The 121,873-nt window shown below is 51.2% G+C and overlaps 4 protein-coding genes and 1 long non-coding RNA gene across 11 annotated transcripts; 2 read left to right on the top strand and 3 right to left on the bottom strand.

Annotated features, from left to right (window-relative positions):
• Positions 1-272: 272 nt before the first annotated feature.
• KCNG2 (potassium voltage-gated channel modifier subfamily G member 2) lies at positions 273-44,465 on the top strand. The gene is made up of 3 exons (XM_036884095.2): positions 273-366; positions 29,589-30,246; positions 42,757-44,465. Exons 2-3 carry the CDS (start codon positions 29,623-29,625, stop codon positions 43,525-43,527), a joined length of 1,395 nt encoding a protein of 464 aa, XP_036739990.2. The 5' UTR covers positions 273-366; positions 29,589-29,622; the 3' UTR covers positions 43,528-44,465.
• Positions 44,466-47,410: 2,945 nt separating this feature from the next.
• SLC66A2 (solute carrier family 66 member 2) lies at positions 47,411-89,436 on the bottom strand. Of its 2 annotated transcripts, XM_036884098.2 has the most exons (5): positions 88,806-89,436; positions 82,692-82,825; positions 75,883-75,936; positions 52,085-52,301; positions 47,411-49,089 (listed from the first exon to the last, which is right to left on the bottom strand). In XM_036884098.2, exons 1-5 carry the CDS (start codon positions 89,006-89,008, stop codon positions 48,882-48,884), a joined length of 816 nt encoding a protein of 271 aa, XP_036739993.1. In that variant the 5' UTR covers positions 89,009-89,436; the 3' UTR covers positions 47,411-48,881. The 2 variants fall into 2 exon arrangements, with proteins under 2 accessions (XP_036739993.1, XP_036739994.1); XM_036884099.2 differs by lacking the exon at positions 75,883-75,936 and having other exon boundaries at positions 88,806-89,434.
• A 5,112-nt stretch (positions 89,437-94,548) lies between these two features.
• Positions 94,549-98,566, bottom strand: LOC130684162 (uncharacterized). The gene is made up of 2 exons (XR_008998393.1): positions 95,009-98,566; positions 94,549-94,761 (listed from the first exon to the last, which is right to left on the bottom strand). It is a non-coding gene; the product is annotated as an uncharacterized LOC130684162 (long non-coding RNA).
• HSBP1L1 (heat shock factor binding protein 1 like 1) lies at positions 98,545-104,347 on the top strand. Of its 3 annotated transcripts, none has more exons than XM_057504315.1 (5): positions 98,545-98,698; positions 99,654-99,720; positions 100,723-100,817; positions 102,597-102,629; positions 103,027-104,347. In XM_057504315.1, exons 1-4 carry the CDS (start codon positions 98,648-98,650, stop codon positions 102,600-102,602), a joined length of 219 nt encoding a protein of 72 aa, XP_057360298.1. In that variant the 5' UTR covers positions 98,545-98,647; the 3' UTR covers positions 102,603-102,629; positions 103,027-104,347. The 3 variants fall into 3 exon arrangements, with proteins under 3 accessions (XP_057360298.1, XP_057360297.1, XP_036740045.2); XM_057504314.1 differs by having other exon boundaries at positions 102,597-102,628; positions 102,985-104,347; XM_036884150.2 differs by having other exon boundaries at positions 102,597-104,347.
• Positions 104,348-104,925: 578 nt separating this feature from the next.
• TXNL4A (thioredoxin like 4A) lies at positions 104,926-115,543 on the bottom strand. 4 transcript variants are annotated; one of them, XM_036884144.2, is made up of 4 exons: positions 115,402-115,543; positions 115,115-115,282; positions 107,700-107,803; positions 104,926-105,295 (listed from the first exon to the last, which is right to left on the bottom strand). In XM_036884144.2, exons 2-4 carry the CDS (start codon positions 115,265-115,267, stop codon positions 105,124-105,126), a joined length of 429 nt encoding a protein of 142 aa, XP_036740039.1. In that variant the 5' UTR covers positions 115,268-115,282; positions 115,402-115,543; the 3' UTR covers positions 104,926-105,123. The 4 variants fall into 4 exon arrangements, with proteins under 4 accessions (XP_036740039.1, XP_036740040.1, XP_036740041.1 ...); XM_036884145.2 differs by having other exon boundaries at positions 115,115-115,228; positions 115,402-115,467; XM_036884146.2 differs by lacking the exon at positions 115,402-115,543 and adding an exon at positions 113,063-113,132 and having other exon boundaries at positions 115,115-115,201.
• Positions 115,544-121,873: the final 6,330 nt, after the last annotated feature.

The raw sequence follows: 121,873 nt of genomic DNA on the forward strand, positions 1-121,873 counted from the left end.
CTCTGGAGCCGCCACGAGTGTGTGTGCGCGCGCGCGTGTCTCTCGCGGTGGTGGGTGCGGTGTGCACAACAGGGTTCGCGCCTTGCGCGCCCCCCACCGAAAGTCCGCTCTCAGTGGACCCGTCCTGGGCTCCGAGCTCTGCCAGGCAGGCGCGCTCAGGGGTCCGATCGCCCCCGGGACCCGCGGCCGGGCGCGAGGGGGCGCAGCGCCACCGCAGCCGGGCTGATCGCCGGGGCGGGCCGGGGGCGGTGCGCGGGGCGGTGCCGGACTCTGCGGGCTGCGGGCTCCAGTGACGCCGCTCCGCCCCTAGGAGGTCGCCTGCCGGCCAGCGGAGCCCGAGCGGCAGCCCGCGGAGTCCGGTCCGAGGTAAAGTTGCGCGCGGTGGGACCGGGGGTCTGCGCCGGCGGCCGCGGGCCCACGGGCGCGGGGTGCGCACGCAGGGCTGCGAACAGGAGCGGCGAGCGGACGCAGCCGAAACTCCCTAGGAGGGTCCTGGGGTCGCGCGGGGACAGGGTGTGCGGGGCAGAGGTCTGCACCGGAGACTCCCGGGCCTGCGTGGGCACGGGGCGGGGGTCCACACCGCAAGGTCCTGGGGCAGGAACAAGGCTGGGCGGTCCAGGAGGCCAACCCGAGGGGCCGGAGCGACGACAGCTCCCGAGGCGGCGGTGGCCCGGCGCGCGGTTTCTTCGCGCTGCGTGGCGCGGTGGTGGCCAAGCAGCCCGTGGGGCTTTGGCGGCGCCCTGGCGGCCCTGGGCCCGCGGATCCGCAGGAGCGGTGCAGGGCGCCCCCCACCCCGGGCTCCCAGGGGGGTGGGCGGCCGCGTGCGCCGCGGGGAGCCCGGCTCCTGCCGCCGCCCCGTCTGTCCGCGTCGGGTGGTAGCAAGCGGGGAGCGCGGGGGCCGCCATCCGGAGCCCGATTCCCGAAACCTGCGCGACCTTGGCCCGAGCCGGCGCGCGTGCCCCTTCCTGCCCCCGTCCGGTGGGATGAACGCCGCCCCCAGCACACGGGCGTGCACACGCACCCCGCACACGCCCGCGCCCCTCAGAGGCGCACGGCCGCCGCTCCAACCTTCGCTGGCCCTGGCGCGCGCCAGGGGACCTGAATCCGGAGAGGGGGCCCCCCGCGGGCAGCCGCGAATTCTGTAAACTTGTCGCCCGGGCTCTCGCACCCTCCCTGCCCGAGCCGGGGTGGCCCCGGGGGAGGAGGGCAGCTGCTGAGGAGGCCCTGGGCCTTGAGCTGAGGGCACCGGTGTCCCGCAGGGCCACCTGGGCTCTCCCCGTGCCCCTAACGCTACCCCAAGCCCCTGGGAACCCTGCAGACTGTGAACCTGCGCGTTTGAGCTCCAGCTGTTTTGGGGTGCTGTGTGGAGCTCCCTCCCTGCCTGCCTCTTCCCAGCAGGTTCAATTTCTGGGTTCTTGGAGAAGGGCTGCAGTCACGGGCTGTGATTCCCTTTGTCACCCCTGGTCACCTTGTCTGAATCCCCAGCCCAGAGTTGTCGTTGGGCTTGGAATTCCAGAAAGTCCTTCTGGTCCCTTCCCCTCTTCCTCCATTGCAAAGGTGCCCCTTTCCTGATATATGTGCTCAAAGGCCTACGTTTGGCACAAATGGCTATTGTGAAATGGATTTTGACTGTTGGTACATCTGGGAATGACGGGCCTGGGAGGAGCTGCAAGCGGTCTGGCCGGTCCACTCCGGCCCTGCTCAGGACAGCCGCTGGAAGGGAGGTCGGTGGGGCGGACCCCCGGGCTCCTCATGTCTACAGGGCACTGCACACCGACTAAGCATGAGAAGTCATTTCACTGGGAAAACCGGGACGGCGCCCACAAACACAGCCTGGCTGAAGCAGAAGAGAAGCTATGCGTCCCTCGCCCCGGTCTCTGGGATTGTGCGGGGGGACAGTCCGCCTCAGGCTGCACCTCATTAATAATCCCTAGTCAGTCAACGGAGTGAGATTGCTCTGAGTTCTCTTAAATTGCATGTGGGGGTTGGGGGGCATTGTGGCACATTTTGGGGATGAAGTCCCCGTGGCTATGGGCCCTGGCGTGTGCTGGCCACACGCATACCAGGGATTATACAGCAGTGCCAAGAAAAGATTCTTCTGTGTCTCAACAGGGGACAGGTTATGGAAACAACTCTGAGATTCTTTCCAAGGCCAGTGCCAACTGGTCCTGATCCCTTTCCTCTTACAATTTACATATTCCACTTTGTGAAAGTTTTTTTTATACCTTGAGATTTCCATAATTTAAGAAAACACTGTGTTTTTGTAGGCCTGGGAAGAAGAGGGAAGCGCATCCTTTGCTGGCAGAGCGGGAGGCTGTGTGGCTTTCTTTTCCATGCCTGGCACAGAGTCCTGCGCATGCCAGATGCTCAGAAAATATGTGGTGGTTGATTAGTTGTTTGAGTTATAATTAAGAGTTTCTATTCAGTGTACGCCTGGGAGCCGCATTTTCATAATTACAGGTGTATGTCCCATAATCGATAGGGTGTGTAGAACACATAGGGTGGTAGGAATGGCAAAGTGCTGGCTTTTGCCCTGGCGAGAGCAGGCGGGAGGATTTGGCAGCCCAGGTCGGGGTGCAGGCTCCCCCGCCCCTCGGCTCCGGCCACTCTCCTGGAAGAGGCGCCTCTTGTTCAGGCACCGGGCGGGTAGGACCAGCTGAGGGGTGTTGGCGTGGGTGGTGATGCAGCTTCTGCAGCGAGCGCGGATGTGTGGGGGTGGCGTGAAGGGAGCAGACAGGCGACCAGGACATGTGGAGGCTGGGGTGCCCAAAGAGCGGGAGGGCGTGGGAGCTGAAAGATGAGGAAGGTGGGCTTTTCCCCATGAGACACGTCCGGGGCCCAAGAAACTCACTCCTGTGTGTCTGAGCAGCTACACGCCGGGTGCTGATGGGCAATTTCATGGGGCTGAAGCCTGGGAGCTCCCAGTGCCGCTGAGCCTCACAGACTGAAGGGGTCGTCATCAGGCAGCCACTGTGGTGGAGGGGACACAGTGCACTGAGGGGAGCGGGCACCAGCTGCCCTCCCGCCGCACCAGGATGAACCAGAGGCCCGGCCTCTCGTCGCCAAGCTGGTCAGGCTGCACCCAGCCTCCTGATGACTGCCCTGCTCTTCAGGGTGTGAGAGGCACCCAGGGCCCTGGGCATTAAAGGAGATCAGCCATGTCTCTTCCAAGTCCACCGTCTCAGGCCCTCAGATGGAGCCCTGGGCTCTCTCCTGAGGGGGACAGATGCCACCATGGCCTGAGGCCAGCTCCCTTTTACCCAGCAGGTTTGTCTGTGACAGCAAGCCTGAGTCGGTCACCTCTGTGAGGGCCAGCTGGGCCAGCTGTCACGTGGGGGTGGTCGCTGGGGTCTGCTGGTCAGAGCTTCCAAGAGGACCTTATAAACACTCCAGTTCAGAGGACAGGGCCAGTCAGACCGACCAGCAGCTGCTCGCTGGGAGCTTTGTGTTCCAACGCACCCTGAGAACAAATGGGTGCACATTCCCGCAAGGGCAGATGCCCACGTCCTGGACTTCATCTGCTCATCTTCCTGGTTCCTCCCACGCCAGGCGAGAATGCTAGACCGAGCAAAGTCTTGGCTGGCTGACTTTCAGAGGAGAGACTTGTAGTCTGAAGGAGGAGTCAGGGTGCACTCACTCCAAAAGAAAATACCCAGTGTTTGGGGCCTTGAGTGTGTGTTTAGAGAAAGACTAGTTGACATGTAATGCATGCATAGTACAGAAGACCTTTATGTTGCTTCATTAAGTCAGTGAAGATAAGACTGGCAGAAGATTCACGGAGCAGAACTGCAGGCACCCACTCAGGCAAAGGGCCCCCGACTCCCCGCCCTGCTCCGAGGGGCCCAGGCAGCCTCTCCCCTGGCCTCAGCCTCCCCCTGCCCCCCAGGCCCTCTTGCTTTGTCCCTGATGCGGGCCCTGGCTCACCTCCTACAGGCCTCTTGGTGAGCAGGGCCGACAAGTGCAGGTGGTAGCGGAGCCCTGGATGGCAGTTCCAGAATTTGCTGACCTTCCTGGATGTTTTTTTTTTTTGTATATAATAGTCTTTAATAATTTCTTTTTTTTTTTTTGAGAGGGCATCTCTCATATTTATTGATCAAATGGTTGTTAACAACAATAAAATTCTGTATAGGGGAGTCAATGCACAATCATTAATCAACTCCAAGCCTAATTCTCAACAGTCTCCAATCTTCTGAAGCATAATGAACAAGTTCTTACATGGTGAACAAGGTCTTACATAGTGAATAAGTTCTTACATGGTGAACAGTGCAAGGGCAGTCATCACAGAAACTTTCGGTTTTGATCATGCATTACGAACTATAAATAATCAGGTCAAATATGAATATTCATTTGATTTGTATACTTGATTTATATGTGAATCCCACATTTCTCCCTTATTATTATTATTATTATTATTATTATTATGTTTAATAAAATGCTGAAGTGGTAGGTAGATGCAAGATAAAGGTAGAAAACATAGTTTAGTGCTGTAAGAGGGCAAATGTAGATGATCAGGTGTGTGCCTGTAGACTAAGTGTTAATCCAAGCTAGACAAGGGCAACAGAACATCCACGGATGCAGAAGATTTCTCTCAAAACACTTTCCTGGATATTTTTAACCCTCTCAGATATTTAAATGGTGGAGTGTAAATATTAGATTAGACTTGGGTAGTGCTGGGCACATGGAAGTCAAAGGCTAGAATTATGGGCCCAGCAGAGCCTCAGCAACCCTCGGGCTAATCTGAACATAGCCAGTTTTTACCAGATTCTAGCAGGACTTCACTAATGGACTGGCTCTGCTGGGAGAGGCCGTGTGGCCGTGCAGCTCCCTCCTCAGTCCTCAGCCCCAGCAGGACTCGAACGCTGTGGGTGGGTGGAGGGTCTGCCTCCAGCTGCGTGGTTTCCAGTGGCCCCCTCTCCCCTCACCATGCATCCGTCCTCGTGTGCAGTGAAGCCAGGGCACCCGATGGTTTCCTGACTTCCTTGCGGAAGCTCACTGCGTCATGGGGGCGTCAGTTTGGTGGGTTGGGGTGGGGCTGGTGAGCCAAGTTCTCAGCACAAGCCCCAGGTGATTCTTGTCACTGGAAAGGGTGGAAGTTCTGGTTTGTGGGCTGCGAGTGGCATCTTTGCAGCGAGACAGAGAACCCTGCCTCCTGCTCTGTGAAGGTTCCAGCATTTCACTGCAATGGGCATCGCCCGTGTGTTCTGGCTCACAGCAGAAAATGCATCTCTTACTGTGGGTTCAAAGTAAGGGGGAGACCCTGCCCAAACTACATATGTCCAGAGGCACCCATGTCTCCTTTTCTCCAGGGCATTATGTGCACCCATTTGTTCTCAGGGTGTGTTGGAACGCAAACCTCCCAGTGACCAGCTGCTGGTCGGTCTGACTGGCCCTGTCCCCTGAGGGCTGAACCGGCGTGTTTAAAAGGTCCTCTCGGAAGCTCTGACCAGCGGACCCCAGCGACCACCCCCACGTGACAGCTGGCCCAGCTGGCCCTCACAGAGGGGACCGACTCAGGCTTGCTGTCACAGACAAACCTGCTGGGTAAAAGGGAGCTGGCCTCAGGCCATGGTGGCATCTGTCCCCCTCAGGAGAGAGCCCAGGGCTCCATCTGAGGGCCTGAGACGGTGGACTCGGAAGAGACGTGGCTGATCTCCTTTAATGCCCATCTCTTAGTTAGGTTTAGAAGTTTCCAGAAACATTTAGGGCAGCTCAGAGGAGCAGCAGGACAGCTTGCCCAGGCTGTGGTGGGCCCGGGCCCCTGCCCTGCTCAGCAGGCACCCGGTGGGCTCCCCCATCCAGGCATGCTCCCCCTGTGCGGGGTGGGAGCAGGCTGCCCCTCTTGTGGCCAGAGGGTTTCCGATCGTCCCCCTGAACATACAGCAGGCAGCCCGTCGCTGGTAGCAGCCAGGAAGAGGCTCCCTCCCTGCTGCCTTTCGTTTCCTTTTTCAGTCAGGGAGACGGCTCTGTGTGTAAACTGACAGGGAAACAAGTGCATGACAAGTTGAGTGGCAGCATCTTATTTAACGTCACAGCAGAGGCAGTACAGTGGAGTGGAATGTCAGTCAAGTAAACTGCGTCAAAGACAGATGCCGTTTGTAGATAGGCCATTCGGTGGGCGTGCGGGGCCGCTGGCAGGTGGAGCCCTGTCCTCGCGCCTCCTCTCGGGCGGCGACGCAGCTCCCAGGCCCTCAGCCGGCTCTCAGCCACTCCAAGATCATGACAGTTTCCGACTGTGAACAAGTGTCCTTGATTTATTTTTCTACAAAAAGAAAAAGCCATCTTTTAGATGAGGAAAGATATATATCATCAGCTTCTTGAACACTCACCCAATTAGAAAAATGCTTCTTCTTGCAGGAATGCAGCAGCGGAGCTGGTGGGCAGTGCTGAGGGTGAGCTGGTTGGCTTTTGCTCTCGGGCAATTGTGACATGTTTTCCCAAGAACCTGCCGTGCTGGTGGGGCTCACGGAGGTCCGGGCTTCCGCGGCATGTCCGTCCTTCCTCAGGACACACGGGTCCTGTGGCCTGACACATCCTGGTCTCTGGAGGGCACCTGGCACCGAGGTCTGAGGCAGAGCTGTGCTCACACAGGCAGCCGGGGAGGGAGGCCACACGTGGGTCTTACGGGGCCAAGGGCAGGGCCCTTTCAAGGCAGGGCTGGGCCAGGTCTGGGCTGATGCACTTTTATATGAACTGTGAGGGGACCATCTCACACCAAAGGGAATGACATCGAAAGGAAGCTAGCATGGCCCACGGACAGATAGGAAGGTAATTTGTCATGTTTACAGATACATGCACCTCAGAAGTATGTTACTGCTTTTCCCTCATTATAAAAGAAGTGCATTTTTATCATGGAAAGCTTAGGAATGCAGATTAAAGAAAAATATAAGTCTAACAAAGCCTTGTATAATTTCACTCTCCAGAGGTTAGGGCTCTGAATTTATCAGAGCTGCGAGTGGCAGCTTCCATGTTTATGTATGAAATTTCCCACACATTCACACATACATATGCCCTCACATAAATATCGGGGTCATTTTATGTCTTTGCATTTTCAGTTGTTATATGGAGTATTTGTGGTGTGGATTTGTGAAATCTGTTTATTTTTCCATCTGCTGTTGGCCATATGGGTTTCTAATTCTTCAATATTCTAAATATCACTATGATAAACATCTTAATAGATGAATCTTTGAAAAACTGAATTTGGTCAGTAGGTATGATCACTCAAGGCATTGGATACAGATGCCAAACTTCCTTTACACCCACCTCATATTGTGTATCAGCACTTAAATCTCTTTTTAAATTCCCAAAGTAAATGACTTTTTGTTGTAAAGGTGATACCTGGTTGTTGTTAAACACTCATGCAGGCAGAAGGTGAACAGGCTGTGCACTGCTCTCTGGCTGGTTGTTTGTTGCACGTGTGCATGTGTGTACCTGTCCCGGGAGGTATCTTGTGTCCATGTGTGTTTTCGGAGGCTGTGGCTGCCAGGACTGTCCTGTTTGTCTCCTGGGTCAGCCAGGCTTCTTCTTGCCTTCTTCTGATGCCTGTTTCTCTGGGGCATCTTGTTTGTCCAGCTTTGCCACGTGCCTCTTCCCGGACCGCCATTTGTCCCCACGATGCATGAGTACTCAGCCGCCCTCCCTGGGCCTGACCCGCAGCGCTGCTGTGTCCGTGGTGGAGGGCCCGCGTCAGTTAAGTCAGCTGACATCTGAATGTTTAGAGTGAGCTGGGTTCTGTGCTAAGAATTAGAAAATACATTTTGACCCTCTAAAATCTCAAGTCCGGCTGTGGGGGAGGAGGAGCTACAATGTAGATAGATGCACACACACAGATACATACACACACGTACACATACATATACAAACACGCACACACTTACACACGTTTGTGTCTACACATACATACATTCACATATTTACACGCACACAGCTGGCGGGCAAGGGTAACCCCAGGAAAATACCAGGCAGTGTCCAATGAGCAGACGCTCGCCCAGTCTGGTGAAAACCCCCAAGATAGGCAGCGGATTGGACCTGGCAAGGTCTGAGCCAGGCAAACTGTGTGCTGACGTCTTGTTCACTTGCATCTTTGATGTCTGTACAATGGAGAATGTAGGTAACCTGAAAAGCCACACAGGGAGACCAGGACTGAGGGGTGTGAGTCTGTCCTCCAGGACACATGCCTGTCCCGAGGGCTTGGGCTCCGTCTCCCGAGACAAAGGTGGTATTTCTGAGTTGGCCCCTTCCACCCTGCATGGAGGCAGTTCTGCCCACTGAGGTGCAGGGTCCTGTGCCAGGCAGGCCTTTCGCTGCCTTGTCAGTGGGGTCTGGCCTGCCAGGCTTTGCATGGTCTCCTGGGGATCCCCTAAAACATGTTTGCTGGCCTGTGGCATGACCCTGTCATTGCTCAGGGTCCCTTTGTAAAAGAAGTTATTCTGGGGTCCTTCATATGCACCATCTGACTCTAGTCCAGAATCCTCTCAAATGTGGGCACGCATCCCTGCCAGGAGGAGGCTGCAGACATAGGCCCTGGCAGCCTCTTGCGATGCCCTCACTGGAGGAGACCCCGCACTCTGCCATCTGTGGTGGTGACTGTGACCAGAAACAAGGACTTAGCCTCCCCAGGCAAGTGGTGGCCAAGTTCATCACGAGAAAACAGGTTCTTCCCTCCTTTTCAAAGGCGTCAGTTTTCGAAAACGGGCTTTTGTTCAGGGACAGAGTTGGGAATTGATACGTGGGAGTTTCGTGCCATTTTCTTTCCTTTCATCCTCCCCTTGGGGCTGGACTGAGTGGCTGGGGTCCCAGGCTCCCACCGGGGCTGCCCTCCCTCTTTTTTAATGTGTAAATATTAGAATTAGACCCAAACCTGGGTCCATCTGGAGCTCCCAGGATTTATGAGTTGGAAAGAGCTCTGGGGAGACTGTCCCAGCCCTTATTTTAAAGACGGGGGGCTGACGCAGAGCCAGCTTTCATCTGTGCCTTGCGTCCGTGCCAGGAGACAGGCAGACTGTGGGCAGGCGGTTCTTCCTGTTTTCCCCAGAGGAGGGCCACAGGCGGGGAGCATTCTGTAAGGACTGTTCGCTCTGGGGGCCTTGTCTCCCTTTCCGTGAGACGCCCCCAGGACTTTCTGGGCACCTCCCAGTATTGTCCCCTGAATGGCCTCTTGCCCAGGTGTCTATGTCCTCTCCAAGCCAAGCTTCACAGCCACCCCACACACATCACACACTGAGGCTCACTCCTTCCTGGCTGAGGTCAAGTGCAGCACTCCCCAAACTGGTCCACAGGCTCAGCATAATTCCTGTGAAAGTCCCATTGCCTTTTTGCAGAAGTGACCAAGGTGACCCTAAAATTCATATGGAATCACAAAGGACCCAGATAAGCCAAAAAAATCTTGAAAAAGAACAGACTTGGAGTACTCACACTCACTACTCATTAAACTGAGTACAAAGCTACAGTAATCAAAGTGGTTTGGACTAAGGGGAGATGCGTAATCAATGGACTGGAAGCCAGTATGAGCCAAGATCATTCCATGGGGAGGAATAGGCTCTCCAACAGATGGTGCTGGGACAACTGGATTCAACATGCAAACTGATGAATGGCCATAATGTCCACAATACAGTAAAAAAAAATACTCATCAGCTAAGATTAGGAAAATCAAAAACTGACTGAAAAAGATCAACAAATACCAAGATGAGTTGATGTTGGAATCATCTGACTAGTACTTCAAAGGAGCTTTCATAAAAGTACTTCACCAAGTAGTTGTGAGTTTTCCAGAAACAAACACAAGAATAGAAAATCCCAGCAAAGGAATAGAAGGTTTTTTTTTTAAAGAAGGAAATGAAATTATGACTGGAACTGAAACACACAGTAACTGATTTAAATTTTATTGCATTGGGTCAATAGAGATGACAAAGGATAAAATCAGTGAACTTGAGATATAGCACAATTGCCAGATCTCAACAACAGAGCAAAAAGAAGAGAAGAAAAAATGGACAGAATCCGAGACCTGTGTGATAATAATAAAAGCATCAACATTTGTGTCATCAAATCTCAGAAGAGAAAGAGGATGGGGCTGAAAAGTATTTAAAGAAAGAATGCTTGAGAACCTCCCAAATTTGGTAAAAGACATAAACCTACAGATTCAAGAAGCAGAGCAGAAAGACAATAGGAAAATATCTAAATGCTTAGAAATAAGATAACACACTTTAAAATAATCCATACATCAAATAGGGAGTTTCAAAGAAAGTTTTTTAAATTTATTAAACTGAAAGAGTGGAAACACAGCAGATCAAAATACCTGGGATGCAGCCAAAGGAAAGGTCTCAAATCAGTACTAAAACTTACAAAACTGAGTAATTCTTTTAAAACTCCTAAGAAAGAAATCTCCAGACCCAGGTGGTTCCACTGGAAAACCAAATATTCAAAGAAGAATTAATTCTAAACATTCAGCAAAAAGTAGGAAACTCTTAACTCACTTTATGAAGTTAGCATTACGTGGAGACCACATAAAACAAGGACAGCACACAAAAAAAACTACAGGTCAATATCTTTCAAGAACCTAGACTCAAAATCCTAAATAAACTATTAGCATATGGAATCTAGCTGGTGTATAAAGTTGCTGGACCAAGTGGCATTTAATTAACCAAGGATGGTTCAACATTCAAAAATCAATCGGTACAATCCACCATATCAACAGAAGAGTATCAACAGAATATCAACAGAACAGTCACATCAGTTGATGCAGAAAAAGCATTTGAGAAAATCCAACATCCACCTATAGTAAAAACTCTCAGAAAACTAGAAATAGATCCTCAACTTGATAAAAAGCAGCTATAAAAAATCTACAGCCAACATCATACTTAATGGTGAGAGAATAAATTTTTCCCCCTAAAACCAGGAACAAGGCAAAGCTGTCCACTCTCACTATTGCTATTCAGTGTAGAGCTGGAAGTTAAATAAATCAACAAAAGGAAATAAAAGGCCTATCCCTATTTGCAGATGCTATTGTTATCTATAAGAAATTGCAAAGAATGTACTGCAAAACTTCTTATTACCAGTAAGTGAGTTCAGCAAGGTTGTAAGGTAAAATATTACAACACAAAATAACTCATATTTCTGCATACTAGCAATTAACATGTGAAACCAATTAAAAGCACAAGACCATCAAGACCATTATAGTCACTCCAAAGAATATTAAATACCTAGGTACAAATGATACAAAATATCTACAGAGTCCATATGCTGCAAAATACAAAATGCTGGTGAAAGATGTAAGAGAAACCCTAAACCAATGGAAAGACGTACGGTGTTCATGGATTGGTATAGTTCAGTTGTCTGTTAAACTACAGGTTTAATACAATTCCTATAAAATCTCAACAAGAATTTTGTGAATATAGACAGCTTATTCTAAAATTCATATGGAAAAGCACAGACTCTAACACAGTCTCTAAAGCTCTAAAAACAATCTTGAAAAAGAATAAAGTGGAAGGAATTACTCTACGCAATATTAGTGTTCACTGCAGAGCTCCAGTAATCAGGGCAGTGTGATGGCAGCAGAGGACAGACAGATGCATGGAGTCACGGAGCAGAAATGCACAACCCAGTAGTGGACCCACACGATGCGAACAGCGATTTTCAACAAATCTGATGGCTAGTTCAAGAAGGAAGAAGCACAGCCTTTTCAACAAATGGCAGTTGAGCGACTGGCCATCCATAGGGGAAAAAAAAGAACCTCATCCTAAACCTCACATCTTATAATAAATTAACTCAAAGTGGATCACAGACCTAAATGTAGAATGTAAAACTATAAGACTTATAAGAAAACAAGAGAAAGTCATTTGGATCTAGGGTTAGACAAAAAGTTCTTAGACTTGACACCAAAAGCTTTTTATGATCCATAAGAGGTAAACTTGATAAATTGGACCTCATTAAAATAAAAAATTGCTCTTCAAAAGAACATGAAAGGAAAAGCTACAGTGTGAGAGAAAATATCTGCAAGTCAAACATGCAATGAGGCACCAAAATCTGTAATACCTAACAAATTCTCAAAACTCCGTAGCAACCCCCCGAAAGCACCACAGAATACATAATTAAAGGAGCAAAATATGGAAACAGATATTTCATTGAACTCATGGTAAATGAGCACATAAAAAGATGTTTGATGTCACTAAGGAAATGCAAATTAAAGCCACAAAGAGATACCATGATGCATTAAAATGACTAAAAGGAAAGGCATAAACCAAATTCTGACAGAGATGTAGAAAAACGACCTCTCGTACATTGCTGGTGGGAATGTAGAATGGTACAGTTACTCTGGAGAATAAATAGTTTGGCAGTTTCTTATGCAGTCAGTCATGCACCTACAGTGTGGCCCAGCAATTGCACTCCTGGGCACTTATCCTAGAGAAATGACAACTTCTGTTCAACTTCTGTTCACACAAAAGCTTGTGTACAACTTTTTATAGCAGTAATGTTTGTAATAGTCAAAAACAGGACACAGTTTTTGAGGGAATGGTGAACTGTGGTCCCTCCTTAGACAAAAGTACTACTTTACATGAAAATGTGTGTACCTGACCTGCCCAACAATTTGGAGGAGTCTCCAGGGAATTGTGCCACACAAAATAAGCTAATTTCTAAATAATCATTCTGTATGATTCCACTTACATTCTAAATGACTTCCAGGGATTATAGACATGGAGAACAAATTAGTGGTTACCAGGGTTTAAGGAAGGGGTGGGAGAGGAGCAAGTGCCAGGAGGAACCTGGCAGTTCAGATGCTCTGGGTCTGGACTGTGTCAGCATCGGCATCCTGGCTGGGAGACTGGGCTGCGGGTTTGTGAGTCCTGCAAGATGTTATTGTTGGGAGAACATGGGCTCTCTGTGTTATTTCTTCAACTGCATGTGAATCTACAAATATGTCAAAGTAAGCTTAATTTTTAAAATGCGTATTTCATAGAAAAGTTCTGGACAAATGAATCACCCTAAAGGTCACTGGTGAGGAATGGATTTGATGTGAGGGGTTGGTAAAGGTGGACATGCACCTCTTACCCTACATGCTTCTGCATTTGTTACAGTGAAAATACATTTATAAATCGGTGACATAACTTAAAATATATTTAATTGAGCATAAGGCAGGTGTCTCAGAGAAAGCAACTGCAGTATGCAAAAGCATGCTCTTTGCAGTATTTGTGAATAAACAGCATCTACTGTGAATCGGCATTAAAATCTTGTCCAGTGATGGAGATGTTGACATCATGGCCCGTCCTCGGGGCATTATGCCCTGTGTTCATCAACGTGCATACAGGCCATGTAAATGAGCAGGGAGGTGCCAGGTGATAGATTCTGGTGCAATCAAAGAAGACCCAGTGATGTATTTCCACTGGATTCCCAGAGTCAGTGAAAGAACCAGTTTCACAGACACGTGGGCACAACCACCCTCCTTCTCCACAGTCCTGTCCACCAACACAGCACAGACCCCAAACTCCTCCTCATGTCTTGCTAACCCTTTCTGTTGTACTTTCAAGTTCTCAAGGGGAGGAAGAAAGTCTGGAAATGGAGTCTGAGGAACTTGACTTGACCTCTGCCAGCCGGTGTGTGTGTCGGTCCTCCGAGCACACAGAGCTGTCTCCCTCCCACTCTGCCCTTGCACCCTGGCCACGCCCACCCCACCACCACCCTCCATGGCGCCTGCTGCAGCCGCTGTCCCACCAGTGTGTGATTTTACCCAACCTTGCAAAAACATATGCAAGAAAGACCAGAATTTATGGGCTGTCTGCAGTGATGGAATTAAAGTATTTTTATTCTGTTTTACTGTACGGTCCAATTTTCCATTTTCCCATGGGTTAGTTTTGTAATTGGAATATTATGTTTTATGAAGATGAACATCTAAGTCAGTCTCATTTAGGCAAATCAGTGAAGAAAAAGAAACATCAAAACATAGCTTTCTATGGCTTCAAAGAACCCAGCAGCACGCCCATCCCTGGTGGGAAGCCTGCTTCACTCCTCTGGCTGACCTCCGTGGGCGCCTGTCAGCTCAGCAGGAACCTGTGGTATTCGGCAGAAGGGACAGGGCACGCATGACGGCTCATGGGTGTAGGCGGCGCCTCAGTGGTAACACTGGCCCCTTCTGGCTGAGGTAACCCACTTGTCTGGTCGAAGCGGCAGATTCTCTGGGGCAGGCTGAGCAGGGGACTTGGGCCAGAGGACGAGCGATGGGCTTCCAGGGCTGGGGATGGGGACTTGGCCTGGAGCCACTGCTCTTCCCAGAAGGCTCCTCATCCGTGGCCCAGGGGCCCCGCAGCCTGCCAGGTCCTGCACGTGAGACAGTATTTGGCAACCCTGCATGACCCCCTCCAAGGTGGCAGACTTGAGAGTTCATGGAGCAGCTGTGGCCATCAGGACACTGAGCCCCACCTGCCAGAGGGGGCCTGCCAGGCTCCTCTGCCCCCTCTCCCCAAACTGACACCTGGTCTATCACCGGCAGATGAGGCAGTGTGGGGTTGGGGTGCTTGAGTTACTCCATGTCACTGTTCCCCCATGTCAGATCGGATCGAACGGCTGTTAATACACATGCAAAGGGTATGGCTGTACGGGCTTAGCTGTCAGGGAGCTCAGAGGGAGGCCTGCTGCTCTAAGGCTGGGCCCCTCTGCCCGCCGTGGCCTCATTGCTGCCATGCACACAGCACGAGTCCACCCGGTGCCATGCTGGGCATGTGGTCCACTCGGTGTCTGCTCTGATGGGGCTGCATCGGGGTCCCACAGTCTGGGTATCCCCCTGGTCATAAGCTGCCCTGGTGCTTGCTCTGAGGGGTGTGAACGAGCTCCACTGACAGATGGGCTTGGCTCACCTCAGGACCTGGTCACACAGCTGCCATGCCAGCACTAGAGGCCGTCTACCACATAAACATAACATTTGCATTTTAGCCGTTTTAATCGTGCTGCTCAGTGCCATCGACACATTCTCCACGCTCTGCGACCACTGCCACTATTTCCAAGATTCCTCCGTCACTCCAACAGAAACCTGTGCCTGCTAAGCCTTACCCCCAGCCCTGTCCCCCAGCCCCTTGAAACTTCTCTGTGAGTTTGCCTTCTGGGTATTTCACAGGTCCCCTGTGTCTGGCTTATCTCACTGAGCATGTCTTCAGGGTCCGCCCACATTGTAGCATGTGTCAGGGCTTCGTTTCTCCTTGTGCTGAAAAGATCCCCTGCACGCCTGGACCACGATTTGTTAATCCATTCATCTGTGACAGACGCCCCACCTTTGGCCACCGTTAGCAGTGTGCTGTGGACGTCAGCTCACGTGTGTCCATTTGAGTCCCTGCTTTCATTAGTCTGGGTACATACCTAGCAGAGGAATTGCGGGGTCATACTGTAATTCCATGTTCCTTTATTTGAGGACCCATCAAACCGTCCTCCACAGTGGCTGCGCACAAGGGCTCAGTCTCCCCACAGTCTAGTCCGCATTCTCTGCTGTCTGCCTTTGTGACCACAGCCGTCCCAGCAGGTGTGAAGTGGAATCCCCCTGTGGTCTGGGTGTGCGTCTCCCAGCAGCTGATGATGCAGAGCAGTTTCACGTGTTCGCTGGACACCCACATGTCTTCAGAAATATCCATCAAGTCCTTTGCCTGTTTCTTACCTGGGTTGTTTTCCCTTCTTGTTGGTGGGTTGTAGGAACTCCATACATGCTTGATATCAATCTCTTATCAGACAGATGATTTGTGGATATTCTGTCCTCCGTGGGTCCTCTTCTCACTCCGCTGACGGCGTCCTTCAATCCTCCAAGACTTCCATTTTGATCAAGTCCAGTTGTCTGTTTTTCCTTTTAAGAGACCATCACCAAATCCACTGTCATGAAGATTTGACCCTGTGGGTTTTCTAAGTTTTACAGTTTTCACTCTTAATCTTAGGTTGCTGCTCCACTTTGAGTTGTCTTACATATGGCGTGGGGTTGGGGCTCGGTTCGTCCTTCTGCCTGTGGACGCCCGGTTTTCCCGATGCCGTGTGCTGACAGGACTGTCCTGTGCGCCTTGGCTTTACGGGCCTCCCGCTGATGGGCACATCCGTCCACGCCAGGACCTTGCCCTTGGGCACTGGACATCTGGAGTGCGTTCTGAAGCTGGAAGTATGAGACCTCTAAGATTGCTCTTTTCGGGATTCTCTTGGCGGTTCAGCGTCCCTGACATTATGAGTTTTAGGATGGGTTTTTCCATTTCTGCAGAGAAACACTGTCAGGATTTTGACAGGCCATCCTACAAGTGAACTGAATGTCCCACTAGGTTTTGCTGATGAAATCCCAGCCCTAATGTCTGGGTGAGGGGTGTGCAGGCTTCACTAATCTTGACAAATTCAGATTCAAGGCACTTTTCATTCTAGTGCCCCAGGGTTTAAGCAGAAAGTCAGATTTTAAAAAGCTTTTTATTTGAACTACTTTAGGCTTACCAAAAAGCTTCAGAATTAGCAAAGAATTTTCCCACATCCCTCCGCCGGCTCTCCCGTGTTTTAACACAGCGATACAAATAGAATGAACATCGGCCCCACGTGCCAGGGTGAAGGCCCTGTCCAGATGTCCCCGGTGTCCCCTCCGGTTTGTGCTGAGGACCCTGCTCAGGACCTGCACACACCCGGTCTGTGTCCCCCCTCGGCCTCCTGCTGCCTCTGACGGGTCACCGGTTCTTCTTGCTTCTCTAGATGTTGACACTGTGGAAGAATGTTGTTCCCAGCCTGTGGGGAATTTACGGTTTCTCGCAGCTGCTCAGGCTGGCTTCTGTCTTCCCACGCCTTCCGGGCCGAACACGGCGCTGTTTTTCACTCCCTTTGGGTCTGGCTTCTTTTATTTTAGAATGTGAGGGGAATGTGGAAACCACCATGGCTCCGAGAGCTGTGGCGGGAGGGCCCCAGGGAGTCACCAGCCCTCACGAGGCCCCATCCCGCCCCCCTCTCCCCACCTGCCCTGCAGTGTCCAGCTCCCTTGCACCATCAGGCGGGCCCCGTGCGTTCGCCCCCAAGTGTGGCACACTCTCAGCTCCCCGTGTTCCCGCCGACGGCACACGCACTGCCCCTCCCCGGATGGGTCTCCCTGCCCTCGGGCCTCCACCGAGGCCCCCTTGCGACCCGCCCGGCCCCAGGCCCTCCTCCCCAGGCGCCGTGGGGTTGCTCCGGGTGTGCGGTCACCAGCAGCGGCGCGGAGCCCGGGCACGCCCACCTCGCGCCTCCAGGGGCCCGGCCCGGCTTCCTCCGGGCAGTCAGCACTGTGTCGTCGGGAGACTCGTGGATGAAAGACCTCTCGGTGTTATTTTATTTGCACCTCTCTGGTTATGAGTATGCTTGAATATTTTTCCATAAAGTTGAGGGCCATTTTCGTCCTTTTGTTCATTGCTGTCATTTCCCCCCATTTCTCTTTTTATTTTTCCAATTTATATATATTCAATTAAAAAAACCTTTCTTTTCATATTCATATTAGAACTCTGTTAAATATAGCTCTTGACATACAAAAATAGCCTTTACCCCCCATTTTTCTATGGGAGTTTTGGTCCTTTGTCCCTTGAATTTTAAGAATTCTTTACATACTAGTTTTTCTCCTCATAGTTTTTCTTTTTTCAGAGTATTCCTGGCTATTCTTGCATGTTTGAATTTTAGTATTACTGTGTCTAACTCCATAAAACAGTTTTCTCTGTTTTTTACTGGAATTGAATTGAATTTACAAATTAAATTCAGGAGAAAAACATCTTTAAAATGTTGAGTCGTCCTGCCCAAGAACTGGCAACTTCTGTCCCTTTGTTCAATTCTACTTTTGTTTTAAATTTTCCTTGTAAAAGTGTACACACTCCTAATGAAATTTATTCCTGTGTTTTATCTTTTTGCTGCTTTTGTAAATGGACTTTTCAATCATCATGTCCTCTTTTTTGTCTGCTTATGGGAAAGCTATTGATTTTGTAGCTTGATACTTTACTGAATTCTTTTATTCAATAAATAAAAGTTTTATAATTTGATTCTCTGGGATTTTCCAAGTATATTATCATCTCATCTGCAGATAGAGATGGTTTGACTTCTGTGCCTTCTCTATGCCTCTAACTGATTTTTCTCACCTAATTTCATTAGTTAATATCTTTGGTATAATGCTGAATATTATCGGCAATAGTGGGTGTCTTTGCCTTGTCCCTGATCTTAGTGGAAATGCCGCTAGTATTTCTCTGCTAAATGAGAGATTGACTTTTGGACTTAATATGATAGTTTACTGTGTTAATAAAATATCCCTAAAATTCTTGAGTACTCATCAAAGGCTTTCCTGGCACCTCTGGAGATAATCATATGATTTTTTTACCCCTTCAATGTATTTTGTGGTGTGTGATATTAGTGAATTTCCTGTTGTTGAACCTAGTTTGCTTTCCTGGAATAAATTACACTTGTCATATTTTTTTTCTTAAAGAGGAATTGGATTCTGTATATTAATACTTTGTTTAGAATTTTTGCATTGATATCCATGAATGATACTGGTCTGTAGTTTCCTTTCTTTGTACTGATTGTATTTGGCTTAAATATCAGTGTTTACTTGCTTCATAAAAGGGATTCAGAAGCTTCCCCCTTTCCAGGGCTCCGACTTATCCAGCATCATGACTGTCTGGTCTTCACAAAGGCTGGTAGAGTTCCCAGGCCTCCGTCTGGGTTTGGTGCTTTTTGTGAGGTAGCTCTTCTCACACTTTCTCTGTTTAGGTTTCTAACTCTAATGGCATCTGTTTTGGTAGAGTCTGTGTTTCCCAAGGAAATTATCCACTCCATCTAGGTTTCAGGCTTATTTGCACAGAAGACTTAAAAGTGTCTCATGATTTTTTAGATGCCTTCTGTTTCAAAAGTTAAATTTCTTGAATGTAATCATGTGGTTTTAAAAAAGAAAAAAACAGGAGGGAGGGTGGAGTAGTGAGAAGAGGAAGAAAATCAGCCAGTCTGTTGGCGTCCTGAGCTGGGCGAGGGTCACGTGGGCACGCACACAGGTCAGAATGCACACCCACTGCACGCTGACATCTGTGTTTTATGTACATACCTCGATGTGAAAAAATGTTTTTTAAAGTAAAAAAGAAAAAAGAAATTTGAATGACTAGAAAATATCCTCCACCCAGAATTATTGTTTTCAAAGCAACACATGACAGAGTATCATCCACCCTCGGTTTTCACAGAATAAGCTGATGCAGAGACGGGGAAATGCTTCCTCTGTGCTCTGCGTGTTGGCTGGAGGGCAGGCACCTGGGGAGCCGGGTCGGCATCCGGGCACCACAGGCAGGTCCTCTGCACACTCAGCGCCCACACGGCTAAACGTGAGGGTCCATTTGTCTCAAGGCCTTTCACAAGAGTCAGCCTCACCTGTGAAAACCTATAAATGTGATTTCCCCCAAAATTGGAATAGCTCTATTCCTTTTTCTAGTTGCTAAAATTACTTGTGTCTTTTGTTAAAAAAAAAGCAAGAGAGAAAAACATAACAAAGCAAGTAGAAATTACCTAAGATCCCACACTAACACCTGTGAACTGTCAACCTGTTGGTCACACTCATTCCAGAAGCTTCTTTATGGGTCCACCCCAAAGGCCAAGTCACAGGGTCTGTAGGTTCAGCTGCATGTCATGGGCATCCTTCCCAGACTTGTGGAGGATGCTTGCCTTGAGGGGAGGTTGTAGTCTTGTGCATGAATCCTCAGGAGGTGAGGACTTGCCCTAGGCAGAAGGTGGTGGTGGGCACGGCCTGGGCACAGGACTGTCAGCCTCCCAGGGCCTGTGGTCAGGCTGAGGGCATGGGGCCCTCGTGGCAGCGCCACTTCAGATGGACCCAGACTCAGGTTTGCACCGTGCCTGGCTACCCTGTCATCTGGAAAAGTTCAGTTGTGGGCACTACGATCTGCCTCAGAGGTGCGGGAATCATTAATCACATGTGTAAAATTGGTTTGAAAAAGAAATTACCAATTAGGAATTGTCATGACTAAAAGTAAAAATTTGTTATCTGCACAATGTGCTCTTCCTGTTCAGGTGACTGATGCAGGGCAGTGAGGAAGCCGGCCCGCTCACTGGGGTTGGGGTGGGGGCCTAATCAGTCCCTCCAGGACTTCACCTGCTTCTTGGCCTCACCAGCAATGCAGGTCCCAGGCCTCCTTCCGGGACCAGGAGCCAGAGCGGGGAGCCTGTGTCCATGCTGTCCGCCGGGCCCACCTGCCACACCAACTCTCGCACGAGGGCCGAGGCTGGAGGGAACCACTGGAATCATCATTTCAGGCCACATCCCTGTTGTTTCCCCGGCACTTTCAGTAGCCTTTCAAAACCACCTGCCCCAGGCGGCATCCGACTCAGGACTCAGGCCCCACCAGAAGGCAGGGACGCAGTGCCTCAGGATCGTGGCTCTCAAACCTCTCAGTCTTGAGAATTTAGGCTGTCAGACAGTTTTTCTTACATGTGCCATGGGGATCCCCCTGGCACCAAGTCAGACACTCATGGAGGCAGAAGCAGCCCCGAGGGCACCCCTGTCTCCAAGAGCCCATCAGAAACCGGAGAGCTCAGGACGGGTTTGGGAAGCGCTGGAGAGAAGACAGAACCGCTGGTGGTGGGCGCGGCCTGGGCACAGGACTACCAGGGACCTACCGCCGCCACCCTGGCTGCTGCCACCCCCAGCACTAGAGTGTGGTGGACGGCAGGGGTCTTTCTTCTCTGGCTCCAAAAGCAAGATACTGACACAAATGGCTACTTCAGAGAAAAACTGGATCTGACAGTCCATTAGCATTCAAATGGGCCAATTATAATCCTCTCACCTACTGAGACGATGAGGAATTACAACTGTACTGGAACATAATCCTTCCTAAAAATCTTGAGCACACAGACTGAGATGCAGCAGGGGACCTGGCCGACCCTAACGGGGCACAGTGCACACACGGGGTCAGCTGGATGGAGGGCCGAGGGAGGGTGAGCAGGGGCTTGATTAACAGCCACTCTAAGGCCTCTGCTCCCCCAGCTCTGTGGACACACAGGGCGGCTGGTTCGTGGGGTCGGGGGGAGACAGTCTGGGCTCCCAGACACGTCATGCCCAAGCAGGTATTGCTCAGAGATGTCCGGGAGGAAGTCAGAAGCAAACTGGCCCACCCGAGAGTCGGGGAGCTGGAGGAGCCCAGAAGGGACAGGACAGGGTTCCAGAAAGATCGCCCAAGAAGCCAGGTGCAGTTAGGACAGGAAAGCTCACCGGGGCAGGTGGGGAGAGGGCTTGGGGTATGGTGGAGACCCCCATTCAGGAGACATGGATCAGAGGTGGGCAATCGAGAGCTGGGTGTGCCTGCTTATGGGCTGATTCAAAGGGGCCTGCGGGGCTTGGAAGGGAGGCAGAGAGAACACGTTCTGGAGGCCTCGGGAGGGGTTAGAACACAGGTCACAGCCCAGCCTAGGGAAAGGGTCCTTTCTCCCTGAACCAGAAAACATGTTCAGGGGCCCGGAAGACCAGCGCTTGTGTTAGCACTGGGTTAGTTCTCACGGAGGACACTGTGCGTCAGATTTGTTGCAGGAGAAGGGACAAGAAGGGACAGATTCTGAAAAGCTGTTATGTTCTCATTTGTCTTGTCCAAACCATGCACTTAGCACTTCTGTACATTTTGTAGATGGAATGAAAATGTTTGGGGAAAATGTAGAATACCTGTCATGATGTAATTTAATCAGAATTGGATAAATAACTAATGTTCCCCCTGATATAGTCCTTAATATGGGATCTGTGGGTCTGTGGGGCCATTTTCAGAGTTTTCAGATTTCAGAAGGCCCAGGAAACCTCAGATTGAGCCAGAATAATGTATGGTCAAGTATATTTGTGAGGAGAGGAATTCTGCTTAACAATTCTCTGAGAAGTTCACGACGCAGCCAAGTCCAAGAGACTGTGCCCCAAAGGCGTGTGGTTTCCAGGACATGAGAACCCCTGACGGGAGTCTTAGGAGGTGGCACCTTTTGGGAAGGGCCAAGGTGATGGGCCTCACACTGGAACCGACAGAGGAAAAGAATGGTGCCTCCTAACTGGCTGGGAGGAGACTGGCTATTGTCATTTTCAATTAAACCATCCATTCAGAGAACTGCCACGTAAGATACCTGGAAAAACATTGATAAATGAAGGGAGGAAGGTGGCCTTGGGGAAAGGCCCTGCATGCTGGGTCTGTGTGCTCCCAGGACAGGCTGGCCAGCACAGGAAAAGTTGCCCTGGGGTGCCAGCAAAGCACCCTTGGGTCCCCCAGCCCTGCATCTGGTCCGCCAGCCCCCTTCCCTCGTCCTGAGTGTCCCCACGTGGCATTGCTACAGGGGCAGCACATGGCAGTCTTGGAGCAAACCCAGGGGGCTTTGTTCTCAGGATCCCAGACGGCGGCTGCAGAGCTGACCTAGGGTGCTGCGGCTCTGACACCCCAGGTAGATCGGTGTCACCAACTCCCATCCTTCTCCGGCCCCTCACCTGCCCTGGGCCCCCCCCACATACACCTGCACAGGCCCCCCTCACCTGCCCTGAGTCCCCCACACCCCTGCATGGGCTCTTCTTGTCCGCTCCTATCTGGTATATTTTGAAATTACAACACCCTCTGACCCCCTGGAAGAGGCCTAGACATCATTCCATCATTTCATTTGACCTCCTATTTTACCAACTGGACCTGAGGGATCAAGTACCTGGCCCAGGTGCACCACCCCCTTGTTCTCTGTCTCAGGCCTGGGTTTCTCCAGCTGAGATGGCAGAATCCTACAGCGCACAGCACTTGGTGCCTCAGCAGAGGTCCGCACATGCGCATGTGTTTTCTTGGCATCGCTGCCTCACCTGGGCTCTGACCCCCGCACGGAAGGTACAAGAGCCGCACCCGGAATGCAGGGTCGGCCGCCCCACTTGCTCTGCTTGCTGCTGCCAGCCAGGACTCCCTCAGCCTGCAGGGAGTGTAGAAGCCTAATTGCCCAAAGAAATCAGCAAAGAAGATCGTTGTATGGCACTGCTCTGCTGCACCTCGTCGGTGCTTCTCATGCCCTGTGATCAGCTCAGGCTTCACACTGCCCAGCCTACATCTCACTGCACTTTGGTGTGGCTGTTGCAGGTGTTGAAAATCCAGTTGTGATTCCAATTGTGTTTCCCTTTCAATGCCCACATTGTTAGTGGTGGTTTCCAAAACCAGAAATCAGGAGCCACCGTTTATGGAACAAAACCCAAACCTGGCCCCTGTAGTTCAAGGGAACATACTCTCACTGGAACGTCCCACTGGTACACAGAGCCGAGCGGGTCAGAGGGTGTTGTATGAATGGATAACAAGCAGATCCATGTCAACAGAGAAAGAAAAACAAAGAGTAACTTGGCCCATTTGGCCAAGACCAGTGTGGTACATTCTGATGGGCGGCTGTGCACGGAAGTGCCCCAGGGGCAGCATGAACTGAGGCCCCACTGTGTGTACAGTCCAAGCTCTGACCCCAGGCAGTCATTGGAGTGGATGCCCCTTATATGGAGCGGGAAGGGAGGGGGGCGCAGTGACGCCCGACACAGAGACCCTGTGCAGACACACCTCCCTGGTGCGAAAGACCCTGGGGCCGCTGTGGGTTCGCGGGCTGAGGAGGTGGCTGGCTTGGTTGCCTGGTGGGGGTTTTCACATTATTTGTGTCAAAAAGTTTTACGTTAAGGCTTAAACTGTAAGACCCCCACATGAGGGAGGGCAATCTGCTTTACTCCACAGACCCAGAAACACCCCGGCAGACACAGAGCGTGCTTGGCCATGTATCTGGGTCCCCCAAGGCCCAGCCACGTGCACACACAGTCGGCCATCATGGGGACATAACAACCATTGTGGACATTATGAACGAAAACGGAGGCCAGGTGTCATTCTGCACCCGGCCTTGTGAGAAGGAAGTGACTGCGTCAGAGTACATCTTGTGGGTTTCAGGTTTTCTTTGGCTTTTTTTCCAGCTTTTTTTAAGTGAAAAATTTCAAGTGTATAGAAAAGTTGCAAGAGTAGTACAGTGAAAACCTAGCCATCCATGTGTGTGCATAAAATGTGGGTGTTTTCATATATATGAAATAAATATATGAACCTTTTGGAAGTAGTTTGCAGAAATTGAGACATTTATCCCTAAATGGTCAAGCATGCATTTCTTAAAAGCAAGGTCATTCTCCCCCATAACCACAATCCCACTGTAACCCTGAGAAAATTAACAGTAATGAATACATCAGCTCCAAATGCAGATTTCCCCAATTGCCCCAAACTGTCTTTTGTAGAATTTTGGATAAAATCGAATTGAGGTTTATACACTTCATTTGGTTGGTATGCCTCTCAGTCTCATTTACTCCAGATTCTGGAACATTCCTCCCACCTTTTCACTGCCCATGTCACTGACTCTGGGAGGAATCCAGGCCAGCTGTTCTGTGGGACTTCTGTGTGGTGTATCTCGCCCCCGAATTCTCTGGACACCGGAACACCGCATCACAGCCAGGACCCAGGACGTCCGGACAGCTGTGCCGTCCGGCTGCGGGGTCGCAGGGCCCTGGTAGCCCCGTGCCGTCCCCTGGGGAGCCAGCTCTGTGCTGGCCCCTTGTCCTCCAGCCACGGCAAAGCTCTCTTCTGTCTCTGTCTCTCTCTTTCGTCACTGTATCAGTACGACTCTGGGCTTGTTTCCTCACATTTACAGTAAATTGAGCCATAGTTCTGTCTGCAGTAGGAGACTTTCATGCTTGATGCCCGACCTTTTGATGCACCCCCATCCATTGGAGCACTTGGCCTTCTGGCACAAGGTGCCTGGTCTCACCTTGGACTTCACCTGCCTCCCACCACACATTAGCCGCTTCTGGTGAGAAACAGTTCTTAAGTGGGAGGCTGGTTCCTAATGGCTAAACACGTTTCCAGCAAGATGAGAAGGTATTTAGCTTATGCACTTTCAAGCTATGCTGGAGGTGTTCATAACCATTCTCTTGAGCAGATTGAATATTTCCCTCTTATTTAGTCAATAGAACCATCTGTTCATCATAAACACTTGCAGTGAATTAACCCTAGTCTAAGATCTTTGATGTTGAATCCCCAAAGATGAGGTCAAACACAGGGGTTTGCAGTGAGTGCTTGCACTTTATCACCAGCCATGACGCCAGGCACAGGTGGGCTGTGGGTCTCAGGATACACGTTCCTCGGATGAAGGCCCAGAGGTTCCCTTCAGATTTGCAAAGAATTAAAGTGAAGGTTGTTCCTAAAATGCTGAGTCATCCTGGCAATACTGGAACCACTTTAAGTGGCTTTCTAAGAATAATTTCAGAAAAAAGGTTTGTTTAAAAATTAGAGTCAGTGGCCACTCAAAACTTCTGAGTTCTTAAATATTCAGCGTTGGACACAGTTTCCCAATAATTAGGAAAATATGCAGTGGCCATAGATATGAAAACACTCTAGATATGCAGTACATATCATCTAAGCAAATTGGGTAATATTTTAGAAGAAAAAAATCACTCTACTTTGATTTTACTTGATTCTAACTTGTTTCCAGAGCAAGTAGTTTCTTTAAAAATGACCTTATTATAAATCACAAGATCAGCAAACATTTTATACCTTGCTTTAAAAATCTCTGGGCCCTTCCAGTTCCATGAAGATGGCGTAAACATACTTTTCTCTATTCATCCTACTGAGAACGCTACATGTAAAACAAAGGTGAGAAGACTGAAAGGCGGAGAGGAGAAGCCAGACCAGCCAGGGATCACAGGGCCTGAGCGACGACACAGCGGCGAGATCCTGGGCTTTCTTTTTGTCTCAAACATCCCAGACTGGGAGCTGGAGAAGCCAGAAATGCCAGGCCTGCAGCTCCCTTGTTTGGCACCAGAGGGCCTTCTTCTTCAACCTGGACAATGCTAGGTCCTCCGGTTAGCCTCTGGGGTTCCTGGTGAACAGACAGGGTGACCGTGCTGTCCCCTCCCACGAGGGCCTCTCCTGCAAGGCTTGTTTTCTGCTGGGTCCTGAGGCAGGAGTGCGTCCACTGGCTCGCCCACCCCAGGAGCTGTCCCTCCTCCAGACCCCGTGCTGTGTCCATACCGGGTTTCTGCCCAGGTGTTTTTAACTCCTTCTGTCACGTCCTTCATCATTACTGGCTGTTCTACCATCTACAGCCTGGTCCTGGGTGCGTGTGGCTGCCGGCAGAGGCCATGGGGGCCCTGTGTGTGTTGTGATTTTGGTCGGCTTCTCGCCACAGACTGGTAGCTTTTTCTCTCTTTTTCACTCACACGATGTTTCCAAGGTTCACCCGTGTTGTAGCATGTGCCAGTACTTTGTTCTTTTTATGGCCGAGTTAATTATGCCCCAGGATACAGAGGGGCCACATTTGGCTTATGCATCCCTTGGTTGAAGGATAGTAGGGTTGTTTCCACCTGTAGGCTTGTGTGACTAATGCTGTGAACATTCACATATTTTTGCATGAACACACATTTTTATTTCTCTCGGGCGCATACCCGGGGTGGAATTGCTGGATCATACGGTAACTAACTTCTTGTGGAATTGGCAGACTTTTCCACAGAAGCTACACTATTTTACATTCCCACCAGCAGTGTATGTTCCAGCTCCTCCACATGCTCACCAGCACTTTTTTCCATTTGTCTGGTTATAACCATGCTGATTGTTCTGAAGGGGTATCTCCTACCTTTGACTTGCATGTCCCTGACGACTAACGAAGTTGGGCATCGTTTCATGTGTTTACTGGCCATTTTTGTATCTTCTTTGGAGAAATGTCTATTTAAGTCCTTCACCCGTTTTTAATTGGGTGGTTTGTCTTTTTGTTGTTGAGCTGTAGTTCTTTATATATTCTGGAAACTAGGGCCTTATCAGACACACGATTTGCAAATTTTCCCATCCTACGAGTTATCATATATTTTCTTGATAATGTCCTCTAGTGTACAAGGGTCGCATTTTGATGAAGTCTAGCTTATATTTTTTCTTTTGTTGCTTATGCTTTTGTCATATTCCAGGAACTGTTACCTAACCCAAGCTTTGCCCCATGTTTCTTCTGGTCAGATCCCCTCTCCAGGGCTTGTCAAATCTTCTGTTTGTTTTGGTGAGTTCTCTGAACTAAACTATGTAGAGTCTGTACTTTTTGACTTGTGTGGCCACTGACATCTCTGTCCCATTAAGTGACTGGATGGTGACTCAGGTGCCCAGAAACAAACCAGAAACAAACCAGTCTTTGCAGATGGGCTCTTTCTGTGGATTGGGCCCTTCCTCCCTCAGCCAGGATGCAGCCCACACCTTACCTGTCACGTCCTGCTCTCAGTGTGAATGTCCCCAGAGGAGATGAGGGAGAGGTCTTCCCTGAGCATCATGGGGCCCCAGGCTTGCAGGTGGCATTTAGATTCCCGGGCATTTCCTGGAGCAAATATTCCCCAGGTATCTTGTTCCCAGCCTTTCCACCCAAGCTTTTCAGTTAGTCTGTTGTTTGCCCCACTTCATCTATTGCCTTGGGTACAAATAGGTAAAATATTTTCCCATAAATCGTTCTGAAAGACTGCCCAGATGGCCACTTTAGCTGTGGCAGAGTTCCACGTCAGGGGGGATAAAGGCAAGCCTCCTGAGCCGGGCCTTCAGGGATTGCCAGAAAGGTCAAGACGGATCACTCAGTTCCTCGGCTCCCCTCCCAGGAGCGGTCCTGGTGCCGGGAATGCAGGCTGCTGTCTTCAGGGCTATGGCTGGGCTGGGGCAGGGGTGCTCAGTGCTACAGGGCCCACTTCTTCCCAACCTCAGCTATTCTTCCCTAAGTGTCCCCGGTGGCTGAAGCCTTTGGCTGGTCTCCAGAGCTCAAAGAAAGGTCAATTCTTACAGCTTTACCAGTTTTCTCGTTGCTATAGGTGAGGGATGGGCGTTTGGAGCATTATGCTGTCTTCGTCAGAATTTTCAGTTGGGCCTCTAGATGCTTTTTTGTAGGTTCCCCTGGTGATCCTGATCCTGCTGGCCTTAGTCCACGCTGAGAACTCTGACCTGCCACTGCACCTCCCCCTCCAGATTCCGCCTCATCTGGCCTCTCAGGCGCCCTCGTAGTAGATGCGACCCAGCTTTAAAACTGTGTGGTCCACTGCGTTCGCAGCCCTGGGTTGGGGTTGGCCTACTTCCTTTGCTCTGGTCCCTGCTGACATCACACAAAGTTGTGCCCAGACTGCAGCATTTACCTCATCATCTCAGCGAGCACAGAAACACCTCGAGTGCTCTGGTGTTTGGAGGAAGTTTGGAGCAGGATGGGAAGAAACCACAGGAATGTCCGTGAAGACCAGAGTCACAGATGCTGTCATGGCTGGCTCTGACACGGTTCCTGGTCAGTGACCCTGTCCCAGAGTCAGTGACCCTGTCCCCAAAAAGATACACAGACTTAAAGAGGGTGACCCAGCATGGGGCAGAAGAGGGGAAGTAAAGTGCAAATATGGCCAAATATGCCATGAAAGGTATAATGTCCACATTCAGGCCAAAAACGATTTGGTCCCATTAACAGTGCTGAGGAGGCCAACACATTTAGGAATTCGGTTGCTGGCCGTGCATGTGTTATGATGAAATACTCACTTAGCAGATTATTTCTCCTGTTTCTTGAACCTTGGCCAAAGGATAAAGTGAATCATCACTGAAATGAGAAACTCACCTGAAATCTTACCTTTGCCCAAGCAATCTTAGATGAACGTCCCAAATGCTCATGCCCACCAGCTAGCGACGAGTGCAGGGGAATCATACCCCACTTCTTTCCAATGGATCTCGGCTAGCAATTCCTGGGCTCCAAAGATTGCTTCCCTCCCCTAAATGCTTGGTGGTTTGGGGGCTGCAGACCCACTATTAGAAAAACTGCACACACCGTCTGCATGTCCTTCAGAAGGCTTGTGGGCTGCATGAAGAATTTCTATGGGCAGCTAATACAGCACCCCGGACAGTCAAGGCCGACCGTGGGACCGGCACTGAGCTCTCTCTCTGTGGATAAGTGCCTCTCAACGGGGCTGTGCAGCAAAAGCACCTGGAAGCTTTTAACAAGCACAAGAAAACCTTTTCTACTTTGGAAAATTTTAAACATGCAGAGTAACAGTAAGTATGACAAACCCCAGTGGACCCATGGCCCACCTCTAAGAGCTGGACAGTCACGGCAAGTGTCTGGTCTGTACCGACCTCCAGAAAGATTTACCTAATGAGAATCCTAGGTGTCGTTTCACCCGCCAACGCCTAACTACGACCTCTAAGAGATACCCCGTGCTTCGCACCAACCCCATACCTTCAAGAAAGCCCTTAAAATCACATATGGTGCTGGGGTTTCTCATTGACTCTTAAATGCATGGTTGGTTCCTAACAAGGTCCTCGGCTTGCGCTTGTTCGGGCCCCCTGCCCCCCTTGGCCTTTATTTGCTCACCAGCAGGTAACAGGCTGACGGGCCTGATCTCCCGTCGGCATCTGCGAGCTCATTTCCTTCCACCCGCAGCGCGGTTAAGGCCAGGACGCCGCTCGGCCGGGGTCTGCGGGAAAGCCCGGGGGTCCGCTCTCGGGAATCCCCTGTCCGCGTCGGGTGCGCAGGATCAGGGACCCAGCGGGCCGCGGAGGGAGCCCCGGGCGGGCGGGCGCCGGCGTCCCGGCGCCTAACGCTCTGCGTTCCCCCTGCAGGCCCAGCCTCCCGAGCCGGCCGGCGCATGGGGCCATGGCGGGGCGCCCGGGGCACGCGGAGCCCCCGGGCGGGCCCCGGCCCCGGCTCGTCATCATCAACGTGGGCGGCTGCCGCGTGCGCCTGGCCTGGGCGGCGCTGGCGCGCTGTCCCCTCGCGCGCCTGGAGCGCCTGCGCGCCTGCCGCGGCCGCGAGGAGCTGCTGCGCGTGTGCGACGACTACGACGCCGGCCGCGACGAGTTCTTCTTCGACCGCAGCCCGAGCGCCTTCCGCGCCATCGTGGCGCTGCTGCGGGCCGGCAAGCTGCGGCTGCTCCGCGGCCCGTGCGCACTGGCCTTCCGCGACGAGCTGGCCTACTGGGGCATCGACGAGGCGCGCCTGGAGCGCTGCTGCCTGCGCCGCCTGCACCGCCGCGAGGAGGAGGCGGCCGCCGGGCGCGCGGGGCCGGAGGGCCGCGGGCCACAGGGGAGCCCGGCGTGCGCCCTGGGGCCCGGGGACCGCCTGGCGCGCGGCCGGCACCGCCTGCACGACGTGGTGGACAACCCGCGCTCCGGGCTCGCCGGCAGGCTGTTCGCCTGCGTGTCCGTCGGCTTCGTGGCCATCACGGCGGTCGGCCTCTGCCTGAGCACCATGCCGGACATCCGCGCGGAGGAGGAGCGGGTGAGCATGGCCTGGGGCGGGGCGGCTGGGACAGAACCCCGGAGGAAACCGGGCCTACGACTGGGCTTGGCGGGGCCAGGAGGCAGTGGGGCGCGGGCTGACCAGTGGTCTTAGACACCCCTGGTGCTGACACCACAGGCACTGGACCCACATCAGCTTGCTCTGGTTGAGTGTGACCGGCTGTGACCCGAGGGAGGCTGACGGGTCAGAATGGGCTGTGCACCGACAACAGAGGCTCCAAATTATGGCCCATTTTAAGGCCTCAGTGAGGGTGCGTCCAGACAGCAGGGCTTCGTGGAATGTCTCCTACTCGGGCCCTCAAACGTTGGTCCCTTGGAGCCAGAACATGCAGTGATCCAAAGGCCTTGGGAGCTCCCCTCATGCTGGACCAGAGGGACGTCACCTCTGCGTTCTCCCAGGGCGGGCTATCTGCTCAGACCAGCCCCGCTGGCCCTGTCGAGGTGCTGGGGCTCCCGGCCCTTCCAGAGACTTCCTGCCCCTCTGTCTGTCCTGTGCAAATGCCCACTGCTCACAGGGTGTGTGCAGAAACGCATTCTGGCATTAGGACAGACCCAGCGCCAGTCAGCATTCAAGTCCTGATTGTGTCCTGGGACGTCCAGGAAAGGTTCTGTGTGGGTGGGGCTAGAGGAGAAGAGGGTACCTCGGAGCTGAGCGTTGCCCTGTGTTTCCTCACGGGCAGCAGGGGCGCCAGCCTGCCTCTCCCCTCCTCGGCCCCCTGCTCCACCTATGGGACTGGGCAGAGGTTCCCTCCCTCTGGTGGGAGCCCCAGAGCCCTATGCTGAGCTCCCCAGTGTGGCAAAGGCCAGTGCCCACCTCCTCCTGGAACATTCGCTGCTGACAAGACTGCAGGTTAAAGTTAGATATAAATTTAGGAAATTAGTAAATTTCTGCATCACTTGGGGATCTGGTCCCTGGGCTGTTATTTCCAGCTGTCTCTACTAGGTCCAAGTTTTGGATCCTGCTTCTACAAAGACACACTTTGTTTGGGTTTTCTGAGTAGCAGCAACTCCATACAGTGCACAGGAGGGAAATCAGGGACCCAGAGGTCAGGCTGCTTCAATGAGTGACACCACCTGGGAGGTCAGGCGGTCCCGGCAGGATCACCCCAGGGCGTCCAGCAGTCCCCACAGCACCCCCTCCATTATTCCCAATAGGTTGCTGCATGCTGCCCAGGTATTGCCTCACCAAGTCAGCTGTCAGGTTACAGGGCCATCTCCCAGAGCTGGCAGCTCCTGGTGAAGTGGTTCCTGCGCCATCCCTCCCTCAGGTGGGGTGGGACCTGCTGCACACGGCAGGTGCCCAGTCAACAGGACATGCTGTCACCACCACAGGAAGGGCGAGGTTTGTTTCCACTTTGTGTGTGTTGGTAAAATACACATGAAATCACCATTCTGACCATGTTAAAGCCTGTTGTCCAGGGGCATTAACTACATTCATGAAGATGTGCACCATCCCCACCACCATCTCCAGAACTTGCCGTCCTCGCACACTGAAACTTGGCCTCAAACCCTGACTCTACCCCTTCCCAGCTCTGGACCCACCATCAACTCTCTGTCTCTGTGATCAGCTCCTCCAGGGACCTCACGTGAGTGGAGTGGCACAGCGTTTGTCTCTTGGTGGTGGGCACGTTGTGCTGAGCAGCGTGTCCCGGGCTCGTCCACGTGGTAGCAGGTGTCCCTTCCGTTACGGCCGAGCCACATTCCCCTGTGTGCAGACCACATCCGTGGGCCCTGACTGCTTCTCGCTGTTGCGAATAGTGCTTTTCTTTGAGTCGCTGCCCTCGATTCCTCTGGGAAATACCCAGGAGCTTGGCTCATATGGTGATTCTGTGTCTACTTTTCTGAGGAAGCACCTTTGGACAGTGGATGTAGCCACACAGGCTCAAGGCATGAGGTGGAGGGCGGTGGAGAAGAGCGAGACTGGGGCCTTTTCCTATTCTATTTGTTGTGGTTTTTCCACTAGAATTTAACTCGAAAGTTGCAGGGATTGAAATGTTCTCAATGTGCAGGATGCTTCTCCAGTGCACCCCATGCACACTGACCGTCTGGCTAAAGGCCCCCAGCTTTTTGAAGGTGATCTTGGGCAGCAAGGCATGCCCCAGGGATCAGAGGTGGCTGACAGAGGCCCCCCCAAATCAGACGCTGGCAGCATTCTCCCTGGCAGCACTGGCATCGGTGGCTATTTCTGTGTCAGCACAGAGGAGCGTAGGGGGAAAAAGGGTCATTGTGTTACTAGGGCGATGAGAGGAAAATGGCTCTGTGGTTCCTGCTGTTGGTCCATAGAGCCAGGCTGGAAGGAAGCCCAGGGCTGTAGTGCTTCTTCAGGGGGTCTGCATGAGGCAGTGCCCCCTCCTCCGGCTGCCCCCAGACCCCTTAATATCTAGAGGGGCCTGGCCCTCAGCTTCCGGATAGAAGGGGTCTGGGGGACGGGGAGCTGGGCTTTGGGAGTGGACATCCTCTTCCTCCACGACCCATCTTGGCCCTGCATAGGGTCCAGGGATCACGCTCTTGGTATTATGAGACAGAGACCCCTGTCTGATCCAGGGCACGTTCAGTGGGTGACAGCCCTCAGTTGCTGGGCATCTGTAAGAACTGAGTGGGCAAAGTCTCTGAGTTCCCAGGCCACCCTGCAGTGACACTGGGCCAGCACCATGCTGCCGTTGACTTCCTGCAGGCTGCTGTCCCCCCAGGGCCATCCCCTCCCGGTGCTCACCACTGCCCAGGGCTGTCCCCTTCGCCCATCACATGCAGGGCTGTCCCCTCTGCCCATCACACGCAGGGCTGTCCCCTTCGCCCATCACATGCAGGGCTGTCCCCTCCTGCTGGGCGCTGGCTTGTCTGGGATGTGCTGCTCACAGTTCTGAGTGAGAACCTGCTCTTTGCTTTTCGTGTCATAAAGTTCAGACGTCAGTCACAGGAGGAGTTGACTTTGAAGACACACTTGTGGGATGGGTCTGGATAACATTACACTCAGTGAGACAAGCCCAAGACAGGACAACAAACGGCAGGCCCTGTCTGACTTCCTCATTCGTACACGTCACTGGCTAGGTTGCAAGGGTGATGGCCCCATTGTCCTGGTCTCCATGTCTCCATCCCTGCCCACGTGGCCCCACTGCCCTGCACAGCCTGGGGATGGCAGTGCACTGTTGCTGTGGAGCAAGTGGCCACGTGTGCAGGGCTGTCACCCACCTGCCTCTCCAGGGGAGCAGCGCCAGGCCACAAACAGTGTGAAGCATCCTGGCTGTACCTGAGCCCCTGCTGGCGTGCGGCAAGGCTGGGGGCAGACAGTTCCGGAGTTAGTCCTACCCCAGCAGCCGCTCTGGTGCCCAGCAGTCACAGCACCTCCTCCAGGGCACCGAGGACCCATGCAAGGAGCTCTCCTACCAGAGGGAGAGAATGAGTCCTGGTGGCCTGGGGAGCCCCAGGCTGGGCATAGCTGCCAGAGAGCTCAGGGGGCATTTTGGGTGGGCAGCCCTGCATGCCTGCACCAGAAGGCCGTAGGGGGCACGCATCCCCTCCTTAAATGTTTCTGCCTCCTGCTCAGTGCTCCCAAGATGCGGAGGACCCTGGGGCACACAGGGGGCCACCTCCTGACTTGGTGGCCCCTCTGTGCCAGGTGTTGGCACAATCCCTGCACACAGTGCCTGGGTGGGGGGCCACAGCCCCCAGCTGGCCCCTGGAGGACCCTGGCCAGTCTGAGAGGTGGACTCAGACACCCCAGGGCCCCTGCTCTGGCTCCTTCAGCTCAGGGTCAGGTGCCCGGAACCGTCCACAGGGCTGAGCCCCAGCTGCCAAAACATGCAGCCGGGAGGGTGACCCTCAGCAGTGAGGCCAGCGAGCAGGACCCTCGGTTCACAGGAGCTGGTCGCTGCGGCCAGCTCCAGGGCGCCACCGACCACCTGGCTCTTACCCTCCCAAGGGACTGGGCTTCACCCAGCTGTGATGCAGGGGTTGGCTGGGCCGGTTCCTGCCCGGCTCCCGGGACAGCCTTTGGGCCTGTTCGGCTCCTAGGCCACGCACCCCTGTCGCGGGGCCTTTCCCTGCCCTCTCACCCTCTTCCTCCTGCCTCTGACCCTCCTGCCTCCTTCTGGAGAGGACCAGGACTCTCCCCAGCTTTGTCCTCTTATGTGGGAAGTGACACAGCCACAGGTCTGGGGACCAGTATGTAGATGTCTTCCAGGCATCATCTGGCCACAAAAATACTTCCCCAGGCCCCACCCGGGCCACCAGCCACAGCTGCCCTGCAGCCCCATGGATGCTAGGCTTGGGGACACTGTTGGGGCCTGGGGGGCCAGGTGCTGAGCCGCAGAGTCTCCGAGGTGTGGAGCTGACTGATTGGACGTGGGCCCCCTGCGTGGCCACCAGCACCACAGGGCTGTGTCCACTGCCCGTGGGACCGCTGTGCTCATGACCCCAAAGTAAGCAGACGTGAGATTCTTCTCTCAACAGCGAATCCCAGCTCTGGCATTTAGCCTCCATCAAAATATAACACAAAGGCAAGGGGCTAAAAAGAGGACGTTTCTGTGACTCTGCTAGTCAGCAACCTTCGCCACTTCACCAAGTGAGCACCTCTGTACGTGCTCTGCACTGATTGTCTGATCTGCCTCATTATGTGCAGGGCGAATGAAAACCCGAGAGTTAGCTGCAAAATTATTACAAATAAATGAATTTGAATTTGTTAAGGTGGCTGGCTGTAAAATAAATAGGCCCAAACCAGGCACTTTTCCATATTCCTCCCCAGGGACACTGCTCAAGGCCAGCGACAGCTGCCGGTCCACAGCGGCTCGGGGCCAGGCAGCCAAACGCTCTGACACAGTCTGGAAAAGCCACTTCCAGCTGCACGGGTGGGAAAGCAGCCCCCCAGGACAAGCTGGGGCCCCAGGGCCCCCCCACACACACCCAGGGCCGTGGGGCTGGGGTTGCACCCAGACAGCAGCCGGCTGGCCAAGCAGCATAGTCCTAGCACTGGGTGTCTGCCCTGGTGGAGAAGTCATGACCGCAGCTCTGGAGGGCACGCTCAGGCCTCCCGGGCAGGCGTGACAAGGTTCCAAGGGCAAGGGCATGGCTGGTGGGTGCTGGGCATGCCGGCAGAGTGGGACTGGGAAGGGCGTGCAGGCCCCCTTAGGAGCAACAGTGGAATTAAGGAGCCATGGGAGACGGGTGGCCACGGAGTCTGCACTGTCGCCTGTGACCCGTGACCCACACACACGATCTGGAGCTGTTCTGAGGCAGAAAGCCCGTTGGTTACACAGACGGGGTGGCCGTCAGCCTGTAGGCTCCTGTCAGCCACGCCCGCGACGAGGGCCACACAGGCCAGTGTGGGCAACTTGAGGCCGGTTGCGTGAGTGAGTGAGCATCTGGCCAGCACACGTGCACACGTGTGCAGTCACTGAGACAGCCGAAGGGCGCAGCCCCCGCAGCACTTTTAGGGACGTCACCTGTGGAAAACCAGCAATTGGGTTGGGGCCGCTGGGCAGACAGCTAGTCCCCCAGGGGAGGGCAGAGTGGTGAGCTGTGCTCGCCTCCTCACCCACCACGACATCACAAAACATTTAATGGGGTGTCGGCAGCCCTGCCTCAGTACAGATAGTCTGAACTGAGTACATTTGTTATTTTATGTAAATGACTGCTATTCTGAAACAATTTGTTCTCTTTAGCAGATTTAATATCCCTTCTACTGTTGTGTTTTCACTACAAGAGCATTTTTCCACAGATAATTGGAAAAAATAAACCTCAATTCAGCTCAAAGTCACATTATTATAAATTTATAGTTACTGAAATGAGTTAGTAAATATTTTCCTTTAGGTACTTTTGGGAGGATAAAGATAAAATCTGTGCACAAAGTCATGAATGAATGAGTAAACAAATTAGCAAACCGTCCTGTCTTAGGGTGCACCCATCACTGCAGAGCCCACAGCGCTGCCTGGCTGTCTTGCTGGCTGCCCAGGATGACTGCATGGACGGGGAGAAAGTTCTCGGTGCACAAATCACAGGCAGCAAAGGGACACAGCCGGCTTGAGAATGTGCATGCTTGATACACGGGGAGCATGTGCACGCCGTGGGGTCTCTGCTTGAGCTCAGAGCAGTCAGACCCTCCTGCCAGGGGGACGGGCATTCGTACTGAACTCAGTGGTGCCCCTGCCCCTCTCTGGGCAGAGATGGATCCACCTCACTAGCCTTCACTACATCTCCTCACCCTTATGCTGTGGTTTGATCTGCCGAGAGTAATAGGATCAGCAGAGCTTCTCAGCAAAGCTACGTCCACTGAATCTGTGATGCTCTGAAATGAGAACAAAGTCAGGGAGGGAAGCATGCCCCACGCCAGGCCTCCTGACATTGCGTCACTGACTGCCCCACAGCCTCTGTTGCTGGAGAAATGTGGTCTAGTGCTTCTGTTTTTCACTAGAAAATCAAAACAGGGCCAGTGCCAAATGAACACCATGCTGCGCAGGCTGAACCTTCCAAGAATGGTTTTCAAAGCCACTTCATTTCCAAAGGTCAGTTCGGACTAGCTCTCAGCCTCCAGCTTGACCTGTCCTCTGCCCCCTCTGGCCGCTGCAGGGATGGACGGCACCTCACTAACCTGGGCCACAGCCTGAGCACCCCCGAGTTGTCCTGGTCCCCATCCAGCCCGCCTGCCCTGCCTGCAGCCTAGGTCCCAAGCATGGGACACTGGAGGCAGCTGCAGGGCGTGAGAACAGGGGGCGAGCTCAGCGCTGGCCACCCACCCCCCTGGGACTTGAGGCTTGTGAACTGGATTTGGGGGTGCAAGCCCCTCAGAGACTGCAGAGTGTCAGGACAACAGCAGTCATGGTGAGAGGGCCTGTGCACCCAGCTCCACCCAGGATGCCCACTGCAGGTACCCCACCACCCGCAGGAGCCTGAGGGCCTTCTCTGGAGGAGCCGGCCCCTCGAAGGGAGGATGTCACCTGCTGGCATGGCCCTGATGAAGGCCTGCCCCCACTGGTCCTGCGCTCAGCCCAGCAGCCCACGAGCCTGCCGGCACACAGAGCATCAGCTGCTGCCTCGCCCCTCTGAGGAAGGGAGATGAGGGGAGAGGCCCTGACAGGACAAAAGACCATGGCCACAGAGGCAGAGAGCCTGTGCACCTGGGGCCACGAGGCAGCATGTCCACAGAATGAAGACCGGTGCTGTGTGCAAGCCAAGAACAGACAGAGCCCGGTTCACGGCCAACCCGCCTGGGCCCAGGAATGGGCTCGCGTCTGGAGGGTAAGACAGACAAAGCGTGGGAAACGAGGTGAGAAATGGGGCAGACGCTGGGCCCAGGTTTCCCAGGAGCGACCGTGGTGGCCAGGGCTGGTTGGGGGTCCGGCTCTAAAGAGACCGGGACCATGGGGGCTGCGAGGCAGTTACGAGGACTGCCCGTCTGCCCCGGGGACCAGTACACACTTCTCTGCAGTCAGCTACGTGGATGCACCCTGAGAAACCCCCTCCCGAGCAGGAGCTTTCAGGCTGATGCAAACGCATGCTTTGAAGAACGTCTGTGAGCAGTTTGTATGAATTAGCACTCCACCCGTGCCCGGGGCCACCCGGACCACTGGGCCTGCAGACCCTCGGCCCTGGGCGCAGGCCCAGGTGACCCTTTCAGCTGCTCAGAGGAGCTCTGCGATCCTGCAAAACATGGACATGTCCCTGCGACAAGCTCGGCATCCCGTCCCCAGGCCCTGGAGACGCTCCAGCGCGAGTGCCTGTACAGTGCTGCTGGCCGTTCTGTGGGGCTGGCTTTTTGGTAATAGTAGATGAAGCATTTCCATACGCTTTATAGACACATCCTGAGACCGACACTTGGCTTTCCGGTGCCCAGATACTCGGGAGTGGAAAGCGTGTGGGTCCCTGCACCAGCCACCCCCTCGTCCTCACAAGTGTCTATAATTAGCTCAACCTAACGACAAAGGGAAGGCTTCCGCGGGGCGCCGGAGGCCTTTGTTCTTGGGCTGCAGTGAGGACGTCCAGTACCTACCCTTCTAAGAGGCTGGAGAAGGGACCCGGCCCCAGGGCTCAGGCCCGCACACTGCAGGCTGGCACCTAGAACCCTGGGCAGTCTCTGGAGAAGAGCAAGTGTCCGGGGCCTTTCACCAAGAGGGGTCCACCCATAGGACCAGACACAATGCTACCAGGACCCAGGGCTCTGGGGACCTGGTGGTGGCCCCGTGGGAGCCCCGGGAGGGGTCTCTGGTGAGGGGTGGGCACCGGGTTCCCAGCATGTCCTGTGGAGAAGGCTCACTGGGCTGTCTGTCTCGGGCTCCTGCTCTGCCCCGACAGCCTGGCTGCCCTCTGACCTCTGGGTGGCTCCGGAGCTCCTCCTCCTGCCCCTGGGCCACACCCCTTCACGGACTCCCTTTTGCTCAAAAGCCCCCCCCTCACCTGCTCCCAGCATCCCTGGACCCGCCAAGTGTTCTCCTCAACTTCCTGGTGCCTCCTGTGCCTCCTCCAACCCTTGGCAGTGACCCTGGGCCCAGCCCTGCAGGCTTCTCTGGGCCCTGGCGCCCTGTCTGCCCCTCCTGTTGGCCCTTCATCTCTGTCCAGGTTGAGACCAGCCCCATGCTCCCAGGCTGACATCTCCAACCTCAAATCCCACTTCTCCCTCCCTGGGGTCTCCTCCCGAGGCTTGGCCTCACTGCCTGTCTCCTACACAGGCCAACTTCTGCCTCTGTTCTCTGGGTTCCAGCTCCCAAATGCAGCCCCAGGCAGCCCTGCCTTTTCTGCCCATGCCTCAGGGCCCTCCTGAGCATCACTGTGCCCCTGGGTGTCCATGACCTCCCACAGCCTCCGTCAGGCATATTGAGCTGAGGGGCCCCCCTGAGGCCTTCACACAGAGCACCTCCATCCTCAGCTCCCTGCACCATGCAGCTAGAGGGGAAGAGCCCCGGATGGGGTGGACACGGGGCTCCAGCGTGGCAGAGACGCAGTTAGAAGAGAGGGCTCAGGTGCTGGGGCCCCTGTGTCTGTCACTTGTATTTCCTCGCAGGGCCCAGGGCAGGAGGCAGCAGGCTCGGGTCCCAGGCCTGGACTCCCGGCTGGTCTGTGCGTTCTGGGCTGTGCTCCTGGATGGGGGCCCTAGACACGGGCACTGCCGTCATAGCAGCGCCCGGGGACGGGGAGGCTGTGCAGGCTGGAAAGGGACCCTGCTCCCCGAGCCTAGCACAGACCTTGGGGTCCACTGTCTTCCAGGCCAGAGCCTGCCCCTTGTTACCCCTGACGGCAGATGGTCAAAAGCTGTCAGCAGGACATCCAGTGCAGCCCCTCAGTCCCCAGATGGGAGCACAGCGACCACAGCAGGCGCGTGGCCCTCCTGGCCCTGAGTAATCAGATAGTTTCAAAGGTGCCAGGCAGAGGGGTCATCACCCTGTCACCTCGGCGGGTAGGGACAGCTGTGTGTCACTCTCAGGGCCAGCACACCGACTGCCCGTGTCAGATTCACAGGGGCACCTGCAGCTTGCCACCTGGTTAAAGCCCCAAATGTCAGTGAAAATGCAGCAAAGCCAGATGAGTAAAGGGGTGCTTCAAAACTGGGTGAGCCAAGCTGAATGTAGATTCATTTCTGACCTGATTTTGGCCAAATAGGCCAAATGTGTCAAATTATCATAAATCAGGGCCTGTTTTCTGGGTTAAAAGTCCCAGAAATAGCTCCTTCCAATTGACCACCATGGCTGGTCTTTGTGTGTGTGTGTGTGTGTGTTGGGGGGCTCCAACAGGCCGGCTCCTTCCCTCTGGCTCCAGGTGGGCATCCTGGGGTTGCTCCTCACTTACGCCTTCCCCACCCTGGCAATCTCAGCCCACCCCAGTGGGTCCCAAGCTGTACTTGGCCATAAGCAGTGCTGAGAGTGGGAAGCTGGGCTCCGTGTAAAGGGTCATGGGTGTTTCTGGAGCTGTGGTTACAGGACCACAGATGCCCCTAGGCTGAGGTCAGTAGGCTCCTGAGCAGTTAGGGAGGCCGGCCAGGTGCTATCACCCCCAGCTCTGGTGCTGTGTCTGAGCTCATGCTCCCTCCCCATCACCACCATCCCTTAGGATGGGGTCCCCTCCTGTGGGGGTCTCTGAACCCACATTGGTCCCCATGCACCCCAGCTGCTCTCTCTTTACTGAATACTAGCCAGTAGGAGTTTTCCACCTGAATCCAGTTTTCCCACTGGTCAGATGATGCCCAGCAGAGAGCCCCTGCTGCTCCGTCAGCACCCCAGGTGAGCGGGAGCATCCAGGGTGCCCACAGGCTGCCCTGGGCTGGTTTAACTTCTCTGAACGTGACTCACTCAGAGGGCATGATACAGTCAGACCCTCACCCTTGGGGCTCAGAGCCCCCACTCCTGGCTCCCCACCAAGGCTCAGGAGTGGACTCAGCACTCCCACTTACGTGCTGCTGGACCAGCCTTAAATTGCCCCTCAGGGGGCGAATGGGCAACCCCAAGAGCTGGGGCAGGACCCTTCTCCAAACCTGGGACACTGTGGAGCTGGGTGGCTCCAGAAGCAACAAGCCACAGTGCTGTGAGCTCCATCAAGCCCTGATGGACTGTCCAGGATAACGGGTCTGGGCCAGGTGGGGGGGCCCAGGCCCCAGACTGACCCCGCAGGCCCCTCTGCCCTGGCTCTGGGGCCACAGTCAGCCCAGAAGCTGGATTCCTGGGACCTGAGTCCCCGGGAAAATAAATGACAGCTCATCCGGGTCCTGCGGAACCTTTTGGAAGAGCGAGGGGCACCCAGATCTCCCTGGCTGTGGCCTTGCTGGCATGTGGCCTCCCGCTAGGGACTGTGACTGCCACCAGGCGCTGCGGGGCGGGGTGAGCCGAGCCAGCGGCTCCACCCTCCCGAGTTCTCACGGGGGAGGTGGAGGGGCCCACACTCTTTGCACCCCAGGGGCCTCACACTATACCCTGGGGACCTGGATCCTGTGGATGCAGTGCCTGGGGGGCCCTCCATGCAGCTTCTGTTCCTGGGAGAGGTTTGCCCAGTTCCTTGCAGACCAGTGAAAACCCAGCACCCTGAATGTATAACAGGACAAGGAGTCCCGGTCACCTCTGTGCCCTGGAGAGCCAAGGCTGCCCCGGGTCATCCCCTGGTGGGAGGGCTCAGCAGCTGGGCAGGCACGAGGTTCTGTCCTTAAGCGCTCAGAGGGACCGAGCCAGGCGGGGGTGGTGCAAGCTCCCCAGGAGGCCAAGCAGCTGGTTTGGCCCTTGTCCCACCTCCAGCACAGCATGACAGATAGTGCCCGAGTCTCAGGTTTCCCCCAGGTCCTCCACAGCAGCGGGGTGACCTGGGAGGGGGTTTAGCCTGGGCAGGAGCTCAGGGGCAAAGGTGAGGCCAGGCCAGACCAGCTGGGAGAGGCCGCGTGGTCCCTGTGGGCTCCTGTCCACAGATGCCTGGGCGGCCCTGCACTGCGTTGTCAGCAAGGCCTTGGCAGGCATTTGTCACACCCTGTCGGCTACACACGGCGTCTACCTTGAGATCAAGTCCATTTTTAAACACAGCTTTATTGATGTATCCTACTGTTACCTGCTTGTTTGTGACTGGCTGAATGACTTTAGCGAGGTCTGTTCTTGCCCCATGCCTTCCACGCACACATACACACGTATACACTCAAGCGCACATGCATACTCCGCACACACAGCGTTTAGCCCCTTTGTGCTCCTGGGCGAGGCACAGCTCGGGCAGCCCCAGTTGCCTGGATGACGGGTTTTCACAGGACTCGGCGAATCTCTCCTGCTTCCCTTTAACCTCCACTGATGCTGAGGGCCTCTTTCGGCTCAAGCCTCCCCACCAGTTCCTATGGGAAGAAATGGAGCTGTTTTTTGGCCTGCTTCCCCCCCTCAGACACCTCTGCCAGGGCCCTGCGGTTGGGTTGGGTTGGGGCCAGCGGCAAGCTGCTTTCCCAGGTTCGCCATTGTCTGAGCTGTCTCCGTGGAAAGGGCGGGAGGCAGCTGGCTGAGGCAGGAAACGGTCCCCAAAGGCCAGGGCAATGGCAGCGGGGGTCCCTGTATTTGCGGTGGACCACAAATTTAGGCACCAGCGGGGGCTGGGTGGAAGAAGGTGCCCTTCCCCTAAACCGCACTCAGCTGGGACCCAGGCCCAGCGACCTGCGGCTGGGGGTGAGGGGCAGCGCTCGAGTCCTGCTCGCCCGGGGTGAGCTGGGCTCCTTCTGGAGCATCTCCTCATGGCGCTGGGGGTGCATTTCTCTCACCTTTGTTAATGAGTTTTCAGGTTTTCTTGAATAGGTGTTTCCTTTGGTGTTTGCCCTTACAACCCTTTCCAGGAGCTTTTATGGTTGTTTTTAAATTATTTTCCCCGGTGCTGCCTGGGGAGGTCATGCACTCACGCCAGAAACGAGTCACCTGGTTTTTCCTTCCCAGGAACTGGGCTTCCCGCCCACGCCTCCTGCCGCCCTGCGGCTGCGCCCTTGCGTGGGCTGGGGTCGGGTCGAGAGGAGGGGCGGCCTGGTTGTGACCCCCACCCCAACACGCGTCTCCTTTCCCCCCAGGGCGAGTGTTCCCCCAAGTGCCGCAACCTCTTCGTGCTGGAGACGGTGTGCGTGGCCTGGTTCTCCTTCGAGTTCCTGCTGCGCTCGCTGCAGGCCGAGAGCAAGTGCGCCTTCCTGCGGACGCCGCTCAACATCCTGGACCTCCTGGCGCTGCTGCCCTTCTACGTGTCGCTGCTCGTGAGCCTGGCGGCGGGCGGCGCGGGCGGCAACCAGCTGCTGGAGCGCGCGGGGCTGGTGCTGCGGCTGCTGCGCGCGCTGCGCGTGCTCTACGTGATGCGCCTGGCGCGCCACTCGCTGGGGCTGCGCTCGCTCGGCCTCACCGTGCGCCGCTGCGCGCGCGAGTTCGGGCTCCTGCTGCTCTTCCTCTGCGTGGCCATGGCCCTTTTCGCGCCGCTCGTGCACCTCGCCGAGCGCGAGCTGGGCGCGCGCCGCGACTTCTCTAGCGTGCCAGCCAGCTACTGGTGGGCCGTCATCTCCATGACCACCGTGGGCTACGGCGACATGGTGCCGCGCAGCCTGCCCGGGCAGGTGGTGGCGCTCAGCAGCATCCTCAGCGGCATCCTGCTCATGGCCCTCCCCGTCACCTCCATCTTCCACACCTTCTCGCGCTCCTACTCGGAGCTCAAGGACCAGCAGCGCGCCGCCAGCCCCGCGCCGACCCTGCGCGAGGACAGCACGCGCTCCGCCACGGCCACCGAGGACAGCTCGCAGGGGCCCGACGGCGCGCCTGCCGACTCCGTGGACGGGCTGATGGCGCGCGGGGCCGCCTGACTCGGGAGCTTCGGGAAAGAACCGCAGCCCTCCCCTCCCCTCCCCTGCCCAGAGGGGGCGGGTCCGACTTTGTGGCTCGCGTGCACGGGCTCCACCGCACAGCCCAGGAAGCGGCCACCCAGCCAGACTCACAGGCGGGGTCAAGCACCATCCTGCGCTGGGTGAAGCCCATCCCAGAACCACCAGCCTGTCCTCCATGCTTTGTATGCCCTTTGGAGTGTTGAGTCTCTAGCTAAAAATAAATTCAAGAAGTCCAGAAATTACGAGCCCAGTAGCAAATGCCAGAAGGCCACACTTGTCCCCAGGCCTCTGCCACCCTTCCCTGCTCTTCAGCCAGGTGGGTCCCTGGAACAGCAGTGCGGATGGGGACAGACCCTTCCCACTCCTGCCACATCCCCCCTTGGGCCAGGAGATGGGCCTTCCCTGCACACCCAGCTCTGCGGAAACCCACTTCCCTGCCAAGGGACAGGGACAGAGGTGTGACAAGGATGCTCACAGCCCCAGATCCTTTGAGGGGCCCTAGCCCTGACCCGCCCTTCCCTGGCACTAGCTCTGCAGAATCCTTAGTGGACACCCGCTCACCCAGTCTCCTCTGAACACGCCTCTGCAAAGCACAGGTCTGATGTGAGCCTGTCCGTTCCCGCTGGCCTGTGGACCACATCCTCACCCTCTAGGATTCCTCCCCTCCCTCTGGGCACACACCTGGCTCTTCAGGCCTGGGGTGGAGGCCAGGGCAGGGCCCGTGGGCAGGCACCTGCTACTGAAGCCTCGCCCTGCCTGCGGATCTCTGCTGGATACCGAGGAACTGCCATTCTGGGCCGTGCTTTATGCTCTCTCATCTTAGCCGAGATGTCGCAGCCACAAGCCCTCAGGAGGTGCCCTGCAGCCAGATGCCACCTGATGCTGGTACCCACCCCGTCACCATCCATCTTAGCTTTGGCAGGGCCCCTGGTCTGGGGCCAGAGCTGAGAGAGGAAGGGGGAGGCGGGGCGGGGCCGGAGAGGCTGGGCAGGGTGAGGCCAGGGCTGGAAAGGGAGGTGGGGAGGCTGGGGTGGGGCAGGGCTGCGTCCTAAGGCTGGTGCTGCCTCTTCCCTGCAGCTCCCGCCCAGGAGCACAGAGGCTTGGGGCCAGGAAGGGGTTTCTGTGATCCCAGGGGAGTCCTGACATGCAGAGAGTGGGAACCCCTCTATGGACAGAGCTCCTGCTCACGAAGCTGGGGGTGGCCCTCCAAGTCCCGGATCTGCAGCCACACAGCGCACAGGCTGTTCTCAGGGACCAGGGCAGGGACAGAACCCAGGGCTGAATGGGCGGGACCTCCAGCGACCAGGCTCTGCAGGGGTCAGGCAGGCTGGCTGGCCCCCCTGACGGCTCCCATTCCCCCCCAAGCTGCCTCCCTCGCTCCACGTCCAGTTCAGATGCCCACAGACTACCTGGGCTCTACCTGCTGAGCCTGCCTCTCAGCATCGGGTGCACCAGGGAGCAGAGACACTGAAGCAAGTCGGTCTCACTAGCAGTCAGGAGCCTCCTGGGGCTCAGAATGAGCTGAGTGTCCACAACCCCCAAGGAGGTGAAGCCCACCTCCCACTGGAGACCTGCAGGCAGTCTCCCCAAGGCACCCCTTCTCCTTCCCTCCTGGGTCCACGCACCCCAGGCCAAGGCGAGCAGGGGTCTGCCTGGGGCAAGGACAGGGCCATCTGCTCCTCATACAACACAGCTGGTGGCCGCTGGGGACAGACCACTCCCTCCCATGCACTGGGCCTCGGTGACCCTCACCACGACCTCTAGAAACCCAAGTCTTGCCTCCAAGGACGGTGGTCCCATCCCACCCCCCACCCTAGGTGCCCTCCAAGACCAGGATAGCTGTTGGAGCACCAGAAGCCATCTAGGTCCATGGAGATATGACACACATCCCACGGAGCAAGCAGACCACCAGTCCCCGGGTTTCCTTTCCCTTCTCAGGTACCAGGGACCCCCTCCCACCCTCACTTCTGCATATGTCCTTTCCATGCCGGCCACAGCCCCTCAGGATGGGCCTTGGGCAGGCCGCCGCTGACTATGGCTTCAGTTTTGCCATCTGGGTAGGGGGAAGGCTAGCAACTCGCCAGGTCCACACCAGCCTGGTACCACACACACACGAAGTCCACGCTGAGAACTCCTGCCACGTGGCAGACTTAATGTGATTCCTGTAAGATGCCACGGAGTGACAGCCGCACCACTACTTCCTTGTAGCCTGGGATGCTCAAGGCACAGCAGGAAACTATCGGGGGACTGGGGTGCGGGGGTTGCGGGGAGAATCCGGCTGCTGTAACCAGCTCACAGGAGGTTCTGAGGGCATGTCCCGCCCTACCAGGCCGCCCACTCAGGAGGGTGGATCCGACCCGACTGGCCACAGAGCCGAGGTGGCACTGGGTCATGATCGCCCCATCCGTGCATCAGCAGAGACCCCCGGTTCTTCACAGACCATCTAAACTCTCCAACCCGTGGCCTTTGTGTCTCCAGCACCCCAGCACTCCTGCTTCCCACCCCCTGCTACTCCCCCACCCCCACCCCCTACTTCCCTCCCCGTCCCCTCTCCAGCACCAGCCCCCGAGTCTCTTCATGACCAGATGGACCCTGGGAGGCGACAGCGGCTCCAGAGCCACGGGCAAGTGAAAGCGCCCCCTTCAGCTCTTCACTGGCTCTGCGCTTTCAGAGGCACAACGGGACGAGGTGGGCTGGGCCGCCCGTCCCAGGAGCCAGAGAGTGGTCATGCCCATTTTGCCATTTCCAAAAGGCTCTCCATGTTGGGAGGAAGAGCTATAAAAACAGAGATTTACAGCTTGGGAGAAAGTAACCATGTGCTTTGTGATTAAAAGGCCAAACCTGTGGGGCTGTTGGGACGCTGCCCCCTCCCCAGGCGGCTGTGTCCCGAGCTCAGGGTCAGGCTCTCGGCTGGGCCACGGAAGCCCACACACAGGGCTTCCCACTCCATCCCAAATGCCTCCTAGGGCTCCTCAGAGGGGTACAGGCATCCTTCCTGCATCCCTTCTCAGCCGAGCCACAGAAATAGACACGTAAGGTTTCAGAAGCAGAGATGAGTTCCCGAAAGAGGCACTGTCATATATTTTGTATTTTTACTATTTGAAATTCTACTGAACACAGTTTTTTAATTAAAATAGTTCATTTTAATTGGCACACTATCAGAAGGATATTAAAATCCACCCCCAAAGTAGGACCCTTGTCCTGCTTCTGTAGATGGGCTCCAGGGTCCACGCTACGGGCCCCTGCTTCCTGGCAGAGGGCCACATCCAGTGCCACCCTGGGTCAGCTCCGGGGGCACAGTGCACTCTGGGACTCGCGGCCAGTGCTGGAGGTTGCAGGGACTCACCAAAACACTTAAACTACCATCGCTTTCATGCATCTTAATTTCACACTTTGATATCCTGCCCCAACATAAACACTCTCCGTGAAACAAAGGAAATTGCCCATTTTGCAATGAACAGCCCCAACCCTTCTTGCTATAGGGAATTGACACTTTTCCTTGAAACACTTCCTGGCCTTTAAATAAGACACTTCACCCCTTTTGAAGCATTCCGTGGTTGGGGAAACCGTGTGAACTGGCAGCGAGCACGGCACCAAAGGCAGTACAGCCTGGCACAAGGGAGCCCGGACCCCGGGCAGGGCAGCCACGGCCGCGGCGGCAGGTCGGTTCAGGGCAGCACGGGTGGGCCAAGGCCTCCCGGGGCCAGGCCGTACCCAGAGGGGGCGCCGGCCCAGCCCAGAGGCCATGGACAGCCTGGCAGGGGCCAGTGCCCTGAGCCGGCCTTCCCGGCCTCCCCCTGAGGTGGAACGAGGACGGAAGCAGCACTCACTCTGTGCCGGGCCCCCACTGACAAGGCCACACTGGATCCTCGAGCAGTTTATTGATTTAAAGCTACCACACTGACAGAACTGCTTGTCCCCAAACATGGCACCCCGAGTCACTGCAGTCAGTGACGTTTTAATGTGGAGGCAACTGCTGTTAAGACATCTCCCTTCAAAACATTTTCAAAGTACCTTACAGGCCAAAGAACTAAGCAGAATCTCATTCAGACACTCAGGAGTTTTGAGGAAAGCTCAGGAGGAGATGGCTTTGAACACTCTCCATCCAGAGCAGACCCACTATCCACCTCTCCACCCAGCAGAAGGGCAGAGGCTGCCTGGGGGCCACACAGAAGCATCCACAAGGCCCGGCCTTGGGGACTGCTGGGCCAGCTGGGATACTGTGTAAATGGAAAGGTGGGGACAAATACGGAGCTGGTGTCAGACCAGCAGCCCCACCACAGGCAGGTGCAGAACCGTGTGGACAGGCTGAGAGCGCACAGGGATGCCCACACCAGGCCACCCCAGCACCTGGGAGGCCACTGCATGCCCAAGAGCCCAGAGCGTGAGGTCCGGGGCGCCTCGGCAGCAGGGACACCCTGCCCACTAGGGATGCCTGCTTCATGTCCCCTATCCTGGCCTGCAGCCATCCCCCTGTCCTGGAAGAGGGACATCAAAGGCTGCAGGTGCTTGCAATTCCCTGAATGAAGAGGAAATGTCCTGCCAGGTGTGGCCTCTGTGGGAATGGCTGGTGCACCTGCCTGGGAGCACATGGGCCACCCACACCCCACCACTCTCGGGGACTCCAGCACCCGAGCTCACCCTGGCCAGTGCCTGGCTGCTTCAGATGCAGGCGTGGCCCTTGCCTAGCGGGGAACACTGGTAAGTAACAAGGCAGAGGACCCACGGGGAGCCTCTGGACCCGGCCGCCAAGCAGGGCTGAAGCCCATGAGTCCTGAGGGCCCGGAGGCAGCACTGCTCAGTAAAGGCGGCCCTGGAGAAGACAGCTCTGGCCACACAGACAACAGCCCATGTGTGCACACGGCTTCCTTCCCACGCATCCTGGGCACATACAAAACCCAGCCCCAGCCTACGCGCTTCACTGCCAGGGCGTCCACTCCCCAGGCCGTCCTGGGACGAAGGTGCTCCCCAGCCCCACCCATGCCAGGCTCGCCCAGGCCTGGGCCACTGTGGGAGAGGAGATGTGCAGGGCTGGGACGTGGGGGCTGCTTCCTGGTGCCCCGGCTGTGGGGCCCATCTGGTTTTCCCCGGGTTGAGCAGGTTCCAGGCTCTGGCCGGGCCTTTCTGAGAGCAGCCGCAGTGCTTTCCCATCGCCCTGAACACAGCCCAAGCCTGGCTCTTGGGTATAAAACACACTCATCCTTGGGTACGTGGGCGCAGTCCTTGGCCCTCCTTGAGCCCACGGAGGCTGACAGAGACCCCAAGGCCAGGGGCCCTGTGCAGGGAGGACAGTGGCTGGGCCGGTGCCCACACCCTCCTGCTCCCCAGCTGCCTCAGAGGGCCTTGGCACCGGGGGGGTGCACAGCATGGGGGGCTGGTTTCTGGGGGTGGCGGGCGAATGCATAGGCCTGCCCCAGGATGGCCAGGTCCACCAGCACCTGCAGCAGGCCGCACACGGAGAACTGCAGGGGCGCGCTGTTGAGCAGGAAGTACGCCGTCTTAAAGGTGTCACCACTCATCCACATGAGCACCATCTTGATGCTGCAGAGACACAGGCCAGACAGAGGTCAGGGGTGCAAACCAGGGGGCTGGGACACCAAGGGGTCGGTTCACGCAAGCCCTGGCCTACCCTCCTGTCTTCACCAAGGCCACAGTGTGCACATCCGGGACAGGAAGTCCAGCAGGGAGGGGTCAGCAGTGGGCCCTTCAGGCCACCCTTCCCGGCTGCAGGAGCCTCTGGTGGAACCCTCAGACTCAGTGGGGCCTCAGAAGAGACTGGGAAGGCCAGGCTGCTCGTGCAGCCCCAGGACCTGGGCGGGCCACTGTCTGGACAGTGCTCTGGCCTGCCTCCAGCCCCTGCACTCCCTCCAGCCATGGAGCCCCAGACTGATCCAGGAGACTGGAGGCTGCAGGGCAGACCCGAGAGCAGGCTGCTCTGGATTCCCACCCAGCCAGGCCCCTCAGCAGGAGACAGCCCGAGGGTGATTCTGCTCTGTGCTCCTGCCAATCCTCCCTCCAAATGCACCCCTGGGCCTTCCAGCAGCAGGTGGGGTGGGCGCCCAAAGACTGAGGGGAGGACAGGCTTCCCCAGCAGACAGGACGCTCAGAGCTGCAAGTGCCTGGAGAAAATCCCAGGACAGGCCAGGAGGGGAGCTCACTGGTAGGAAACGTCAGCGGCGGGCACAGCCCCACCCCACCTCACAGGTGACCAGCCCCGGACCTGAGGGTCAGAACGATGTCCTGGAATCCAGTGACACAGAACACACCCCCGTGTTCCTCGCCCTCCTGGAGGTGCCTCAGGACTCCTCCCCCGTATTGGAGTCGCACCTGCCAGGAGCTCTGGGGCCCCAGGCAGCCCTCCTAGAGGCCCAGAGGGCACGGGCAGACAAGAGCACACGGACAGTCACCCCCTGGGAATCCCACACAGATGGGCGCCCGCCTGCACACGCCGACAGAGACAGAGGGCAGGCGCGTGGCACCAGAGCACCCCCCGCAGCCAGCTGCAGCCCTGGAGGAAGGCCGGGAGCCCGCAGAGAGGGCCCCTGCTGGGAATGCAGGAGTGGCTCTGGGCCCGGCTGCTCTGGCTCCACAGCAAAGCTCAGCTGCCAGAGCCCCATCTGGAGCCCCGCACCCCCATGTTTGGTGGCCCCGTCCACTCTGTGGCTTCCCTCCATGGAGGCAGGAACTAAGGCATGGGGGTGGGGAGGGGGTTGGGAGGCGGAGAGATGTTTCCCCAAGGGTGCACGGTAAGGGTAGGGGCTCGTGTGGGGCAAAAGGTACCGCCTGGCTCTCTGGGCCCCTAGGGAGCACGCAGGGACTCCTCCCCACGGACAGCACGGTCATCGCTCTGCCAGGCTCTGCCTGGTGCATAGAGGCGTGGAGCCGCCCGGATGCCTCACCTGGCCTTGGCCCTTCAGCCAGCCGTGGCTGGGGGACAGGAACCCGACAGCCCTGCAGGGCCCCCCAAGCAGCCTGGGAAGGGGGCTGGGGGTACAGCAGCCCATCGGTCAGACAGTAATGAAGTTGTTCCTCCCACAGGAATGACTCGAGGAGGGACCTGCTCCCCAGGAGGGAAGGTCCCCGTGCAGGGAACAGGGCAGGGGGATGGGGAAAGGGGGGACAGGGGCAGGGGAGCAGGAATGGGGGCAGGGGGCGGGCAGGGGTTTAGGGGGGTAGCAAGCTTGCGCCCACTCGAAGCCAGCTCCTCGTCCACACCGCGGGTCATCCGGAACCCGGTGGTGCCCTGCAGACCCCACCCCGCACGGCTCCCCCCACTCCCTGCGAGCTCCGAGTTCCCTTCTCCCGGACGCGGCTCCTTTCCCCTCAACAGGAAAGAAGGAAGGAGCCCCAGAGGGCCACTGTCCAGCATGCCAGGATGTCCTCAAGGTCGCACCCCCAGGAGCACCCCCTCCTAGGACAAGGAAAGGAGCAGCCCAGGGGAGCCCAGACGGTCACCTCCCAGCCCCACTGCCGTGGCCCAGAGCTGGGGCCCTTTTCCTAGGCCCCCCAACTCGCCCCCACCTCCAGCTGCTTCTCTGGCACCTGGCTCTCCTTCCCCCCATCCCCACTAACAGAATCTGGACTGGATCCTGTTACCTGATTCTCTGCTCCTCCCAAACTGGGAAGCACAGCAATCCCCAGGTCACCACCCCTGCTGGCCCTGCCCCGCAGTCCAGAAAGCCTCTCCCTGGCCAGTACCCAAGAGAGGCGAGCCACTCTCCCACATCCATCCCCACTCCCCCGAAGAGCCAGGACTCAGGCACGTAAACCCCACGCATCCCCAAGCCCCACACCACGTCATGCCCAGCCAGGCTGGCCCAGACCTTACCCTCCTTCCCACCTAATTCAAAATCCAAAACAAGTCCAGATCTGTAGGTCTTTGACCTTGGGTTAAACCCAGTGGTTTCTCGGGTATGACATGAAAGCATAAAAGATGCACGGATGCCACTGAGCAAACTGCTCCGCCCGCCTGCCGCTGACCCTGGGCAGCCCTTGCCCATCATAAAAGCTTGGACTTGGGAAGTTGAAGCAATGTGGGATTCAAACCCCAGGTGTCCCATGCATGCCAGATACAAGAGCTACTTGTGGATGTCCCAGCAAATGGTGACAGTCCAAGTGTAGTGACGACACAGGCATGGGCACCTTCATTCTTCCCCACGCCACCATCGTGGCAGGGCTACCTATGCGCACCCTTCACTCTGTGTGCACACCTTTCCGGTCTTGTCCCCCCTCATTCTGTCTTCTCTCGTCCCCTTGACGCCCCCATCCTCTCATCCCCCACCCCCCTTCCTCCACTCCCACATGTCAGGCTCGGCAGCCCTGAGGGAGCAGCTCTACGGTGGACGGTGTCGGCTCCACCAGACAGTCAAGCACTCAAGCTTCCGTGGGCGCATCAGGATGTCAAAGGTCAGTGAGTTTAAGCCGAAGCTGCTCTACAACTGGCAGTTTTACAAATATAACTGGAACAAAGCTGCCAGATTTGCACACATCTGGTTTTTGTTGAACGTGTGGGCACAGCAAGCAGGAACAAGCCTACCTCATGCCCTCCGTGGACTGGTGGCGGTGGTTGCGGTAGAGCTGTGGCACACCGAGCATGGCCTCGGTCAGCACAGCCAGGAAGCCCAGGGTCTCCACAAACAAGGCCGAGTTGATGGACAGGTAGGTGATGTAGCCCGCCACGCCCGCGAAGGCCAGGACACACTGCACATAGTCCGCAAAGCTGCTCCAGTGCCAGAAGTGGTGGGGGTCAAAGTCTAGGGCAAGAGGGAGAGGAGGCAGGTGAGGCATGCGGGTCTAGCTCAGTGTATGGGTCCAGGTCAGCATGTGGAGGGAGACGGGCCGCAAGCAGGGCCATCTGTGGGAACATGATACGGTTATTACCTCAGCACAGAAGACGCTACGATCCTTACACTGGCCCTAAAACCAGACTGATGGTGGTGTAGGGGTGTGCCGGCCCCTGGAATCTCTTCCAGGGGTGCAGCCCCCACTCCTCCTTTCTACGACTTCCTGTCTCCATTTTGTTGGCTGTAAAAGAGGATGAACACCAGTCCCTGCTCCTAGGGCTGCTCTGATGGTTAAAAGAGTCAATCTTAGAAATCTTACGAAGCCCATAATAAGGGCCTAATAAAGGTATTTAACTGTCACCACACACCACACACCTGCCTGCACGACTGATGTCCTTCTGAATCAAAATTCATAAGCACTCACAAAGATACACAAGTTACATGCTGTTTATGGGACGTGCTCAGGAGATCTGCCTCCGTATCACTGCCCCTTATCAAAACTCCTGACTCTGGGGCTAAAAGGGACACCAGAGAGTACGGGAGGCCACACTGATCTATGCTCACACAAAATTGGACTTCATGTAATTTGTGGCAGAAAACAGAGCCTCACAGATCATTTCCTTTAGAAAGCGAGGGCTATGTGTAGACAGACACACCCTGGCCCACTTTTCCCAGCACATGGCACAACAGACAGGTCAGCCCTCACTTCTTTCAGCAGGGCACAGATGACAGAGACCTGGCCAGAACCCCTGAGCTCAGAAAACTAGAAAACCAAATAATAATTCGTGTTAAGAACCTAAGAGACGTATGTCTCTTACCATCACTCACTACAATGCCTTTAGTAATAAACATAATCCAACTATTCAGATTTATGAAACTTCAACAATTTAAATTAGAGTCCAAATTAAACCAAGCTCAGGCATCAGTCACAGTTATCGAATTATTCAGCCAGTTCAGCAGCCTGAAGATCTCTTCATGCAGTAAAGATGAACCCACTCTGCTCACCACACCAGCTCACCAGGGCCAACATGCAGGTATGGGGAAGGCGGCTGGTGCTCCCCCAGCTCCAACACCCCCATGACCTTCCTGTAAGCGCTCATGCCTGGATTTTTATGGAAACTCAACTCTAACATGAAACAAAACCTCCGTCTGCAGCGGAACACCATCACACTTACAAAGACACCCAATGTTAGAAGAGTCAGCACTCCAGGAATAGTGGGGAAATGCTGTAACAAAAACTCATGTAATGTGGTCAATTATATGATTAGGAAAAGGTGAAATCAAATAAATATGTTTTTGAATCAATAAACCAACAATGGGTTTTCTCAAAAGGTCCTCGTAGTGGAACCATCATCAATAATGAGTCATGAGCAAATTCATGTACAAGGAATAAAGTGACCCAGTTCAACACCGGTTTGGTCAACAGCACTTTGCTGCATCAGAGAACTGGGTCCAGGAGCTCACTGCTCCTGAGGACACTGCTGCTCACCGAGAGGGGAAGACAGAGCTCACTTTGAGAACGGGAGTGCACAAGGGGAAATGTGACTCGGGGGAGGTGGGACCTGACTGGGTCAGCAGGAGAGAGACCGCAAATCGTATCAATACTCTTTCTGGAAGTCTGTTCCTGCCTGACTGCAGGCAAGAAAACAGTCTCTTTCAGGAGCTGGGTTTACCATCACTTCTGAGATCCAGGAAAAGGTGCCAGCACCTTTCCAAGACAATATATCAGTGAACTACCAGAGGAAAAGGAGCCTTCATATGCATTTTAACAGCACCTATTACATGTCTGTGAAGGAAGACAAAGAGTATACTGAGGTCAAGAAAAACGAGAACTCCATTGATGACCGGCTTGTGTTTCCAAGGTCGTGCGTGTCTCATCAACGGCATGATTCGACGCCCTTGGTCTTCAGATGCGGTCATCTGTCTTCACTGTGGCCTCTAAGCCTGAATCAGAACGCCCGGTTCCATCTTAGCCTGCCAACCCATTCAAGCTACTAGTGCATTTGTATCTTGAAAAATCAAGGCATAGAGTCTTCCAAAATAAAAAAAAAAGGCACTGGTGAGCTTAACACACTCTAAATAACCTCAATTTATGTATTTGTCACTAAGGAATCCATCTAAGGAGAGCTACCAAGAACAGCAGAAGGATGGCAGATGTCCATTTGGGGTGGGGGTTAACAGAGGAGAGAATGGTGGATAGATTTCCTCTGCCACCCAGGGTGCACTTCTAACTCGGAGCAAAAGAAGCAAAGATCCATTCATCGCAGTCACCACTGCTTAAGAAGGGTTAATCATCCCTCCACTCTTGCAAATTCCAGGCTGCAGAAGAGACACAAAAACCCATACCAGACTGATAGTTGCACATAAGCAGCTAGGAGAGATTAGAGGAATATACAAGCCAGAAAACTTGAAACTGAGCTACGACTTCTTCCCAGCTGAGATGGAGCAACAGGAACCAGATTTACTGTCTGAAGCAACCAAAAAAAAAAAGGTCAAAATATATGAAGTTTTGGGAAAAAAATGGCAAAGTGTATGTTTGCAAGACACTGGACATCAGGCAATGAAGGACAGTGATCTCTGAAGAGATGGAAAACAGGTGAGGTAAGCCTAAAATTGTCCCAGGATGTGCCTTGAGAGAGTCCCCAGGGTGTGGAACAGCAAATGGGAACCCACGCCAAGCCCAGAAGACACCCTCAGCAAAGGACCTGAGTTTGGGGAACACAGCAGCAAAGGTCTGCAAGACAGAGCAACAGCAGGAGAGCTGCAGAGAGAGAGGACACGAAGGGCCTGCGGAGGGTCCCCAAGTACTCAGCTGAGCACCCACCAGTAAGCATATGTGAGAGAACCACCCAAAGCACAGGCACTGCCCAGCGCTCCCAAGGCTGGAAGTGCCCTTCTATTGTCAGGACTAGGAAACCTCAAAATTCACAAGGAATTGGGTAGAGCATGCAGAGTGATCTCGCCTCAGAAGTGGGGAATAATTAGCCCGGACTCAGAACTGTCTGGTCCTAACTAATCTTAAAATCAAGACCTAAAAAAAGCTCAAGCTGTTTCCAAGTAAGTGCATCCCAGAACAAAAGTCAATAATATTTATAGCAACACAAAAATACCCAGAACCCAACAAGGTAAAATTATTAATGTTTGACATCCAACCAAAAATTACTAGTCATGCAAAGAAACAGGAAAATGTGACCATAATGAGGAGACAAATCAATCAACTGAAAATAACTGAGAATGGATACAAATGTTAGAATTAGCCAACAAGGATATCAAAACAGTTGTTATAACTACAGTCCATATGTCCAAAAAGTTAAGTAAAGATATGGAAAATTACATACACTTTTAAAGGCCACGCTTCCCCAAAAAATAAACACCTACAGATGAAAATTACATCTGAGATGAAAAATATACTGGATGGGATTAACATCAGGTTAGACAAAGCAGAAGGAAAGATTTGTGAACCTGAAGACACAGGAAGAGAAAACTATCCAAAAACATGATAGAAAAGAGAATTTTTAAAAGAGCATTCATGAGCTGTGGGCAGCTTCAAAGGACATACTATGAGTGTGACCGGAGCCCCTGAACTATGGAAAGAAAGGACAGAAAAAACTATTTAGGGTAAAAAAAGGGCCAAAATTTTCCCAAATTTTATGTAAACTACAAATCACAAATCTAAGAAGCACAAAAGATCCCAAACACAAGAAACATGAAGAAAACGACACCAGGGCACATGATAATCAGATCTCTCAAAACAAGTAATAAGAGAAAATAATAAAGTCAGCAAGAAAAACACACATTACATGCAGAGAAACAAAGAGTGACAGCAGATTTCTCATCAGAAACAGTGCAAGACAGTGGAGCAACATCTTTAACCTGTCAACCTAGAATGCTATACCTAAAGATATCTTTTAAAATGAAGGCAGAGGATAAAGACTTTTTTTTTTTACACTTAAAAGTTTAAAGAATTCATTACTAGAGACTCACACTACCAGAAATGTCCAAGGTAGTCCTCAGGAAGAAGGAAATGATACCAGATGAAAATACAGATCTACACAGAGGAATGAAGAACACTTGGTAAAGAAATGGTAACTAAATGAGTAAATACATATGACTGTTTTCTTATAATTTACATCTCTTCAATAAGTAACTAAACAAAAATTACAACAACATAGTACTGAGTTTTACCATATGTTAAGTTTAACATATGATGACAGTTGCAAAGAGGTATGCAGGAGATAAACAGAAATATGCTATTGCAAGGCCAAAGAGCACACACCAAATGGTACAGTGTCACCTGACAGTAGGACTAAGATAAGCTAAGGAAGACACTACAGACTAATGCAAATGTCCATCAACAGGTGAATGGATGAATAAAATGTGGCATATACATACAATGGAATACTACTCAGTCTTTAAAAAGGTAATAGTAACGTATGTGACAACATGGATGAACCCTGAAAACACTGAGATAAATGAAATAAGCCAGTCACACCAAGTATAGTTGTTGCATGATTATGCTTATTTCAAGTATGTAAAATAGTCAAATTCATAGAATCAAAGAGTGCGGTGGTGGTTTCCAGGAACTGGGGAGGGGGAAAACAGTAAGTTACTATCAACCAGCATACACTTTCAGTTAGCAAGATGAATAAGCCCTGGATATCTGCCATACAGCTTTGTGCCTACTGTCAACAATAATGTATCATACACTTTAAGGTATGTTAAGAGCATAGATCTCATATTAAGTGTTGTTACCACTATAAAAAAATTTAATTAATAAAACTCTAAAGCAACCACTAAAATAACAAAAAAAGAGTCATAGGTACTAATCAACAGGCAGTAAAAATGGAATCACATAAAGTACTCAATTCATCAAAAAGAAGTCTGGATGTGAGGGAAAAGGAAGCAAAGGACAGACAGTACAAATAAAAAACAGCAAGATGATACATTTAACCTAATCTTATCAACAATCACATTAAATGTAAATGGTTTAAATAACCAAATTAAAAGGCAGAGGTTTCAGCAAGACTCAATTATATATTGCCTACAAAACATACTTGAACTATAAAGACACAAATACATTATAAGTAAAAAGGATACGTCATATTAACATCAATCAAAAGAAAGCTGGAGTGGCTACATTAATATCTTTTAAGTGCAGAGATAACAATCACCAGCCTAGATCTTGTTGCAGACCATAAAATCAACTCAGTACATTTAACAGGACTCCAGTAATACAAGTACATAAACTATACAACACACTTTTAAATAACTCATGGTTCAAAAAGAAATTAAGAAGCATTTGAACTGAATGAAGAAACTGCAGCATAAAAATGTATGGGATGCCACTAAAGGAGTAATCACAGCAAGATGTGTAGCATTGGATGCCTGTACAGGAAAATAAGATCTCACGTCAATGACCTCAGGTTCTACCTCTTAAACTAGGGGGAAGAAATAACAAATTAAATGAAAGAACAGAAACCAATTTATAGCAAACAGAAAATGAGAGAAAATCAGCAAAACCAAAGCTCGTTCTTTGAAAAGATCATAAAGTGTATCAACCTCTATCTGGAATGACCAGGAATAAAAGGAAAGATGCAAATTTACTCAAGATGATGTGGGTGATACAAACAACCCTATGGTTCTTAAGAAAGACAATTGAATTAAAAATCTTCCCACAGGGGACTTGATAATAGGGGGAGTCTAGTAACTATAATGTTGTTCAAGTAATTGTACATTAACGATATAAAAAAAAAATCTTCCCACAAAGATAACTGCAGACACAGACAGCTTCACTGGTAAATTTTATCAAATATCTGAAGAAATAACAAGTCTACAAAAACTCCTCTAGAAAATTTAAAAGTAGGGAATAATTCCCAGCTCATCCCACGAAACCAGCATTGATCTGATACCAAAACCTGAGAGACAGTGTCCGTGTGCTGGAGTCCCCACAGCACTGAGGGGCCCCCTTCCCGGTGGTTTTCCTAGGAGGACTGACACGGTGGGTGGTCTCATTCACACCTGTGGTTCATTGCAGCACAAGAATGCAAGCAAACCAAACACAAAGGCTCATCAGGTGACTCCGGATCCTCCGCTCCCGGTGCCGAGGCAGGAGCTGACCCCCTCCAGCAGCGAGCTGCAGCCACATGTGACATAGATTCAAGTCCAGAGTTTGTACTGGGGCTGGTCATCTAGACCCTCTGCAAGGCACACACCAAAACCCCAGCCTTCAGAAGGAAAGTAGGTGCTCAGCACTTACCACACTGTGCAGATCGTTGGCACCCTTCTGGGAATGATGGGAAGTCTCCCAAAAGCCAAGTTCCCAGACACCAGCCAGGGGCCGCCTTTATAAGCAGGGCTTTCTAAGGACAGCAGTCCCAGGCCTTTCTGTACAATCATAAAGGTGTCAGTTTCCCCTAAATTAATCTGTAGATTCAAGATAATCCCAACCAAAATCCCAGCATGCTTTTTTGTAAAAGTTGATTCTAAAATTCATATAGAAATGCAAGAAGTCTAGAACAAAGAACAAAGAGGGAAGACTAACAGCAACTGACCTCAGACTCTTAACCAAGCTACTACCATCAGGACAGCATGGTGCAGAATAGAGAAATATATCTGTGCAACAGGGGAGAAAGTCCGGAAGTGGACCCCCCCACACACACAGCTGGTTTTCAACAAAGATAAAAAGGCAATTTAGTGGAGAAAAGATAGTCTTTGGACATCCGTACACAAAAACAAAGTTGGATCCACACCTCATATCAAAAACAAAAATTAACTCAAAATGTATCATAAATCTAAATGTAAGACCTAAAACTACAAAACTATTAAGAAGGAAACAGGAAAACAGTTTTGTGACTGTGGGTTAGACAGAGATTTCTTGGCTATGACACCAAAAGCACACTCCATAAAAGAACAAACTGATGACCTGAACTCCATAAAAATTAATGTTTCTGCTCATCAAAAGGTAATATCGAGAGAATAGAAAAACAAAACACAGGGAGAAAATACTGCAAATCACATTACCTGATAGGGGGCCTATATTCTATAGAAACTCAGTAAGTTAAGTAAAAAAACTCAAAACTCAGTAAGAATAATTTTTAAGTTGGCAGCAGATTTGGACATTTCACCAGTGAAGACACAAGGATGACAAACAGCCCTGATGCCGATCGGCACTGTCCCGAGATCCACCGCACACCGGAGACAAGAAGAGGCCCGAAGTGCTGGTGAAGACCCGGAGCAGCCGGCCTCCCACGGCCAGCGGTCATGCACGAGGGGCAGACTCGGGAACAGCTCTGGCTTCCAGGAAGTTAAACACACACATTCCATGCCTCTGTGTACACCCAAGAGAAAAGAAAGTGTATGTTCACACGAAGACCTGTACACAAGTGTTCACAGCTGCCTTATCTGTAATAACCAAAACTGGGAACCCAAGCGTCCCTTGACCAGCGAATGAACTGAGAAACTGTAGCACAGCCATGTAGCAGAACACAACTGACCACCACCAGGAACAAGCTCATAAGACCAAACCTTGCACAAATTTCAAAATACCTATGCTGAGTCAGAGAGGCCATGCTCACTGCTCTCCTGACCCCTCGGGGCTCTGAGAGTCCCCAAGGCCCGAGGCATCCATGTCCATGGGACCCACCGCTCACTTCTTCACTTCCCCTGAGCTGGGCCCCCTTCTGCAGGAGACGCCACTCCTCCACCTCCTGAGTCTCTGGAGTCCTAGGAATAGGCAGCCCCAGGGCACACCGTCCAATCACAGCAAGGCGGGGCCCCTCCTGGGGACATGGCCTCTGCAAGGGAAGCTGGGGACAGAGGTCTTCCCTCTCCCGAGCTCCGCCCTGAGAGCATGGGTGAGACGCGGGCCTGTCTGTAGAGCCCACCACCACCAGGCCCGTGGACAGCACGACCACCGAGGGTCTGCACGGGCAGCCGCCCGGCCCAGGCTGCCGTTCCTCCACGTCCCCTCCCACGGTGCAGAAGCGCCACAAGCTGGGGGCACGTGCACCTCGGGACTCAGGGGCAAATCTGCAAATGGCACCCGAAGTGCTTCAGCTCAAAAAGCCAAACCCTACAGATTCTCCAAAAATACGAATACTTTTCTAATGAAGGAAACACCCAACACATTAATGACCAAGCAGCTCCTATTTTTAAGTCAAGGTTGAGTTTCCAAAGTCCCGATTATAAATGGAGCTGCAGTCCGGAGGTTTCTCAAGGCTTCAGCCTGCCCTCGGAGTCGCTCCTTGGAGTCTAAACTATGTCTTTACATTCTGGGGTGAAATCCCCCCAAACAGGAAGACTTCACTCTGCCTGGGGGAAGGTCATCATGCAGGTGTCACTAGCTTACCTTCTACCCTGTGACAGGAACAACCCAAGAAGGGACCATTCCTAACCTGGCCAGCAGCTGTACCCAGAGGCGTGTGACCAATCTCTAGCCCTGCGTTTGAACACCATTTAAAAGAGATTGAGCCTGAAGGAATCATAGGAACACCACACACACACCAGATGTGATGAGGACAGCGGCGCCAGGCCCAGCATCGGTCCTGTGCACACCGTATGTGCTTCTCCAAGAGCAGCAGAGAGCTGCCCAGGCCCGAGGCAGGAAGGCACCAGTCCTCAGCCCAGCCTCACTGGACACATGCAGACTACATAGTAGGGATCTGCTCTTCCGGGAATGGGGCTCGGCCCCAGCTGAGCCACTGTCACAGGCTCGCGGCACACCCCGTGCAGCCACGTGCGACTGCCAGCGTCTCCTGTCCGCGGGCTGCAGCTTGAGCGGCGGGAGCAATGACTCGGGGCCTCTCTGCTCTCTCTGCGCCCGCGGCCCCACTCACCACTGTGGGGGAGGCCTCGTGCAGGCTTTGCTCGGCTCCCAGACGAGAACCTGAGGTCAGAGGTGGGCTCTCCAGGCCCCATAGCGAGGCGGGAACACAGCTGGCCCTCCGCCTGCTCCCCCACCGCCACTGTCCCCTGGGCTTGCCAGGACTTCAGTAAACCCCTCGCAGGGCACGTTCCCACACACATTCCCAGTGTACGGCCAAGGACAGGAGTCATGGGGGCAGCCCTGGACGGGTCCCGAGGACTGGGTCCCCACCATGAGTGCCCCTGACCTGGCCCCCAAGCCAGTTATCCCGAGGCCACAGGGAAGTGAGAGGTGCTGCAGGGATGCATATCCAGACGGCAACACCAAAACTCTGAAAGAACACTGAATTCTAATAATCTACAAAGTACGCATCATTTAGAGATCCTGGGAGGGCCGAGGAGGCAAATATTCAATATACATAATTCAAATAAAAGACAAATAACCCAACCTAAAAATGGACAGGGAACCTGAAATCTCTCCAAAGATGACACACAAAAGGCCCACCCCATGCAGAAATGCTCGACATCACCAGTTGTCAGTGACATGCAGATCAGGACACAAGAGCCTCATCACAGCTGCTATGATGGCAATAATAAAAATACAATAAAAAACTTGGTGAGGACATGAGAAATTCGAAACTCCATATACAGCTGGTGGGAATATAAACTGATGCACTTTGGAAGACAATCTGGAAGTTCCCCACGTTCACCATGAAGTCACCAAATCCCACAAGTCTACTCCTAGGTATATGCCCAAAAGAAATGAAACATACGCCCATTTAAATTTGTACGTTAATGTGCACAGCAGTATTATTCACAACAGCCAAATGGTAGAAACACCACAGATGTCCCCATGGATGAGTGGATATGCAAAAGGTGGCCCATTCACACCATTGGCTATCATTCAGCCTCGAAAAGAAGAGGGACACTGACGCATGCCACCACGTGGACGGGCCGGAGCACATCACACCGAGTGGAGGAAGCCCAGAGGAGACCGCAGGCCGCATGCGCAGGGTCCCGAGGCAGCAAGTCCAGACACAGAAAGCTGGCGGTGGTTACCAGGGGTGGGGGTGGGGAAACGGGGAGTATGGGGCTTCCTTTCGGGGCAGAGGGGTGTTCTGTAATTACATGGAAGTGATGGCTGCAAAACTGTGAACACACTAAAACCAGTGAATCACACACTTCAAGAGGGTCAAAATGGTGAATTCTACTCTACATTAATTTTATCACAAGATTTTAAGGGTAACTTATGGAATGTGAACTATATCCCAAAAAATAAATTTTAATGTATAATAGAAGAAAAAGGTTTTAATGTATATAGCTGTCTTACACAGAGAAATCCAGATACAAACATCCTCTTAAGTGTGTCTTCTGTATTTTCTAGTTCTGAAGGTAAAAATAGTTCCTTTAAACTTCAAGTTTGAGGTACTGTCATTTGTATCCTAGAAAATTTAAAACAAATTTAGCATTCTATCCACCCATCAGCTGTAACTGATATATTGCACTGAATTAAATCAAGTGGTAGAGACAGAAAAGCAGGAATTATGTAATGAAAATGTCAGCTGAGGATAATACTTGGTAGATATAGAAGGCACAAAATGAGATTTGCAGAGTTTAGTCAGAAAAAGTTAGAGGAACGCAGAAGATGCTTAATGAAAAGCCCGATTCCTGACTTGTGTCAGATGGAACCAAACATTTCCCACACTTCTGAGGTGTGTCAAAAAACTTTTCATTAATAATTTTTAAAATTAGCTAAGAAATAAGAGAGCTCTGGCTTCCCTCCCAGAAATTCTAGCTGATGCTATCCTCAGGAGCAGGGGAGGAAAGGACACCCCACTTCTGATAAGGTGCCACCAGTGCCCCAGGCCCTTCTCGCCAAGGAGAGTCCCAGGAGATGGGGGCGGATGCCCCAAACAAGAATAAAGGTGCCAGGAATCACTGTCTAACCCCATACACAAAAGTAAATTCAAAATGGATCAAAGATCTGAATGTAAGTCATGAAACCATAAAACTCTTAGAAAAAAACATAGGCAAAAATCTCATGGACATAAACATGAGTGACCTCTTCTTGAACATATCTCCCCGGGAAAGAGAAACAAAAGCAAAAATGAACAGGTGGGACTATATCAAGCTGAAAAGCTTCTGTACAGCAAAGGACACCATCAATAGAACAAAAAAGGCATCCTACAGTATGGGAGAATATATTCATAAATGACAGATCCAATAAAGGGTTGACATCCAAAATATATAAAGAACTCACATACCTCAACAAACAAAAAACAAATAATCCAATTAAAAAATGGGCAGAGGAGCTGAATAGACAGTTCTCCAAAGAAGAATTCAGATGGCCAACAGACACATGAAAAGATGCTCCACATTGCTAGTTATCAGAGAAATGCAAATTAAAACCACAATGAGATATCACCTCACACCAGTAAGGATTGCCACCATCCAAAAGACAAACAACAACAAATGTTGGCGAGGCTGTGGAGAAAGGGGAACCCTCCTACACTGCTGGTGGGAATGTAAATTAGTTCAACCATTGTGGAAAGCAGTACGGAGGTTCCTCAAAATACTCAAAATAGACTTACCATTTGACCCAGGAATTCCACTTCTAGGAATTTACCCTAAGAATGCAGCACTCCAGTTTGAAAAAGACAGATGCACCCCTATGTTTATCGCAGCACTATTTACAATAACCAAGAAATGGAAGAACCTAAGTGTCCATCAGTAGGTGAATGGATAAAGAAGATGTGGTACATATACACAATGGAATACTACTCAGCCATAAGAAGAAGACAAATCCTACCATTTGCAACAACATGGATGGAGCTAGAGGGTATTATGCTCAGTGAAATAAGCCAGGCAGAGAAAGACAAGTACCAAATGGTTTCATTCATATGTGGAGTATAAGAACAAAAGAAAACTGAAGGAACAAAACAGCAGCAGAAGTACAGAACCCAAGAATGGACTAACAGTTACCAAAGGGAAAGGGACTGCGGAGGATGGGTGGGAAGGGAGGGATAAGGGCGGGGAAAAAGAAAGGGGGCCTTACGATTAGCATGTATAGTGGGGGGCACGGGGAGGGCTGTGCAACACAGAGAAGACAGGTAGTGATTTTACAGCATCTTACTAGGCTGATGGACAGTGACTGTGAAGGGGTATGTGGGGGGGACTTGGTGAAGGGGGTAGCCTAGTAAACATAATGTCCTTCATGTAATTGTAGATTAATGATGCCAAAATAAAAAAAGAAAAGAAAAGAATGAAAGTGCCAGGAGGGGCAGCCAGGTAACCTGTGGTGTCAAAGAAACCAACCCCTAATGTCCTCCCAGCTGCACAGCTCAGATGCGCAGTCTTACCTTGGAGTGCTCGGCCCTGCCAGCTCCTCAGCTGCCCCTGGACAGCGTATGGTCGGACAGGGGCAGCCCCAAGCCCTCTGGCTCCTCTACTGTGGAGAGACCCCTCCGTGTCTGTCCCTAGAAGCTGATCCCACTCCTGTGTCCCCCAGGCTTCAGCTCACTCCAGCCACTCCGGGACTAAAGAAGCGATGGCCCATTGGGGGAATGTGCAATGGGCATTTGCACCAGGAGAGAGTCCTGGACGGCAAGAGAGACCCAATTTCTGCTCAGATTGTAGGTGCTCCAAATGATTATGTAAGAGGTCTGGTCTTTCTAAGAGGGTGCTGACCAGCCACGGCCATGCAAGCGAGCTGTGGCCTCAAGGACGTTTACGAATTAGGGGTGACCCCCGGACGTGAATGCAGGAGCTCTGCACCTGGAAGGCTGCCCTCTCCTGGGACACGAGAGAAACGGAGCCCAACATCTTGGGCTTGTTTCCCAACGGAGTCCTGCAGGACCACGAGGCTGTGGACTACCCCACAAGACCAGCAGACCCCATCCACAAACAGGATGCCCCCACTCCCCAGAAACCACCCACTGCGGCCACACCAGACCACCTGCCCACCCCACCAGGCAGCTCCCTGAGGCCAGCATGGACCTGAGTCACCCCCATCCTCTCTCTGCCTGTCCCCTTGCCCCCACCCTGCAGGCCTCTGGTGGAAGTGGCACTGCTCAAGGCCCCTCGTGGAGCAGGCAGGGCCCTGCTCCTGTGTGCCTTGGCTTGGGGACGTGCCCATGGTGGGTGTGATGTTATGCAGAACACTTGCATTTTCATTCGTGAAGCATTTTTATGTCTTAATTATGCAGCATAAACTTTTAAAATAATTATACACCATGGTGAATGCTGCTGTCCTAGTGCAGAGAAAGCAGACAGCACCCTGGAAGACAGATGGAACCTGGAAGGGCCACAGGCAGCCATGGGGGGGCACGTGGGGGTGGCCCCGGAGGGGGCGCTGGGCCAAGCCAGACAAGGGCCCTGGACACCTGGGTCACAGAGAGGCCAGAACAGGTGCGGGTGGAGAGGAGGAAGGAAAAGAGGACCTACCCCTCTGCTGGGGTAGCAGTGATGTCAACAACAGAGAATCCACCATGGGGTCAGCGCGGGAAGGGGCAGGGCATGAACGCAGCCTGGATTGCTCCTCCAGCCCAGCCTCAGCTCCTTCCTCAGCGGTGACCCGGGCAACCTTGCTAGGACCCCAAGCTGAGGGGCGCCTACTTGCCTCCACCCTGGAGGGAGGAGGATGTCAGGCCAGCAGGTCTCAGGGACTTATGCCATTGCCACCCTCAGGAAGGCATGTAGCTTTCCCGCAGCTGAGGGCTCCGGAATCAGAGCCAATTCTGGGCCAACGGAGAGGCGGCTCTCCTCTGAAGCTCAGACTGCCCACCTGACCGCTGGCAGAAATGCCCATGGCTGACCCCAGGGTACCCACAGGAAGCTGCCCACTGCTGAAGAAGTCAGAGGTAGAGGGGAGCACCAGGCTGACCCAGGAGCAAACTCCAGCACTCTCTACCCCTCACAGCTCCCTCCTGAGCAGAGCCCCTGCCACACCTGGGCCCTCCCCTCCCTCAGGCCCCTGCAGCACCCCCAGATCTGGCCAATGGCCATCCCCAAGGGACACCCAAGATTCCCCCCAAACCAGTCCTTCCTCAGCTGTCCACAGTAAACAGGTGGCCTGGGGACAACCATCCTGCTGCCGGGGGCCACGCCCCAACTCCCCCTCAAGGCCTGACCCTGCACCAGCAGTGCTGCTCAAACTTGACCTCTCACCCCCAAGCCCAAGAGCAGGGTCACCCCATCAACACAGGGAAAGTGCAGACCCTCAAGGGCAGGCAGGGACCCCCACTCCACACTATCATCTAAGGCATCACCAACCATCTTCCCTCTACATGGACAGAGAGGCTGTGCAGGGGGCTGGCCATGCCTGATGCCCCTTGAGGTGGTCCTAGGCCCACGACGGTGAAAGATGATCCACAGGTCCTCAACAATCACGCGGGCGACCAGGGCTGGTGGAGCCCCCCTACCAGACGTGCCCTCAGCGCCTCTCCCCGCAGCCCCTTGAGCCCAGACACGACAGCCTCCCCTGGCAGATGAGGAGGAGGAGGGGCTGCCCCGACACTCTCCCTGCGAGGGAAGCCCAGGAATGCCCGCCCGCCCAGACACAGCTGCAGGCAATCTTTAAGGGGGTCCCTCGTCCTGGCACTTCCCAGGTACCACTCCCCACGGCCACACGGCTCACCAGGGTGGCAGCTGGGGCTGAGGGGCTCCCCCAAAGCCTCCCTCCCCTGAAAGACCCCCTCCACTCACCCCACCAAAAATGGAGTGTTTAACTGCATGCATATTGCACCCCCAAGAGTTGATATTTAAAAATACACAATGTGGTAGCTTCATTCTCTCAAATCTTGAAGTCACATTTCAAAGAGAAAAGGCAGGTGGCCGCCGCATGGGGAGCTGCCAGTGACCAGCCGGGGGCGTGGGAGGCCCTCCTCTGAGCCCCTCGCTGTCCCGGCAGCGAAGGCGCAGGAGGCCAGCCAGCCAGACGGAATTCTGCGGTCTGGGTCTCTGCTCGTCCCTGCCCTGCGGAGCCGCACCACCAAGCGCCCAAGGGCAGGTGCAAGGTGGGCGGCACCTCTGCACTCACTGCCCGCCCGCGGAGCCGCAAAGGGCCTGGGGCGGGCGGAGAGCGGGACGGGGGCGGGGGCGGCAGCCTCAGCTCCGGCCCTGCCGCTGCGGGGTCACCGCGCCCTCAGCTCTGCGGGCCTGTCCCCAGAACAGCAGCCAAAAGTCGGCGCTGGTAGACGGAGGGGCCGGGACCCCAAGGAAGCGCGAGCGACACAGCCCCAGCGCCCACAGAGGTCCAGGAGTGGAAGAAAAGCAAGCCAGAGAAGGAACCCTGGCTCCCCGGTCACCTCCCGGCCTCATTAAGGCTGCGGAGGGACCCCAGCAAGGCCAGAACTGCTGCTACGTAGGGGCCGGGTCCCGCACCGCGAAGCCGGTGGAGCCCGCGAGCGCCGCCATGTGGCCGCCCCTTTTGGTTCAGGCAAAGACCTCACTGCTCCCAAAACGCGGAGTGACAATGACGAACGGCACGCAGTCCCCACGGCTCCCTCCCGAGGTCCGGGCCGCCGCTGGCGGGGGACAGCAGCTCCGCAGTGGCCGCAACAACCAAGAGCCACTGGAGAGGGTGGCGTAGAGGGTAGCGTGAACCCACAGCCTCCCATGCCAACAGGCTCTCCACACACCCCACTCTTGGGCAACCACCCCTGGATGGTGTGTTCCAAGTGCTGAGGGCTGGACCCCTGCGACCACTCCCGAGTGACAGAAGCTTCCATCTGGGCCTCAGCCCCTGCCGACCCCCACCCTGCCCCCAGGTGCCCAGACATCCCCTGGAAAGGCCACCCCTCCTCTGGAGACGGGAGGGCCTGCAGACCAGGTGTCCAGGTGTCCAGGTGAGGCAGGCTGAGAGAGGCTCTCAGGTCTGGGGCACCGTTTCCTGCTGGACGCCTGAAAACCGCAGGCTGGCAGCTCCCGCTAAGGCAGGGTCATCCCAAGGAAGGGGAGGACAGGCTCCGAGAGGGCCCCCAGCTGTCACAGCGACCCTATGCCTGGTGGGGTGGCTGCAACCCTCACCGTGGGACAGGAGACAGCAGGGCACCAGCGTGGAAGTGCAGCCTGCCTCCCCGGGCCCACATCACACCAGAGTTTGGGGATGCAGGAGAAACTCACCACAAAAGCCACAGTCGATCCTGCTGCCTGGACTCTCAGCTGCAGGAGCCACAGAGGCAAAGCCATCTCCCACACACCCGCCCTGAAGCTCACACTCTGGGCACAACCTCCCACCATGACGGAATCCTCAGGGAATTCTGTGTGCTGAGGTATGGGCAGCAGTAACTCAAGTGCACTTGTCTGGGATTTATGGCAATCCCAAGTGAGCCTGCAGTGCCTGTGGGGTGCCACGTTGAGGCCCTCCGGGGAGGGCAGGCCCCAGGACAGCAGGGCCACAGGCGCCCCATGACATCCCTCTGGGCAGACAGCAACAGGGAAGAGCCTCACGTCTCCTTCTATATTTTTAAGCCAATATGACAAGAGACAGGGATTTTAAACCCACAAACTTCCAAGACAGGGACTTCAGTGGAGCAGCAAGAGAACCCCAGGGGCCCCAAGGGCAGAGAACCTGCGGCCACAGAAGAGCTGTGAAGGGGGCAGACATACCCACTCTGGGACCTGCTACCCTGAAAATCGCTTTCCGAAGCGTCGGCCAAGGAGTTTCAGCAATTACAACCTAAGGAAAACAGAGGAGTTTCGAAACCCCAAACCCATTCGCACGCATGTTTGAGAGCTTCGGAACTTCTCCCCCGTGGGGATGAGAGACCCAGGGGGCAGGCGCGGGCACCGAGCACAGAACACAGCAGGCACGGCCACCACCCTGGGCACAGAGCACATACCTGATTTCAAAGGCTTGATGCAAAGAAATCAATGGAAAACATACCGTTAATCGTATGGTGGTTCTGTGCGGAAATGACATTGGGTAAAAAACAAGCTATTTGCATTACTTAGGCCCATTTCTTTTCACTTTTCTGATGTGCTTCTGGGACCTTTCAAGCCACACGTGGTTCACGTTCCTCAGGCGCTGTGTTCCCACTGGGCTGTGCTGTCCAGCACTAAGGAGGCCCAGGAGAGCCTGGGACCATCGGCCAGGTCATCTGGGATTCGGAAGCCTTTGAATATACCCCCACCATGTCACCTGGGAACCCGGGGTAGGACACAAGTCCAGAGGAGAACCAGCTCCCGTGCTCCCCAGGCTCAGACATGCAGACCCAACTCACTGTGTGAAGAGCAGGACTGACTGCGCAGAAGTAGGGAGACACGACCTTCCTGCCGGGAAGCCCAGCACCCAGCCTACTGTGCAGCCCTGCCCGCTGCCTGTCTCCGTGGGTGTCTCCCCAACCTGGCCCAACAGCTCCAGGTCCCGAGTGCAGGCTCCACCCTGCACCAGGTTCTGCTCCAGGTGTGCAGGGCAGAGGCAAAAACCCCAGGCTCAGGCGGGCCCCAGGGCTGATGAGGTGCTGGATGGGGCAAGAAGGCTCAGGTACCACCTGGAGTCCCCCAGGAGCAGGGATGGGACTGTAGAACAGCCAGGGCAGCAGTAATGTCCAAACACCTAGGGGCGATGGCCTGTCCCCACAGTGGAAGCCCACCCAAGAGAGGACACAGGGTTGGGGAGGAACACAGGCCTGGTGTTAACACAGGCTCTGGGCCCCAGCCTGCCTGGTTGCCCCGTGGCTGCCTCCAAATGATCCAACCTGTGTGTGCCTCGGTTTTCTTATCTGTAAAATGGGAAAACTCATAGCACCGTCTGCAAAGGCCAGGGTGAGAATTGGCAATTTATGTAAAAGACTTAAAAAGCAGAACCAGCACCTAGCACATAGCTGCACTGCCACCAGGTTCAGGAAGAACCAGGCAGTGCAGGGCCAGGCTCCTGCACCCAGTCTCAGTCAGTCTCAGCTGGCCTGGGCCAGCCCCCATCCCCAAGCCCCGTCACAATCTGCAAGAGCCCCTGCCTCCGGCCAGAAGGGTCCAGGCTGCAGAGGAAAGGGCTGCGTCGTGGCCGGGGCCTCCCAGATGGAGGTGGGGAACACGAGGCAGTGCCCAGGAATGCCGGCAGGATGTGGGAGCCTTCCCGCAGGCCAACCAAATGCCCACTGACATGAACAGGCCAGTCATGCAAGGGAGCGGGAGCCACAGGTCCTTCCTCCAATGTGGGACATGTTCCTGCCACAGGCCAGAAAGGCCCCCAGCTACCTCCTCGCTGGCCGCAGCAGTGCCCAATGGGGGGCACCGTCAGGCCAGCTGCCTGGGCCCCAGAGCCAAGGGCCTGGGACGGACCCCAAACACTCATGGGAAACCGCTCTGGGGCAGGGGTGCTGATGGGAGTGTGCTGGGGTCACAAGGGCATGACTCTACAGGCGGCAGACATAGAGGACTTGGGTGTCAGCGCACACAGTCAGCCATTCACTCCGGTAGCTCAAGAAAAAAACTATTGTATTTGTACCGTAACTTTGTGACTGGTTCAAATTTTTTTTAATGTTTAAAATATCAAATCTCAATAAAAACAAAACCAACCAACATCCCATTCCTTCAAAACCCTGGTTCAAACTAAACCATGGGTTTTCTGCATCACCTGTTTGGCACCCCAGCATCCCCCCAACCCCCCCTGGCATGGTTGTGTGTCTGACTCCACTAAGAGTCCGCCCCATCTGGGGCAGCCCTGACCTCAGATTCCAGCCCCTGCTCACACTCTGAGGAAAATGGGGGTGGGGGGAGGGCAGCCCCGGGGGGCTGTGGGGGCCGTCCAAAGACACCCAGGGCCAGCTCGGCAGTGTGAGTGAGGGGCTGGCTGGACGGAAGCTGTGGTGTGGCAGGCTCTGCCCCTCCCAAACCCACGGCAGCCACCCAGAAGGACAGGACAGGACCTCAGATAGCACCACCTGCCTGCAGTATGAGAAAAAACACCCTTCTTGGCTTCCGCACCTGGGTTCACTGTACTGACTCCCTTATCCCAACAGGGTGCCCACCCCAACACCCTCGCCACCGCAAGCAGGCCACAGACAACGAGGAGCCACGGCAATGGCAGAGAGACCCGGATCCAGACAAAGGTTCCACCCACACAGGAAGCTGGGTGGGAAAACCTGTAAAAGGGACACCAGCCTCATTCAAAAATGCTGTCAGAGAGCTGGGTCCATCAGGCCCCCGTGGCTGCCCCAGGCATGGCCTTTTTAGCTCTTCTGACTTGTGGGAGCCTTTTCCCCCCACCCCCACCACATCTACAGGCCCTGCTTCTGCTGCTGGTCTCTGCTCAGGAGGCGCCCCAACATGGACCAGGAAGGAGGCCAGAGGCTGAGGCCCTGTGTTCCCTGCACTGCTGCCTACCCAGCAAGCTGGGTCACTCGGCTGACAGAACCCTGCATAAGAGCCTGGACAGCTTCTCAGGGCACAACCCCACACGGCTAGCTGTGCTCCGCAGGAAGACGCCAGAGAGGCCTGGCCCAGGTGGCCTAGGGTGAACAGGTTTCCTCCAAATCAACACATTCACTTTAAAATTAAAGTTTTAAGGCTACTTCTACAAGCTTAACAGAGGACGTGGCCCTGTGAACACCCTACCATGTACTCCCTTGACACTAAACCACCGAAAATGCACACGGCCCCTTACCTGCCCATCAGTGGGGCTGTAAATAAAGACGAGGAGCAAGTTGTGCTCCTGGCCTGAAACAACCCGCATAATTCTGGCCGCCATAGTTCCTAACACGGCAGAGAAGACAGGCACTTCCAGATGGTGGCGTGAGGATCTCTGCAGACCCTCTCCCCGGCAAAACCACCCTAACTCCCGGGCACCATAGAAACAACCACTAAAAGTCTCTGGAAAGTGTCCCATGGGCACCAGCAATGGAGAGGCCTCTCCTGAAGGACGGAGACTGGCTGCAGGCCCTTGGGATGAAAACACCAACCAGGGGGTGGCGCTCACCCCCAGCTCCAGTGCAGCCTGGTTTCTCCCAGGAGCAGCTCCCGGTTCCCATCACCCTGTTGAGCTCCTACATTCCAGGAAAGAGGCAGGAAGTGGGGCTCCCAGCCCCGCCCCGCCCCCGCTTGGGGTGCAGCGGGTGGAGAGCCCTGACCACAGCTTGCACACACGGCAGAGGACCGACCAGGAGGGGCAAGCCGAGACAACCGGGGCCACAACCCACTTAGAGCGGGTGCCTCCCCTGCCCTTGCCACAAGCTCCAGAGGAGGTGTTCAGAGGGTCCGGCCTGGAAGTGGGGGGGCTCTGTAGCCCTCCCTAAAGATGGGTAATTGCCTGGAAGAGAGCACGGGCAAGTTCAAGCTTAAGGCTGCTGACAGAAACAGGGGGGAACTGAGCGGAGTGATTTTGAGGGAGCTGGCAGCTCCCAGGTAAGAGCACAGCAGCAGAAGCCTCACAGTTTATCAGGCAGGGCCTGCTCAGAGGCTGTAAGTGGACCAGACGTCGGGGCAGTGCATCCCCAGTGTAAGCAAACCCACTGAGCCCTCAGCAGGCACTCAGAGGAGGCCAGAGGGTGAGGTTGGCTCCGAAGGAGGCAGAGCACCCAGAAGTTTAACGGGGGCCCAGAGAGTCCAAAAAGCGAGAACACAGCCTTGTCTGCAGGAGGCTCAGGAGTGCCCTGGTCTAGACAAATCACTACACAAATAAGGACGTGAACAGTACATTAGCGACCCGGGGGCCATCATGCTGGTACAACATCTTACCCAAGATATCTATCCCATTTTCAACAAAACACTTGGGGAGATGCAAACAAACAGTAAAGTGACCCAAACACAGAAGGGAAAAAAGAGAAACAAATTGCTTTTGAAGGGGCATAGTCACTGGGCTCGGCAGAAAAGACTTCAAAGAAGCTACTATAAATATATCCAAAGAACTAAAGAAAATCATAAAGAATTAAAAGAGAGTATAATGACAATGTCTCATTAAATAAAGTATCAATAAAGAGATAAAATTATAAAAAATAATCAAATTAAAAGTCTGGAATTGGACAACAAATAAAAAATTCACTATAGGGGCTCAACAGTAGATTTGAGCTGGCCAAAGAATTGGTGAATTTGGAGATAGATCAATAAAGATTATGCAGTCTGAAGACCAATGAGAAGACAAGATTAGGAAAGTGAAAGCCTGAGAGAATGTGGGGCAGTGTATGTGCACCTACGCGGGAGCAGTGGGAGTGCAGGAGGAGGGCAGAGAGGCACAGGAGAGACAGTCACAGCACTAACGACTGAGAACACCCCAAGCTGGATGAAAATATTGATCTAGACACCCAAAAAGCACAACAAAGTCCAAGTAGGATAAACACAAAGAGATCCACAGCTTCATATATAATAGTCTAAACAAACTCTGAATGACAAAGAAAAACATTTCAAAAAAAATAAACTAGAAGCAAATATAGGCAGGAAGCACCTTGACATTACCTGGCTCCAAAAGCAAGGAAACAAAAGCAAAAATGACCAAGTGGGACGACACCAAACTAAAAGCTGCCACACAGCGAAAGACACCAACAGAATGAAGAGGCAGCCTGTTGAGTGGGGGCGAGTCCGTGCAAACCATGGATCTGACGAGGGGCTAATATTCAAAATAGATAAAGAACCCATACAATCCCACAGGGGGAAAAATCCAATTAAAAAATGGGTAGAAGATGTGAATCGACATTTTTTCGAAGAAGACATGCAGATGGCCAACAGGCATGTGAAAGATGCCCCACATCACTGATCATCAGGAAATGCAATCAAAGCCACAGTGAGATACTGCCTCATGCCTGTTAGAATGGCCATTATCAACAAGACAAGACATAACAAGGGTTGAGTGAGAACGTGGAGAGAAGAGAACCCTCCCGCACTACTGGGAATGTAAACTGGTGCAGCCACTGTGGAAACCAGTATGGAGATTCCTCAAAAAACTTAAAAACCAGAAATACCATATTGACCCAGTAATTTCACTTCTGGGAATTTATCTGAAGAAAATTGAAACACTAATTTGACAAGATACATGCACCCTATGTTTATTGCAGCCTTATTTACAATAGCCAAGATATGGAAGCAACCTAAGTGTCCATGAATAAAGGAAATATGGTACATATATATCACAGAGTATTACTCAGTCATAAAAGGAACGAAATTTTGCCATTTGCAACAACACAGGATCAATCAACCTTGTGTACATTATGCTAAGTGACATGTCAGAGAAAGACAAATACCATGTGATTTCACTTATAAGTGGAATAAAAAAAAACCCTCATAGAAAAAAACCCTCACAGATTTGTTTGCCAGAGGTGGGAGTTGGGAGGTGGGAAAAATGTATGAAGGGGATAAAAAGCTTTCAAGGGGGTAAAACTTCCAGTTATAAAATGAACAAGCCCTGGGGGGGATGTAAGGTGCAGCACGGTGACCACAGCTGGTGACACCGCACTGCATATTTGAAAGCTGCTGCGAGTGAACTCCAACAGTCCTCGTCATCACAAAAAAGGGATTTTGTAACCACGCATGGTGACAGATTATGGTGATCATTTCCTAACATATACAAATACCGAATCATTGTTGTACACTTGAAACGAATATACTATGTCAATTACACCTCTATAAAAATGTTTTTAATTAATAAAGAATTGATGCCAATCCTTCACAAACTTAAAACAAGTGGAAGAGGAACAGTTCCCATTCCGAACTCGCGGCTGGTACCATCCAAGACATCATGAGAAGGAAAAACACACCAATATCCCTTGTGAGTAAGGACACAAAAATCCTCAGCATACTACTAGCAAACAGAATCCAGCGACTTATAAAAAGGATCATACATCATGACCAGATGCGACTTACCCCAAGAATACAATGTCAGTTCAACATACAAAATCAATCAGTATTATACTATGTAATAATAGAATACAGGACAAAAACCATGTGATTATATCAACAGACACAGAGCAGCACATGACAAACTTCAACATCCCTTCAAACAATCTCAGAACAGAAGGCATGGGCTTAGCCTAGTGCAGGGCACCTGTGTGACACCACGCTCAGTGGCGAAACACGGAATGCCTCCCACCAAGATCAGGAACAAGACCAGCAGCCACCCACACCACTTCTAGCCAGGTGGCAGGGCAAGAAAAGGAAAAGCATCCAGGCTGGAAAGGAAAAAGTGTCCGTATTTGCAGATGACATGATCTTATATACAGAAAATCCCGGGAATCCACTAAAAAGCTGTTAGAATAAAAGAGTTCGGCAAAATGGCAAGATACAAGATCAATATGTGAAAATGTACTTTACTCCTACCAAATAGCAATGAAATTAAGAAAAAAATTCCATTTACCATAGCATCAAAAAGGATACAATACTTTGGAATAAATTTAACAGAAGAATCCCAAAGCTTGTACTCTGATCAAGTTTCTTTCTTCCTTCCCCCTCTCTCCCCACAACCTCTCCCTCCCTTCCTCCCTCCCTCTCTCTCTCTCTCTCTCTCTCACACACACACACACACACACACACACACACACGTGCATGCGTGCACACACATGCACAGAAAAGGAGCAGGCTTCTAGGCTTCTAGGAGCTACATCATGCTTGACAACGGCAGGCCATGGGTTAGTTAGTTTGCTGGAGACATGGCCGCACCTGGTGAAATGACTCACATGCAGGGCAAGGCGCAAGCATGAGCACAGGACACGAAGCGAGGGACCGGGGGTCTCCCACAGCCTCAGCCACACAGCGTGGTACCTACCCAGACAGGACCGCCTGGGGGGGGCTCTGATTTCTTCATCCTTACCATCTGCAGCTACAGTTAAAAAGAGAAACAGGAAGAAGACAAGCAGACAGGGTTAACACACAAGCAGCCCCCAGACCTTTTTGCATTTCTTTCTTAAAAAGTAGGTTTGGTTTCTGAGCATTAGGAAATACATTCTCTGAATTACTTTTCTCCAAACCTACCCTCTTCCGATAGGAGTGGTCTGGCGGGTGGGGGAGAACTTGGGACCAAAAATGACAAGTCACCATATTTTCATTTAATTTCTATGGTCAGAGGTGGCATAAGCCCACCCCACGCCTGCTCGGGTGACAAGGACACAGCAGGTCCCACTCTATTTCCCCTGCAAACCCATCTGCATGTGCAGTTTGGTTATAATATATTGTCCAGGTCAAAACTCTTCAGAAGGTTGCTTGATAAAGCTGTTTTCAGAGTACACTCAACACCCACTGTAAAAGCAGAGCTGGGTCAACACCCGGACCTTGACAAGCAGATGGCTGAGTGTCACCACACGTCACACCAGGGTGCCGCCTGCAACTGCCTCCTGCGTGACCTCCTAGGAGCCCTGACAATGTTCTCAGTGATTCGACTCTGAGGCACCTTGCTGCCCACCCCACCCGAAAACCCCCAGCTCGGTGCTGCCCCAGGACAGGTTCAGGCCGGCAGGGTTCAGGGTGGGAAGAGTCAGACTGTCTGTCACACACCGAGCTAGCTACCTGCGCAGTTTCTTAGTTAGAAAAGCAACAGGATCCGGTCTGTGCTCTGGAGAAGCACCTCTGTGCAGGACGGACCAGAGGAGAGCAAGTCCCAAAGCAGACCCGTGGGGACGTCACTGACAACCCGCCCGACGAAGGCAGGGCGCTCAGAGCAGCCCCGCTTTCCAGCTCCACCCCACTCCTCCGCAAAGGCCCGTCTCTGATAGGGGGAGGGCCCTGGGACCACTGGCCCACAGAAGCAAGGCTGTGCGATGTCCCAGACCAGGTCATTAAGGAGACATACCTCCACCCCGATCTCTCAGACGCACCCCTCAGGAGCCAGCCACCAGGCTGTAAGGAAGCCCAGGCCACGCGACAAGGGAACTGGCGGGTGTGCAAGCAGAGAGGGAGGGGGAGAGAGGGTGCAGGAGAGGGAAGGAGACCAAACACACGGTGCTTGGGGTCGCCCTGCCAAACTGCCCAAGCGCAGAGTCACGGGCAAAAACGCTGTCCTTTCAAGTCGCTCAGTTCTGGGGTCCCTCACCGAGCAGCCACAGAGACCGGAACAAAAGACGAGGAGGCAGAAGCCCCCACAGGGCCAAGACACGGGGGGTCTGCCATGCTGGGTGGCCAGAGGACAGGGCCGGGGGACGGCCACCTGGCAGCTGAGGGAAATCACCATGAGTCCCAGGGCTGCAGGCGCCCACGGGAGGTCTGAGCCAGAGCCCGTCTGGCGGGCAGTGCTGAGCACGGGGCGGCGGATGGTGCCGACGGGCTGGGGGTATCAGGTTCTGCAGCGCAGGGGCCGGGAGGAGGTGTGACTGCAGGGCCCCGTCACAACCGAGATGAGATGAGCTTCCATCGGAGCCCAGGCAGCGGCAGGGCAGACAGAGGACTTGTGCCCTGATGTCCATGAACATCCATAACCCTTGAAAATGCAGCACAGTTGGTAGATAAACATTCGTGGGGGTGGGGGGCTCTCAGCCTTCATTCTCAAAATAGTATGTGACCCTCCTCACCCAACATTTTTATGGCTCTATTGACATATAGTTATGTATCATAAAAAGTTAACTTTTAAAGTGCACAATTCAATGACTTTTAGTATGCCCAGAGCTTTGCAACCACGACTACCTACTTTTAGAACACAGCCATCACTCCACAAAGAAACCCCCCCACTAGCAGTCCCTCCCCACTCCCCCATCTACCCCCCAGCCAATTCCATTCTGGAACTTGGAGTGTTGAGATCTGGGGCAAATGTCAAATGAATCTAATCACCTGACTTTAAGCCACAGACAGTCTCCTTTCTCAAATAAAATAAAATGAACCCAGGAAGCAACCTAAGTGTCCATCGGTAGATGAATGGATAAAGAAGAGGTGGTACATATACGCAATGGAATACTATACAACCATAAGAAAGAAAGAAATCGTACCATTTGCAACAACATGGATGGAACTAGAGAGTATTATGCTCAGTGAAATAAGTCAGGCAGAGAAAGACAAGTGCCAAATGATAGCCCCCATTGTGGAGTATAACAATGAAGCAAAACTGAAAGAACAAAATAGCAGCAGAGTCACAGACTCCAAGAAGGGACTAGTGGTTACCAAAGGGGAGGGGTGGGGAAGGGCAGGTGGGGAGGGAGGGAGAAGGGGACTGAGGGGTATCATGATTGGTGCACATGGTGTGTGTGGGGTCACGGGGAAGACAGTGTAGCCCAGAGAAGACAAATAGGGCCTCTGTGGTATATTACTACACTGATGGACAGTGACTACAATGGGGTATGGGGGGACTTGATAATAAGGGTGTATGTAATAACCACATTGCTTTTCTTGTGAAGCCTTCATAAGACTGTATATCAATGATACCTTAATAAAAATAAATATATATATATATATATAAATGAACCCAACTGTGTATCTGCTGGTGGCATGCATGCCCATGAAGAGGCACCATTCCGAGGGACTGTAAACACAGTGATCTCCCGGTAAGACGCCCAGCAAGATGACCTGGAGCCTGCCTTCCTTCCGAGACCACTGCAAGCAAGCAGGGAAGCTAGTGCACGCCAGCATCAGTGGCCTGACAGCCCGTCATTCCTGGGTCCTTGAGAAACAGGTGGAAGGGAGTCAGCCCCGACCTCAGAGTCTGTGAAGTGTCAAGCAGGGTCAGCATGACACCCAGAGGCTCTCACTACCATAACATTCCGCTAGCTCCACCCGCCACAAAGGCCAAGAGCCGGTCACGCCAACGCCTGTCCCAGAGCCCAGGCTGTGGTCTCCACATGCCACATCCGGATTCTATGGCTCCCAGAAGAAATGGCCTGTTCCAGGTCTGGGGCAGGAAACACAGACAGCAGGCTCAGAGCATCTTGTCGCCTTGTCATGCCAAGACTGGGGATCCACGAGACCCCTGGTGATGCGCCGCAAGGTCAGCAGCCGCATGAAGGGCTGCTGGCAGGGAGCAGGCAGCAAGTGCTTCAGCAAGTGCGATCCTGGCAATCAGGGAGACACAGCAAATATGCCTGAAGCCACACCTTCAGAATGATGTAAAAACAAACAGGATGCCAGCGAACCACTTCTAAAAACAGGCAGATAAAGACAAAGAAGCGTTTAGCCACCTTTCCTTTGTAAGTTGTACCACTGGATGACTGAACGCGTTTATGGGGAAGTCTCTTCAGGGAAGCACTCCAGCTAACGGATCAACAAAGGCAGACGGAGCTGAAACTCTGAAGCCCATGGTTAACGGTTAACGGGCACAGCGTTGAGCGCCCTCCACCACTAACATCCAGAATTAGATAAGCTGACCAGACATGCTCCTGGTGGCCGAACACAGCAGTCTTGCGAAAAACAAAAGCAAACAGAAGCAGACCTGTTCTGTTTCAGTCATCTGGGTCCCATTATCTTTTCCAGGGCACACCTGAAACAGGCGGTCAGCTCCCATGACGCTCCCCCAACAGAAGCCAGGGTGGGACCCCCTCCAAGCAGCACTTCTCAGAATGTGACCTGAGGAAACTCACTCAGAATCCTGTCAAGTGAAGAGCTGCCTCAGAGAATCTGGCTTAGGGCTCACGCCTGCACCTCTAGCACACACCTGCGTGACCCCGAGGGGCTCACAGAGCCATCTACCTGCTTTCAACAGAGACACACTCCAAGAGGAAGGGGGGTCAGGGAGGGCCCTAAAAAGAAAACCACCAGCCAGAGTGTGCCCGTAACCGGATCCTGACTCAAGAAAACTAACCAGCCAAAAAGTCAGGAAGCAGTGAGATAGCTGGAAACACAAAGATTGGGTATTTGACAGCAAGAATCATTAATTTTATGGTTGATAATGGTATTGTGGTTATGTTTTTAAAGCCCTTATCTTTTAGAGATAGATCACAAACTATCACAAATAGAATATGTCTGCAATTTGCTTCAAAAACTGCAGGACCAGGGCCTAGGGAGTCCTGAGGTGGGTGATTCCACATGGAGCTCCGCACGCTGTGCCCTACTCTTGTGTATGTTTGAAATCCCCCACAGGAAAAAGGAAAAGGGGACATGGCATGTACGGACAGACAGTGGATGGGGGGCACGTCAGCCCCTCCAGTCAGTTTCCCTAACACATGGCCTCTGTGGACACCATCCCAGTGGGCTGTCCCAGGAGCTGGGCCTCACTACCCTGCAGAGGCCGACTCCAGGGCGCCACACACACCCCCGCCCACCTCCAAGGGCTCAGAAAACACCTTTGAACCAGTCCGGTACGAGTTTTGTCAAAGGAGACTGACAGTGGACAGCACCCCAGGCCGTCACCTCTGGGCGGGGACAGAGAGCTGTTTGTCCTCACTTTATACTTCTGCACTTCCCCAAAGCATCTACAATATTAACTGCTCTTTATAATCAGATACCAAATTGTGTGATTTTTTAAAGTAACTTGTTTTTCTCCTTTAATGTCATTTATATTTCTTTAACTTTCACATTGAATTGCTGACCTTCAAAGTTAAAAACCTCTATAAGAGTTAACTGGAAAACATTTAAGCCTTTATGTTTTTAGGCTGACTATCCTATCAGAATGCTGGAATTTGGGGGCATCCAGACCGGGCCTGAGCTAAAGACCTGGGAGGTGCTGGCTGAGATGAGGGCTGCCCTGGCCTCAGGAGCCCTCTTCTGGCTTCACACCAGCAACGGAGCCCTCCTCACTGACACGCCTGACCAGCTCTTCTCCATCCTCTGCCACTCGGAGGCCCGTGCCGTCACCGGCCCCATCCAGGCCAAATTCTGGGCCCAGCCTTCGTCACACCTGGAAAGCCCTCCTGCCACGTGAGGTGGCAAGCACAGGTTCCCAGCGCCGACGGGCATGGGGTCGCTAACCCACTCACCAGAGAAGGCCACTTATTAAAACCCAGATTCCAGCCTAAGTTAGGATTCACATTTTCAACTCAATCCTAGTTAACTGCAATAGAAATAGTCTTTTTGGAGGAATTTGGGTCAAACACTAACAGCCAAGAGAGAAGGATAAGTATCCCACTTCTGCCCCTTGCGAGAGGCCACAGCATGCACAACTTCCTGCCCACAAAGCCTCCCAGGGTGCCAGCTGCCAGCAATAAAGACCCGCTGGAAGAAGGGGAGCATGCAGGTGTGGGCTGCTGATGGCACACCTGCACCTCAGCAAGGCCACAAAAACACTGACCTGTAAGTGTGCTCCATCACCCAGAGGCTCACACACCTGCCCTAGCTGGCACCCCACCTCACCAGTGCCTACACACACTGCAAGGGAGGTCACAAAGCCAGGTCTCCTGTTTCAGAGCACCCATGGGCACTGGGTCCCCTCTCACCTTCCCTCCCCCGCGGGTGAGGACGGACATTCCTGACAACCCCTCACACTGCCCCTTCTGCCGTCAGCTAGGAGACCAGCGCCAAATTAAAGGTGAGCTTCAAGGGGCACAGAGAGAAAGAGGCAGAAAGCCTGTGATCAAAGAGAAACAAGCGCCAAGCCCCTCACCTGGCAAGGGATCCAGGCTGGAGGAGGCGAGCCCAGCAGAGCACCAGCCCCACCCGCGGGTGACTTCCTGACTCACACAGGGAGGCACAGATCTACAGAGGACGGCCCAGCAGTGGGGAGAGAGAACAAAGCCTCACCAGAAGCACACAGTGGCGGCCCCTTTGTGGTTCAGTGACACTGACTGGTCCAGGCTATGCATCAGAGCTGGAGGCTGACCTATTTTCTCCAACAACTAAAATCAGCACACATTCATTTACTCTAAAAACCGAAGGTACACAGGGGAAAGGACCAGTTCACACGGAAGGAAAACACAGGGCGAGCCTCCAGCCCACAAGAGGCCCAGACTAAACAACTCGGAGAAAACACTTTTCTAAGCAGCAGCTGAGGTTAAACACACAGTCCCAGACAAAATCATGGTGAGAGTGTCCTAGATTAGGTAATTAGCTGAAAACCGTAATTAAGGCATTGAGCCCTCCAGCATATGAGAAGCCTGCCAGCCTGCTTGTTCACAGAACATTAGCTCCAAGGAGAATTTTTAAAGAGACAAAAACAGGAAGAAGAATTTTCTATTTTCTGAGCCACCAAAGAGTCTAGAAATGACATGGACGGAGCATGTAACCTGCCCCACCCAATGTGCAGACCCTGCATGCCCGCCCCGGGCGACAATTCTCCTGGACCCACAAAAGCAAGACTCCGGATGTATGTTTAACAGGTATGTGAGGAAGTCCCCAGCCAGCTCAGCAGGAGGGACACGGTGAAGCGAAAGCCAGAACCACACAGCCAGAACCGAACCAGCCTCCCCAGCGATGTCTTCCTCGGACCTGGCCGAGCCAGAAGAGACACAGAGAAAAGTCCCTCCTGCCCCACAGTTAGAATGCTCACAGAGCCACCATCAGACGAGCAATAATGAACTAAGTTCAGCTAGTAACTTGCCCAAATCCAGTGAAGAAATACTATCTGGATTGTTTCATGTTATAGAATGTTTGATCAAAGTTGTTTAACACACTGAAGTTCTGACATCGGCTACAGGGAACGGTGCCATTTGGTCAGGTAACTCTGGCTCTTAGTCACCTGAGAGCACAGCTGATTTAGTGGCTTTATTCCCAAAGCTGCTGGTCACCAACCTGCAAAGAATCGGCGTCTCACATTCAGTTCGTTGGCCACGCGGACCTCGGTGCAGAGCTTCAGCATCAGTAACATGGTGGAGATCATGACGACGCTCTGCCAGAGGAGCGGAGACTCAAAACGCCTTCCAAACCTGGGGGGAGAAGCCACAGCGTCAGGTCAGAAGGTGGACGCCAGGGCCTTGCCCAGCCCACGTCCCACGGGTTGGGCCCACCTCAGCGGCACTGCAGGGAGGGTCTCTCACACCTGCTGCGGCCCCAGGGCACCGGTGACCACCTGGGCCTCCAAGCCCCATAGGCAGGCAGAGCTGTGGTGGGAGGGGCCAGCAGCACTCCTGGACAGCCAACGGGGGCACACGAAACCCCCTCAGCATCGGAGGCACTCGCAATTGTATCCAGGGTTTCTCCAGCTGCCGCACTCCCCTCCCCAGGAATCTCTGGGTTCCCACCCAGGGATGATGGACAGGGGCTCGGGCGGGTCTCCTGAGCTCCCTCCCAAAGAGCCAGGCGTCCTGCCCTTCCTTCCCTGCAGAGCCCCCGATTGCCACCAGGTAGATGCCTGTGGCTTCTAGACCACCTGCTTCCCAGGTGAGATCATTCCACCGTCCAGGGGATGGTCCTGCCAGGCCACAACAGTCCAAAGTGTGAGCAGAGCAGCAGGGGGTCAGGACACCAAATTTCCACCCCTCCTCACCAGACAGGGCACACTCCTGAATCCCTGCCTGAGGCCCTGACACCCCGACTCAGGCATCGAAGACCCTTGCCACAGGAGGGGCTGCCCACGCTCTGCCAAGTCCCCACCTACCTGCCCACCTGACTCTGCTAGCTGGAAAGCTCCCAAGCCTTCCTGCTGACTTTTTCCAGTCTGCTGAGCATCTCACCAACTCAGCCACAAGCTCCTGGAGGCCCACCCACAGTCCAGTGACTGGCACCAGCTGGGCCCATCAGAAGACCCCAAACCTCAGGAGCTGAGGACAGCACCACCCTTTATGCACCAGCGAGACCGTGGCCTACAGCATCACAAAGTTGTTGAGGCAGGCCTAGCCGAAGAGAGAGCCAGTGGGAAAGAGGTGGTGGTGCCCCAGGGCTCACTCGGCCAGGGGTACTGCCTGGGGCGCCCACATGCTCTACAGGCAGGGTTCCAGCCCTGGCTCTACCCTGTGGGCCACAGGCCCTCGACCCAACACCTCCAAGCCTTGTCTCTTCTGTAAAGTGTGGCTATAACCCCAATCAAGAGGCCATTTCTGGTCATTCCTAGGAACTGGTCCCTACTGGCTACCTAGTTGACCCCAGGGTTCGAGGCAGCCATTGGTGAAGGTCACACAAGGGGCAGTGACGGTTCAATACCAGGCTGAGGAGGCTGGAGGAGGTCAGCATCACAGGGAAGTTACTCTAGGCCACCTCACAGCAAGCTCATTTCCAGTTATAAGGCTGAAGCGTGTGGTTTTGGCCATTATGTGAGAAAGGCCACTTCCATTTAAACATTCAACAAAGATGAGTGACTAGAAAAACTGTGGGGAAAAAAAAAAAACAAGGTTTGCACTTCCAGCAAAAATCAAATCTAGATGAACTCATTATTTACAGTAAAAATGAGACCACTTGAAGTGAAGTGACAGGGAGTAGACGTTAATATCTAACTGGTTTCAGGATGAGCGCAGGCTAACCAAGACACAAAATTTCAAAAAGCACAACTTTCCACAAAAGATATACAAGGGACAAAGTATGTAGGAAACGAAGTTCAACACCATTAGCAACTTTTAGAAGCTAAAATAGAAAGGTACCATTTTTTATTTACCAAGTTGGTCAAATTTTTCTCCTTTCATGCCACTAGTCTGTGCTAACAGGGATGTCATGAGAGTTCCTCTCCTGCCAAGAACTGGGGCTGACACAGCCTCTTCTGTGGCGAATGATGGAACACCCCCGAGACAAGTGTGGAGCCCGCTGCTTTGAGCAGCCAGTCTGAGCGGGCTCTCTCCCTTGGTTGCAGCACACGTGTCTCACCCCCGGGGAAATACACCCTGCAGAGGGTATGCAGAGTTTTACCAGGTACCAGCAAGATTCTGCAGGGAACACCTTCAGTCTGTCTTCAAAGTAACAGAAAAGCTCAAGTGGAAGAGAAATTGTGTATCTACTTCCCTGTGCACACTAATGCTATTGCACTCTGAGGAATTTCACATCTCCCATAGTGTTATGTCACCCACACAGTCACCACATCTCCCATAGGGAGTCACTGCATCTCCCAGTGTTACATCTCTGATACAATGTGGCTCTATCTCTGATACAATGTTACCATGCCTCTGATACAATGCTACCACATCAGCTAATAGTTGTTACTACATCTGATACAATACTGCTACATCTCTGATAGTTACTACATCTCTGATTCAGTGTTACCACATCTCCAAAACAGTGTTACTGCACCTCTGATAGTGTTACACACTCTGATCTACTGGCCAGATCTCCAGTACAATGTTACTGTATATCCAATACAACGTTGCTGCATCTGATAGTGTTTTCATCCCACAGGGATGGAGTTTGAGAATTACCTCCATGAATGCATGAGGCTCTGGGTTGGAAGGCCCTGCAGCACTCCATATACACTGGCCCCCTCCCTCCCCTTCTCTCCTACAAAATCACAAGCCTGCAAATATTGGGTATGAGGCATTCCTTAGCCCTTCTCCTGGCTTCTGACACCACTAAGGCCAAATCCTGTACATCAGCATTTTATGGAGTAAGATCTGCTCAATGCTGGTTGTGCAAAAGGATACGAGAAACGATTATAAGAAATAAGGGCATTAGAGTCCCAGAGTTTCAGAAACCTCGGGGGTTTACATAGTTTGGTTGGCCTCCCCTACAAGACTGCAGAGCCACTCACGTGCCTTGCACCACATCTCTTCAAAGGGGGCTTCCCAGGTGGACTGGAACTCTGAGGACTGTGATCTTGGCCAGCTTTGGGAAACACACTCTGCCAGTTCTGCCAGCTCCACAGTGTCTAGTGTAGACCCAGATCCCCTTTCACCTGTGAGCCTGCCGCAGCCAGACCTATGCTCTCCCCACACACCACCTATAACCCACATTATGAGCCTGCAGTACCTTCCACACAGCGCTTCTGCTAATGTGTACACCCCAGTGTCTGGCCCAGTGTTCAGCACACGACAAACCATTACAGACCTAATGGGCTGCTAATCCACATGAAGCCTGGAGGGGTACCAGGAGCAGTGGTTTAAGAGGATGCAGAGAGAGGAATAAAAGGGAGCCTCTACATCCCCTGAGAGCAGTGGGGTCTTGGGCCCAGATGGGCAGACAGGCTCACATTAGTTACAAGTTTAGACAGAAGCCAGCCTGTCTGCTGGGCTGCTTTGCCCATAGCACAGACCCCATACCGCCATGTACGAAATGCAGGGAAGTTCAGGCCCAAGGAGGGACCAGCGCCCTCTGCCAGCCCTCCTCCTTCCCACACTTCCAGCAGTCTTCTGGGATGCTGACTGAGGGCAGCCCTGTGTGTCCCACGGCAGCCACAGAACCTAAGTGCCCAGGACTGCTCGTGACACAATCTGTGGGAAAGGACCAATCAGATGTGCTTAAAGAGACCTGCCTGCAATATAATGAGTCTTAAGAAATACACACTTGGTCGTTCATATAACCAAACATGTACTTCCCAGGTATCTGGTCTTCATAGGTCCTGAAGACACTGCAGACTTAAAGGTGAAATGCGTGGTTTGTCATGTTAATGAGAGACTTGTGGACCCCACCCAAGGGCGGGGGCTGGAGGCTTAATCAGCCAGTGGCCAGAAATTTAGTCAGTCCTGACTATGCAATTAAGCCCTCACAACCCCCCCCTACCCCCAACAAGAGCTTAATGCCCCTCTAGGATCCTGCTTCTCAGTCGGAGGGAGCTTCTACACTCGGGGAACCAGAATGCCTCCATGTGCCACTAAGCCAGGCCCCAAGCTCCAGGAGGATAGAAGCTCCTTTATTTGGGACCTTGCTCTATGTTGACTTGTATCCTTTATGGTACCCTTTATTAAACTGATAAACGTTAATGTTTCCTGAGTTCTGTGAACCGCTCTAGCAAATAATTGAACCTAAGGGGGAGGCTGTTGGAACCTCCAATCTGTAGCCAGTACATCAGAAGCACAGGTCCCTGGAGCTTGTGACCAGTGTCTGGAGTGGGGTGTGGAGGGCAGTCTTGCAGGATGGAGCCCTTCACCTGGGGAACCTGGTGCTGTCTCCAGGCAGATAGCATCAGAATTGGGTTGAGTTCTCAGACACCCTGCTGGTGTTTGAGGATTGCTTGGTGCTATGTGTGGGAGACCCCCTTACACTTACACTTACACACACATTGGAATTGGGTCCAGGAACCTGAACAATTACTATTACTGCTGTGTATGATACTATTATTGTTGTTGTATATGAAAGAAAAAGGAAACACCGCACCTCCAGTGGACAACATCCAGAACTCCACCAAAGGCCACCCTAATTTCCCGATGCTGCATTAGGAAAGGGCTCAAGACTCTCTCAGAAAGGCTCTGGCCCTGCAGTGGGGGCAGAACTCCTGGTCCTGAGCACATCAAGTGCCAGTTAAACCCAGAGGCCCCGATGAGATGACGTTCATGAGACTGGTTTAATTTCTGACTTCTCCAGACCAGATACTTACAGACCAGATGTAGCTTCGATACTTTTTTTTGCAATTTGAATGATCAGTGACTGGGGAAAAGATCTCGAAATGGAAATTTATTCTGTGAGCTAAGCCCTCCACTACAGAGAAAACTTACTCCACAGCTTCTAGGACCAGATGCAGCAACAGCGAGCCTGGGTGGCAGCTGGCCCAGGAGCTCCAGTGCCCCTCCAGTATGCCCAGTTTACAATGTCAGCCAGTTTTATTTTGGGACCTGCTTCTCTTCAGCCTTAGATTTAATCAAGTCTGTTCCAGAAAAGAGAAGCCGCGTGTCATGTCACAAAGGGCAGTCTCTGCCACGAGCCAAAGGGGAAGGAGGAATCTCCAAAATGTGGTTTTTCAACTTGTGCCTGACAGAAATAAGCACCCAGTGACCTCTCCTTCAAGTGGCCTGGCCCAGAGACAGACCTCATGATGTGACAGATTCTCCTGAGAAGTATCTTCTCACCAGCTCATCCTTTAAGGACCCCAGACAGAGGCAAAACTAAGATGCAGTGAAAGTGAACCCAAGGCCTCCAGGGTGGGCTGGGCAAACACAGGAGCAGAGAGGCCCCTGGGCTCAGGAAGTTACTGTCTGGACTGTGATGGGCATTAGAGAGACTTCAGTCAGAACTCCTCAAACAGTTCACTTAAAATAGGCAGTTCTACATAATGGATATCATACCTCAATAAGGCTGCCTTAAAAGTCAATTCCCAGAAAAGCATGACTACTCAGTGACCAAAAAATCAAAAGGAGCCAGAAGCAAAACTCTGGACCCCAGCTGCCTGGGGCCCCTGCCTCCCCACCAGGCTGTCCTGGGCCACCCGCTCACTGTCTGATCAGAGGGACCTGGGACCTCCAGGAGGAAGGAAAATCCCAGACTTTTTGGCCTTGGAATGAGGCTGTAAGACGTCTGAAAATTCACCCTCCCAATTACACGTGGTCTTAGCAACTACTAAAATTAATTCCAAGTTCCTTACCAGAAGGCAAATGATAACAAGAGGAGGCTGGGCTCGGAAGAGCAAGAAAAAATGGTCCCAAGCATCATCCGGAAGGCGGACTTCCTGTTTAAAAACCCAAATACACCCCACAGAGAAAGCTGAACCTCCGCTGTCCCCCCTGGGGTTCATGGGCCAGCGGGGTGTCCTCCCAGATGCTTGGCGTCTTCTGGTCCTCGGTGTTGTGTCCCTCCCACACCCACGCAGGCTCCCCGAGGGCAGGGACCCCGCCGCAGGGCCCGGTCCGGGGTGAAGGCATCAGGACCCCGCGGCCAGGGCTCACCCTCCACTCCGACCCCACCGTTCCCCCTGAACAATAACCTCACCCGTTTCACCAGCTCCTTTCAGGACGTGGACACTTCCCTCCCATCCCCACCCCGCTGCCTCGTTCAGAAACTCCTCGTTCAGAAAGAGGAAAGCCGCCTCTCTAGGAGCACCCCTAAACACCCCCAACTTACCAAAAGAGTATCCTCAGAATATTGGCCACCAGGAGCACCAGACACACGTAGGTGGAGAAGCCCTCAGCGTTCTGAGTCCTCCGGATGTCCCTGTACTGAGGGACGTACGGCACCACCCCTCCGAAGACGATGGCCCCGGCGGCCCCCCAGGCAACTAGCTGGTGCAGCGGCACCAAAAGCCAACCCAAGCCTTCCGCTTCCATCCCGGGCACCTGCGTCGCCCCGCCAGCGGGCTGACGTCCACCGGGCCCGGGTCCCTCGGCCCCCACGGCCGCCGAGCGCGCTGGCTGTCACCCCCACATGGCGCCGCCCCCCGGAGCGGTCCCGGCAAGAGGAGGCGCGGAGCACAAGTCGCAAGGGGTCTCCGGCAGCGCGAAGTCCACGCTCGGCCCAAGAGGCAGCGCGCCCCGGGCGCACGACCCTCCCGGGCACGCAGGCTGCCCGCGGGCGCAGAGAAGCCGCGGGGCGCAGTGCCGGGCTGGGGGCGCGCTCAGTCCGGGGCGCGGAGCGGGGAAGGAGGCGCGAGGGGGGCTCGGACCCGGGGCCCGCCCGCCCACGCGCTCGCCTCGCCTCTGCCCAGCGCGTCCGGCCGCCCGCCCGCTGTCCCTCCGGCCGCCCGCGCCCGGGGCTCCGCCTCGGCGTGACGCGACAATGCCGGAGCCCCGCCCACCCAGGGCGGCGGGCTGGCGCCGCCGGGTCCTAGAGCGCGACGGCGCGGCGGGAGGGGAGGGGCAGGGGCGGGGGCCGGGCGGGGAAGTGCCTGCCGTACGCGGCCCGCCCTCAGGCCTGGCGCCCACGTGGGCAGCCTCACTTGTCCGTGCCAACCCCGCGTCGCGGGACCGCTGGTCCCTAGGTCCTCCCCCGTTCGGCGCGCGGGAGCCGGTGCCCAGCACTCGGGGCAGACCTCGGGCCTGCGAGGGCGCCAGGCAGCGCCTGGACGCTGCTTCCTCCCAAAGGAGCTGCCTTCACCTCCCCCAGGTCTGGCCTGGCCTCCAGTTTCCTGCCTAGAGGTTGTGTGGAAAATCGTGAAAAGTTACAGCCTCCCTGAGACCAACTCCCAAACAAGCCTGTTGTGATTGCGAGGCCCTCCATAAAGCCCGGGCAGCTCTCACCCCCTGCAACACAGGAGGCTGATTTTTGGTATTTTTGCATCATGGCTATTGAGAGCATCCAGGAAAGGAACTGAGAACAGGGAACCAGGCCTGTACAGCACAGAAAAGGAAGCCAGCGCGGGGTTGGGAGAGAATAGGAAGGTGGTCCTAATCAGCCACATCCTCCTCCAGCTCAAAGCTTCTAGAATGTTGCATACTCTATTCTAGAGTGAGGCTCCAGGCCCTCACTGGAGCGTCTGCGGTCACAGCTGCTGGTCCTGTTTATCCAGGCACATGTGGGCAGGTTACTGGGCAACCCACGGCCACCTGCTGTTCTGGCTTTGTCAGGGTGCGCCAGGTGGAGCATCTGCACCAGGGAGCAACTCCTGAGTGCAGCTAAGTGGATACAGTCTTGCATTCTTGGCCCAGGACTTGGCCCAACAGAAGGCTCCAATAAGGTGGGCTGAGGACTGCACGGTGGGCTTGTGATCCTTTTGAACACCACTGTCCAGAATCAGAGCGGCATCCCCTGATCCAGAACCATCAGTCAGTCAGGCAGAAGGGAGGCCCGCTCACCGGGATGCTGCACGTCCCGCGGCTTCCTGAGTTCCTGAAGAACACAGCCGATCTGTACTAGGCTGAAAAGTGCCCCCCAAAGGTGTCATGTCCTAACCCAGAAACTGTGAATGTTAGTTTATTTTTTTAAAGTATTACAGATGTGATTAAGTTAAGGATCTTGAGGTGGGGTATTAGCCCATATTATCCACGTGGGCCATAAAAGCCATCACATGTATCTTTAAAGAGGAAGGCAGCAGGAGATTTGAGACACTCACAGAGAAGGCCGTATGAAGATGGAGCAGAGAGGTTTGATGTAGCCTTGAAGACTGGAGTGGCACAAGCCAATGGACGCCCGTAGCCTCCAGAGGCGGGAAGAGTCACAGAAGGGATTCTCCCTGTGGAAAGAGCTCGGCCTTGCCAACACCTTGGTTGTGACCCAGTAAAACTGATTTTGTACTTGTGGCCTCCAGAAATGCAAGAGGATCAATTTCTGCTGTTTTAAGCCGCCCAGTCTGTAGAAGTGTGTCATAGCAGCCACAGGAAACTAATACAGAAGCTGAAAATTAGTAACTAGCAAGATTATCAGACTGTGACCTGCAGAGCGGGCACAAAGCCACCAGTTTTGCCATCCTCTGTTGGTTAAAAGCAAGTCACCTGGTTCCACCCACATGCAGGGGAGGGTGTCACATAAGTGTGAATGCCACTGGGAGCCATTTCAGAAGTTGCCTAACCACCAGTGCTTCTAAGTGAAAAGTAAACAGACCTTGGTCCTGGGCATTGGGACCTTAGCGGCCAACTGGAAGCCGCTGCGTACCTCACTAGGGGAACCTGTGAGAAGACAGGTGGAGATCCCGCTCGGAACTTGGGTTGTAGAGTTCAGAAGCACAATACACCCAGCCTCAGCCCAAAGCACTCGGCAGCGGTCATTGCTGTCCACACAGCAAAGGAAAGTCGGCAAACTGCAAAGCAGCAGCTTCTCTGGGCCCATCAGAGAACTGAGGCTGCGAGACACACCACGCCCTGAAGTGGGATCAGATAGATAGGCATGCCCAGCAGGGCGTGTGCCCAAGGCCCCTCACCCAGCCTGGAACTGCAGATGCCTTCAGCAGGCTTTAGAGGGAAAAGCAGGCAATGAGCAAGACCAGATGGATGATTTCCCAGGGAGATAGGAATAAGATTCAAAATAAAATGCTACAGAGAAACAACACACTAACAGAAATAAAGAATGCTTTCAACAGGCTCATCAGCTGACTCAGCAGAGTGAAGGAAAGAATACATGAACTTTGACAAGTCAGTGGACATTTCCCAAGCTGAATATAAGGAGAAAGGTTTTGGGTGGGGGTACCAGAAAAGAATATCCAAGAACTGTGAAGCGACATCAAAGTGTGTGTGAAGTAACATGTGTAATTGGGACACCAGGAGGGAAGGGATGAACTGGGCAGGAGGAATATCTGAATGTGAGAACTTTCCAAAATTAACCCAGACATCAAATGACCAATCCAGGGAGCACCTCTTCTCAGACACCTGTGGGGTCAACTCTGCAAGGCTCTAGCTGGAATAGATAGGCTAATCGGGTCCTGAGCTCAGCAGACATGAAAATAGACATTCTTTGCACCCACTTCCCAGGTGAGGGCTACGGCTGGGTCCAGGAAGAAGGCTGCTGGTGCGTGCGTGGGGGACCATTGTCTGAGATGAACCTCCCTCTCTACTCCACCTCCCTCTACTGTCATGCGGAATATCACTCAGCTCTGTTCCACAAGCTTCAGTGGTTGCTTTGTTTACAATCCCTGGATTCTATCCTGGGTCTGCCTTCAGGGTCAGGATGAAATTCTCTGAAACAGCCGTGAACACATCCCTCGATATGTGCTATGTGGACCCTTGGGAACCTGGCAAGCTTATCATCTGTGGTGGAGGTGAGCTCAGCACCGGCATGGGTGCAGCCATATGGCTGATCTCTGGCCAATAAAGGTGGGTGGAGGTAATGTGTGTCACTTCCAAGCCTGACTTCCCAAGCCTGGTCTCCATCCCACCCACCTTGCTCACTGTCACCTGCTGGCCAGGTATATGCAAGGCAGTGAGGGAACTCCTCTGGGACGTGGCCCAGTTCCTGCTGAATAGCATCTGACCTTCCACTGACAACGATAGGCAGAGTCCCACCCCTGCCTGGCAGCACTGGACAGGCATCAGTGAGACTTCACTGCACTCACCCACTGGAATTTGCCACTGTTCATCAGAAATGGGAATTACTCCCTGTAACACACCATCCATTCTGAAATGCCCACAACAGTAACTCCCCGAATGGTGTTTAACCATAATGTACACATATTGCCCACATCAGCCCATTTCTAACCTTCTAAGGTTGTTACCAAGGATAGCAGCCACGTGTGCTCCCCCGCTCGAGTTTCCACTCAACCTAACATGGGCCAGGCAGTGTTGACATTAATGGTAGCCTTCCATTAAGATCCTATATGTATTCATGAAAAGCACAGGCTATCTGTGATTGTCTGACATCTCACAAATCATGGTTCTTAGGATGAACAACTGGGAGTTACAGCAGACACAGCTCCAGCACATGTACCATGTCCCAGGCCTTGGGACAGGTCCCCTCATTCCATTCCCTTCTCCAGCCTCTACTGACCCCAGGAGAGGCCCCTGTATGTCTTCAGAGAAGGTCAGAGGTCAGAGAAATTACCACCTTCTCAGCTCTACCTCTGCTTTTGAAGGGTCTTGAGCCTGGGGTCCGCACTCCACCTTTGGGGCAGCAGTGTTCCCAAGCTGACAGAACATCGTCACCACTTTAGATTCTGAAGGCAAAATCACACAACTAAAAGGATAACAAAATGAAGGAAATATTTCTAAAAACAGGAAAGAAGAAAGGTACAACCAGAGAGATTTCCTGTCCAGCTCCTATGCATGAGGCTGAGTGGCTGCCCCTGGTGAGAAGCTGCCAGGTGCTTGGCCAGTCCACATAGTGCCATCAGCCCGTGACGAGTGTTTCCCCTCCCCCCAAACAGCAGAGAGAGCACCACACGAAGTGCCCACTCCACCTGCCATGTAGTCAGGAGAAAGAGACTCCCAGCCACGTGAGCAAGGCACAGGTGGGCTCAGGTCTGGACAGCTGTACAGGACCTGCCCACGGGGCCCCCAAGTGGCAGAAACAAGCCCTTCATTTGCAGTGGGGGAGTAAGGTTGCAGAACATTCCAGAACTAGAGCTCCATCAATCAACCAAGAGAAGACAGAAAACAAGAGCATGCAGTCTGGTGGAGGAGGTGGGCGTGAATCTGACTCCAGGAGAGCCTGTGTCTCGCAGGGAGAGAGCTCCCGAGGTGCATGACTCTCCGCTGAGCCCCAGCCGTGCAGGGCTGCACTCAGAACCCCAGCTGCCTGCTGGCGGGAATCAGCTGCTTTGACACTTTCCTTCTGGGAACTTTCTAAAAAGTGGTCATCAGTGACTGAACAGAGGTGTGTATGTTTTAAATTTCAGAGAAATACATGCAGGTCTTAAAATTTGTCAGAGGACAGTTTTATGCACCAAAAATAAAGAATGCCTAAGAAAACTTGAAATCTGAGTAGGGTCTGTAGTGTGGCTGACAGCCTTGTTTCTGTTTCTGGGTGTTGGTGACACCTTTTGGTCATGTAAGATGTTATTGGGGGAGGCTGGGTGATGGACTCAGAAGTTTGTACAAAACAGGATACTCTGAAAATGAGGCATTTTGAAGAAACAAGCAAATGCTATGGAAAATCTGCCTGTAAGCTGAGGACCAGAGGAGAGCAAGTCTAGGACCTGCTACCGGCGGGTGCTCTCCAGGCCAGGTGCACACACGCGCACACGCACGGCCCCCTCAACTCCAGAAGTGTACGCTTTCGCCTGTGAACCTTCCTCTTACTTTTCTTCACTGAGGCAAAATTCATGTAACACAAACGAGCCCCACAGAGTGAACAAGTCAGTGGCATTTGGTCATTCACAATGTTGTGCAAACCTGGTTTCTATCTAGTTCCTGGACATGTTCATCCCCCCACAATAAAAACCTCACCTATAGGCAGTTTCTCCTCCACCCTCTCCCTCCAGCCCCTAGAAAGCACCAATCTGAAATCTGTTTTATGGATTTACTTCTATGGACATTTCATGTAAGTGGCATCACAGCACACATGGCCTTTTGTGTCTGCGCTTCCATCGGCATCGAGGTAACACTGAACCTCCGGAAGCAGAGGTTGAGGATGTCCTCTCCCCTCGCTGCCACCCCTGAACCCAGTGCGCCAGGCCACTCAGAATTCCATCGGACTCCCCTTCCTGGGTCAGCTATTTCTTAAATGATAAATAACAATGGCAAAAAGTACAATGTTTACATTTGCAAAACCATACAGTAAAAGGAAAATCAATTACACTAAAGAGAATTTTAAATGTAGAGTGCACATTAACTGCTGCCAAGTCGCCCAGAAACTTTCTTCTCGTCCTTAGCTTTCTGCCCTTCCTCTCTCCTGCCTCCCTCCCTCCCTGCTTCCCCTCTCCCTCTCCCTCTCTCTCTCCCCACTCCCTCCGGGATTCCACCCACCTCGATGAAGCCTTTCCTCGGGCACCCCTGCTGGGGTGACCAGGGTGACATTGCAGAGCCTGTGGACCCAAGGTTGCCGACAGGGTGGCTCCGCTGTGTAGCCGGGTTTGAGAGTTACTGTTTCAAATTCACACCCAATACAGGAAGTCCTAGTGACTCAGGGTAATTGCTTCAGGAAAGGCCAGTTACTGTAACTGGGGCCAGAGATGCCTAATAATTAATGGATTAGAAAATAGTTGATGATATTGCATTAAAAAATGAAAGCTAAACTTATGAAAATGTTCCAACTATTTTAGGGTTAAAAAAAGCAAAAAATTCTATACTCAAATCTGTATACCCAATAAGAACCCTTCTTTTCTTAGAGAATTTGCAAACATGGAAGCAGACACTGTAGCACTTCACTGGCATCAGTAACTGTAAGAGAGCTCTTTTAATGCAGATAAGATAGAAATGGACAGGACAGTCTAAATGGCAGTATCTCTCCCTTTCTTGGCAGTAATGGTGCATCTTAAAATCAGCAGCATCTTAGAGACAAAGCCTTAGAAGCGAAGCCATTCAAACAGAATGGGGCATGCTTCACGGCATGAAACTCCCTCTTACATTTGGTCATACTATGTGCTCATCTGTCAAAATTAAAGTTTATTTTTCCAATTTAAAGTTTCGTTTCATATTTAGATTCTGCCCTTATGGTCTGTGTCTTTGATTCCATATTCCTGTACTTCTTACTCAGTTTTCTTCCCTGATCTACATATTGTTGCAACAGTGAAACACCACCTGATTTCTGTAGCCGCACAGCACATTTTAATGTTCTCAGATTGTAGATAATTACCAAGGCAGTAGCATCAGTTTTTGTCCCTGAACCTAGTTCCTTAAATGTAGTATTCTTAACAAAATGTCTTTCTGTTGAGTGATTCTCTCACCTTCATATACTAATGAATTTGTCTCCCGATACAGGACTAAGTAGGTAGGTGGAAAACCATCCAGGTGCTGGGTGTAGAATGACAGGTCTACTTTTCCAGTAGAAATTAGGTTCTCAGGGTCTTCTGAGTAGGTTCCCATTGGGCCAGAGAGATTACAGTTGTGAAAGACAGAAATGTATTAAAAATTACAAAGGGGGAAAGAAATAAAATCATGGGTTTCCTAGGTCCTAGAATTCCTAGCCTAGGGTTTAAAGCTGGGAAGATATACTTTAAAAAATTATTATGGTACAATATCCATAATATCAGGTTTACCATTTCAATCACTTCAAGTGTATACAGTTCAGTGGGATTAAGCGCATTCATACTGTTGTGTAGCCATCATCACCATCTGTCTGCAGAATGCGTTAGTCTTCCCAAACTGAAACTCTATACCCACTACACAATAATTCCGTATTTTTCCTTCCTCCAGCCCCTGGCTCCCACCATTCTACTTTGTATTGTTATGAATTTGAATATTCTATAAGTGGAATCATACAATATTGATCCCTTATATGACAGGCTTATTTCACTGAGCGCCATGTCTCCAAGGTTCATCTAGGAAGCTGTTTGATTCCACGGTGGAAGCACCCAAGCTCAGCAGAGGAGGGGCCCGCCCTCGGCCCTGGAAGCGGTCGGGCATGTGCTCCACAAAGCAGAGAAGGGGCTGAGGCTCCACAGTGACTGGGCACCAGCACCCAGCACCTCCCACCTGCAGAGACCAGAACATTTGCCAAAGAACCTGGCAGGGCTTCAGCTGGCTGGTCTTTGAAATGACCCCACAGATATTTTCCTTTGATGAATCTGTGTAAGGAGCTGTGATCATGAAACCCATGTGTGTTTCTGCCAGGAACACCACTGGCTTTGATCCATCACCCCTCTGGCCAAGAGGGCTTTTCCTGCGTCCTCAGGGGGCACCTTCCTGGGGGCAGGCTGCCTACCCCAGGCTGTCTCTGGTTGGCTGGTGTCTTGTGTGCACCAGACTCCGCTGGGAGAGAATGCAGGGGCCACAGCCTGCGGCTGGCCTTTCCTCTCAGACCTCCTGCCTCAGCGGCTTCCTCCTCCTCCTTCTGCCAAATGTCCTTGCTTTCTTCAGAGAGAAACCAGAAGCCCTCAGACAAGATTCCTCAAAGGAGCCCCCGCTGGGGAGCAGCGGGAATCCCAGTGCTTGGTCACAGCTGGTCTTGCGTCTGCAGCCCAGTCGGAATGACCCTCCTCCCACTGCTGGCCATGCAGGGCCACACGGTCACATGATGTTACACAGTGCTTCCTCCCTTCTCAGCCCCTCTCTGTGGAAAAAAAGAGGCAGATGCTAAAAAGACATGAAAAGTGGCAAAATGGCCATGCTTTCAAAAGTTATTATTGTAACAGCTTTTTCTGTGATATTTCACATACTGTAAGATACACCCACTTAAAGTGTTTAATTCAATGATTTCTAGTGGGACCATCACCATCATCAATTTGGGAATATTTTTGTCCCCACAGAAAAAAGCCCTAAATATTTAGCAGTAGCAGCCACCAGGCTACTTTGTGGATTCACCAATTTTGGATGCTCATATAAATGGAATTCTACACTATATGGCCTTTTGTGACTGCTTCTCTTGCATAGCATGATGTTCCTGAGGTCAAGCATGTTGCAACGCATGTCAGCGCTTCATCCCCTCTTACAACTGGGTACTATTCCATGGGGTGGATGGACCACATTTGGTTTGTCCATCCATCCATTTGCGGACACTTGGGTTGCTTCCACCTTTTGACTACTGTTAATAATGATGCTGTAAACCTTGTTTTCCTGTGGACACGTGTTGTCATTTCCCTTGGTACGTACCCAGAGGTAGAACTGAGGTTACAGGGTGACTTGATGTTTCCTGGGCACACGCACCAACACTGGGTGAGGGCCCCAGCCTTACCACATCCTTGTCAACACCTGTAACTGTCTTTTGATTCTAGCCATGGGTGTCAAAGGTGGTCTCACTGTGGTTTTGATTTGAGTCTCCTGATGACCAACGACCTTAGACATCTTTGCCTGTGTCTCTGGGTTGATGCACATACACAACCTGGGGATCCATATGCTCTTGCTCTGCTAGGCACCTGGGACACTGGGGTGACCCAGACAGACACAACCTGTCCCACTGAGCATCAGGCCCAGGGCAGTACAGACACTAAACCAAACAGGTTTTTGCTACAATAGGGTCCTGGGGGGTCACCCATGCAGTGACCCACTAGCCACAATGCAGACAGGCCCAAGTCCGTGGAGCGGAAGGGCGCGGGTGGCCGACCGGGCAGGGTGAGAGGTCCGGGGCACGGCGCCGCTTTGGGAGACAGAGTTGCGGAAGGCTGGGGAGGCGGCCCGGGCGCGGCCAGGACTGTCATCCTCGCGGAGGGGCGCCTCGTCGCCCGGTCCCGGAAAGCGCGCCCTCCGCGGCCACGTCCCGCCACGGAAGCGCTGCCAGCCAGGGGTGCCCGCGGCGAGCTGAAGGCGGCCGGAGCCCGCACGGCCCAGCTCCCTGCGCCGCGACTCCCGGCCCGGGCCAGGCGCGCGTCGAGGCCCCGCCACGTACCCTGCGCAGCCTGCCGGCCTCGCGGCGGGACCCCCGGGGTGACGGCGGGGCGGACTCCTGGAGACGCCCGGGACTCGGCCGGACAACCAGGCCCGCCCGGGGCCGCCTCTCCCGGGGCCCGCATGGACGCCCAGGCGCGCGAAGGCCCCCGCGGGCGCGCTCTGCGGGATGCGGTGAGTAGGACCCTCGCTCCCCTGCGCCGCCTGCCGACGTCCCGCCCCCTCCCGGGTTGTGCGTCCTCCCCACCGGATCCCGGCTGAAGGTCGGGAAGTGGGGGCGCTCCGGGCGGTTGCGAGGCCGGGAAGGGGTGCTCTGCCGGCGCGACCACCTCACCATCCCAGGGCGACTCGGAGAAGATGCCCCTGCTTCAGGCGAGGCCCGAAGCCCGGCCCCTCCAGGTGTGCCAGCCGCTCCGCCCCCCCTCCCTCCCCCCCAACCCCGTCCCCACCCCCTTTCCGAGCTGGTTCCCGCGTCGGAGTCCGGACAATTAGTCACCAGGAGGCAACATTTAAAGGCTGATTAATTTGCCTACTAACAGGAAGTTGCCAGGTGTGGTGCGAACTGGTCCACATTCCGAGGTGAGCCCTTGGTGACCGGCTGCTCCAGGACGCACCTGCACCTGCGTGGCCTGGGCCTCGCCCATGCCGAGCAGGCGGCGCGGATTCCATCAGGAGGGGTGCACAGCCCGTGGGCGAGCTGGGAAGCAATGTCTAAATGGGGCGTGCCACCAGAGACTGAAATTTCCGCTTACAAACCCGATCCAGGTGTGGGTGGGGCAGGCGGTGCTGGGTGGGCTCTACTTAGGAGTTCTCTGAGGAGCCCAAGGTTATGGCGATTTTCTCCCACGTCACTTTTACACTATTGAGTTCCAGCGCTTGCACTTAGGTGTATGATCAATTTTTGTGTATAGTGTGAAGGGTTGGGCCTCTTATTTAGTCTGACATTTGGCTATGTCATTGTTCCTGCACTATTTGTTGAAAAGATTTTTCTTACCTTTTGAATCAAAAGGCCTTGGCACCTAGTCAAAAACCAACTAACTACGTATGTGGATGGTTGTATTCCATGGTGCTTAAAATGCCCTACATAAGGAGTAAATATATTCAGTTTTTTTATGGTTCATTTTCTCAGGCAGAAAATGTATTTCAGGAACTTCAAGAACATTTTCAAGCTCTGACTGCAACATTAAACCTCAGGAATATCCTTTTCTATATTATAACAAGTACTGTAACACTTTTGGACTGATAAGTTATCATGGAATATCTTTGTGTTGTCTGCTATTAGTAAGTAGTTGTTGATCTAGGATTTACTGGTGTTACATCGGTGTTTACTTGGCATCAGGATGTATTAATTACAACTCAGAATAATTGCTTCCTGCTTGACCAGCAATACAAGGTTTTTGTACAGCAAGGATTAAATTCAAGGACACGGTATGCAATACTACCCAATGAGGCTTTTTCACCAAGCCATAAATAAATCTAGATAGTCTGTTCAATGACATTTACACTTTACCAAGCAGTCAGAAACCTATAAACAGAATATGTAAGGTTTCCAACACTGGGGACTACATGTGGCTCTGCCTACCTCTATATTTTTTGTTTTATAACTTAAGCAGCCATTGTTTTGTTAACATGAATCCAAGCAGAATGATAAATGCTTGTCTTCTTTCTGAGCAAATCCAAATGAGGATAACATCTGCCCTGGGACTGACCCAACTTGTGCTCACTTTACACAATTAAATTCCTTCCTTAAAAATTGTGTGGAAAGTATTTGTATATGGACCATGTACTTGGTAACTTTTTATTCTGTAGATGGGCTCCCACAGGGAGAAAAAGATTCTTAAACATGATAAAATTAAACTGTAGGAATGTTGGTTTTAAATAGTTAATTTCTACTATATTTACACACTCATTTGAGTTTAGTTAAAGCTGTTCAACATACCAACCTCATTTCCCTGAATCCGTGTCCATGAAAGGGGATCCAAGTTTTCAGAACTGAGTTCATAGTTCAAAGGTTAAAGACACTACAAAAACCTTAGGGAAGTACTTGGTTCGCAGTGACCTTAAGGTGCTAGCACCTGCAGGCTTTCATGCCTCCTTTCAACTTGGTGCGGTGAGGCCAAGTGCAATTTGAAGCAGGGTCTTTTCCCAGCTTTCTGGCTGGGTGCTCTGTGCCCCGTGTGTAACCCTTGACATTGCACTGGAGGAGATGGGAAATCGTATTGAGGACTTGCAAAAGAATGTGAACGACTTAATGGTGCAGGCTGGGATTGAAACTTCTGCTAATGAGCAAATGGTAAGGCCATTATTAGGAAACTAAATGTGTTTACCTTTTGCCAGTCTTTGGTTGTTTTCATCTTGAAAAATACAATCCCATATTTGTTCACTATGGAAATTACTGCCTCTGTACTACATGAAAACCTTCTAGAATAATAAAAGACATTTTATATAAAAGACATTTATAATAAAGGATGCTCTTTTCTAAATAGAGCAACTGGAGCACTCTGCTATAATTCCTTAAAAAGTGCACATTTTAAATGAAAAACTGTTATGTAAAAATTGGACTTTATTCAAGTACTTTTCACCTCCACCCCTCAAATTAGTCTTATATCAAAATACAAATCACTGTGAATTGGGGACTGGTGATTATAACTAGTAGTTTCTGTTTGAGACAATACATTCATGTAACCATTTAAAGAAGGCATGTGTTCACCAAGCCCCAACCCATTTCACAGCAGTTCCTGAGCACCAGACTAGGCCCTCACAACGCAAAGAATTCTGTTCCAGTGTAATTTTGTACTTAATCTTGAAGATGTAAAATATATGCTTATCTTTGGTTCTCAGACTGGATTTATGTTCATGTGACATATATGGAGATACTTTAACATATTCAGATACTTGTGCATATTTTACTGACATAATATTCTGATTATATGGGCATATTCTGATTGTACAAAAGATGCCTTTGTTTTCCTATTTCTTTGACAATCCTTATCCTAAGCAAGCTGGCAGATTATCCTGCTAAATCAGAGCTGGTTCACCTACCAGTGACCTATAAATATCTACATCTGGTATCCTGGTAAAAAAGATAAACCTGTAACCTGTGTCCTGCACATGAACTGCAAAATGTTGGGGAAGGTACTCTAAATCTTTCAGTAGGGTGAAAAGTATAGCTTTACCTATTAAGGTTGTATCAGACAGGTCCACCTTCCCTAAAGCCTCAGTTCTCTCTGAGCCTCCTCTCCACCCTAGAAAGGGTTGCTTTGGTGGTAGGCCAAGTACCTGAGGGCAAGAACCACTTGGGCCAGTTTCTGCAGGAACCCCAGCCCCAGAGCTTGGCATGCTGCCAGGCATGGGATGCTGGGCCAGCAACTTAGTCCTCTCCCTTCGTCACTCAGACCCCAGCTGGCTGTTTTAAATTTGGCCAAAGTCCATTTTGGTGCACATACAACCATTACTTAAGGCAGCATCTTGAAGTTTGTTTCAAAGCTGTTGATGTCTTCTAAATTTGGATAAATCTGTGCTTGTTGGTTGTGCTAGGTCAGGGATTCCTAAGAGGGCTTGTGCTGTGGATTTCAGGGGATTCTACAAAACCCCTAAACTTGTGCTCCTCTTGTGGGAAAGGGTGAGTGGGAGGAGAGCCCGTGACTCCAAAATGTTAAAAACTACCACTCTGTTCTACTGGATTTGGTGCTTTGACAGTCTCCCCATTAAACTACATCAGCAGCACTTTCCCACATCACCTAAATGCATACTGTTCCGTGCTGCCCTCCTGGACGCTTGAGGTAAGTGTCAGAGTTATGGACTACTGATACAGAAGTGATGTTTCAACCTTTGAGGAGTCCATACTGTTTATTCACCTGTAATGTGAATTTACATCAACTCCATCCGAGTAGAATGAAAAGCATTTAACATTTATGTTTTTCTGTATACTGAATTGTTCCTGTACAAAATGTTTCTGTGACTACAGGAAGTTATGGTAATTTTATTGACAGCTCAGGGCTCCAGTTCATTTAGCTGTATGTTAACTGGCAAATAAACCAAGCTTTGCTTCTTTCACACTTTTTTCTTGCAGACCTGAAGGCAGTGGACCAGTCACCCAAGAGTGGTAAAAATGAAAACTGTACTTTTGAGTAATACACGATTATTTAAGTTAAAATTTCATCTTAGTAAAATAAGATTAACAGAGCAATGGCAATGCAGTAAGGATGTAAATTCAGGTGATTAACTCCTTACAAAGATAGCTGTAAAATGGCAAAATTTCCCAGTGAATACCTAACATTTGTAAATCTTGGAAGAAAAGTGTAAGCTCTATTATGTCACATTCTTGTTCTGAATTGTTCTATATAGGTCTTTTTTGGAAAAGATCACACTTTTCTGAGAGAAGTTGCTTCTTAAATAACTGTATCCCAACTCAGCGTTTCTGGTCTCAGTTTTTGGGGGGACTCATTTTCATCTTTCCGGCCAAAACAGATTCTGATAGGATATTCTCCAAACCAAACCAGAGCAAGAAAACCAGTGACCCAGGAGCTCTGCATTCACCCCTGGCTGGCCTCATGCCCTCCGCTCTCCCAGACGCAGTTACCAAGGAGCACAAAGATCATACTTACCGTTACCCTGTAGATTATAGAGAATGTATGTTCTATATACAAATGTCCAATTCACCTCTCTGAGCCAAAGTAAAATAGAGCTATGATCACCTAAAAAGGGGTCTCTCATTATAAAAGATATTATTCCTGTGTATAAATCATATTCTTTATACAAGTTAAAAATCACCCAAAATTCTACAATTTAGAGTTGTCAACATTTTTCTGTGCAATTTTATATATATACAAAATATGTATATATGTGATATTATTTATAATCTAATATCCTGTTCTGTTTTCATAAAACATTCCCCTATGAAAATTTTGTGCCCACTTTTAACAGCTAGTCTATCATATGGCCATAAGAATTTAATCATCTTTTCCTTTAATATTCCTTGGACTTTTCCCTTTCTTGCTATTATAAATGATGCTATAATGAGCACTGTCATCCTGAACTCTGTTCACACTTCATTAGGGTCAGAAGGATGACTAAAGCCAAATACATCTCAAAAAGTCCTTTTATTCTCCCAACAGTGACGCATATCTTGTACAATCCAGCTTTAAATGGCATAATTTAAGTTCAATATTCTTGGTTATTTAAAATCACAAAAGTTCCATGTGATTATGTGAAAAATCTCAAAGCATCTTAGCTGTGCTTGTAATTTTAGCAGAAACTAGAGTGGATATTTGAAGTAAACTAGATTTGAGTCCTCATCAATAATACAGAACAGTTTAAAATCCAGGATTTCAAAGAAATTGAATAGAAAAGAAAGACTTATTAGTCAAAAAATACCTCTAAAGAAATCTCCAAGCTGACCCCCTTTTATAGACTGACATTTAACATCTCAACTATTCAATCAAACCACAGACGTCTACCTTTAAAGAGAATATTTGGCATTTTTTAGTATCATACCTGTTTCAATGTCTTCCTAACATTTATGTAAATGACTGCTATATCCCAGCACTCTGTTACATATATTTAAAAGAAAGACTGTTTTCATTCTGATGTTTCAGAATGTTTACAGAGGGAAAGTAACAGATGCATTTACATGTGTCTATACACTTATTCTATGTTAGACTAGGTAATACAAAACTTTAGTAGAAAGCAGTTTATTCATAAGTAAAATGGAGTTAATTGAATATTAAATCATATGCCTGAAATTTAAAACTCAACGCAAGTTCTGAAACTTATGAAAACATAAAGCTTACTAATAAAGGGCTGAATTTGTAAAGCTTTAAATTCTGTTCACATCCTTTCTTTATAACCACCATCTCTTGCGTGATCTGTACCCCCGAAACTACCAATTCACGCCAGGAGCCCCGCCCCTCGGTACCTCACAGTAATGCCCTGACCTGGAGAGGAGCTGCTGAGATGCAGTGATCCAAGGTGCGGGCGTGCTGGAGTGGGCGGCCCTCAGCCAGTGATGGCATCCTGATGAAAGAGCTGGATTGGACATGCATGCAGGACGACGCCACGTGAAGACAAAGGCTGGAACTGGGCATGCATCAACGAGCCAACAACTGCCGGGAACCACCAGACACTAGAAGGGTGGGACAGATGCTCTGTTAGAGCCCCAGAGGAAGCAGCTGGGCTTCCGGCCATCAGACGTGTGAAACACATGCTGTTAAGTCACCCAGGTGTGGTACTTTGTGAAAGTAGCTCCAGACAACTGCACAACTTCCCACTGCCATGTGTGCGAAGTATGCCAGTCCCGCGGCACACACACCTGAATGCCAAGGTAAAGATGAGAATTAATTTCCCACTACCAAAATCAGTAATCTGTACATCGTTTCTTAAGAAGTAAACAATTACAAGTGTTCCCATCACTGTGTACTTTATTTATCAGCTGGGTATTTATAGATGTTTGCTAATATAAAAGTACAGAGGCCAGGCAGCCCTTACTGCACAGACCTGCCAGCTGCCTGCATGTTGTGGGCTCTGCCCGGCGCTTTCTTTAAGGCTTGAAATAGCTCATCCTATTTCCATACACAGAGGACCTGCGGCTGGAGGAGGGCTCAGTATCTGTACTTGGTGGAGTAGTCCTTGGGGGACACGACCAGGCCGCGGCCCTTCCGGGCACCCCGATACACAGTCTCGATTATGTCGATCATCTCCTGCTTGTCCTCCATGGCCCAGTTGATCTTATTGTTGTTGCCAGTACCCAGGTCAATCATGATGTGCTTGTTCCTGCAAGAGGAAAGAAAACAGGCCGACACTCACGAAAACCCTCCTGAAAGAGGATTCTATTAGATAAAACCTTACGTGTCCCATGGTGGCAAGCTCTCCAACATTGTTTAAGACAAAGAGGACACACAATTTAGAAGACCAGACGCCACCTAAACTATTTTAAAAGCACACAATGCACTTTCCACCAAGCTCTTCTCGTGTGCTTCTGTATTTCCTTAGGACAAATAACCTACAGGGCAACTGAAGGGTAGACAAATAACCTACAGGGCAACTGAAGGCAGATTTAATCACTCAGAAAGTCAAATTGTTTCCAGAGGGTTGTACTAATTTACCTGAAAACAGCAACGTACAAGCTCTTCATGGTGCTCTCGTGAGCTCTTAGTGCAATTTTTATTAGAAGCCTGACTAGTTGTGAAATGAATGTGGTATTTTGCATTTCTGTGATCAGGAAAGCAGATGATTTTTTACCAATTTATCTTTTAAGAATCTTCTAAAAATTAATTTACATGTAAATTTTATAAAGATATTAACCTGCTGCACTAAATTTTCCTGGTGTGTTGAAGACTGATTTTTATTAATTTAACTTTGCACTTCTACAAGATCACACATTTGGCTCCAACCCGCTGTTCCACGAAGCACCCCACCCTGCAGTCTCTGGTTTGGCCTCCTTTCTTCCAGAGTGCACGTCCAAAAGGTAAATGTGGTGCTCCCCTCCTGCCAGGATAACATCCCAAGTCCTCACAAGGGCCGGAAACCTGGGGTTTGACCCTGCCCGCTCTTCTCTCACATACAGCAGGGTCCCATTGTGACCTGTCAGCCTCTCCACATTCTTGCAGATCCCCAGACATGGCGTGTGTTGGGGCCTTTGGGTCAGCCTTGCTGGGAAGCAAGTCTCCTCTAAGCTCACTACACTTGCCTGAAGCACTTGCAGCCGCCCTACAGGTGCACATACCACCCTCTGGCATCTCATTGCACTTTGCTAATTCACTGGGCTGCTCATCAGCTGGAGCTCTGTGACAGCAGGAAGCCTGCCTCACCTGACTGAATGTCCTAGCACTAGACTGAAAAGCCCAGCGGGACTCAATACTGCTGGCGAGTAAGTCAGCATTAGTACCGATGCTGGTCTCCCTCCTGAGTTCTGCATCTGTCCTAAGGACACATCCAAATGTGCGCTCTGCCCCGGCACTGCCTGACTTCTCTCTGCAACCTTCTTCCCGGCTGCATGTCCCACTCCATGGCTGGCCACAAGCTGCGGAAGCAGGGCCCCAGGCAGCCCACAAGAATCCCACCTGAGGTCTGTGGAGCAATACTGAGGAGCATGACAAAAAACACCTGGGTTGTCTCAACAGCCTGTTAGTAGAAATATGGACTTTAAGATGCTGCTCAGAAGTGGGGAACCGGACTCAACCAATAACCTGAGCGAGCTTTGTGGATCCTTCCCCAATGGACGGCCCAGGTAAGAGCCCACTTACTCCCTCCCACTGGCCTCATGAGAGCCTGAGAGAAAACCCACCAAACCTGCCTGGACTTTGACCTTCAGAACCTTGAGCCCTTGGATGGTGTTGTTTTCTGCCACTAACAGAATGTGAAACCAACACACACCTTACCCAATGCACCCAGGCCCTCCTCAACAACTAGGGAGTCGCTCCACTCATCATGTGTGGCCCAAGGCTTACATTGCTATTTATGGACTTCTGTATTAAAAATAAACAATACATTCTGACAAGTAGAAATAATGTCAAATGGTATTTTTTTTCCTAATTAAATTTCCATAACAGAACCTTTTAAAAACTCACATTACTTAACTTTTTTACATCAATATAATGAAATATACTTGTTATCTGCATCAGACACCTGTGTACCTAACCAGGTGCCATTCCCATGTGTTCCTTTGACACAAAGTCCATAAAGCATGTATACAAATTAATCCCAAACAAGTAGGGAAATTCTATTCCTTATGCCAGTAACTGACTGACTAGGGTCCAAACTGACTATTTTAGCTGATAAAATAACCTTGTACATAAAAGCAAATAAATTCGGTACAGATTTTCCTCTTGGGTTTCACAAAAGGACACTAAGTCATTGATATCATATTTTAAAATGAGTTATTGTAAAACAGGCATTTTTCATTAACAAATTATATTTAAAGGTTTAAATGCCAGTAAGAATGTCTTCCATTTAGTTATATTTCATCTAGGTTTCTGGGCAAAGTTATTTCAAAAGGGTTAATTTGTTACTGAGTAAAGGCTAGAACTGGAATTGTTACTTTGAAAATTACTTAAAAGGCCACATGGCTATGTACTACTGAGTTGCCTCTACATAAAAGAATCAAAAGATATCTTGATTACATTAAGCTTCCACATCAGCAATACTCAGTATAAATAACAACTGTAAGAGTACATACCTGAAGAAAAACATGACAGTGCATGGGTCGTATAACTCATACATCTTGTTGAAGTCAGGCACCTCTGTAATGTCCACAAGATAAATAACTGCAAAATTTTTAACCTAAAAGTAAGAAAGATTGAAAAACAACAGATAACTTAAAATAACAAATCAAAATTTTTTATTTTATAAAAACTACATTAAGAACAAAACAAGGATTTATGTGTAACAGGACAATCTTCAAATCAACTGCCACAGGACAATAATTCAACATGAAAAGGATCCTGAATGATTGGCCATTTACAACTCACTTTATCATTTTTCAGAATAGCAAGTTCCAATCCTGCAGAAAATGTCCACAGATACATTATGCGAGCTCACCTGGTAATAATCTCTATGAACTTTTCTGAATTTGTATTTTTATAAATACTTAATTACATGCCTTAAACCACTGTTTTAGAACATGCCTTTAGGACTCAGTCATACATTCCCCCCACTTAATTAGGTTTGAACACTTGCAAATACTAAGACTATTACCCCAAATAACATTGTAAATAATAAGTCTTCTTAACCTTTTCTTTAGCTGCAGTTCATCAGATTTAGAAAACCCAGGGAATTATAAAATAAAATCATCTCTAATCTCAACACCCAGAGTTAACAGCTGCAAATATATTTTTAGTATTCTTTTCCATTTTCTAGTACATCATAAAAAATTCTTTCCCAAATCTAGTATGTTACAGTTTTAATAGTGTGATCATATTGTACTTATGCCACAGTATTTTACATCTTGCTTTAATTAGAAGCATTCACTTATGTAAATTATATACTTTCCCAAACCACAATTTTTATGGCTATGTAACAGTTCATCAAATGGCTATGCCATTATTTTACCTTTATTCTGTCATTTTTTGTGATTTTTCAAGAACACCAGTAATTCATATTTTTTACTAACATCAATCATTCACCTGTGAACATTCTTACCCATTAAATTTATGTACACACTTCATTACTTCCTAAGGATAAATTCCAAAAATAGAATCTCTAGAACAAAGGACATGACATTTTAAAGGCTCCTTAATAAAGACAATATTGCCTCAATGCTCTCTAGAAAGTTTATTCTAACTCATATATTACAGGTTCAACTGTCCCCCAATACACTGAGGTCCTAGCCCCTGGGACTCAGACTGTAGCCTTGTTTGGAAACAGGGTCCTTGCAGATGTAATGACTTAGGAAAGTGAGGCCAGACTGCAGCTGGGTGGGCCCCTAAGCCGATTTGACGGGTGTCCTTATATGGAAATGGCCAGGCGAAGACACGGACGTGGGAGCAGCCCTTGGAAAGCAGGGGGCTGCGTGATGTCTTTGTGAGCCACGGAGCACCAAGGATCCTGCCCACGACACCACAAGCTGGAAGCACCGAGGAGGGACTCTCCTTTCAGGCTTCGGAGGGAGTGCGACCCTGCTGCCGCCCCCACTGGACTTGGGTCTCAGGACGGGGGCCCAGCATTCCTGCCGCTTCACTCCAACCCGTTTGTAGTGCTTTGTCAGAGGAGCCCTAGGAAATGCAGACCACATGCACACTTCTTCACATAAAACTAATTCTAAAACTCTGTGATTTAACAGGTGAAATAACATGGCATCTGGGATTTGCTTTAAATACTGCAGAATAAGAAATGTTAGCAGAAGACACAAAACTGACAGGATGTTGGTAATTATGGAAGCTGAGCGACAGGTACAGAGGAGCTCACTAGATGCTCCTCTCTAATTTTGGGAATATGAAAAGTATTTACTAAGGAAATTTAAACCACCACCACCAGAGGAAGGAAGAAAGAAATTTACACTAACTGAGGACCCCCCACTCCAGCTTGGGTCAGGAGGACGCAAAGCTCAAGCCCTTGGCTCTGTGAATATGGCTCTCACCGTGCACCCCACCGCCCAACCGCTTCTACGAAGCCCCACTGCCAAGCCTTCAGAAGCCACCACCCAACCCCTCTTGGTCTGGCTCACTCTGCCAACACACTTCTGAAACTCTGGTTTCCTGAAGCACCCACGGTGAGAACGTGCTGGTCATGTCTCGAACCAGTCTTATTTTCATGGTAAACTAATAAAGTGTATTCTGGTTTTATTAAAAAAAAACTGCACCACACGTTAAAACTATATGTATATACATATATAAGCAGAAACATCAGTACATATATGTATATATACATAAAGTGGTGTGTGTATACATATATACACAAACATACACACACACCCAAATATATATAGTGGTCAGTACATATATATAAACTGCTCTCTATGTAAAATGGTCAGGCAGTAGGAAACCAGGTCACCCTGACTCACTTTAATTGTTTCAATGCCTCGCCCAGGGACAGACATACAAAATAAATACCAATAACAATGATTACATATCAATTTATGGAATCATCATGTAAATATTCAATTATTTGAAAAATCTAATTGACAAGGGTTATTAATCATGTACTTTAGAAAAAAGTAAAATCACAATAAATTTTCATCCATTTTTATGTTAAGAGTATTAAATAACATAACCACATATTTGTGGACATTTATTAAATCGAGATGAATGTAACTTGTTTAGCTACATCTCCTTTTGCCTTCAAGCTCTGCCTGGTCCGTCCAACTCCCAGTCCGAGTGGGACAGAGGCAGAGCATCGCTTCAAGCTCCCCTATCCCAAGAACTTGAACACGCTGCTCTTTCACACAGACTAGCTTCATGAACATTTAAGGGTCCTCTCTGTGCAAGGCCCTTCTCACTCATTACTTCTAATTATTTCAACACCATGAAACAGAGACATTAACATTTTGTCTGGGCCTAAACTGAGGCTCAGAAAGATGAAGTTACACTAAGCCACACGAGCAGGCAAGAAGCAAAGCTGAGACTCATCAAGTCTGGCTCCATAGCCCAATCTCTGGATGAGATTTCCTACCCAAGACTGAAAGAACCAGCCTGCCGAGGGGGGCGTGAGGCCATGGGAGTTTGGGAGTCGGTCAGGCGGAGAGGCTGCCCGTGTCAGATGGAGATCCTAGAGAGAGCACTGCAGGGGCTGAGGCAGCACCTGGATGAGGAAGGTCCAGGAAGTGAGCCTGGAAAGGCATTAACAAGTCCAGGTTCCTTAATTATTTACAGGGAAGTAGGGGTTAAAGAGTTGAGCTCTGTACACACTGCCTGGAGAAAGCTCAGGAGCTTCCAGTGAGAGGATCCTGCAGGCAGTGACTGAAGTGGCTCTGGGCCCGAACCCCCTGCCACCAGCATCTGACCGGGGCCTAGACAAGCCCTGACAGCTGAGGGCAGGGAAGGGCTGCCTGGGAGGTACATTCAGACAGGAGGGAGCTAGGCTGGGAGCCCAACAGGTCCAGTCAGACGCAGGTCTGGTCAATGGAAGGCTTTCTATACAGACGAGTCTTCCAGGAGCTTGGCTCTGAACGAGGGAAGTGGACTTAGGCCTTAAGGTGGAGAAGACAAAGCCTCTCTCCCAGCCACCCCACTCCCCTCTTCCCAGGGAAAGAAGAGAAGGCGTCTGTGGAACAGAGAAAAGAGGATAAAGGAATGGGAGAAAAGCAAATGTTCAAACAGCCCCTGTTGAAGTGTTATTTTCAGGGCCACAGTGGCCACACAGACGACAGATCATGGGAGAAGCATCAAAGGCACCCCTGCAGAGCGGATTCCTGGAGAAAGTCACCCTGCTGGATTTGGAGGCTCTGCCTTCATCTAAATTTCACTAAGCAGAGACACTTCCCTGGATTACTTCCGATGTAATAAAGATTATAATTTAAAATGCCAAATATTACCGTTACAGTGTAACTAACACACACACACACACACACACACACAGCTGTCTCCCAAAGCATCAACTGCCAGTCCAAAGAAAGCCCAAGATACCTCTCAGATGCAGTGCGAATTATTTAGCCAACTGGTCCTGGTCCTAGAGCTTCCAGATCTTAAAAGGTCAGAAACTGACATGAGAAACCATAGCGTCTTAAAAAAGGTTAAAATATATCTCATCTCTTTGTATATGAGGACACTGAGCCATCCCAATGGTGACGTCATGTAATTTTCACCCTGTAAATGCTGGTTTTTATAGTGAGACTGAAAACAGGCCTTCTTTCCCGTTGCCTTCAGTTATGAGTGAGACAACTGCAACTCATTCAGAAGTAAAATAAGCCATGATGTGACACCAAGTGCTGGAGTTTTTTTTCCCCTCTATATAAACTACATTCAGGTTCTTCAGGTAAATGTGAAGCCTCACAAGGCCATAAGCACCGTGTCTATTGGGAGACACGTGTGTGTGTGTGTGTTGTCTGAGTGGCCGTGGTAGGGAAGTGCGCTAGAGCAAAGCAGAGTGTATGTGGCTTCCTCACAAGTGAGCATGTGGGTCTTTCTTCATGTGGCCTCAGAGCCAAACAGAACCTGGCACATTAAAGGCACTCATCAACATTATTGAGTGAATGACCTTAACAATGAACTTATATTTCAAAACTCAAGAAACACATCACTGTCACTGAAAATGTGTTTCTGGACAGTGTGGACTCGACTACACGACCGAGTCCAGGCAGGCCTGCTGTACGAGGTGGTGCGGCCCAGCTTCTTCCCGAGCGTTGCCTCACAGGAGCGCCTCCAGCTGTGTGAGAAGCAGCTACAGAGCACCACCGGCCTTCGTCTGACTGCGGACGCTCCCGGTTCCTCTCCTCTGGATAAGTTCCCACACGTCAAAGCTTCCCAGCCCGGGATACTTGGATTCCATTGTGATGCCTTCCACATGGTTTGGACTATTTCTCCTCAACATTTCATGTACACTGATGGATGTACAGGTAATTAAAACTCGTGTGTTTTTTAATATAAAACTGAAATTAAGCTAGGTCTCTACTATCTTTCCTCCATTTAAAAAATGTTCCTTTTGAAAACATAGAAACAGGGTATCCAAAAAAGGCTTGTAACAAGATGAGGAAGATCCTCTGTTATCTGCCATTTCTGCAAAGGGACATGTGTCCTCTTGGTTCCTATGGGATTCCTTGTTTGAGCACTAACTTCTGCTGGTTCTTATGTGATGCATAAGAACGATCCCCTGAAATTGTTCCATAAATGTACTTGCCTTATATATTATTTTATTGAAACGTATGATCATGCATATCTGTACAGGTTTTTTTAACACACAAAAATTAAACCTCCCATTTATTCTTTGTTACTATCACTCTACCAAACTCCAGACATCTGTAAAATCTTTAAACATATCTCTGTGTTTTTAGTACAGCTCAAAACTAATTCAGCATGGAGGGCTCTGTGGAATCATCAACTCAATGTGCCACATTCCAGGAGAAATGGTCTAATTAAGTCCAGCCTCAACCCTGGGGATTTTACTCACTTTAAAACAGCTGGAGTATCCAAACAGGGCTTGTAACAAGATGAGGAAGATCCCCTGCTATCTGCCATTTCTGCAGAGGGAGATTTTTAAATAGAGAGTTAAATTGTTCTTCATACTAAAACCTTAAATTTCAGAAATTCCTGTTGAGCTTCCACCAAAAGGGCTTCCAGAATTATAAACTAATATCTGCCCTTATAATAATAAGTAAAACATTAATAGTTTTGTAAAGCACTTCAAATTTACATTTTGAATAACTATTCTATAGTATTCAAACTTTATTAAAATAGAAATCCAAATATTTGGGCAAAAGAAAAGAGTAACTTAAAAAATAAAAAATACTCAAAGTGAGCCCAGTTGAACTGTTCTCATCAGTAGGTTCAATACCAACAAGAGTGTGTCCATTGGTGAGGCAACGATTCAGTCTACAACTGACATGAAAGGATTAAAGGAACAGCTCTGGTAAAAGTCCCAAAAATCTTACATTAACACAGAAACTGTCTCCTAGCTCAGAGCTTCTTGCTGAGTTTTGCTCACACACGAAGGGCTGAATGAGCCTCATGTGTCTTCTCAGCCTAGCCCCGGGCAGCACGTGGTGTGTGTGCCCCCACCTGTGAGGTAGGATCTAGGACACATACCCGAAGTTATTCCCAAGTCAGCACAGCAAGAGCCTGCTTGTTGGAGAAGTGCTCTTAGTCGAGTCTTCCTGAATTCAGCATGTTTGCCTCTGACCTCCATAGCTTAAGCAATGCATAAATAACTCCCCACGACCACCATGCTCATGACCTCTGACCCCATATGGGGTCAGGTGGAAGGAACCAGTGGGAGAGAACTGCTGCTCTCCTGAGTTCCCCAGCCTCCTCAAGTTCTTCAGTGCCAAGATGAGGAGGAGATGACCGATCAGCACAGCACTCCTACCTACTCTGCCCAGACCTCCGACAATGGGTTTCTTAATGTTATATCCAATTCTCAGGGGAGCTTCTTAAAAAAGCAGTTTCTGGACCTCACCTCAGATGTGTAGAATCAGAATCTCTGAGATGCACTGTGCATATTCCAAGTGATACTTACGACAAGTGATACAGAACAGTCCTGCACATTCACACTGCCACGCCCCTCCTCACTCTCCCACCAGATGGGAGACAGTAAGACAGCATTTTCTCCCCTAAATACAAAACACAGCCTCACATCGTTACTAACTCAAGGCCGTTATTTTAGCCCAGGCTGTGTCAGTATCACCCCCGTTAAGAAAAGATGGCTCAATGATTCTGTAATTTTTACTCTTTATTTAAATAAATGACCTATTAGTGGAATACTAATAAATTAAATGTTCTATTAACTCTTATATTTGCCTTTTGCTCTATTCCTATGACTGCAAAAATCCAAGTCCAAATTCGCTTAAAATCACCACGAGGAAATTTTAGAGAAAGAACTAAGTCCTGGTCACATTCCCATGCCCTACAACTGCACTTCTTTTGCCTGCGAACAGGTGCATCAGACAACCTGGTATACTGATATTAAAAAGAAAACTAGCCCTAACAAAGCACAGTTCTGTTTTCTCCTAATGTTTCATGCACTGGAATCAATCTGAGTTATAAATCAAGTGACTTACAAAGAGTATGGTGGGGTAAAGAAAAGCAAAACAAAAACGAAAAGAACAGGGCTTAAATGTTCTGCTTTATAAATACAATAAACAAACATGGTACCAAAATAAGAACAATCATTTTAAACTAAGATATTTAAGTTAAGCTCCAACGTCCTTGCCAAAGCATGCGAACGTGTTTTGTTCATGACACCGTGAATGAAAATTTCGAAAAGCACCATACCAATAGGAATTATTGACTTACGGAGAAGAATCATTAACCCCTTTCAAACTTGAAAATCCGTAAACTTCTCCCAGAAAAAGACACAAGCCTTTCTGCACAATTTCAGGAAGCACAACCGCCATCACGAGACAAGAACGTTGCCCTATATCCATCCTGCTCCTGCCTATTTTGTGCAGGTCAGAAACTACAGCAGGAAGAACGGACATCTGCAAATCAAAAGGAGTCGCGGTACCTTTTCCGCTATGCTGTACAGAACCTCGTCCATCTTCATGCACGTGGGGTCCCAGTCGTGTCCGAACCGAATGACCACCACGCGGTCTTCCTCCGACAGGATAGCCTGGTCCACCTGCCAGCCGTTGTGCAGGTGCGGGAGCATGTACGACATGGCGGGCTCGCGGCTCTGCGGGGCGAGGCGGCTCCAGCCTGCGGCTCGCGGCCCAGGGGCTCCGCGCAGCCCCCGCTCAACCCCCGCCCACCAGGGTCCCCTCCCCGCCCCAGGGAACCACCATCCCCGCTCACCTGCGCCCGCACCGGGCCTCCAGCACAGAGATGCTTACGGGCGTGGACGCAGCCGGCTTGAACGTGCGCGGCCCGCGCTGCGTGTGCGGAAGTGACGCACACACTGCGCGCCGCGTGTGCGGAAGTGATGAAGCGTGTGCCCGCGGCGTGCGTGGAGCTGCTGGTTGTCGGTCTCCGTGACACCGCGGCACCGAGCCGGGGGTGTCGTTGCTCCCGCCCCGCGCGTCCGTGAGACGAGCGGCGTGGGCTGCGGTGCCGCCTCGGTGGGGCTGCAGTGGGAAGGGCGCCGTGCCCGGGAGAGAGACAGGGGCTACCCGGGTGGGGACCGGCGGCGGGGCCGTCCCGAGGCCCGGGTCGCACGCAGAGGGGACCGCTGTCCTGGCGTGGGGATGGGGTGGAGAGACTCGGACTCCCACATATATTAGAACTAGTACTTTATTATTTTTATTTTGCTATTATTAATGTACAATTACATGAGCAATATTACGGTTACTACACACCCCCTATTAAGTCCCTGCCACATACCCATTACAGTCACTGTCCATCAGGGTAGTAAGATGCTATAGAATTTTACAACTTGTCTTCTCTGTTGTACTGCCTTCCCCGTATCCCACCGCTCCCCCACGACATTATGTATGCTAATCCTAATACACCTTTTTCCCCCTTATCCCTCCCTTCCCACCCAACTTCCCCAGTTCCTTTCCCTTTGATAACTGTTAGTCCATTCTTGGATTCTGTGAGTCTGCCACTGTTTTGTTCCTTCAGTTTTTTCTTTGTTCTTACACTCCACAGATCAGTGAAATCATTTGATACTTGTTTTTCTCCGCCTGGCTTATTTCACTGAGCATAATACCCTCCAGCTCCATCCATGTTGTTGAAAATGGTAGGATTTGTTTTCTTCTTATGGCTGAATGATATTCTGTTGTGTATATGTACCACCTCTTCTTTATCCATTCATCTACTGATGGACACTTAGGTTGCTTACATTTCTTGGTTATTGTAAATAGTGTAAATATTGTAAATATTGTAAATAGTGTAAACATAGGGGTGCATATGTCTTTTTCAAACTGGGCTGCTGCATTCTTAGGGTAAATTCCTAGAAGGGGAATTCCTGGGTCAAATGGTATTTCTATGTTGAGCTTTTTGAGGAACCTCCATACTGCTTTCCACAATGGTTGAACTAATTTACATTCCCACCAGCAGTGTAGGAGGGTTCCTCTTTCTCCACAACCTCGCCAACATTTGTTGTTGTTTGTCTTTTGGATGGTGGCGATCCTTACTGGTGTGAGGTGATATCTCATTGTGGTTTTAATTTGCAGTTGTCTGATGACTAGCGATGTGGAGCATCTTTTCATGTGTCTGTTGGCCATCTGAATTTCTTCTTTGGAGAACTGTCTGTTCAGCACCTCTGCCCATTTTTTAATTGAATTATTTGCTTTTTGTTTGTTGAGGTGCGTGAGCTCTTTACATATTTTGGATGTCAAGCCTTTATCGGATGTCATTTATGAATAAATTCTCCCATACTGTAGGATGTCTTTTTGTTCTATTGATGGTGTGCTTTGCAGTACAGAAGCTTTTCAGTTTGATATAGTCCCACTTGTTCATTTTTGCTTTTGTTTCCCTTGCCTGGGGAGATACGTTCATGAAGAAATTGCTCATATTTATGTCCAAGAGATTTTTGCTTATGTTTTTTTCTAAGGGTTTAATAGTTTCATGACTTACATTCAGGTCTTTGATCCATTTTGAATTTACTTTTGTGTATGGGATAGACAATAATCCAGGTTCATTCTCTTGTATGTACCTGTCCAGTGTTGCCAACACCAGCTGTTGAAGAAGCTGTCATTTCCCCATTGTATGTCCATGGCTCCTTTATCGAATATTAATTGACCATATATGTTTGGGTTAATGTCTGGAGTCTCTGTTCTGTTCCACTGGTCTGTGGCTCTGTTCTTGTGCCAGTACCAAATTGTCTTGATTACTGTGGCTTTGTAGTAGAGCTTGAAGTGGGGACGCAAGATTCCCCCCCCACTTTATTTTTCCTTCTCAGGATTGCTTTGGCTATTCGGGGTCTTTGGTGGTTCCATATGAATTTTAGAACTATTTGTTCCAGTTCGTTGGAGAATAATGTTGGTATTTTGATAGGGATTACATTGAATCTCTATATGGCTTTAGGCAGGACAATTTTGACTATATTAATTCTTCCTACCCAAGAGCATGGGATGAATTTCCATTTGTTAGTGCCCTCTTTAATTTCTCTTAAGAGTGTCTTGAAGTTTTCAGGGTATAGGTTTTTCACTTCCTTGGTTAGGTTTATTCCTATGTATTTTATTCTTTTTGATGCAATTGTGAATGGAATTGTTTTCCTGATTTCTCTTTCTGCTAGTTCACAGTTAGTGTATAGGAAAGCAACAGATTTCTGTGTATTAACTTTGCTGCATTCACATATTAGTTCTAGTAGTTTTGGCGTGGAGTCTTTAGGGTTTTTTATGTACATTATCATGTCACCTGCAAATAGTGACAGTTTTGTCTTCCTCCTTACCAATCTGGATGGCTTTTGTTTTGTCTGATTGCTGTGGCTAGGTCCTCCAGTACTATGTTAAATAACAGTGGGGAGAGTGGGCATCCCTGTCTTCTTCCTGATCTTAGGTGAAAAGTTTTCAGCTTCTCGCTGTTAAGTATGATGTTGGCTGTGGGTTTGTCATATACAGCCTTTATTATGTTGAGGTACTTGCCCTCTACACCCATTTTGTTGAGAGTTTTTATCATGAATGGATGTTGAATTTTGTCAAATGCTTTTTCAGCATCTATGGAGATGATCATGTGGTTTTTGTCCTTCTTTTTGTTGATGTGGTGGATGATGTTGATGGATTTTCGAATGTTGTACCATCCTTGCATCCCTGAGATGAATCCTACTTGATTATGGTGTATGATCCTCTTGGTGTATTTTTGAATTTGGTTTGCTAATATTTTTTTGAGTATTTTTGCATCTATATTTATCAGGGATATTGGTCTGTAACTTTCTTTTTTTGTGGAGTCTTTGCCTGGTTTTGGTATTAGAGTGATGCTGGCTTCATAGCATGAGTTTGGAAGTATTCCCTCCTCTTCTATTTTTTGGAAAACTTTTAGGAGAATGGGTATTATGTCTTCTCTAAATGTCTGATAAAATTCAGCAGTGAATCCATCTGGCACGGGAGTTTTGTTCTTGGGTAGCTTTTTGATTACTGATTCAATTTCATTGCTGGTAATTGGTCTGTTTAGATTTTCTGTTTCTTCCTTGGTCAGTCTTGGAAGGTTGTATTTTTCTAGGAAGTTGTCCATTTCTTCCAGGTTTTCCAGCTTGTTAGCATATAGGTTTTCATAGTATTCTCTAATAATTCTTTGTATTTCTGTGTTGTCCGTCGTGATTTTTCCCTTCTCATTTCTGATTCTGTTTATGTGTGTAGATTCTCTTTTTCTCTTAATAAGTCTGGCTAGGGGTTTATCTATTTTGTTTATTTTCTCAAAGAAACAGCTCTTAGTTTCATTGATTTTTTTCTATTGTTTTATTCTTCTCATTTTATTTATTTATTCCCTGATCTTTATTATGTCCCTCCTTCAGCTGACCTAATTTGTTCTTCTTTTTCCAATTTCAATAATTGTGACTTTAGACTATTCATCTGGGATTGTTCGTCCTTCTTTAAATAGGCCTGGGTTGCTATATACTTTGCTCTTAGAACTGCCTTCACTGTGTACCACAGAAGTTGGGGCTTTGTGCTGTTGTTGTCATTTGTCTCCATATATTGCTTGATCTCTATTTTAATTTGGTCATTGATCCACTGATTATTTAGGAGCATGTTGTTAAGCCTCCATGTGTTTTTGAGACTTTTTGTTTTCTTTGTACAATTTATTTCTAGTTTTATACCTTTGTGATCTGAGAAGTTGGTTGGTAGAATTTCAATCTTTTTGAATTTACTGAGGCTCTTTTTGTGGCCTAGTATGTGGTCTATTCTGGAAAATTTCCATGTGTACTTGAGAGGAATGTGTATCCTGCTGCTTTTGGGTGTAGAGTTCTGTAGATGTCTGTTAGGTCCATCTGTTCTAGTGTGTTGTTCAGTGCCTCTATTCCTTACTTATTTTGTCTGGTTGATGTGTCCTTTGGAGTGAGTGGTGTGTTGATGTCTCCTAAAATGAATGCATTGCATTCTATTTCCTCCTTTAATTCTGTTAGTATTTTTTTCACATATGTTGGTGCTTCTGTGTTGGGTGCATATATATTTATAATGGTTATATCCTCTTGTTGGACTGACCCCTTTATCATTATGTAATGTCCTTCTTTATCTCATTACTTTCTTTGTTTTGAAGTCTATTTTGTCTGATACTAGTACTGCAACACCTGCTTTTTTCTCCCTATTGTTTGCATGAAATATTTGCATGAAATATCTTTTTCCATCCCTTCACTTTTAGTCTGTGTATTTCTTTTGGTTTGAGGTGAGTCTCTTGTAAGCAGCATATAGATGGTTGTTGCTTTTTTTTTCCATTCTGTTACTCTGTGTCTTTTGATTGGTGCATTCAGTTCATTTACATTTAGGGTGATTATCGATAGATGTTTACTTATTGCCACTGCAGGCTTTGGATTCATGGTTACCAAAGGTTCAAGGGTAGCTTCTTTACAATCTAATTGTCTAACTTTAACTCACTTATTACACTATTATAAACACAGTCTGATGATTCTTTATATTTCTCCCTTCTTATTCTTCGTCCTCCACTCTTTACATGTTAGGTTTTTTAATTCTGTACTCTTTTGTGTTTCCCTTGACTGCTTTTGTGGATAGCTGGTTTTATTTTTTGCCTTTAGTAAGTATTTGTTTGGTCTGCTGTCTTTGCTGTGATTTTATTTTCTCTGGTAATATCTTTTTAGCCTTAGGAGTACCTCCATCTAGATCAGTCCCATTAAAATACCCTGTAGTAATGGATTGTGGGAGGCAAATTCCCTCAACTTTTGCTTATCTAGAAATTGTTTAATCCCTCCTTCAAATTTAAATAATAATCTTGCTGGATACGGTATTCTTGGTTCAAGGCCCTACTGTTTCATTGCATTAAATAAATCATGCTGTTCTCTTCTGGCCTGTAAGGTTTTTGTTGAGAAGTCTGATGATAGCCTGATGGGTTTTCCTTTGTAGGTGATCTTCCTCTCTCTGGCTGCCTTTAATACCCTGTCCTTGTCTTTGATCTTTGCCATTTTAATTATTATATTCTTGGTGTTGTCCTCCTGGGGTCACTTGTGTTGGGAGATCTCTGGGCTTCCATTTTCTGAAAGACTATTTCCTTCCCCAGCTTGGCGAATTTTTCAGCAATTAATTCTTCAAAGACACTTTCTGTCCCTTTTTCTCTCTTCTTCTTCTGGTACCCCTGTTATGCAAATATTGTTCTGTTTGGATTGGTCACACAGTTCTCTTAATATTCTTTCATTCCTAGAGATCCTTTTATCTCTCTCTACCTCAGCTTCTCTGTATTCCTTTTCTCTGATTTCTATTCCATTAACAGTCTCTTGCACCCCATCCGGTCTGCTCTTAAGTCCCTCCATTGATTGTTTCATTTCTGTTATCTCCCTCTGGACTTTATCCCTTAGCTCTTGCATATTTTTCTGCAGCTCCATCAGCATGGTTATGACTTTTATTTTGAATTATATTTCAGGAAGATTAGTTATATCTGTCTTTCCAGGCCCTCTCTTGGCATTGTTTGAGTTTTTTTGGACTGGACTAGGTTCTTCTGCCTTTTCATGGCAATAGAAGTGATTGCCAGCATTTGGTGCATGTGTCAGCTGGGAGAACAAAGTCCCTTCCTGCTTGCTGGTTGCCTTGTCCTTCTCCACTGCCTGTGCCAGTTACCTGCACACAGGGAGCAGTCTCTGGGTTAATTCTCTGAGCTGCCATGGGCAGGGAGGTCCTCAGGATTGCCTAGGGCACTGCTGGGGGTCGCAGGCAGTTGGCATGTGTTCTCCTGTGAGAACAGCACCCCTTCGTGCCTTCTGGACTTTGCACTGGCCTCCTCTGTCTGTGCCAAGCAGCTGCATGCTGGTGGCAGCCTCTGGGTCTGGCCCACTTAGCTGCATGCTGGGAGATGACTGTATGTGGTTGCTGTGGGTAGGGCTTCTCCCTGGCTGGTCTGCAGCAATAGTGGGTCATCCTGTTTGCTTGCAGTGTTGGCAGAGGGGAATGAACGTCAGGATGCTTATTGCTGTGAAGGGCTTCAGAGCTGCATTGCCCCCTAGGGGGTTAGGGTGCCTGAAGTTCCTTAAGATTCCCAGCCTGTTGGGCTGAGTGTGCCAAGACGATTTTGTTCACCTCTTAAACCCTTGTCCCTTTAAGACTTTTAAAGTACCCATTTTTCTTTTGTTCCAGGGGAGCCGGCTGTGGGGACCTTCTTGCAGTCTCCATCTCGGATTTTAATTTTCTGTTTCTCTAATATCTAGTACACCGTGCAATGTGTGTCT

Source organism: Manis pentadactyla, chromosome 6 (assembly GCF_030020395.1).
Source record: "Manis pentadactyla isolate mManPen7 chromosome 6, mManPen7.hap1, whole genome shotgun sequence".
Taxonomy (NCBI): Eukaryota; Metazoa; Chordata; class Mammalia; order Pholidota; family Manidae; genus Manis; species Manis pentadactyla.

Coding starts and splice junctions, on each gene's coding strand:
- SLC66A2 (XM_036884098.2), bottom strand. CDS start 89,008: ATGGAAGCGGAAGGCTTGGGTTGGCTTTTGGTGCCGCTGCACCAGCTA. Junction 75,937..82,691: donor GAGACGCCGATTCTTTGCAG/GTTGGTGACCAG, acceptor TTTTAACTGTAG/CTGCAGATGGTAAGGATGAA. Junction 49,090..52,084: donor CAGTCCACGGAGGGCATGAG/GTAGGCTTGTTC, acceptor GTGTCTCTGCAG/CATCAAGATGGTGCTCATGT.
- KCNG2 (XM_036884095.2), top strand. CDS start 29,623: ATGGCGGGGCGCCCGGGGCACGCGGAGCCCCCGGGCGGGCCCCGGCCC. Junction 30,247..42,756: donor TCCGCGCGGAGGAGGAGCGG/GTGAGCATGGCC, acceptor CTTTCCCCCCAG/GGCGAGTGTTCCCCCAAGTG.
- HSBP1L1 (XM_036884150.2), top strand. CDS start 98,648: ATGGACGCCCAGGCGCGCGAAGGCCCCCGCGGGCGCGCTCTGCGGGAT. Junction 98,699..99,653: donor GGCGCGCTCTGCGGGATGCG/GTGAGTAGGACC, acceptor TCATTTTCTCAG/GCAGAAAATGTATTTCAGGA. Junction 99,721..100,722: donor TGCAACATTAAACCTCAGGA/ATATCCTTTTCT, acceptor TTGACATTGCAC/TGGAGGAGATGGGAAATCGT.
- TXNL4A (XM_036884144.2), bottom strand. CDS start 115,267: ATGTCGTACATGCTCCCGCACCTGCACAACGGCTGGCAGGTGGACCAG. Junction 107,804..115,114: donor TGTACAGCATAGCGGAAAAG/GTACCGCGACTC, acceptor TCTTACTTTTAG/GTTAAAAATTTTGCAGTTAT. Junction 105,296..107,699: donor ACTGTCATGTTTTTCTTCAG/GTATGTACTCTT, acceptor TTCCTCTTGCAG/GAACAAGCACATCATGATTG.